General features: G+C 39.4%; 1 protein-coding gene across 7 annotated transcripts; it reads right to left on the bottom strand.

The window, feature by feature from the left end:
* Window positions 1-32750: 32750 nt before the first annotated feature.
* On the bottom strand, window positions 32751-106723 carry Mindy3 (MINDY lysine 48 deubiquitinase 3). 7 transcript variants are annotated; one of them, XR_001579445.3, is made up of 16 exons: window positions 106393-106687; window positions 96725-96804; window positions 92956-93016; window positions 91109-91279; window positions 87870-87921; window positions 86919-87033; window positions 84359-84432; window positions 83115-83194; window positions 73482-73552; window positions 68229-68309; window positions 50602-50674; window positions 41883-41955; window positions 40212-40299; window positions 36393-36464; window positions 35160-35295; window positions 32751-33693 (listed from the first exon to the last, which is right to left on the bottom strand). XR_001579445.3 is itself a non-coding variant. In XM_006985925.4 (15 exons), the coding sequence occupies exons 1-15, from the start codon at window positions 106484-106486 to the stop codon at window positions 33544-33546; spliced, it is 1335 nt and encodes a 444-aa protein (XP_006985987.1). In that variant the 5' UTR covers window positions 106487-106723; the 3' UTR covers window positions 32751-33543. The 7 variants fall into 7 exon arrangements, 6 of the variants coding, with proteins under 6 accessions (XP_006985987.1, XP_015860001.1, XP_015860002.1 ...); XM_006985925.4 differs by lacking the exon at window positions 35160-35295 and having other exon boundaries at window positions 106393-106723; XM_016004515.3 differs by lacking the exons at window positions 35160-35295; window positions 36393-36464.
* Between the last annotated feature and the right edge of the window lie 37456 nt (window positions 106724-144179).

Raw genomic sequence — 144179 nt, 5'->3', positions numbered from 1 at the left:
CCACCTCACAGCAGTATCTCAACTGTGACCTTAGGAAATCTCTCATCTGAAAGTACCAAAATCCTTCTGTTATTCTCTTGGGATGCTAACAAGCAAAAATCTAAATGTATCTCTGGGTTCCTAACTTCATGCCTTAGCATTTATTAAGGAAGTAAATAGTTTTAAATATATGCTGCTTATAGGTATTATTTAAAAATACATGGAAATGTAATCAGAGTTGGTGATAAAATCTGATTATTAAGCTTGTTATGATTCTTGAACAGGCTATCATTAGTTAAAGGGCATAGGCTATACATTCATTTGGATAGGAAGTTCTATCGTTTACATTCTTAGAGTCTCTCTTCTGGCCCAATGTCTTGTTTTCCATCTCTTTGCATAGGTCATAATCTGTACCCGTTCAGGTAAGATAAGTGCACACACTGTTAGTCCAGCTGTCTTTTGTGCCTCCCCCACCTTTCTGAGACAAGTTCTTATACTATGAAATGCATGCTAGCCGGAAACTCTAGGTCTTCCTGCTGTAGGTTTCCTGATTACAGGTGTGCGCCCTAAATTTAGCTTCGTGTACAGTGTTTGTACTTCCTCCAACTACTTGATATTCTAGAAGTTCTCTTCAGACATTGTTGCTCTTGCCAATATCCCCAGCCATCCTTTGAATTCCCCCATTAATTCTCTCTGATACATCATCAGAATCCTTGCCTGCTGGCTTTCTAGTTACCAAAAGCCCCTTCAAGTCTCCCCTGTCCCAGTATCTTTACTCGGCAAGAAAGAATGGTGTTGGAGTTACTTTGTGTTGGTGTGATGAAATACCCTACAAAAGCAACTTAAGGGCAGTCGGGCTCATAGTTCTGCAGGGACACAGTCCATCACTGCGGGAAGACATGGCAGCAGGCAGGGAAGACATGGTCTCAGGGGCAGGAGGCAGGCGGGTCACATTGCATCACAGTCCAGAAGAAGAGAATGAAAAGGAAACTGAGGCTGGGCTATAAAACTGCAAGCCCCACATCTGATGAGCCACTTCCTTCAGTGAGGCTCTACCTCCTATGGGCTCCATAACCTTTCAAAACAGTGTGACCACCTGGAGACCCAATGCCCAAACATGTGAGCCTATCGAGGATACCCACAGTCAAGGCCCAACAAATGGAGAACACGGGCACTTGGAAGCATCCTCTGAGCATGTGCTGTTGGTGTCAAGGAATGTCCTTTATGCTAGAGATGTGGTACACAATGTTTATCCTCAAACAGGTAAAATCCAGAAAGATCAAACAGCCCTGTGGCGTCCTCCCCTCCCAGACCTTGTCTCACCTGGCTAAGAAGCAAAGGGTCTGTTAGAATGAGTATACTGTCACATTTACCTGCACTGTGTGGGTGCTAAGCATTTATACTATTCTCCAGTCCCATTTGATAGATGGACAATTAGACTTACAACGACGGTGACCATTTTATAAATAAACTCACTCCAAAAATTAATCCAATATTCTTTGCTTTTACAGCTAGTAACTCTTTTCTTCTTCTCCATAACCCAGTCCCTTTGATGTCTTTTTTTTTTACACCTTTGCAATTAACCACAGTTGTACTTAGTGGAACACACAAAAATTAATACAATATTCTAATTTTCCTATAACCCAAAAGTCCCATTTTTTTTCCAGTCACTATGAGGATGTATCAGTATTTGGGGGAAAGATTGCATTGGCTTTTGTTTAATTAGTCATTGTTTACTGAATGAAGGTGGATAAGTGATGAGTACTGAGCACATAACAGAGGAGAAAACAAAGCCTTTGTCCTCAGGAACTTGTTATGTGATGAACAGGAGCATGTGTGGGGTCTATTATCTTCCCCTTAACCAGATTCATCCCACATCTGATCTAAGTGCCTCAAGTCTCACAAGTTCTGTAAGAAGCTGGGTTGGACTGCTCAGTGGAAGAAATTTGGAATTCCTGACTTCGGAGCCTCCAGGGCACGGCAGATCTCCTTAAAGGGGTCCACTCAGTAGTAGCAACAATGATGCTTGCTTGCAACTAATACAGGCATTATTAGCTGTGTGGAATCAGTTTTCTACAGAGGAAGAACTGTAACCTGAGCTACACCAGATTGAGTCACAATGATGTCATTTGCCAAATTCTCCCACAAGACAGGCTGTCTTCCCTCCATGTCTACCTCTGTGAAAGTCATAGAGGTGGATGGGATCCACATTATTACTAAGGGTTTTTCCAGAGGCCATTTCATCTGATTTTGGAAAAAAATAAATAGGAATCTTTCCACTGCGAAAGCCTGTACCGGAAGCTTCAAAATACTTCTAAGTAAATATGGCACCAGACTTTTAAAAAGAGGTGTGTGTGTGTGTGTGTGTGTGTGTGTGTGTGTGTGTGTGTGTGTGTAGTGTAGTGTATGTACAGGTGTGCATGCTTGTGTACATGTGTGCAGAGGCCAGAGGAGAATGTTGGGTGTCCTGCTCTATCAATCTCTGCCTAGTCCCTTGAGGCAGTGTCTCCCCCTGAACCTGAAACTCATAGTTTCAGCTAGGTTGGTTGGCTAGCAAGTTCTTTGGTATCTCCTTATCTCTGCCCCTGACACACCAGGGTTACAGGCACATACTACTGTGCCCATTTTCTACTTGGTTTCTTGGGATTTGAACTCGGGTCTTCATGCTTACATTGAAAGTGTTCTAACCCACTGAGCCACCTACCCAGCCCCAGAGTGAGGTCTTACCTATCAGATTCCATTCTTCTTCTGACTTTCTGCTTCAATGTACCAACATATGTCTCTCTACTTTCATAATGCAAACATAACCCTGAAAACTTTCTGCAAACTGGTCTTTCTACTTTTCCTACACTATAATTTTTTGAAAGGAATGAACCTCTTAGCCAGATCAGTGTGTGCCTTAGAACATATTGTGTGACTATGAAAGAGCAGCTGAACTGATAATCCGTAGGAACAGAGGTTTCATGTAGTTCTGGAGACTAAGGTCAAGGGCAAGGGCCCGATGAAGGCCTTCTTGCTGCATTCTCCAATGGTGGAAGATAGAAAGTGAGGGGACATGCATGTGAGAGTGTATGAATAGGGACTGAACTCAACCTTTCATCAGGAACCCACTCCTGAGATAAATGACTCCTATGATAACTGCAGCAGTCCATTCCAGTTGTCTCTAAAGTTCCCACACTGATGCCCTGGGGATTAAGTTTCCAGCATATGAATTCCTGAGGGACACTGAATCATAGCAATATTCTAGTATGATTTGGGCTAGGTATGTCTAGTTCTTTCAGACACTCTACTACAAAGTGAGGTAAGGAACAATCCCTCTGATGCCACCTGTGCCTGTCAACTGCTCTTTGATGCTTGAGGTGGTCTGCTAGACTGTCTAGGGTGATCATCAAGCACTGTGACTGATAACTTCATCTGGGCTGCTAAGCAATCTTCATAGGCAGATTTAACTCCCAAATAGTGCAGTGGTGCTCTGGCTTACAGAGGGATAGCTTATATAGAATGACCCAACTTGAAATGAGGCAGCAGTTGTGATAGGGAGTGCAGAGGACACGGGAAGACAGTGGCTATGTACTCTCCAAGGTGTCAGACATCATAGTACAAAGTATATACATAGTATAACAAGCCCATGTATTATGTCTATATCAAGTCACTGCCCCCACTGACTACTGGGTCCCTCCAAAACATTAAATGTGGTCCAAAGAAACTTTGTTTTGTTTTGTTTTGTTTTGTTTTTCGAGACAGGGTTTCTCTGTGTAGCTTTGCGCCTTTCCTGGAACTCGCTTTGGAGACCAGGCTGGCCTCGAACTCACAGAGATCCACCTGGCTCTGCCTCCCAAGTGCTGGGATTAAAGGCGTGCGCCACCACTGCCCGGCTCAAAGAAACTTTTAATGGACTTGTATCTGCCATAACATTCATTATGCCCCCAAGTAATGAACATGTCTACAGAATGTTTAACTGACTTAGAGGAATTTAGAATATTGGAACCCATTGTCTTAATGAAATTAACATTCTGTATCAAGAACTTTATAATGAAATGTGTCCTACTTACTGGAAAATGTCATAGAAAAAGGTGTTGGAGAATGGCCGACCTACCATATATTCTTTTATCAAAGTTTATAGGGAGGGTATTTACATAAGTGGAGTGTGTGAATATGTCATGGGTGATGTTAACAATCCTCTTCACCTTGCCTTGCTTCTTGGTAAGATGACATCCCTCCCTAGTGATTTCTTTATGGGAAAATGATGAAGAGATCTAATCTCTTTATCTACATATATCCTTCAGTGGTCCCACTTCTTAAAGGGCTATGCTTTTTCATAGTGCCCACTGTCTCTTCCCGCTGCTGTCAAAATAGAGCCATGTCCCCATTGGTTCATCTTGTAACAAGAAAAAGTGAATATTGTTTTATTTACTACATCCTATCAGAAGAGCAATGAGTCAAACCCAGTTAATGCAGTCCTTTTAACTTGCTCAGATGACAGTGTTCCACAGCTAACAATGAGTTTTGGTCCCAGTAAACCTAACTAAGTTATCTACATCATAAATTAAAAATACATTTCGCCGGGCGTTGGTGGCGCACGCCTTTAATCCCAGCACTCGGGAGGCAGAGCCAGGCGGATCTCTGTGAGTTCGAGGCCAGCCTGGGCTACCAAGTGAGCTCCAGGAAAGGCGCAAAGCTACGCAGAGAAACCCTGTCTCGAAAAACCAAAAAAAAATAAAATAAAATAAAAATACATTTAATTCACCTAGCCTATGAAAATCATTGTTTGCCTGATCTTACCTTAAATGTGCATAAAAGATTTATATTAATGTACAGTTGGGCAAGATTGTCTAACACAAAGAAGGTTCTAGATGAGGTAATGTGGTGATATTTTATTTGTGCTTTAATAAATAAAGCTTGCCTGGAGATAAGAGGAAAAAGCAAGCCATTATAAGTAAACAAAGAAGTTAAGCAATGGTAGCGTACACCTTTAATCCTATCACTTGGCACGCAGGGATCTGTCTGGATCTCTGTGAGTTCAAGGCCACACTGGAAACAGAGCCAGGTGTAGTGGCACATGCCTTAAATTCCAACACTAGTTAACCATGGAGTTCTGGAGGTCTGGAGCTCTGTACAGACAGATAGGAAGTAACAGAGCTGGGCAGGAAGAGGAAGCAATGTAGCTGGATGTAGAGAACAAATCAGATGGCAGAACAGCAAGGCATATAGACATGGGTAGACAAGAAGTATCTCATACTTGGAAGCTGCGGAGTTGGTGAGGTAAGGTTAGCTGTGGCTTTCCTTATTTCCTGATTTCTCAGATTTTCACCCCTATATCTGGCTCCATTTTTTTTTAATTTAATAAGACCATTTAGAAATTCATCTACAAGGTAATAACTACCTCACATGCATACATAAAAATTTGGCAGACATGATGGGACATGAAGCAGGAATCAGTATCCAAAACCTACTGGCATTACTGTCCACTGAGTGCATGGATGATATCCTCTAATGACCATCGAACCAAGTGGGAGCTGTATCTCTCTGCCACTGCCCAGCACTACAAAGGAGAACATTTCCCAGGAAAAGACAAAAATTAAAAACCTCCAAGTACAGTTTCTACTCAACAGGGATGCTACTTTCACATCATCATGAGGTTAAAAAAATTGTAAGCCAAATCCTTATTAATGGGGGGGGGTGTCTGTTATTAGGATAAGAGATACATTACTGACTTTTCTCATCCTCATGACATAGTGCCTAACAGAAACAACTTGGGGGAAGAAAGCTGAATTTTGGCTCATGTTCCAAGATGGTGGTGAAGTCAGGACAGAGCAGTCTGGTGGAGGTGGTGGGAGATGAGGCAGCTGCTTGTTTGAATGGTAGCCAACAGGACAAAGACAAAAATCAGTTGGAAGCATAATCTTCCAAAGGCCCCTCCTAATAACCTGCTCTCCCAGTCAGGACCCATTCCTAAAGCCCTTAGAACCTTCAAAAGGGCATTACTGAGCATCAAAATATGGGCTTGGAGGGGACATTTCAGATTAAATCCACAATAAGACTGTCTCTGGTCAGTCTCACCAAAACAGGCTATCACTGATCAATTATGTATTTTATATTTTATTTATTAGTACTATTGTATGTGTATTGATGATACATGTGAATATGTGAGTGTGCACATGGCAAGCCTTGCTTGTGGAGGTTTGAGCACAACTTTCAGGCTCTGGAGCTTGAATTCAGATAGTCAGGCTTGTATGGCAAGTGCTTTTACCTGCTGAGCCATCTTGTTTAAAATATCAATATGCAACATTAAAACCTTCAACATTTCGCTTCATCTGTGAATTCTTGTGCAAAAGAGATAGTCAATTGCTGTGGGACGGTCTGTATGTCAAATTGCTCTGATTGGTCAATAAATAAAACACTGGTTGGCCAGTGGCCAGGCAGGAAGTAGGTGGGACAAGGAGAGAGGAGAATTCTGGGAAGCGGAAGGCTGAGGCAGGGAGACACCACCAGCCGCCGCCATGACCAGCAGCATGTGAAGATGCCGGTAAGCCACCAGCCATGTGGCAAGGTATAGATTTATAGAAATGGATTAATTTAAGCTATAAGAACAGTTAGCAAGAAGCCTGCCACAGCCATACAGTTTGTAAGCAATATAAGTCTCTGTGTTTACTTGGTTGGGTCTGAGCGGCTGTGGGACTGGCGGGTGACAGAGATTTGTCCTGACTGTGGGCAAGGCAGAAAAACTCTAGCTACAAATGGCGCCCAACGTGTTGGCAAGAGTTTCCACCTAAAACCTGAGAAAAGATTCTAAAACGGAACTAAAAACAGCTTCCTAATTGTCTCTCTCAAACGAGCGGCAGCCTGCCGGTTTGAGCTACTGGCGGGTTCCTAGCGTGCGAGCTTGGTCTGCAGTATGGTGGGAATGAGGCCTCTGCAAGTGGCACATTAAGCTGCATGGTGGATTTAGCCTTTGCTAGTACAAAAAAAGAGGTTTCTGGGCTACACGCTGCTTGGATAAAAGCATAGACCCACGATGGCTCCCAGAGCTGGCGGAAAACGTACCACTGCCATGTTGGGAAGCTGAAGTGGGCGGAGCCAGCAGCCGCAGCGCCGTTTCAGGCTTAAAAGGCTGCAGTTTAAAGCAATAGGCTCAAGGTAATATAAAACATAAGCTACATAAAGATGGCTACCACACAGAGAATCTGGATTATGTTCTCTTTGATATTCATAACTGAAGAGAAACATTTGATTGCAAAAGCTGTTGAGTTATGCCAAAATGTGTGTTTTAAAGGTACCTTAACTTCAAAATTTGGATGTAAGGATATGTTGCTTTGGAAAGGAGGCTCTGCTTTTGTTTCCACAGAAAGCCAGAGGCTATGGATTTGTTCCAGATTAAGATACATCAGGTTTGACCAGCCAAGACCACCTGAAAGGTCTCCGATGACACCATGGCCCAGATGATCCAACATCCAGAATTGTTTCAAGGCAACTGGCTCAGACGATACGGTCTCACGGACTACTCCATGATCCTAAAATTTTCTTTGTGTCCCCATAAGATACAGCGCCCCCCTCCAGCAGGAAGTAGTAAGAGAAGCTACGCCCAAATTCCCAAATATACCAAGCTGACTTTGGAGATGTGTAAAAGTTAAAACCTTCCTTTTAAAAAAAAGAAAGGGGAAGTGCTGTGGGACGGTCTGTATGTCAAATTGCTCTGATTGGTCAATAAATAAAACACTGGTTGGCCAGTGGCCAGGCAGGAAGTAGGTGGGACAAGGAGAGAGGAGAATTCTGGGAAGCGGAAGGCTGAGGCAGGGAGACACCACCAGCCGCCGCCATGACCAGCAGCATGTGAAGATGCCGGTAAGCCACCAGCCATGTGGCAAGGTATAGATTTATAGAAATGGATTAATTTAAGCTATAAGAACAGTTAGCAAGAAGCCTGCCACAGCCATACAGTTTGTAAGCAATATAAGTCTCTGTGTTTACTTGGTTGGGTCTGAGCGGCTGTGGGACTGGCGGGTGACAGAGATTTGTCCTGACTGTGGGCAAGGCAGAAAAACTCTAGCTACAGTCAATTCTTTGGAAAATATTTGGTCACAGACTAAATTTGCCTTTATTTTCCCTTGTGACTATTGATTCACATGTGTATGTGTGTGGTGGGGTGGTAGGTGTGTGGCATATGTGTGTACAGTGTGTAAGTGTGAGTGTGTGGATGTATATACTCATTTATAAGCATTCAGAAGCCACAGCAGGATGTCTGGCATCTTCTGCTGTTGCTCTTTGCTTTATCACCTTGAGGCAGGGTCTCTCATGGAATGAGAAGCTTGGTGTTTTGGATAATCTGGCTGTCCAGTATACTCTTAGAACACAACTGTCTCTATTCTCCAACACTAGCGTTATAGGCCTGCAGAGACGTGTCTGGCTGTTTACATGGCTGCTGGAGATTCAAACTCAAGTCCTCATGTCTGCAGAACAAGGGCTCTTACCCACCAAGCTGTCTTCTCAGCCCTCTCTTGTACTTCCTGAAGTACAGAACTTCAAACACAATTTGAGTTTGCATATTTTGCATATTTGCATCATGGGGAAGGTACATTCAATTCCCACCAATTCCTGTGTCAGTGACTGCCTCCCTGTCTACCAAGGAGGGCTTCTGCTCCCACAAATATCCTAAATATTAAACATTCCCTACCTCCAGATGCCCTAGCTCTAGAATATCCTCACTCATTGCCCAACTCTTCAACTCTGGAACTAACTATGTGATATTAGAACTCAACCTTCATTTTGAATCTCAGTTTTGGAAAAAACAGTATACTAAAGCAGAGGTTCACATCTTTGGCTGTGCTTCTGAATCACTTTTAACATTTTAAAAATGTTTTTGAAGCAACATTTGACCCCTGAGTGTTCCAGTTCAGTAGAGCCAGAGGCAGCAGTGGTCTGTATTTCTGACTCCACAGATGACTACTGTCAGAACAAAGAGGCTGCTCTTGACTTTCCCAGTCTCTTTCCATATGTTCCTTGCATGCTGAATACAGACTATTAGCCATGTGGGTTGCATCCATTCATGCTCAGATGATAACTCCAGAGTGACACCTCTTTCTGAAAAGCAGGGCAAATGCTCTATGTATTCAACAGAATTCAGTTGTGGTGACTCACCATCATTTCCTGGCCAGAACACTCCCTTTGGTATTAATCAGTGTTCCATTTCTGCTGGTTTCCTGCCATCCCTGGCACCACTGTTACCATAACAGCTGGCGGGGATTAAGGAAATTGTCACCATATACATATAAGGAGTTCAGTGACTAGTGCTGGGCCCTAGTAGGGTGAGGACTTGGTCTGGGATGGGATGCAATTGTAAGTCTGGGCTTGCCTCCAGACACAATGTGCTGCTGTTCACTCATGCCAGCTGCCAGAAGGCTACAACTTCAGACTTTGTAAGGTTACAAGAGGTGCTCCCTTCCAAGTCTTCACAGCCCAATATCTTACTAATGCTCCTCCTAAGACTCAAGACTCCTCCACCTTCTCTGTCCCTGAATATGTTTTGGGAAAGTTTCTGAGAACCCCATAGCATCAACATTAGCCAGTAGGAAGTATGTAGGTTAGAAAATGTTCTAGGGAATATTAGAGTCTGGCCTGAATAGGCCTAGGAATTGCCAACCTTCCATCCCTGGTGGGAAACAGTCTGACCTGGTAGGAGATGGTGTCTGAGATAAGGGAGCCCCTTTCGTAACTCATCCAACTGAATCCAAGAGTGAAATTCTCTCCAATAAAAGCTGCTGCAGTTACTTTGGCTGGAAGAATGTTCCAGGGTTTCGTCTGACCCCTGTTAAGGCTTTCATTTATTCAGGTTCCTTGCTTTTGACAGGTGACCTCTGTAGCATGAATCTTAAAGATACTTATTAATAAAAACAAACAAACCCAGGGCCTGGTATTGGGGTAAATACTGGAAGATCAGAGAAGCAAAACAAGCCACAGCTTCCTCACCTCGCCAGTTCCTCAGGTGATCCTGTTTCCTCAGACTGGATGCCTCTCAGCTGAACTGTGCTGCTCAAAAGCCTAAAAGCTTAACCAGTTCTAGTTCTTCATCCTCGCGCCTTAAATACCTTTCTGCCTCCTGCCATTACTTCCTGGGATTAAAGGCATGAGTCACCCTGCTTGGCTGTTTCCAGCGTGGCCTTGAACTCACAGAGATCCAGGCACATTTCTGCCTCTGGAATGCTAGGATTAAAGGCGTGTTCTACCACTGCCTAACCTCTATGTTTAATATTGTGGCTCTTCTGTTCTCTGACCCCAGATAAGTTTATTAGAGTGCACAATATTTTGGCAAACACAATACCACCACAGACCTCTTTTCAAAATCTCTATCTTCTGTCCATTTCTTTTTTCCCTCTCTCCAGTTCTAGCCATGAGTATTGAACGGATTCCTGACTAGTCATTCTACAGGAATCTGATTTAAATTTCTGTTAGAGGTGATGGTTGTGGGTCTCTAGTGATAAAGTAATGTCCCCCAACATCTTCTCCACTTCCTTGTAGAGCATCATAACTCAGGCCCAATACCCAACTCCCCATCAGTCATGCAGGTGAAAGGGTTAGGTCCCAATTAGTTCAAAACTTTCTCCTCCTCCTCCTCCTCCTCCTCCTTCTTCTTCTTCTTCTCTTCCCTTCTCCTTCTTCTTCTGCATGTATGAAAAAAAACTACAGAAGAATATTTAGTGTCACTTGAATTTCTTCTTTTGGCACCTGCAAAAGTGCCAAAAGTGCTTGCTCTGGGCTATTTCTTAATTGCCATATCATTTATTTATGACATTTTTACCTTACTAGAGTATTAGCTATTGGAGGTTAATATTGTGGTATATATACTTTGCTTTCCCAGAATATCTGATATGGTGTTTTACTTGAGATAAGGAAAGAAATAAACATCAAACAAATATACATAGTAAGAAATATGAAACTGTATTTTTAGTGCTTTCTCTGTGCACAAAGATAGACATAGATGTGATGGGCTCAGAGATTTCATCACGGTTTTCAATAAACCCTACTGGTTGAGTACTCGCAGGTCTCTAGAGGTCTCCCAGCCCTCCTGGTGACTTAACATAGGATTGATTAAGAATGACTGTACTCCTGTTCTGAAGTATGTTTACGATAAAGTTTCCTGGATTTCTCTCTCAGAGCTGTGCGGAGCCACCATGGTTGAGACAGTCACCTTGGGTCATTACTGTAGAGTTTGGGGGATTTGCAGAGTAAACTGTGGGCTGAGATAGCAGTCTTCAGTTTTCCTCATCCACGAACTCTGATATTTTTAACCACAGGGGACCAGACATTTGTCTAGAGTCCTCCTTTTCCAGGCTCTGGGCTTTGTTCTGCCTCCACTATTCTGTGCCATCCCTTTGAATGGCTTTTCTTCCTTTAAAAGTATGACTAACTCAGCCCAGAAATCCACTAGAGTCTTCTCATGTAATTGCCCCCAGCCCTTCTTTGAGAATCTTTATCAGGAGATGTCTAGGAAAGATTTTCTTTCTCTCAATATGTTTTGTGCAATGCAGTTAGCTGCTGTAAGGTGTTGTTCATCCCAACTATGGTTCAGTGTTCTTTGCAGGTTTTACTTCCTGTGGCCAGTGAGGATCTCTGAGGCCAGCTGGCTAATACTGAGCAGTTGTTTTTTTAAAAAACAGCCTTGATGGAAACAATCGCTTTCGGCTTGTAGTCTGAGTTGAAAGTGGCTCTCCTCTCGTGCCGCTATGACCCTCCATGTGGCACAGAATGAAAACAGGCAATATCATCATCTTCAAGGTGAGTGGCAGACCTGAGGGAGGCATGGCTACTGGGGGGTGGGACAAGCAGGAGGAGGAGGACACTGCCTTTGTAGCTAGAAACGAAGGTTGTTTGACGCTAGAAAAAGAATGCAAAGTACAGATCCTTGTCACGGGGGCTGGGGATGCAGCGCAGTTGGTAGAGCACAGAGAGAAGCTGAATATGAGGACAGAGCCGAAGCTATGTATGTTGGGTTTTAGCGGCGCTCTTACCCTGCGAGGAAAAGTCACAAAACACGACAGAATCCACTAACAATAGTTCTATTAAGATGAGGAGAGAGGGATAGATGTGATCAGGCCTGCTGAAAAGACACGTGTGTGAAGGGGGCTGGGGGAACATGGTCTTATAAAGGTCAAGCTTTGCCGCACACACAGGCCCACGTGGCTATTCCACACATGTGCACAGATCACGTTTGTGCAGCGTGCTTTGCACAACCACGCTGCCACGAGGTCATGGGTCATGCAGTAGTTTGACCTGGAAATGATGAGGCGGAAATGACTAGGTGTCCAGCAGGGGATACACGACCCACGGGGTCATGGGTCACGCTGGACGTTTGACCCGGAAATGGCTAAGTGTCCTGCCAGGCATGCATGACCCTGCCCAACCGTGGGGGCGTGTTGGGAATTTCTATCAGTAGAGACAGAATTTTGTCATAGAGGAATAAAGTTAATGAACAAAAGAGCGTCGTGTACAGAGATTCCTTTCCCTCAGATACCCCACACTGTAGTCGAGTCTTTCCCAGGACTCTGGGAAGAATTTTCTCAGGGCAGGAGCTTGGGAAAATTTCATTATCCTTAACATAATACTTTCTAAACTACCTTAGGATGTGTGAAACCCTCTCTCCAATAAACAAAACCCCCAGATTTGATGGAAACAATAAAGTACAACATTTTACTGTCCAGCCCGTGATGGCTTTTGGGGGCCAGGTGTGGGGTGTGAATTACATCTGAGTCAATTGACCAGGAGGCGGCAGAAGCGAGAGGGTAAGAAAAGGGTAAGAAAGAGCTCGTGACTGGAGGCAGTGAGGTCTGACAGCCGTAAAACGTGTCAGGAACTGCAATGGGTGGGGCTGTAGTGCAGAGATGACCGGCCACACTAGCGGAAGCCCATGAACTGTGGACTGGTGGCTGCGGAGCCCCCATGGGACTGGACTAGGCCCTCTGGACATGGAAGATGGTTGTTTGGCTTGAACTGTTTGGGGGGCACCCAGGCAGGGGGATCGGGATCCGTCCCTGGTGCATGGGCAGGCTTCTGGAATCCGATGCCTGTGGTGTGACACCTTGCACAGCCTTGGTGCAGTGGGAAGGGGCTTGGACCTGCCTAGGCTCAGTGTGCTGGTCTCTGCTGACTCCCCATGGGAGACCTCGATTTTGGGGATGTGGGGATGAGGAGTGGCTTGGGAAAGAGGGTTGGGGGATGGGAGGAGGGAGGAGGGGGGTTGTGGATAGTATGTGGAGTGAGTAGAAAATTTCTTAATAAAGAAAAATGAAAAAAAAAATGTGGGAAATAAAGCCTAGGCTTGCATAATGGACTGTCAGGAAGGAGGGAAGAGAGATGGGGTAACTGGAAGCCCCAAAGAATATCCATGCCACTTTCGACACTCAGGGAGAGCTAAGCATTTAGAAGCTGGCTCTGAGTTAATGAGCTATGTTGATAATAGTCTTTTTAACAGCAGGTGGACTGCCCACATTCATTGGCCTATGAGTGACCTCGTCTTGGGTTTCTGAGTTAGCATAAGCCCCAGCACTTCACTGTGGTGCAGGTCTAACAGACTTACTGGTTCCCTGTGTCTGGTGATTTCCTTTCAGACTGCCCCCACCCACCACCAGCCACCACCACCACTTGGTAGAACTTTGCTTTGCCTCTGAGTAGCTTCAAGGATGTACATGATGTCCTTCCTGGCACTGTACTGATGCTACAAGGCTGTATCTTCTGTGTGGTGATATTCCATAAACACTTCATCTATCTTCCAGTAGATGAAAAGTAAGCATATGTATCTCGAATTCTTTAAAACATGTTCCTACCTGTGGCATTCTCTTTCAGTATGCAGATGTGGGGGAAGGGACAGGGACATTGAATGAGGGAATCAGTAGGGAAGGCAACCTGAGAGATGTACTAGTATATTCCCTGGAGTGTGGCTGGCCTTTGTTTTGTTTTTGAAAGCAACTAAGCCCAAAGCTCAATTTGCTTTTGATTAGCTGCAATAACTGAAGAGACCCTTTGTCTCTGGCAAAGGCAGGGAGGGGTTTACATAGTAGTAAAGCAATCCCTGATGTGTGATTTGGGCTCCCGAATGAAACCCTAAGAGCGATAAATGCAGGCGATTCTCTAGGGTTGAGGTGATAATGTGTAAGGGGCAGAACAGGATCCCACATTCAGATGCCTTGAAAACTGGCTGCATGGCTCTTTGTTCTTCTAATGTAGGTGAGCTCTTCAAATCAGAGGGTCTGGATTTCTGAGCAGCACTAAACATCTGAGTTCTCATGAGGCTCTGGCCAGCTGCTCTGGTGTGTGTGTGTGTGTGTGTGTGTGTGTGTGTGTGTGTGTGTAGGAGAGAGGGGGACAGGCAGGCAGACAGGCGGCAGACAGGCAGAGACAGAGAGAGAGGAGAGAGGGGTGGAGTGGGGAGGGAATCTAAGAAGCAGGATTTGAGACACTGCCATAGTCTTTGGTATTTGAAAAAAGTATTGTTTTCTCCATACAACTCAATCTCATGTGGAAGCATTCAAAAATACAATAACTGGAAAGACCTTAGTGAAGCCACTAAGAGCTTGCCAGCACAGAATACCGAGGCAGGAGGATCCAGCTGGTACTGATGGACCTTTGTGTGGATGGATGGGAAGGCGAGACTGCCTGAAGCCATTTGTCCTCTTCTGTCACATCTGTGATCCATGCAGCTGGCAACTCCCATGAGACTTGGGTATTGAGAGAGCCATAATTCATTTTGTTCTCACCAAAGCTTTTAGACACACACATGCACACCCATACACCTCCCCCCTCACACTCCTTCTATATATATATGTTTAAATTAGGACCACTTCAAATAGTAAGTAAATTAAAATTAAAATTTGATGGAGAGTGAACATGACCATAATTCATTATATACAAGTATGAAACTGTCAAAAATTAAAACTTAAAAAAGATTCATTAGAACAAAACGTGATCTGGGAATGATTGAATAGAGGTTAAGGAAATTGAATGTTTCCTTAACAACTGTAAAAAGAGAGTCTTACTTTAATAAACTCACAAGAGTTAATGTTTTGTTGCCAACTTCAACATACAGTCTGGACTATCAAGGTCTGAATACCTAAGTCACAGCTTGATACCATGACATTGTGAATCTGAGTGTTAAGTGAACCAGACACACTGGGAGGCTTCAGTTTCTCTTAAAAGCACTGAAAAATTTTCATGTCAATATAACTATATGCTGTACCTTTTATTAAAACACTTGTGTTTCTCGGACAGATTATCAAATCATAGAAAATAGGCCCAGGCAGCATTTTTAAAATTTTGGCAACTTCTATCACCATGTCACATATATTATGTGAATTTCTAATATTTGATTCAACCTATATTTTGGAAAAATCTTATACATAGAATAATATCATAGGCCTATATGCATTTAAGAAATTCAAAGTGGAATAATTAAATGTGTTCTTTTTTTTTTTTTTTTTTGGTTTTTCGAGACAGGGTTTCTCTGTGTAGCTTTGCGCCTTTCCTGGAGCTCACTTGGTAGCCCAGGCTGGCCTCGAACTCACAGAGATCCGCCTGGCTCTGCCTCCCGAGTGCTGGGATTAAAGGCGTGCGCCACCAACGCCCGGCCTAAATGTGTTCTTGTAAAAGAAACACGTCTATTGATGGAATACTTAGAATATACAACTAAGAGTAAAGAAAGACAATAAGGGAATCTAGAACCTTCTTTACCAGAATTCATTACTGCTAAGGAGTTGATATACAGCCCTCAAATCTGTTACATAGGTGTGTGCATATTAAATTGACCAAATGTCCCCATTTGTCCAGGTCAGGGCATTTCCTGGGATATTGAACTTTAGTTCCACACTGGAGAGTCCTGAGCAGGTTGAGAGTTTCTTGTCGTTAGTTGGTTAATCTGTGTATTCACATACACCTGTGTTGGTTATGCCGCGGTACTGCCCCTCGTGGCTGGTCACCGCCCGCGGCGGTCATGCCCGGCAGAGGAGCGTGCTAATTAAAACAATCATAGCCATGGTTACCTTTTTAGAGCTTTATGTGGGGGGGGGGGAGACAGAAAGAAAGAGAGAGAGAAACAGAGAGACAGAGAGACACAAAAGTGGGAGAGGGAGAGAGGGGAGCCGACGGGAGGAAGGAGCAGAGAGGAGAAGGGAAGAGAAGGAGAGAGAGCCCACAGAGGGCCCACCCGCTTTTTAGGCTTTTTAGGATGATGTGATTAAGGATCAAATCCTTATAACCTGCATAGCAATACATTCAATCATTCTTTACTCCCTTGTTTTTGTTTGTGTGTGTGTGGCATGTGTGCATGTGGCCCATACATATGTGTACGCCCATGCACACACACAAGGAGTCTAGAGCACAACAGCTGTCCTTCTCTGTCACTCTGTACCTTATTGCCTTGAGGCAGGGTCTCTCAGTGAACCGACAACCTTTTGGCTGGACTGGCAAGTTCTCGGGATCTGCCTGTCTGTCTCTCAATGCTGCAGTTACAGGTTCACACAGCTATACCTGGGTGAGGACCTGAACTCAGGTCTTTATGCTTCCTTACCACCGAGTCATCAGTTCCCCAGCCCTAGTCAATAGGTCAATACAATCACTCTTACTAAGGGCTTCAAGTGAGGGGCTGATACCTCTTTACATGCACTACCATGTCCCCATTTCTTCAAGAGGAAAGTCAAGACTTAGAGTGGGTCTTTCAATAATGAACACCATGTTATGCATAAGTCCATTTTCCTGCCTAAGTATTGATGGGAAATCTTTTTTTTTTTTTTTTTTTTTTTTTTTTTTGGTTTTTTGAGACAGGGTTTCTCTGTGTAGTTTTGGAGCCTGTCCTGGAACTCACCCTGTAGACCAACCTGGCCTTGCACTCACAAAGATCCGCCTGCCTCTGCCTCCCAAGTGCTGGGATTAAAGGTGTGTGCCACCACCGCTCGGCCGATGGGAAATCTTTGTTAGCCACTGTTACTTATTTTTTCCTAGTTTGTCATTTCCTTTTAAATGTTATGATTTTTGCTGTATAGCAAATATGAAAGATTTTATGCAATGGTCCCATCACTTACCTAATTATGCAATACTTAGAAATTCATTTTTCCCCTCCTGAAGCCATATACAAAGTAACTTAGAACTTTTAGCAGTACCCTTACAGTGTCCCGTCCACTTAGCATGTATTTTGGTACAGGGTATTAGGCAGGGATCTAATGGTATATTTTTCTCCTACGGATACAATGGAAAAACAAACTATTCTTCCACCTTTGACATGAAATCCGTATGAATGAAATACAACTGGATACACATACATAAACTATGTGTGGTCCCATTTCTAGAACCCATTCTGCCCTATTGATCCCTCTGTTTCTGGAACTGTACCATACTACACTAATTGTTGAGCTTTAGGATGTGGACAGGATGGGCAGATCGAGTGCTAATTAGTTTTAGTAGTGATTAGGTAATAGGAGAGCGAAGATGGTCCTGTCGATGCTAATGTCGGCAGGAGTAACTTCCTCCACATGGCTGGTTAGTTCCAGTGTGTGTGGGGGAGATGTCTGTGTTAGTGTTTTCCAGCTCCCATAGAAACAAGCCATGAAACTACAATGAGATTCAACCTTGTGAAGTTTTAATAGCAGTAACAGACAGTTTCAGCCTTCGCCCTCTGTCTGTTGCCATGGACACAACACAGAAGCCAAACTTCCATTGTTCTTTTATGTTGAAAGCTCTGAGCACTGTGTGGTGTGTGTGTGTGTGTGTGTGTGTGTGTGTGTGTGTGTGTGTGTGTGTGTGTGTGTGTGTGTCTGGGGCTGAGGGGAGGAGAAGTTCTTTCTGTTGTCTGGATAAACGCTGAAGTTTGAAGGAAGACCGTGACAGTAATAATGAAATTGCAGAAAAGAGATGGCTGCCATTTGAAATGTATCATAAAAGTCTGGAATTCTGATGACACCACCTAGTGGAATATTCCATGATTTTTTTTGAAACTATGTCTAGTGGTTAAAGATAAAAATGAAAACATATCAGAGGTGCTTTGCTGCAATAGTGCATGCATTTTTTTTTTCTTGTTTAGAGACACTGCAAAAGCTTTTAGGTAGTTAATCTGTTTGCTCAGTAAATGAAGCTTAAGCCATTTCATATTTGCATTAAAGCACTGAGAGAAAAAGACAAATGGACTCTCATTTTACTATTTGTGTCTTAGCGGTAGCAAACTGATGTCTTACCAAAAGCATGCTTGGCCCGTTTGCAATTTGCCTTGGCTGTAAACCGGTGATAGTAGTTAGCAGAGTTTATTGAGCTCTGATAGACATGGCTATAGTTCTGCCATCAAGTCCTTGAGAGCACAGAGTTTGTGTTTCTCCTTTCAGATGCCATGTCTTAAAGAACAAGCAAAGGTGCCCAAAATAGCCCACTGGAAGACAAAGCACTCGTGTGATTCAGGCGTTGTTGGGCTTTGTAATCAGCTCCATGCATGCTAACAACTTAATTTGATTCATAAAGATTGCATTAAGCAAGTGAGCTTTAAAAGTCAAATGGAAATCAAAGATGCAGAGCACACATCATGTTGGTCACGCAGTGCACGGTAATCAGAGGAGGCAGGAACTTCCGCAGTCTGTAAGATGGTGGAATGTGCCATTCCTTCTCAAGGTTAATGGCAAAAAATGGACTAGGAAAAATGCTCGCAGTCTCCATGTCTCACACTCCAGTTTCTTTTCCAAGCTCACTCTCACAAATTTGGAATTTTTTTTTCTAGGAGTGCATTTGTAATTTGTTGTAATGTCTTAACTATGGCAGATAACAGGTATTGAGAACCCACAGCACCTGCAAGCAACATTCGTTGCCTCAGGAGGTTTACTTTCTGGAACATTGAGATGGTCAATAAAGCAAATACATCAGCATGGACACCGAATAGCAAATGCTCTAAAGTACTAAGGAGAAAATGGCATACAGTAAAGGAAATTGCAAATGTTAGCCTGACAGTTGGTGGTGATAGGTCTTTTCTTATTTGTTTGTTTATTTATTTATTTATTTATTTATTTATTTTACTTTTTATGTTAGTTAAGCCTTTATTGATATGACAAATTCCTGAGAGATGCAGCTTCAGAAGGGGAAGAGTTTACTCTGACTCAAATTACAGAAGTTTCAGGCCCTGTATGGCTGGGCCCATTGCTTCAGGCCTGAGTGAGGCATAGTGTCATGGCAGCAGGAATGTGGGGCTGAGGCTGCTCACATCATGGCAGCCAGGAAGCCAAGACGGAACATGATTGTGCTTTCAGGCCGCCTCTACCTTCTCTTGCTATTACACTAGGCCCACAGCCTATTGGATGGTGCCACTCACATTCTATGCAGTTCCTTTCCCCCATCCTAACTGTCTCTTGGGAACCCCTTTGCAGATATCCACAGAAGTGTGTAATGATAATCTCTCTGGTGTTTCTCATTTCAAGTTGTCAATCAAGATGAACCATCACCCTTATTTTTTTTGGACAAGACTGAGAAGTATTTACCAATAAGGCATCATTGTAGAGATCTGGAGGACCAATGATGGCATGATTCCTCTATATAGGTATCTAGAATGTTCCACCCAGAAAGAGCCAGAAGCTCAAGGCTATGCTCAGTAAACTACTTGGACCATCAGGCAGAGTTAGGATATGGACTGAGACAGACAAGAGGAACCAGACCATGAGTGACACAGAGTGGGGTCATTTTGACCAACCAACAGTGTTCTTTTACCCTGAATGAGATGAAGAGCCTTTGGAGGATTGTGAGCAAGACTTGACTTATGTTTTAAAAGAATTATTAACTGTTATATTAAGAATAAACCGTAGAGACTCAATGGAGACTAAAGTGGTTCCCAAAAGCTAGAGCAGTGACCTGATGAGGGGTCTGAACTGTGAGGATGGGGCCAGCGATTAGTTTCTGATACATTTGCTAGCACACGGATGAGGAATGAGAGGAAAGCCGCCTCCCCAGCATTAGACACTCCTTGACAGTGCAGCACATGTATTATGACTGATCATCCTCACCACCCAGGGTCCATGTCACATTAGGACTCACGCTCATGGTGGTGCATACGTCATGTGCACGTTGTGTACCATGGGACTGTCATATGGAATCATTTCACTGTGCCTAAAATGCCTCCTATGAACTCATTCAGTGCTCCCACCTCCCAACACTGACAACCACTGATCTTTTTCCGGTCTCCATAGTTTGTCTTTTCAAGAATGTCATGTAGTTGGAATGGTAGAATCTGGCTTCTTTCTCTTGGTGATATTCATTGAAGTTCCGGAAGGAAAGTCGGTGATGGTAGAGGAGCCACGGCAGCAGGCTGCTGGAACAGGAAGCCTAGAGATCACATGCAATCACAAACAGGAAAAGGGAGAGTGAACTGGAAGTGGAACTGGATATTAACTCTCCAAGCACATCCCAGTTTTACACATCTCCAAAGCCAGCTTGGTATATTTGGGAATTTGGGTGTAGTTTCTCTTACTACTTCCTGCTGGAGGGGGGGCGCTGTATCTTATAGAAACACAAAGAAAATTTAAGGATCATGGAGTAGTCCATGAGGCTGTATTGTCTGATCCAGTTGCCTTGAAATGATTCTGGATGTTGGATCATCTGGGCCATGGTGTCATTGGAGACCTTTTAGGGGGTCTTGGCTGGTCAAACCTGATGTATCTTAATCTGGAACAAATCCATAGCCTCTGGCTTTCTGTGGAGACAAAAGCAGGGCCTCCTTTCCAAAGCAACATATCCTTACATCCAAATTTTGAAGTCAAGGTACCTTTAAAATATACATTTTGGCATAACTCAACAGCTTTTGCATTCAAATGTTTTTCTTTAGTTATGAATATCAAAGAGAACATAATCCAGATTCTCTGTGTGGTAGGCATCTTTACATGGCTTATTTTTTATATTACCTTGAGCCTATTGCTTTAAACTGCACCATTCTAAGACTGAAACAGCGCTGTGGCTACTGGCTCTACCCACTTCAGCTTTCCAACATGGCGGTGGTACATTTTCTGGCAGCTCTGGGAGCCTTCAACTCTCAGAAATACTGGGTCTATGCTTCTATCAAGGCAGCGTGTAGCCCAGAAACCTCTTTTTGTTTTGTACTAGCAAAGGCTAAATCTATCATGCAGCTTAATGTGCCACTTGCAGAGGCCTCGCCATACTACAAGTCGAACGCACCAGTAGCTCAAACCGGCAAGCTGCCGCTCATTTGAGAGAGATAATTAGGAAGTGGTTTTAGCTCCGTTTTAGAATCTTTTCTTAGGTTTTAGGTAGAAACTCTTGCCCCACATTGGGCACCATTTGTAGCTAGAGTTTTCCTGCCTTGCCCACAGTCAGGACAAATCTCTGTCACCTGCCAGTCCCACAGCCGCTCAGATCCAACCAAGTAAACACAGAGACTTATATTGCTTACAAACTGTATGGCCGTGGCAGGCTTCTTGCTAACTGTTCTTATATCTTAAATTAATCCATTTCCATAAATCTATACCTTGCCATGTGGCTTGTGGCTTACCGGTGTCTTCGCATGGTGTTTGTCATGGTGGCGGCTGGCAGTGACTCCTTCTGCCTTCCTGTTCTTTCTTTTCTCCTCTGTTAGTCCCACCTATACTTCCTGCCTAGCCACTGGCCAATCAGTATTTTATTTATTGACCAATCAGAGCAACAGATTTGACATACAGACCATCCCACAGCATCCTAGTGAGGTTTTTTTCTCCAACAAGACCATACCACTTTTACAAACAGGGCCACCAGCTGGCACCAAGTGTTCAAATGCCCGAGCCTATGGAGGACATTTCTCATTCAAACTAACCAACGCAATCACGTCTTCACCTTCTTGGCTGTAGGTTTCTGGGGTCTAAGAATCACTCTCATCTTGAAAGGCTAGCTGTTGTTTCTTAGGGTCTTTCAAATTCTCTATGTATGTCTATACCTCCCTTGGTGTCTCTTAGCTTTCTGTCTGCAGTTGCTGGGTTCCAGTCTTCCTCACATTATTACTTGAATCCATACATTGGTGTTGTGGTCTCTTCTGTTGAAGTATGCTCATGAAATGGACAGTTCTCACTGCCATTGCTTCTGACACCCAATCCACACCCACATCTCCTTGCCTGGAGACCCAAGAGAGCCCCCTGATTTTCTCTCACTGCCACACTGCTTGTTTATGGTACAGATCCCATGGAGAAGTAATTGTGGTTTTTTCACCAGACCCTAACACCCTCCTGTATAACATTTCCCAATGGAATGCTATCACTACGAGAATAAAGCACAATCTTGTCACCGTGGCTTAAAGCACCCAGAATATTCTGATCTCCTATAATCCCCAAATGGACCCCTGCCTCTGTGTATCTCATTGCCAGCTTTCAAACACACTAAATTGGTTCTTTAATAGCTTTCTTTGTAAATTTTAATGTATTTATTTTCACATATGTTCACATGTGGGGGACATTTATATGCTACAGTGCATGTGTGGAGGTCATAGGACAACTTGCAGGAGTCAGTTCTCTCTATCTTGCGGGATCTGGAGCTTGAACTCAGGTATTCATGCTTGGCAGCAAGAGCCTTTACTCACTGAGCCATCTCTCCAGCCTTAAGCCAGCCTATTCTTATTGTTCAGGTCACAGGGGCTTCTCTGATACCCACCCCCATCAAGGTAATGTGTTGATCAGCTTCCCTGTTGGGTCTAGTCATTCTGTATCCAATATCTTTATTTTTCTCCTCAAATAGTATTTACATGTTGTTGTTTCCAAGGCTGTAGTTTTCTCTTTTGAACTGAGTTAAACATCCTTGAGGTATTATCTGCATGTTACTCCTCAAGCTCAGCACAGTGCCTTTCACATAGTAAAAGCTTAACTACTCCCATTGGACAAACATTTTGAAACTGAGCATGTCCTTCCAATCACCTATTCCTTCCATTTCATTTTAGATGATTTTTTTCAGCACTCTGAAGAATAGCTTTGGAACCATCTGTATTTCTTCTGTGTATATCCAATATTGCCCTCAGCCAAGTCCTTGTAACCTTCCCTTCCTGTGTGTTAGCCATTCTTTCCCCTTCCCTAGTCATGGCTTCCTACTGAGTTTGCATCTTCCTACATTTGCTTAATATTATGGCATTGGTTTGCATTTCTCCCCACTTAAGGTACACTCCTTTTAAGAATTAGAGACATGTGAAAGAGCATCACTCTTATTCCAGGAGGCATCAAGAGGGGCATGTGATTAGTTATTTAGGTAATTAACATGTATTATGTAAATATTTTGCTGCTAAAATCGGTATCCTTGAATTTCATCCAGAAACCACAAGTTTAAACTAGTGGAAAATATGTCCTTGGTAACTTGGTGGTATTTAATTCTGAAAGAATAATTGCGCAGGCCTTTGTGAAGCGATCTATCCCCCTCCCCCAGTGGGGTGGCTTTGAATTCCCAGCAGTCTACCTGGCTCAGTCTCTTAAGAGCTGGGATTGCAGGATTGCAAGTTTGCAACACCCAACCCAGTTCACATGCAGGATCTTTAGGAAGAGATATAGAGAGCTGGGACATGACAGTAAAGTTCAGGGCCTCAGCACTTCACAAAGTATGGCAGTGTGCATCTGTAGTCTCAGGGCTGGGAGGCAGAGAAAGGCAGGTCACTGCAGCTCACTGGCCAGCCAGTGTAGACGAATTGGTGAGCTTCATGTTTTGTGAGAGTCTACCTCAAAAATAAAATGATAAAATAAAGGTTGACAGCAATTAAGGAACATCCTTGATGTGTACATACCCACATGGACATTACACACATGAAGAGACCAGATGCCATCTAGTCTTAGCTGTCTGGTATTTTGCTCGGTTCATTAAATTGTCTGTAATGGGTTATCCCAGTGACAGAGAGGGAGGTGTTCTCTGATATGGAGAATGATGACACCAGGTCTTATTAGCTTGCTGTAAATGTTCTGAGGAGTCTCCCTGTTTTCCATTTGCTGATGGAGCAGCCTGCATTTGGTTTCCTGTGTCCCTTTCCAGCTTTGATGATGTTCTGTGCACATACATGGTACTGAGTTCTGATATAGTATATTTTCTACAAAAAATTAAGAAATTGTCATTTCCATTTATGAGTCATTTTGTGCAGCTTGCTGAAGTGGATTAATTCTTATGGAGAGTGTCGAGGGTCTAGCCCCTTGGTAGTCCCCTGTAGTGGGTAGCCATTCCAGCTTTGATCTGGAAGTTCCAACCCCCATTGAGGCTTCGGTAACTGTCACGCCTACAAGTCGGGGCCAAGAGAGGACCCTAAAGACCAGAGATCAGGATACACCATCTCTCTTGGTTCCTGGACCCTGGACGCTGGAGGTAGACCGAGCAGAGTTCTCCAGAGAACACCACCAGACTGCACCACACCTTTCCCAGACCCTGTTACCTATCCCTTCACTTGTAAGTTACCCCACAAAATAAACCTCCCTTTTAACTATGTGAAGTGGCCTTAATAATTTCACCAATAGTCACCTCCCAGAATCCAGAAAGAATCTACAACCAGCTGATAATCCAATCTTTAATGATAGGAAATGAATCTATGTACATGAAACTCCTTAGTCCATACACTTTATTATTCTGTGTTAGTTCTCTCTCTACAAGCTTCTATTCTGCTCTCATGCCTAGTTCTTTTCCTGCCTGATTTCTCTCTACATTTATCTGCTGTTCCTTCTAAGTTCTATCTTAATTTTCTCATATTAGTTCTGCCTCATCTAGGTTCTCATCCATCTAGTTCCTTCCCATCTCAGCTCCTCTCCCATCTTTTCTCTCATCTTGTTCTTCTTCATCTTGTTCTTCCCCATCTGGCTCTTCCTTATCTTCCATCTTGTTCCTCCAGTACTCTTTTCCAGCCCTTCAATCTAGTTCTTCCCCATCTAGTTTGTTCCTCTCCAGTTCTCACCCATCCAGTTCTTCCATTCTCTTTTCTCTTCTCGTCTTGTCCTCAAGTTCTCTTTCAAATCCTCCTCTAAGTCTCCTTATACCTCTCAGCTCCCTTATCTCTCAGGTATTCATTTATAAAACCAAGCAATAGCAATCCTCTGGCTGAGCAAGGTCATCAGTTTTCCTCAGGGAGTCACTATCAGGCTTTCTTTTACAACCCAAAAAGGGAGTGGTAAAGGAGGGGGTCAACTGAGAGCTAATGATCGGTTAGTATATCAAGCCTTCACCTGTATACTATGTTGGTATGAGCTTATTTGGATGATTTTGGCCAAGCTCTGAGTCCACACCAGAACTTGAGCACCAAAGGAGAATAGACCATTCTGTCAGTCAAGGTCATAGCCACCTCAGAAAGTGCCTGCACCAAGTATAGACTTGGCATCCCAAGTCTCAAATACATCAATTTGTCTAAGAATAATGCTGCAAGCCGCAGGAAGCTGTAATGGAATCTAGCTACTATCACAAAAGCTACTACTTGGAAAGGTCAAGGACTTTTCTGAAGGTCAAGCCATGGCTTAAGAAGTCTTAGTGATATTTTAGCTCTTGTATATATATTAGATGGTTCCTACAATGATTTTCTTGTATGCTATGTGTGCTTTCAAGAACCCCTAACAGTGTATTTATCTAAAATACCTATCAAGCATCAAGGCCAAACGATCTCCTGAACTAAGGTAACACCCTTATGTAAATGATGTCTGTTTCCTAGGTCAGATAGATAGCTTTATTTCTTGTTCAAGTTGAGACCCTCCTTTCTTATACAGCCTTACTAACATTACAGACTCCTAACTTCTTACCTAACCACTTCTAGGAATGTAGACTGAGCACATAAATCCTCTTTCTCTTTGGGGATGTCTGGTTTTGCACCCCAATCAACAGTGCTCTTACTGTCTTGATTTTGACACCTCTTTCTGTTAACAGTATCCAGAAGTTGTTGGCACTCGGTATCTCCCCTCCCTGCCAGCATTCACCTGCTTTCTGTAGTTTCCTGGAGGCAGGCAGGCCATAGACAAGCTTATGCTATTCAAATTCCTCATTGCTATATATAGTTCATCCTCCTGCCCCAGGCATGCTGCTACAATACCAAACTCCACCCATACCTAAAGCCGGGGTCCTTCATAGCTGAAGTGAGTCTTAAGAGGAAGCAGGAGCCCTGTACTCAGAGCCTTCTTTCCTATCTTGTTTCCAGGGGCTTTCCTTAACCTTGCAACCAGCCTTGCCTCAAATTTCACAAGTGTTTCTTTGCTTCTCTCAATATCATCATTCAGGGAGCATGAGATGTTAATCAGCTTAGTCTCATTACGGTACCTCCTTCCACATTCAGCTCTTATCCAGGGGTTACACTAGCTACTAAATTCCTTGAGGACAATGAAGAAAAACTCTTAGAATCCTAGAATTTAAAAGAAAGAAAAACCAACTTACATACTTTGCCTTGCTCAGAGGGTAAAGATTGTAATGACTGACACACAGGTTGTATGTTGAATAACAGTTCTACATACCACTGTTGAGCCCCAATTTTGTCCCATAAACTGCTACCAGAACAATAGATGTGAGTAAGATATGGCTTCTGCCTCTTACAAACTCCAAGAGATTAACATTGTCAGTGAGGCCACAGCCCACTTCTAGAGATGTGTTGGGGGTTTACTATTTTGAATATTATGTTTTTGTCTACTGCGCAATACATTTGTATATGATCTCCTTTATAGAGACACCCTCCACACACACATCAGTTTTGATGATAATTGTTTTTTGATTGGCTAGAATATTTTTACTGGTTTCCATAAAATGTGATACTTTAACTTAATATTTACTTTGAGCCATAATAACTCATTTTGCGGGTGGAGACAACAGGAAAGAAAACGTGTATATGGTACAAGGATATATGCAGCTGAGGAACCGTGGCCCCTTGAGAGTCCTACCCACTAAGAGCTCCATGAGCCTGACGCCCAGCTGTGATTACACAAGAAATGCTGTGCACTAGTGAGGATCTGGGGACTCAGCTATGTGGGAAGATACAGTGTGGGCAGTGAATGAGACCATACAAGAAGTGGAATAAATACACATTATTTTCTTTCCTCGGAGCACAGTGGTTTTGACACAGTATATTTCCCTCATTAAAACTGTATGTGTTATTTATAGGCAAAATGTTTTAATTTCACGAGGCAGCTGGAAATTGCTCACATTTGCTTTGCCACTCAAAATATGTTTAGAATTAGTCAACAGTTTTAATTTGTAACATCAGTTTAGTGCAAACAAGACAGAAAGGGCATTGGCAGGGAAGAAAATACTACTGCATAATGTAAAAATTGCATTGACAGAGTGAGTATTCTTCAGGTGGGATTTCAAGTATTAGCTCTGATTTGGACATAGCAAACAACTCATTTATCTAACCCTGAGATGAATTTCTGGTGGAAACTTTTTCCTGCTTAGATAATTGCTGTAAGTTACATTTGCTGATTGGCTGAAGCATTACATTGCAATGGGCCATATATGTAGATTTCTTCAATTACACTCAATGTACATTATATTTTATGGGGATATAGGCCAGGGCATACCTAAATGCCAGCAAATCACATTCAAATCAAATTTTACATTATGGACTTCGATGTGGATAAATAGTTAAGAAAAAAGAAGCAATTGAGTTCTTACTGGACTCTGAGCTGGTGTGACTGGTGTGTGGTTGGATACAGAGCCCTGTTTCCCCATGAATAGGAGTCAAGCAGAGGGCACAGACATCTTCTAATGAGTGCTAGGATGCTTCTTTTGGTACCTACCTAGTATGCACAGCAAGTTCAATCAATTCTTGAGACTGAGTGGGATGTTATTTTCAACCACTTTACATATAAAGGAGGCTTATAGTAAGTGAATTGCTTGTGTGCATACTGAGAGCAAGCAGTCAGAAGTGAGAAGAGTCCTTGTATTTACTGAGCTGAACTGTGCAGTCCTTGTGCCTTGGACAGGGTCCTATGGTTACTATTGCTGTGATGAAACACCATGACCAGAAGCAAGTTGGGAAGGGAAGGGTTTATTTTGCTCACAGTTCCCTGTAAATGTTCATCATCAGAAGCAATGAGGGCAGGAAGTTGGAGGCAGGAGCTGATCAGAGACTGTAGAAGTGTGCTGTTCACTGGCTTGCTCTCCAAGGCTTGTTCAGCCTGCTTTCTTATAGAACCCTAGGACCATTAGCCCCGGTGGCCCCACCTACAATGAACTTGGTCCTCCCCCATGAATCACTAATTAAGAAAATGCCTTACAGGCTTGCCTACAACCTGATCTTATGGAGGCATTTTCTCAATTGAGGTTCCCTCCTGTCTGATGACTATAACTTGCATCAAGTTGACATAAATCTAGCCTATATAGACAACATGGGTGATGTTAACTGTTCTCAAGGCTGCCAATACCATGGTTCAATGGAGTTCACTTCAGAGCTGATTAAAAAAATTCTGCACAATTTTAAATTTGGCTGCCCCTTTCTTCATTATTGACAGGATTCTTTATGTGTTGTGAATAAACTGTTTTTATACATATTGCTGTGAAGAGACACCATGATCACGGCAACTCTTTTAAAGAAAACATTTAATTGAGGGTGGCTCGCTCAGTTTCAAAGGTTCAGTCCATTATGATCATGAAGGGGAGCATGGCAGCATGCAGACAGACATGGTGGAGGTGCTCAGAGTGTTACATCTTGCAGGCAACAGGAAGTTAACTGTCACACTGAGGGGAGATTAAGAAAAAGAGACCTCAAAGCCTACCCCCACAGTGACACACTTCCTCCAACAAGGCCACACCTCCTAATAGTGCCACTCCCTTTGGGGACACACACACACACACACACACACACACACACACACACACACACAACCTATGCATGCACACATATGCATATAGTCACATGTGTATGTAGATAAATACAAATATATGTGTAGGACATATAACAAACATTTTGCATAGTCTGTTTATATATGTATATGTATATATAGGCATGGGTGTGTATATGTATACAGATATATGTAGGACAAGCATTTGGATAAACTATACATACACATACACACACACACATAGGACATATAACAAGCAAGTGTTCAGAAGCATTTGCCAGTGATACTACCCAGGTTAGGTGTTTCCTTGTTGGAATGTACTTGATACTGATTAACTTTCTTTAGCCAACATAGGATTTTTTTTTATGTCAGTTCTGTTATATTGCATTTTTCAAATAGTTAGGCATTTAATCTAAATTAAAAATTGTTACTTGCAGAAGATAACTTGTAATCTCCCTTTAATAATTTTAATGTGCATAGTACTTCTATTCTCTCATTTTTTTCTCATTTTAAAAAATCAGTCTTAGCTTTTATAATTCTATTTTTTTTTTAAAAGAGAAGCATCAGATTTGCCCTCTCTTGCATATCTATCTGATTTCATTGCCTTTTCTGTTTATCCTCACAGTTCAGTGGTTTTATGACTGACTACAATCTAATTTTAGGACATCTTATCACCCTCCAAACAAACTCTAAACCCATTAGTAGTCAGTCACTCCCCAATCTGGCTACCCTGTTCATCCCCATGCCAGTTCCTAGTAGCCCATTTGTTCTAGACATTTCAAATACGTGGAGTTATAAATGTCCCTTCTGACTGGTTTCACTCAGCACAATGTCTTCAAGATTCACCTATACCTTAGCATGTACCACCATTCACTTATATTTACAGATAAAATTCTACGGTATGCTTGTACTACATTTGCTTACCCTTCATCAGTTGGGCATTTAGACTGACTCCTTTTTCTGTTATAGTAATAACGCTGGTATGTAGATTCTTATAAAACCTTTGTATGCAAATTTTCATCATTTCTTTTGGGAACATGCCTAGGGGATTTCTGGGGCATATGCTGTCTCTGTATTTGGAATTTTGAGGAATGACAAAAAGCTGTTCTCTAAGGTGGCTTTATCATTATGTCCCCAGGGGCACATGCGGGTTCCTGCCTCTGCACTTCCGTCAAGTGTTGCTGTTGTCTGGGTTTGTGATTTAGCTTAATGAGTGGTGGGCGTATCCTGGTTTGAGACCCACTTCTCTGATACCTACCCTGGCTGAGAATCTTACATGTTTACTTGTCATTTGAACATTAACCTTTGAAGGAATAGCTCTTCAATTCATTTGAAAACACCTGAGTTGTGAGTTCTTTATGCATGCTATGAAAATTTTTTGAGTTGTGATTTACAAATACTTTCTCTCATTCTATTGATCTTTCACTATCTTGACGGTAGTTCTGGACATGTTTTAAATTTTGATGAATATTATACCTTTTCATTTTTGTCAAATCCAGGGTCACTAAAACTTACGCCTATGTTTTATTATTTTCTTTTATAGATTTAGCTTTGAGAGACGGATATATTGTAGGGTAAAAGGGCCAGTCAAAGAAACCCACTTTGACCCTGAAACCAGAGCCAGTAAAAGAAACCCACCCTGACCCTGAAACCAGAGCAAAAGAAACACACTTTGGCCCTGGAACCAGAACCAATGGAAACAAACAAACAAACAAACAACAACAACAATAAAACACGCACACACACACCCCAGCCCTGAAATAAAACTAAAAGGTTAACAAGGGCCAGTGAAAGAAACACACTTTGGCCCTAAAACCAGAGTCAAAGAAACACAATCTGCCCTTGATGAACTGAACATGAAACCAATCAATTCCTGAGCACAAAATCTAGCCAATCTCTGAGTTTGTCGAAGTTCAGGGGATTGAAGCTTGACCAATTCCCACCCTGGAAATCTTCTCCCTGGAAAAACTCCACCTGAAAGCAGCCTTATATTATTAGCCCTGTGCCTGTTCAATTGACAGCCGCCCTTCTCCACCCTGTTAGAGGCAGGCACTCTCCTGGATCCTTCCCCCCCCCCCCCCCCCCCCCCCCCCCCCCCCCGTACTCCATAAATCTCTTGAAAGAGTTTTGGGTGAAGACCTTCTTTCCCTGGAGGGGAGCAGAATCTCTGCTGAGAAACTCCCTAGTAGAGAACATCCCACACCTCCGTGGGAGGGAGCAGAGCAGAAGTAACAACTTTTCACTGGTGTGGAGCAGACTGCTACATTTCTGCCTGGCTTTCCCCCTAAGAGTGAAGCAGAGAAGTAACAACTTGGGCCGGAGCTGGGGAAAAAAAAAAAAAACAAACAAAAACCAGACATCGCTGCTGGGAAGCTTCATACTGGAGCCGAGTAGAGAAGCAATGAGCATCTCTGCTGGGAAATTCTCTTTGCAGAGTGGAGCAGGGCTCTCTCTCAGAGCTTAGCTCTAACAGCTCTCTAGGAGAGGAGAAGGATGGCCACATCCCGCAGGGAGACCATCCCCCACCAGAATCCAGCTTCTGGTTTAGCCTGACTTCCTCTTAAGTCCGTATACCTTTCCCCTTACAGCTGTAGGTATCCAGGATACCTTCCCTTTACAGCTGTAGGTATCCAGGATACCTTCTCTTTACAGCTGTAGGTACCCAGGATACCTTCCCTTTACAGCTGTAGGTATAGTCTGACTTTTGACAGGGTACCTTTCCCTTTAGAGCTGTAACATTTGCACTATGATCACAACAGGTAATTTTCAAAGGTATAAGGTAAGGTCCGAATTCAGTTTTTTGCCTATTTTAACTTTTCACCTCCTGATATTTCCTTTAGGTTTCCAATTACAAACTTTCTTTTCTGTATTTATTGAAAACTGATATTTCCTTCTAAGCATGACATTAGTTTATGAAGTGACATATTTCCAGTATCATTTAGGAAATCCTATAATATTCATTGTAATTCTTTTTGGCTTTTGGATTACTTAAAAGCACGTGGCTTAATTTCTAATTTTTGGGGGATTTTTCTAGATTAGCTTTATCTCCCACCATACATTCACTTTGGTGATCTGCATATAGACACTACACAAAAAAAAAATTACTGTAGATACTTTCAGTGATGCGACTGAGCTAAGGAAGGGATGGCCCAGTCACATCTGTCACTGCCTCAACACAGCTGGAGGTGATTCCAACCATGGCTTCTGGGCACCTCAGCTGAGCTTCCAGATGGAGCAGCAGGCAAGCTATCGCTGTACTGTGCATTGTTTCTTTCTAAAGACAGGGTTTCATGTATCCTAGGCTGGGCTCCATCTCACTGCGAGCTTTTGATTGTTACTTCCAACTCTGAAGTGCTGAGATTATGGGTGTGCAACACCATGTCCAATTTTATGCTATACTAGAGACTGAACACAGGGCTTCCAGTATGATAGGTACCCTACCAACTAAGCTACATCCTTAGCCCTCATTTAAAGTTCTGAGTGATAATTTGTAAAATTCATACACAGTATTATGCTGTGCCATTTCACGCAGCAGCGGTAAGAAGACTGTTGAGGGGTAGATGATTTCTGTGCCATGTCCTGAAATCCTAATAGTATTTTATTCCTGGAAGAGAATGCCACTAAAGTTATATATAAAATCTTGTGCCAGGTTTTTCCTATGCTAAAATATTGTAATTGTTTATACCAAAATCCAACTTGGCTTAGATGCTCTCATGGAAAATACAGCATTTAAGGCAAAGCTCACTCCTGAAATGCATGCGGACACCAAGTCATGGGCGCACTTACGAGGGAAGGAAGGGAGTAGCTTTAGAGTAGACAGGATGAGGCTGATGTAGTTTCGCTACTAGCCCAGATGGCTGCCACCTAGCCCTTGTGTTGATGGCCGAGTTCACAGGGCTCTCAGGTAAGCCAACCTTATGCTTCTATTCACATTGCTCTCTGACTCTGTGAGGAATGTTTGGTTTGAAGGCTTGAAGGCAGAAGGGTTTACAAGCTTGTTGACTGTGAGCCACTAATGTAAAAGTGCAAGGATGTAGTTAAAGAAAAAAGTCTTTATTTATGGTATGAAGTGGGATCATAATAAATAATGCCATATGCTAATGTAACAACGGCTGTTCTCATGCATTTACCATGCTTATAAATATACAAGAAAGCTGGCTTGAAGGAACAAAGGTGGAGAAGTGTATTAGCAATACAGTGAAAGTTACAGTGTTAAGGGCTCCTAGCAAACATTCTCTCCCCTACCATTGTAAAAAATACATCCCTATGCACCTGTGAACAAATGGGAAGTTCCCACATATTTTCCATTTTTTGTAAACATGCTAGAGGTAAATTAGTTACCAAAGGACCAGGGCTGATAATTTGTTATTTATTAGTATTTCTCATGGAAAACAGATTTTAGCAATGAAAACAAAAATTAACTTCTGCACATTTGGTGTGGAGGCTACTAAAAATAATACAATAAAATGAACCTGAATGAAATGAGATTCCAGGCGGGTTTTTGTGACTGAGTCTCAATATAAAAATGCTATAATATTGTGTTTATAATCTGGTAAGTAACAACCAATTACCCAACTGAAGAAGTGATGAACTTTAATTAAAGCTTAATTTTGCTAGTAAATTTCATAGAAAGGATTAAAATAGGATAACCTTTAACATAAAGCTTTAGAACAAATAATTTAAACATATCTTAAACACCGAAAGTGTGTTTTTAATTGTTATTTACAGTTAATCAACAATACCAGTGTTTAGCTTAATGTTGCCAGTCGTGAATCCCCCTTTTAACACCTGTTTTTACAATCTTCCTTCTAAATACTCATGCAACTCAGTTGAGTGAAGGAGAGCGCTCTGTGGTCCACAGTAACTCAATGTATGGCCATTTGGTTTGGAGACAGCGTTTGATAGGAGTGTCATCTGTTTGGAGCATGGGGTCTTCAAAACCCATCACCACGGCAGTCCCTTCCACATACATTACCTGCCAAGAGGAAAAGCCAGCAAGGTCAGTTAACATTTGCAGCAAATTCTCATGTGGATACAGACAGCTTCACAGGCAAGTATGTTTCTGAGACCTCATTATATGGGGTTTTACTTCTAACAGTTTTGATAGGAATTATACTCAACTATAGCATCTGTAAAATAAATTTGTAAGATGGTGACACAAATTTTAATTGTTAGTTAACAGGTAAAATTTAGAATTCAAGATCAAGACTAAAAAAAAAAAATCACAAGCCATATACTTTAGGTAAAGAAAACCTCACTTTTCAAATGACGGACAGCAGGGTTTCTTCCCCTAGAGTCCATATGGCATACTGCGTTGCCTCTGGCTGGCCTACTGAGGCAGTCAGCTGTTCCTGCTTCTCAACAGAGCTGTGCACTCTGAGAGGATCCCACCTTCCACTTTCAATGTAAGGACTGCATGTTCAGATCTGAAGATGATCGGCATGCTTGTTAATGGAATCTGCTGGCTTTGGATTTGAATGTCTTGAGTATATTTTATGAAAATCATGGAGAAAAAAAATCACAAAAGATATGAGAACAGACACACAAGTCATGGAAGGATGACAGAGCAAAGTAACTGTGGCAGTGATCACAGTAACTATAATTTAGTGGGAAGACACCAGAAAACATTTATTCTGCTTTTTTTTTTTAAAGAATATACTTAAAATTATTTGACATACCAGTAGAACCCTAATTCACTATCAAGGATTCAGTGTGTACATTAAATGCTATGTTATTAAAAGGAGTGGCTATGGACTGCTCTCTTCCAGAGTACGTATAATTATTTTTACCCATTCAGTGGATGATACACATGATTGTAATTATGTTCTTCTAACATAAAAGCCATAAGCCATGTGACCAAGGAGCCAAAAGAAACAAGTTTTTTTTATCAGCCTTCAACAATAGTTCCTTAAAAACACAACTGATATAGAAATAAGATGTTCTATTATAGGTCACATAATTTGGTTTATAAACTTTACTCTTTAGGGAAGTCCAAAGGCATTAAGGTGAAACACACTTTTCATATTAAAATTACAACTCATATTTCTCAATCTCAAAGCACAAGTGCCACTTTCTAGAAAGCTGTCCAAAAGGACTATACCTCAGTAGAGGACCTGTTTCTCCAGTTGCTCACAACATCAGAACAGGAACACTGTGATCTCCTCTGTGCTCTCCACTAGTGTCTGATGCCTTGCTGGGGGCTGCGGCCCAGGCTAGTAGTGTTCCATTTCCCCTGCTATCTTTTGAGTGGTACCTGACTGAGTACTCGGCCCTGCTTCCAGCCCCTGCATAACTTCAGGACTCTCCACTTCTGTAAAATGACATGCATGCGCTGCTTTACGGTTGTTACTTAGTATGTCATGTTAATACTCTGTATGTTTTCATTTCTGATCTCGTGTTAGTATGTCAGACGCTTGTCACAAGCATGATTTGAAAACTTACTATATACAGGTAGCGTGGCCAAGCAGACCAAGGACAGGATTGGGAATCAGGAACTCAGTTCCAATCCCTGCTCTGTCAATGACTTGCTGTGTGACTCTGGGTGAGTCACTTAATCTCCCTGTCTCAGAGGCCTCATCTGTAAAATATGGATAATATTTGACTACCTGGCAGGGATTGTGGCAGTGAATTAATATTTAGTGATGATGAAGCTAGGCAAAACTTCCACAACTAGATGAAGTACTCATTAACACACAATAAATCATCCGGGGTTTCTTACTGATTATACTCTGTTACAGATAGCAATAAACTGGTGAAAAGATTTTTGGATATATGAAAGGTTTTGACTTATATTTTGTTATGAAAATAAAAGTAATTTTAGCTTTTTTAGTTTGGTCTTACTAAAGTAATGTATCCTCTACTTTCTGTAGCCACCCTCCAGTTTAGATCTCACAAGGTAGCATGAGGTCAAATTGGAAAGGCATCATTTCCCCATTACTGGCAATACCCACTGTGGTGTTCCTTCAGTAAATGCAGACTTGCCACAAAGACACACAAAACTGGCATTTCATTCCAAGAGTGAAGTGCTCAGACAAAACTTTTGCTTGAATGAGGCTAGTATACGCAGACTCAGGCATCTGTGTGCCTTTCTTTGTCCATGCTTAGAGAGGAGAGGCGCAAAGCACAGGCTCTGGGCTTGGGCTACACTCGGCAAGTTTCAATCCCGGCTCTGCCATTTCCTGGCTCTGGACAAGCTGCTTCTCTGTGCTTAGGCCCCTCTGCAAAGCAGACACATACAGACAATACTGACTTCAGAAGGTCGTGCGAAACTAATCACTAAATACACCAGTAAACGTTCAATAAAGCCATTTTGGTAAATTAAAAAAATTCGCAATTAAAAGATCTCAGTGTTATCTACTTCTGCATTTAAATGGATGAGTAACCATCTTCTGTGGATTAAGCAGAACTGCTCATTCGAAAATACCTCCACAGTCTAGAATAACACCGTGTACACAGTAGACACAGTTATTTTGTCCCAGTGAAATTCTTGCCCCATAGTTCAGTGTACAGCTTGAAGGCAGATTATGTACTAGTCAAACTGAATACAGCCAATTTTTACACATGTGTGGCATTAGAGAGACTTCTGGAACACTCTCCTTAAGTAGCAAATGCAGGGGACTCAGACATAGTCATGCACACTCAGCTGAAGACAAATTACTATGTGAATTCTCATACCTTTTCATTATAATTTGACTGCTTCAATCCATTGTAGTGGTAGACAGTAAAAGATTCTGGACCACTGGAGCCCTATTATAAATAAAGGACTATTAAGTTATCTCTTTTCATGAAGCAATTTCTAATGAGCAATGAATGTAAAAATGCAAATCTTTTAAGTCTTGATTGTTATTGGGGAATCACTTGATAAAGACAGCTTGTATAGTTAAGTGCCAGGAAAGCTGAGAAAGGAAACAGCTGCTTCTGGAAGCAGGAAGCCCCGACCTGCACAAGCTCCTCTGCACTTGCTTATGTCTCTACGTAGATGTATTCATTGCATTAAAAAAGGACAAGCTCCTAACAAGTATCTCCTAAACTACATCACTGTGAGACATTTGCTTCTCAGTGTGGAACAAAGCAACAAATACTACCTCTCCTTAAACCACAAATAAACATGCACCAGATCTTCAGTTTGGTCCACAGTATTGAATCAGAAGTTTCCAGTAAAAAAATCATTTCACAGAAATCAAAACATGTTATGTCTAATAAGACTTTATTACCACTCAAAGTGCCTGGGCTCCTTGCTGATTCTCAGCAGGCAATTTTCTATTCCTACATCTTGTCTTCCTGGCCATTCTTGACATAAGGATGGACAGGAACCAAGCGGGCCAGAGTCACTCCCCAGGATCTTTTCTACTTGGTGGGAAGGGAGCTGCTGGCAAAAGACAGGCTGAGAGGATGCAGCTTTACTGTGGGGGGAAGTGGGGCGGGGTGGGCTCTGCTCTAGGCTTGAGGCTAAGAGCAGCCCCCCTCCCCCAAGCTCACTCTTTCAGTGCCTGGGAGCTGTGCCTTCTCCTTTGAGTGGTTTTCCACTTATGCCAAGAGCAAGAAAAGATCTCCAAAACAACATAGGCCTCAAGCTGCCCTTCAGTCTGACCCCTAAGTTCTGAGTTCTGCTTCAGACAAGTATGACACATTTCTTTCTAAAATGCCCCTTCCTAAGATCTCACCCAAATCTGTGAAGTTTCCTCTGAGCACACCAGCTGGGTTTCTTACTACTCTGGGAGCTTTAAGAAAAAGCTGACTGAATTAATTTGAGACTAAACCTCATGTGACTTTATATCATTGCTTGTTATTCTGGAAGACTACATTTTTTTTTATATTTTACATTTGCTTTTAGCATTTCCCAACTAAAATTTAAGCTCTCACAAACTGAACTTAGGTGATCATTTCATTGATGGTGCACATGAGTCATTCTGGTTACTTAGGTGAGTAGTTTGTTCTGGATTTTCACAATTTAACTTAACAACATACACTCTCCTTACTTGAATCCTATGTGTATTCTCAAGGTGGAATAACTAACTGGCACACAGAAACACCACAAAGGCAGTGCAAAGCAGGAAGGACTTTGGTCGGGTTGCGCTCTTGGGTCCGTCATGTAACAGTTGAATGACACCAAGCATGTTTCTCAAATTTTCTAATCTTCACTACCAAAAACGGGGGGCTAAGTGCACTCAGTTACAAGGCATACAGGCTATTCTCACTGCAGATGGCTGCTCCTGCTGCTCTCACGGTGAACCGGCTGCCCTGCTTAGCTTCTACCTCCTCACAATGCCATGCCCGTCCACTGCGGCGTGCTAAGTCAGCACAAAGAGGGCTGCCTTCAACATTTTCTTCCTAACTTGTTTCTGTAACTATTTCATATACTCTTACGTTAACTGAACACATTTTACTGAACTACCCTTGTGTTCATTTGTTAGGTCCAGAGCAGACTAAGGATGGTGGCAAAGTGGGCAGCCGTGCTGGTGTGCACTGAGTACAGAGGGCACCAGTGACACAGGTCACACAGGGAGGTGAAGGTGGCAGAGGGGTCTGAGTTCTCACATGATGTGGGAAAGGTCTCCTGTGGGGCAGCTGTTCTAAGTTAGACCATCACTAGAGTCACCTAGAGGTGCTTCAACATTGCTGCGTTCTGTCTCCAGAGCTCCCGATTCCCTAGATCTGAAGGGAGACTTGATGGTTTGCATATCTAACTACTCATATACTACATCTTCAGAACCTTCTGCTCAAGAGGAAATGACTGCAGGGTCACATATGTTGGGTAAGGAAAGAATATGAATTCCATAGGGGCAATGAGAAAACCAGGAGTGGATGGACTTTGCTCAGAGTAACAGGGAAGTGAGCAAATAGTAAGATGGACTCAGAGCACAGTACTATAATTAGAGAGAAAGGTCTGTTTATTGTAGAATAGAAGGGAACTAGAACATTCTTCTACCATCTGAAGGAACACTATCACAAAGACAGTACCTCTTACTGGAGTCAATGGGTCATTAAACCAAATCACAAAAAGAGGACGGACACACAATTGGGTGAGCTGGGAGGAGTTAAGGAGAGGAACTGGGGTGAATATGATCAAAACACACTGTATGAAATCCTCAAAGAATTAAAACAATATGAAAACAACATTAAGTCCTCGAGCTAATAAGTTATACTAATATTAAGCATCATCTTGTAATTAACACACATGCAGCCAAAAGAACTGGGAACTGTCTTACACTGCCCAGTTTTCAATCCCCATCCTCATATGAGTGTTTCATATTGAAAACTAACGAGCAGTATTTCTAGGAATGTCCTGGCAGCATCTTCTTGAAATAGACCACAGCCTCAAATACTGCTTCAAAACTTTATGATGCTCTAATAATCACCCACCCACTGACATATCTAAAGGAACTTTCAGAAAAGCCCAGTAGTTGGAATGCTAACACACTGGACACTACAGTCCAACAGCGCCTTCCCAATGTCAGAAGGCTGGTTTTTTTTTTTCCCTTTTGTTGTTTTTTTTTCATAAATTATTTGCCAAAGTTTAAAAAAGTTCAATTTACTATACTGTGATAGATAGCATTGGCTGCTTCCTGAATTTTACCGCTCACCTCATTTACTCAGAATAACCAAAAGGAACCTGTTTTCTAAACCTGCATTAACTACTAAGATTGAGTGTCAGGAATACTGATTACTCTGTTCAAGTCAGATATCAAATTAACAAGCATATCAAAATTAAATAACTACATTTTTTTCTATAATAGTTTAACAAAATTGGCATTTCTATTGGAACAATTGATACTGCTGATATTTGATAACATGACCACGATTATTAAGCTGAATAATTCAGTTCAGTGGTTAAATGCTTCACTTCGATTAAAGAAAAGACAGTGCAGGATACAGAAATGGCTTGCCACCAATGCAGGCACAACTTAAGTGTGAGAACTAGCAGAACCCTGTTAACTGAGGCAAAGCCCAATAGGAGACACGTGCCACTCCACTGAGAACAACTGTCCTGTTCACCCTTTGCTTCTGGAACTTAGGCTCATCACTAGGAGCTCCTCCCCTTCCCCCTTGTGGCAGTATCCTAAGACACACTAATCAACAGGTTCCTGAGAGAATGAGCGTAGAGATAGAGTGTTGTCTCTCTATTTCATGTAGTTCTAATTTTATCCTTTTTAAAGGATGACACTCTCTTTTGCCACCCATCAGGACTCAGAGTGTTGCATTAGTATTGGTACACTAACACAGCACACACCCAATGAGAGGGCACGTGGCTACATCAGTTCACATTCACACACTCCTCTGGGTACTGTATCATTGTACTGACACATGCATGTTTTCTAAGCACTACACTGCCATATGAGCTCATACATGTCCCTTCTGACCTCCACGTGAGAAGCCTTTAGTAAATAATGTTTTCATAGTCTCACATCTGCATTTTAGGAAAAAGGAAAAATAAGCCCTGTTCACAGACAGTCATCTCAACATAACAAATTAATATTCTCTTGGATATGTTACCTGCTCAGGAAAAAATTCTTGAAGAAATGGACCCAATAATATGATTCCTAATCCTTCTGGATCTAATTTGTTCTTCACCTGATTTACACTATAAGGAGAAAAAAAGAAAGAAAGAAAGAAAACCAGTGAATACCAAAGGAGACAAAATTCCACAAAACGATTTCATTCTTTTGTGATTAAATTGCTGGTACAATAACACATTTAGATGTCAAAATCCTAAGAGCTGTTCTTTTTAGAACTTTAATGACAAATACACAGGAATGACTTTCAATTTGCCAAAACTTGGCTATTTTTAAATCAGAGTAATCTGTTACTATTTAAAATTTAAATTATGATGATGACTTTAGGACATTGTTCCTTATTAGGTAAAGTAATTTAAAAACCAAGGCTTATAAACTCAGCCTGTAACCTCCCAAAGGCAGATTCTCTCTGCTCCCTAGGTATGCATGAATTCAACAAGCAAATGGAGCATTTACTTTTCTAAAACTATTTTAGGCCCTAGGAGTTAGAAAGAAACAAGCCAAGAGGTACTGGGATATCAGATAATAAAAACCATTTTTCAAAATGTTACTTTGAAGAACTAAATGAGATAGATGTTTAACATCCTCGGACAACCTGACTTGCAGGCTACAGACATAAGAGCTTTAGTCTGGTAATTAAAGCGAGTGGAAAAGCTCTTGCTGGTCCAGCAGCAATCGGAAGTGAACAAGCTCTGTACCACACTTGCCCTTTGGGTGTAATTGAGGCTGGTGGAGAGTGTCATGTATGAGCAGATCAAGAAGGCAGGGAAAAGGGGAGTGCAATTTAAAGGAGTGCAATTTCAAAACTGTCAGTGTTTTTTTTTAGGTTTTTTTTTTTTTTTTCCTCCAATGCCAAGTTAAACTTAGCCTATTATGTAACAAGCAAAGCACCATGTTTGGGAGTTGTGGGGCATTCTGGCTGATCCACCTCCCCAGTATACTTCCCCAGTACTCAGGGTGGAGTCTCTGTGGCTCAAGCTCTTTAGGGATGGACAGCTGGAGCAGGGTCAGGCCAGGGGTACAAGGACTCCCTTCCTGGGAAGGCCTCTGTTAGATCATTCTCAGAGTTTGGTGGGTGTCTGTGTCTCTCCCTTTCTTCTACCTGTGTTTAGACTAGATCAGTTCCAGAGTTTTTGTTTGTCTACTAGAAATGAAATCTGAGCAATGTGTTCAGGGGTAAAACTGTTTTTTTTTCTTCTTTTCTTTAAAGGTTTCATGAAAGTTACAGCTGTGTGAAGTCTCTGGCCAGGTTCAGTGACACACAGCCTCAACTCTAGAAGATGCTGGAGCATGTTCATATAGCCTCTCCAGCCCTGGTGTCATCTGAGTGCCCTATGAAAAGATCTAAGTTTCAGGGGGTCTGAGGAAGGCCATTAGACTGTGATCTAAAACAAAGGCCATTAGACTATGATCTGAAAGACTTATTTTAACAAGTGAGACATCAATGGTAAGTGAAAAAGCAAGACCATGATAGACAGGTTTATCTGTTTTCAGATTGGACTGGGCTTTTCCCCCTCAATTGTTATTGTTTTGTTATATAGGTTTAACACTTTTTTTTTTTTTTTAAAAAAAGGGGTAAAAATGTATGTAATGTTTCAACTTAATGGAATCTTTTTTGAATGATCAAAATAACACTTCCAATTCTACTCACTACTGGAGATCTGAAAAAAGGTTCAAGGCTTTCATCAAATCTGGTAGAAGGGAGTCAGCTATGAATCCATTATCTGGAAAAATATTAAAGAGAAGTTAGAATAAGAACATTTCTGATCAGGATCTAGTGAGGAGAGGATCACATTACAGGAGTCTAAGGAGTTGAGGAACTATATATATTTTTGCTGTAGAGGTTATTATGTCTAGGTACTTCCTCAGATGAAATTTCTTAGGCACACAAAGACTTATCTCCAAGGGAAATAAAAAAAAATCTACTTAAGAACTACAATTAAACCTTAAAGTTAAATTATTTTCTTTTAAAGCAGTTTCACAAACCTGAAAATGGGTAAAAATTCTTTCCACTTAAAATAACAATTCAGCAATTACATAAATCTTTAAATTGTCAGGAAGAAATCTAGTGAAAAGAATTCTTTACAACAAATTGTTTGTTCCAGTCTCATTTTATTAAAATGTAGTGATCTGGTCATATTTGGATAACTGATGGTGTGAAAACAAGAAAAAGGAAAATCTTAAACAGGACTGGTACTAATAGCTACAAAGTTCAATTTTAAAAAAGGTTCAAACTAAACACCCACACGAAAAAGCTAGAATGCACAGTGGAGGCAAATGTTGACAACGACAATTTCACAGAAAACATTTTATGGCTTAATTAAAAAAATAGTATAGAATTTTTTTTTCTTTTTTTTCTTTTTTTCTTTTCTTTTTCTTTTTTTTTTTTTGCGCTGCCAGAGTACTCCACATCAAGTGTCAGGGTCTAGCAAGGTTAGTCTGCCTCAACCTCCCCACCTCATAGGTCTAGGCCGGAACCCATATCTAATGCCCAGGCCTCATCTGGACACCCTTGGTTGTGCTGCTCCCAAATCCCAGTTTCTACATAGGAGTATGCCACCTGTCCACAAACTGTAGGTTCCTTCTATTCCATATTCCACCTAGGCAGGTCCTATTCATCTTGAACCAGGGTCTAATCAGGTGAGTTTACCTCATGGTCTGTTCCATGCACCTCTCCCAACCCCAGATCTGCCTCCCAACCCCAGATCTGCCTCCCAACTCAAGACTAAGACTAGAACTCACATCCTGTGTGCTAGCCCAGCTCCCAGGAATTCACCTGACCTCAGTCTACCTAAGCCAAATCCAACCTTCAGGCCCAATCTGGTTCACACATCCTGTGCTCTATCCTAATCTACTGTGTCCATATCAGATACAAAATTAACAAAAGAAGTCCACATACCAAGATCTCATTTGCAAAAATACAATTATGAAAGATCAATGTAGTATTTAATCTCCTAAATCCAGAAGTCCTATAGAGATGTTCTCCAAAGAGAAATAACTACATGAACTTCAGGACACAGGATTTCAAAGAAGAATCATAAACTTCATTAAAGAATTCAAGAAGTTTTAAGAAGATAAAAACCAAAACAAACAAACAACCTCCAGCAAACAACCCAAAACAACAGCAACAAAAAACCAAATCCATCTCAATGAACTTGAAGACAATGAAATTCAAAGAATAAACACCTGACTAATGCCCCATCCCTCAAAACCAAATATATAAAGCTTATGGAAATAATGAAGACAATATTGGATTTGAAAACTGAATTCAATAGAGAGATAAAAACATCAAAAAGAAAACCTGAACCTGAAGTGAGGATGGAATTGAAAAGCTTAATAATCTAACTAGAAAACTCAAGGGAGAACATTAAGTAGAATGAATCCAGCAGAAGATAGAATATCAGGACTCGAAGATAGAGTAGACAAACCAGACCAAAACAAAGATTATAAAACAAAACAAAAAAACCAGATACACACACACACACACACACACACACACACACACACACACACACACAAGTAACAGGCAGGAAATGTGGGATACCAAAAAAAAGACTAAACCTTTCAATCATAAGAATAGAGCAGGGTGACGAATCCCAGGTCAATTGCATAGACAGGATCTTCAATGAGATTATAGAAGAAAACATCTCCAAACTAAGGAACAACAAACCCATACAGATACAAGAAGCACACAGAACAACAAATGGACAAGATGAGAAAAGAAAATCCCTAGGGCATATCATACTTAAAGAGTATTGAAAAACCGCCAATCACATAAAAAGGAAAACCTATTAGAACAACAGCTGATTTCTCAGAGGAAATTTGGAAAGCCAGAAGAGCCTGGAGCAATGCAATCCAAGTTCTAATGGACCAGGATTACAATTAACCTAATGGACCAGGAACAATTAACCAAGAAGACATTACTATGCTAAACATAAATGCACCAACTCTGGGGCAGCCAATTTCATAAAGTACACCTCTAGAGTTAAAGACAGAGATCATCATCAATCCATTAATAGTATGTGGTTTCAATACCCCACTTTCTCCAAGAGACAGGCCATCTGATGAAAAAATAAACAGAAACATCAGAATCAAACAACATCATAGATCAAATAGTCTTAACAGATACCTACAGATATTCCACCAAAAAGCAAAGAATATACACTTCTACTCAGCAGTTCAGAGACAACTTCTCTAAAATAGACCTAAACCTGGGACACAAATCTTAGCAAATACAGAAATATTGAAATAATTGATGAAATTCAACAAAATTTAAAGAAGTTAAGCGTCAACAACTAAAATGGTGGTGTGTGTATATACACAGAATAGTATAGAAAGTGACTCAAACTCTACTGATGCCAAAATTAATGACACATGACACAAACGAAACCCCTGTAGGATAGTTAAAAATGACAGCATTTCTGAACAAGTCAGTTGCTTGTTCCCTTTAATGCACAGTGTGCAACTACTCATTCCCAAAGACTGCCTCTACTTTAAATTAGCAGCCAACATAGTCTTTTTCAGCGATTAGAGAATTAAAAAAAAAAACAACAACTTTGTCTAAAAGTCCTACTCCTGTAACAAATTTCAGATAAAGTAAGCAGTTGCTCACTCTGGATGCCTAATTTTAGTCTAGTAGTCAGGAAAGAGGCTAGGACTATACAAAGGCCTTTTATATTTGTAATCATCTTGAGCAGTAGTTTACCCTTTTCAAGATAGATTGACCTTGACTAAAATGCTCCAGATCATTTGTGAAAATTAAAAATGCATAGATTTTAATGTGAAGGGCTAGTGTAACTACAACTTGTCCAGCTACAACTAATTGGAGGTCTAAAGAATAAAGTGGCGGTACAAGTTTGCACTCCCATCAATAGTGGAGGAGTGTTCCCCTTGTTCCACATCCTCTGTAACATAAGCTATCATCAGTGTTTCTGATTTTAGCCATTCTGACAGGTGTAAGATGGTATCTCAGAGTTGTTTTGATTTGCATTTCCCTGGTGACTAAGGATGCTGAGCAATCCCTTAAATATCTTTCAGTCATTTGGGATCCTTCTGTTGAGAAATCTCTGTTTAGACTGTAGCCCATTTTTAATTGGTTTGTTTGGTATTTTGCTATCTAGTTTCTTGAGTTCTTTATATATTTTGGAGATCAGCCCTCTGTCAGATGTGAGGTTGATGAAGATCTTTTTCCATTCTGTAGGCTGTTGTTTTGTCTTATTTCCTGTGTCCTTTGCCTTACAGAAGCGTCTCAATTTCAGGAGGTTTCATTTATTAATTGTTGCTCTCAGTGTCTGTGCTACTGGTGTTATATTAAGCAAGTGATCTCCTGTGTCAATGCATTCTAGGCTACTTTCTACTTTCTCCTCTATCAAGTTCAGAGTAGCTGGATTTATGTTGAGGTCTTTGATTCACTTGGATCTGAGTTTTGTGCATAGTGGTAGATATTAATCTATTTTGCAACCTTCTACATGTTAACATCCAGTTATGCCAGCACCATTTGTTGAAGATGCTTTCTTTTTTCCACTGTACAGATACAGTCACTCTGGAAATCAGTATGGCGACTTCTCAGAAAATTGGGAATCAATCTACCTTAAGGCCCAATGATACCACTCTTAGGCATATACCCATGGGATACTCAATCATACCACAAGGACACTTGCTCAACTATGTTCATAGCAGCATTATTTGTAATAGCCAGAACCTGGGAGCCACCTATATGCCCCTCAACTGAAGAATGGAAAAAGAAAATGTGGTGCATATACACAATGGAGTATTACTCAGCTGTAAAAAACAATGGTGGCATGAAATCTGCAGGCAAATGGATGGAACTAGAAAAGATCAATCTAAGGTAACCCAGACTCAGAAAGACAAACATGGTATGTACTCACTCATAAGTGGATACTAGAGGTAAAGCAAAGGATAATCAGACCATAACCCACAGCTCCAGAGAAGCTAGGAAACAAGGAGGATCCTAAGAGGGACTGATGGATCACCTTGAGAAGGGGAAACAGAGATCTCCATGAGTAAACTGGGGACTGGGGGGGGCAATAGAGGGGAGAAGATGGGGGATGAGAACATGAGGGAACAGGATGGTCTAGCTGGGGGAGGGACGGAGTGGGAAAGCAATGAAAGAGATATCTTGATAGAGACATTATGGGGTAAGGGAGAAACCTGGTGCTAGGGAAATTCCAAGGAATCTACAACAATGACCCCAGATTAGACTACTAGCAATAGTGGAGAGGGTGCCTGAACTGGCCTACCCTGGTAATCAGATTGGTGAATACACTAACTGTCATGATAGAGTCTTCATCCAGTAACTGATGGAAGCGGATGCAGAGATCCATAACCAGGCACGAGACTGAGCTCCAAGAGTCCAGTGGAAGAGAGGGGAAAGGAAGTATATGAGCAAGGGAGGGGGGGGATGGGTTAAAATCATGATAGGGAAATCTACAGAGACAACTGAACCAAGCTTATAGGAATTCATGGACTTTAGATTGACAGCTATGGAACCGGACAAGACCTTCTGCATATGGGAGACAGTTGTGTAGCTGGGTCTGTTTGAGGGGCCCCTGGCAGTGTGATCAGGATCTACCCCTGATGCATGAGCTAGCTTTCTGGATCCTATAACCTAAGGTGGGATACCTGGCTCACCCTTGAGGCAGGTGGAGGGGCTGGGTCCTGTCTCAATTGAATGTATTAGGCCTTACTGTCCCCCACATGGGAGAACTCACCCTTTTGGAAGAGGGAATGAGGGGTGGGTTGGGGCGAGGGGGTTAGGCGGGGGTGGGAGGAGTGAGAGATCTGTAGTTGGTATGTAAAATGAATAAAAGTTTTTTTTTTAAATAATAAAAAAAGAATAAAGTAACTTGTTTGAAAGCACTTTTAAAGACATTTAAGCCTGTAACCTTGCTTTGATTAATTAGAAAGATAGAGAAAAAAATTATTTTGTTTAGTTAAGTCACAGCTATATGGAATATTCCTTTACACTGTATGAATATATGTCACTGTGATTGGTTTAATAAAGAAGTTGACTGGCCAATAGCTGAATAGGATAAAGTTAGGAGAAAGAGCCAAATTGAGACTGCTGGGAGGAAGAGGGGCAGAGCTGGATAGTCACCAGCAGCTGCAGAGATAAGCAAGATGAGTATGCTGTACTGAGAAAAGGTACCAAGTCACATGGCAAAGCAAAGATAAGAAATATGGGTTAACATAAATAAATGTAAGAGTTAGCTAGTAATAAGCTTGAGCTATTGGCCGAGCATTTACAATTAATATTATGTTTCTGAGTATTTATTTGGGAGCAGCTGCTGGCACAGGAAAATTCTTGTGCCTACACAGCTACAAGCCTAGAATCTCTAAATGTGAAACAGATTTTTTTTTTTTTTTTTTTTTTTTTTTTTTTTTTTTTTTTGGTTTTTCGAGACAGGGTTTCTCTGTGTAGCTTTGCGCCTTTCCTGGGACTCACTTGGTAGTCCAGGCTGGCCTCGAACTCACAGAGATCCACCTGGCTCTGCCTCCCGAGTGCTGGGATTAAAGGCGTGCGCCACCACCGCCCGGCTGTGAAACAGATTTTATTTGGCCACCAGCAGACAGGAACAGAAATCTGGAAAAGTCTCTGTGCTTATTGGCTACCACAGATCTCTACTTAATATTCAGTATCTTAGGAAGTACAATATGAAATTCTCTGTTGTCCCTGTCTGGACACTTTCACAAGTCTAGCTCCATTCTTTTAATTTTATTGTTATTTTACAATCCCAAGATAGCACATACCTGAGAGCAAAGCCTAGATCTAAATATTTTTCTCCACAAAATGATCAACAGATAAAACTGTGGACTTCCTTAAAAGTTCGTGCTTAATGGTTTGCTGCCTAATAAATTGTTCTCATTATGTTCTGAGCAGTTTTTATTATTGTCATTTCTTAATTTGTGATTTAATCATGAAACCCTGCCAAGTAATTAAAGTGGTATAATAAAGCATTGCTAAGATTAAAATTTGACAGCATTCCAAATGAGAAATTAGCAATTCAAAAATATACTTTTGATCTTATAATTTTGTTTGACATCAAAGTAAGTAGGTTTCTAAAATCCTGAAGAATCTAAAATACAGATTACTATAATTGTTCAAGCAAAAGGAAAATCAATACCAAATTATTAGCAGCAGTCTAATGTCAACAACTTTAGAATGGCGTGAGTATTTCCATGACTTTAGCTGTAAAAAAGACATTGGTAATGTATAGAAGGGTCCAGACTGGTTGGTCTAGATCATCTAGAATCTACTCTTGGTTCTTAGAAATACATACATACATACATCTTGGTTCTTTGAAAGTGATGCACACAGAGTTAGTTTAGAAACTTTGCAAAAAATGAGAATTATCTTCTAGGTTCATAGCAAAGTTTTTTGTGTGTGTTGGTGTGGGCGTGTACATGTATTCATGAAGGTGTGTGTAGGTCTGAGGTGGATGTTGGGTGTTTTCCTCACTCCCTCTCCACCTTAGTTTTGAGGCAGGGTCTCTCACTGACAGAGCACGATGATTCAGCTTGGCTGGCTGGCAGTCTTTTAGGTTCATGGATCTTCCTGTCTCTGCATCCCCAGTAGTGGGATCACAAGCACACACCACCATGGTTAGCTTTTTATGTGGGTGCTGGGAAGCTGAGTTGAGTTCCTTATGCCAGCAAACAAATACTTCCCTAACTGAGCACCAGTCACATGCATGGCACAGTTTGTTTTAACATCTTCATGGAGGTAAAATGTTTTCTAAGTTGTAATGCTACCCACAAATACCAGTGTCTATTATGTTTCGAAGATGGAATATGTAGGGGCTGGAGAGATAGCTCAGTAGTTAAGAATACTTCCTACTTTTGCAGAAAAGGTCAGGACTCCTATTGGGAGACTCATGAGTACTTGTAATTTCAGCTATAGGGCATCTGAAACACTCTTTTGGTCTCGGAGAATACCTGTATGCATGTGGTATTCTCACATACATGTGGCATACACACAGACACACATATACAAAATAAAAATAAATCTTAAAAAAAGAAAGCAGGTGCAGGATGTGGTCTCACAAAAGATGTGCTACCAGAGGTGGCTGGCCTGCCAGTAAAAAGATCACCCATTTACTGGGTTATGATTGTGAGGAATGTAATACAATCCATATCAAGTAATATAGTTCCAAGTTCTACTAAAGGGAGAAACTTACTAAGTCAAAAGGTTTTCATCTCCACATTTGTATGTGTGTTCGCTTGGCAAGGCTATCTAAACTGAAGTATTAAACAAGAACTAAGCAAGCAAAATGGGTTCTTCTTCCTCTAATAGATACTGCTGTCTATGTAGAGACTACACGATTGACTTTAATGAAGATGACTTTTCTTTTCTCGTCACTGCTCTTGCTAACTAAGCTGAAGGATTAAGCACAGACAGGAATTGTCGTTTTTCGGTCTTTTCAGTCATTCACGAACCAATCTGCTCCCTGGTGAGGCAGTACCAGCAGAGGCATGAGAAAGAAGCACTGTAAGAGCAAAGGGCAGATTCTCAAGAGTAAAGAGCTTAAAGGAGAAGACAGAGAACCCAAAGACAACTGAAGCTCTTCAGAGCTCTGAAGGAAACCCTGATCTAACAACTTAGGTTTCTATGTGGTAATTTACAACAGAACTTAGGGTGTTCACGGAGAAGTTGTCTTTAAGGGAGGGAGATGCAGGGTTAAGGCACTGGTTTCCTCAGCACAGAAACAAAAGGCCATTGAGACTCCTCAGGTGACAGTAACTGTAGACAGTGAAATGATACACGTGTGAAGTTTTCAGTAGAATAAACACAGGCTCAGAAGGTGAAGGATCAGGATGCTATTCTTCCACATGAAGATTTTTTTCAATTATTTTTTATTGCGTGCGTGCGTGCGTGCGTGCGTGTGTGTGTGTGTGTGTGTGTGTGTGTGTGTGTAGGCCAGAGGTGTCAGATCCTCTGGAGCTGGAGTTACAGGGGTACTGGGAACCACACTTGTATCTTCTGCAAGAGCAGACAGTGCTGTAAGTGCTGAGCCATCTCTCTAGCCCCTCATCTGCTTATTCAGTGATCATTTGGCTCAGTTAAATAAGGAAGAATAGTACTTCAGTGAGTCCTGGCTTTTGACATCATGTATCAAAGAGAAAATCACCTTTAATTCAGGATACCAAGAAACACAATTGATCAGTGGCAGAATTTGATGGGAGCCACCACAGTCTGCTATCTTTACTGTTCTGTTTTCCATTTTTATCACTTTCCCTAAGGTTTTTTTTTTTTTTTTTTTTTTTTTTAATTAAGAACTGACAGTCATCTTCCATTTAGTAATCCAATCATCTTTTGAACAAAACCTGAGTATCAATATAGGATGTTTTACCTTCTGGATCGTAGGTTTGAAAAACTCTTCTGGCTTTCTCAGAAGCTGCCTCGGGGGCAACTAAAGCCATATCCTAAAAAATAAAACAAATACTGTCAATCAGCTGCAACGTCATAATATTATCAATAAACATTAGGGGTGAGGTGGAGAAATGATGGCATTTGGAGTCAGAAGTCTTTGAGTTCCAAATGTAGCACTGGTGAGTGGCCAGAGAAACCACCAACTCTCTCGGGTGCTTAATTTTACTTCTGAAGGATGGAAATGACATTAACCACAGAAAATTGAGAGGATGCCATGCCAACATCATAAAAGCAATGAATATAAAATACAGTATGCAAAGAACCTGTGATTTGTAAGTGTATTGTATATTACTGTATATGTACAGAAAAACATAACTTCAAATATCTTCTAATTGTCAACAAGTCAAAACTAAGACAGAAAATGTAACAGAACATACTCTAGTTTTCAAGGAATCAAAACTATGAGATTGTAACTATGAGACTGTTCTAATAGCAAAGACTAAAAGAGACACTCACACAGAGTAATGTAATGGCAGATACCACTTTATAAGTGGGTTGTAACACATGCATCAGGTTCTGCATGTCTAATTAACTTCCAAGGAGACATCCTATGACAGAGTTCCTCCTCTTCCCTCATAAATCAAGTTTCTCCATCATAGGGGGCATCACTGCTCATGAGAACTGCAGCACAGAGGCCCCGCGCTCTCCTGCTGTAGTCTCTCTATCACAGTGGACATCACTGCACACGTCTAAGCCATTGTGAAATCCGATTTCTGACGGACAAGAATGCAGAATTGAGGCCCTGTAGTTGATGTCTGGTCATAGCTCTTGTCTAAGCTTTTACCAAAATTTGTGTTCAGTGAGTCACCTCATCAGAGAAAAGGCATTCCTTCACACATTTCAAATCCTTGGTCAGAGCTACAAAGCAAGACCATATCAAACCAGAAAACAAAACCCAACAGTCATGAGGTATAAATATTAATATTGACAATGTTTTATGGACAAATCTTTAAAGAAAGACACTCTTAAGTTCTATCCGCACCCATGCTTATCTCATTTATAGTAGAAGAACTAAAGAAGCAGTAAGCAAAATTCTTTCCTGACCCTGAGGTCGAACCTCCTCAGGATTGGACAGCATGTTCTGGTTTTATGAAAAGTCAGGAATGGGAGTCAAAACAAAGCAACCACACAAGACCTGATGTATTTTTATGCATTAAACAAAAAAAAGATGAAAAAGAGGACTTGGTATTTTGAATGATTCGGTAATATAGATATTTCCTGCTTTCTGTCCCAGACAGAGGCCTTTTATGCATTTTCTGCTATTTTGAACATATGCACTCGCCATGCCTTCTTTGGTTTCACTTTTTTTTTTTCTTCTTTTTCCTTTTCTTGGTTTTTCGAGTCAGGGTTTCTCTGCATAGTTTTGCATCTTTCCTGGAACTCATTCTGTAGCCCAGGCTGGCCTCGAACTCACAAAGATCCACCTGCCTCTGCCTCCCCAGTGCTGGGATTAAAGGCGTGCGCCACCACCACAACTTTCAATGCTGTTCTGAATTCACGATTTAGTTCCTTACTTGCTGGATAAATGGGCTATGTCTAATCTTTTGCTATCAAAAGCAATGCATCAAGCAAATGTGAAGGTATAATTTTATGTGGGCTTAATTATATTTGTAAGAGAGATCTTACAAATACAGTAGGTTACTGGGTCACAGGAAGAATGCATGTGTAATTTTGGTAGAGTAGAGACTTGTGGATTCTGTTTGCTTACTTAACTTATTTGAAACAGTGTTTTATTTTTGGACAGAGTTACAAATTCATTATGAAGCTGAGGATGATCTTGAACTTCTGGTCCTCTGGCACCCTCCTCCTGAGTGTTGGAATAACAGGTATTGCACCTCTCTCCTGGTTATAACATGCTAGGATTGAATCCAGAGCTTCCTGCATGCTAGGTAAGCATCTATTCACTGAGTCATGTCACCAGCCTCTCAAACAAGATTTCTTAAAACTCACATCACCAATACAGTCTTTGCTCTGGGCTAAAGCTAGGATTGTATTCCAGCTCTCAAGATTCAGGGAGTGCCAGGCGGTGGCGGCGCACGCCTTTAATCTCAGCACTTGGGAGGCAGAGGCAGGCGGATCTCTGTGAGTTCGAGGCCAGCCTGGTCTACAGAGCACCAGAACGACAAAAAGAAACCCTGTCTTGAAACTCCCACCCCCACCCACCCCCCAAAATAAAGAAAAGGTTCAGGGAGCAACCGTTAACACTGGAAATATTATTCCTTAGCTGTCTATATTCTACATGTATAATCCTTACAATCCTTGAACTATTCCTAGCCTTCCTTCTTTCTTCAGTTCTCTTCTATGGGAGTCTGTGTGAACCCGTGGATGAATACAAGTGCAGTCCTGGCCAGGAACAGCTCAACAGTAGTGGAACCAATTGTGTTCCTATTCACCTGCTCCACTTAATCTTTTGTAGTATCAACTAGTGATGAGAAGATGAGTTTGATGTACTTCAAAATATTCCATAGAATTTCTAAGTATTACAAAAAACTATAATCTAAATAGAGGAAGAAAAAAACAATCAGGCTTTTGTCTAAAAAACAAAACTCTTGATTTTCCAAATTCATGACTGAAGGGCATCTTCCCATGTATTTGTTCCTTTAATTTCTATCATTGATGTTTCAGTTTCCAGTGTACAGATCTTTCAACTCCTTGTTTTAATTATTCCTGGGTACTTTCTGGTAGCTATTATAAATTGAGGCTGTTCCCTTGTGTTTTCAGGCAGTCCCCTTGCTATACTTCTGAACTTCACTATATTTGTTTGCTAGTTTCAACAGTGTCTTCCTGAAGTCTGTAGTGTTTCCTATGGAAGACATACCAACAGCACAGTGACTCTGCTTTCTCTTCTCCTCTTTGGGTGTCTTTTCTCAAGCCTCATTGCTCTGGCAAGGACATTCCACACTATGGTAAACATAGCAGAAGTCTTTGTTCTCTTCTACAGCTAAGGGGACAAGTTTTCAGCATTTCACTGTTGAGAATCCATGGGCTCCTTGTATATGGCCTTTGCTGTTCTGAGGTGAGTTCCTTCTATAAAAATCTTGGTGAGAGTTTTTAATCATCTAAACATACTGAATTCTGTCATATGCTTTTGCCCCTCCCCCACATCTAATAAGAATCATATAGTTTGTATCCTTCATTCTTTTGATGTGATATGTCACATTTATTGATTAGTATATTTTGAAACACTCTTGCATGCCAGTAACACAATGCACTTGGTCATTGTGGATGCTCTGTTTTATGTGCTGCTGAATTGCATGTGCTCATGTTTGTTGAGGAATTCTATGTACGTCAAGAACACTGGCTTCCTGCCTTCCCTCCATCCCTTCTGTTGTCTTCCTGGTCTGGAGCCTGGGCTCCTCTTCCCCCAGCCTCCCGTGTACTGGGGTCACAGGTATGGACCAACCTGGCCTGACTTTTCTCGAGCTGTCATCGTCTACTTTTGAAGTCAGGGCAGTGCTGGATTCATAGAATCTGGAAGTATTCCCTCCTCTGATCTTTGAGTTTTTACTTTTTCATGAAACTAGATAGTTGTACTTGTCAAGGAAATTAATTTTTTCTAGGTTAATTTTTGTATGTAATTATTCATTGTAATCCCTTATAACCATAAAGCAGAAGAACTAACAGTATTAAAATGTTCATACTGCCTGGGGTGCTTTGTAGATTCAATACAATATCTATTAAAACTCTAACATCATTGTTCATAGAAAGAGAAAAAGCAATTTTAAAATTCCCACAAAAGACCCACAAAGGGTCCTAAATAGCCAAGCAATCATGAGCACAAAGAACAAATGGGGACAACAGTATGGTACTGGTAAAACAGTGTGGCATAAGACAGTCATACAGAACAGAGAGCTGAGAATTAATTCTGGCATGCCAAATGATTTGAAAAAACACCATCTAGATAGATCAGGGAGTGAGGCGCTTACTACCAAGGCTGAGAACCTGAATTCAATCTCATGAATTACATGGTGGGAGGAGAAAACCAACTCCTGAAAGTTTTTCTCTGACTTGTGTGTGTGTGTGTGTGTGTGTGTGTGTGTGTGTGTGTGTACACGCGCGCGCGCACACGCGCACACATGCATACAAAGTAATACTTTTAAAAAATAGGCAGAGATGGCCGGGCGGTGGTGGCACGCCTTTAATCCCAGCACTCGGGAGGCAGAGCCAGGCGGATCTCTGTGAGTTCAAGGCCAGCCTGGGCTACCAAGTGAGTTCCAGGAAAGGCGCAAAGCTACACAGAGAAACCCTCTCTCGAAAAACAAAACAAACAAACAAACAAAAAAAAAATAGGCAGAGAAAGGTTTCTTTAACAGTGTAGAGAAGACTGGATTTCCACCAGTAAAAAGAAGGAAATTGAACCATTAGCTCACATCACATATGAACATTACTTAAAAGTGGATAAAACATAAATGTAAAAAATGAGAACTTGAAAACTACTAGAAGAAGACAATATAGAAAAACTAAATGACACTGGCCATGGCAGTGATTCTATAATCTCACTCAAACCCCCCAGAAACCAAAACCAACAATAGTCAAATTGGATCACATCAAATTTAAAACCCAAATATAGGATACATTTGCAAGCCCTGCATCTCAAAAAAAAAAAAAAAAAAAAAAAAAGGATTACTATCCCAAATATATAAGGATTCCAACTTAGTAGTAAGAAAACAAAAACTCAACTTAAAAAGTAGGAAGGTACACAAATAAACATCTCTCAAGACACACAAAAGGCCATGAAATTTACAAGAAAAGAAAAAAAAGCTCAATATTATAACTCAGGGAAATGCAATTCACAGCCAGACTGGGAAATCATCTCACCACTGTCGGAAAAAGGCAAGTGTCAGCAAGGAAGTAAAAATAAGTTCTTGCTATGGTAGTTAGGAGTTAATGCAAAACAGCCAAGCCATTATGGAAAACTGTGCAGAAGTTCCTTGAAAGAACTACTTAAAATGCAGCAATCTCACTCTGGGATAACCCTAAAGATTCAAGGTAAAAGAGTTATCTATACTGTCATGTGCAGTATAGATACATGTTACAGAAAAAAAGCCAAATGTCTCGCAAAAGATAAATGAATAAAAATTGTAGCACATAATGGACTACTACTCAGCCTTACAAAAAGAATATAGTCATTTCCATCACTACACACTGGAAATGTGAAACTATTATACTGGAAATAGAACTGGAAACTATTATACTACATACTATTCAGGCATAGAAGGGCAAATATTTCTTCTCATTAAGATGTAAATTCTAAAACAACTGAATTCAGAAGTATATAGTAGAAAGTTGATTACAGAATCTAGGGGTTAGGAGGACTGGAGAGACCTGAGATCCAAGGAGGAAGAATCAGACTGAAGGAAGGTTTCCCTTTCAGTTCTAGTACATACTATGATGAGTACAGACAGTAGACAACTGTACACTGCAAACCTGTTAAGACGGTAAATCTTAAATAGTCTCCCCAAAATATGATAAGGACTGGAGGTCATGGACACTAACTTGGTCTAAATTATTCCACATTGTGTTGACAAATGATAACATTACTTTACATTCTACAAATTTATATACCTATAAATTAACAATTTATAATGACACAGTAAAATAGTATTTTAAGTAAAAACACAAGCAGAATACTCCATTTAGGGGAATGAGCTGGTGGATAATATAAGTAAAGCATTATGTTAACACTCCTCTTAAGTGAAATCTGAGAAATGTATTCTTATTGTTTGTAAAGTTGAGGGAAGGAACACAGAAGTTTTACTGGTACAAGAAGGGTTACATTAACTCTCCAGCATTATAAGAAAAAACTTAAAGAAAATTACCTGATGTCTTGTGTCTAAATTCTAAGCATCAATAAATGCAAGCATATTCCATGCTAAGCCAGCAAGGTATTAGACTTGAACAGAAGAGCACACTGTGTTCTCTTGGTCCCGCTGGCAACCTTCTTCCCTAAGGATGCCACAGAGAAGCAAAGATCCTAGCACAGACCCATGGCTGAGGGATCCACACAGAAAACTGGGCTACATGTTAATATTCAATGTATTTGTGCCCCAAATTTGAACAGAAATATAGAATCTTACTTCATTTAGAGTGTTTTGTAATCCTAAAGGAAAATACTTCAGGGAGGGTATCATAATTCTCAAGTTTCAAGTTTTACATCGAGGCACTAAACTAGAACTTTCACGAATAATTCTCTAAGTCTGAAGAGGACTCCATCCTTCAGATTTTCTACTTCTAACATTTTATTATAGTAAGAGCCCTTGGGCTTCACATATAGCAGATTCCCAATCTCTCCATCTACACACCCATAGTTTCTCATTTTTCTTCCCTATTTCTTACTTTGGCTCATCTATTAGTTAGTAAAGAAAGACTTAGTCTTTGCACTTTAGGTCACAGTCTAATAGATGTAAGAGAAAAATATGTTACTTAAAACATTTTCACAAATACTTAATTATCTTAACAAAATTACCTTCTAAAATGAGGACCAAATATACAGCACTAACCCTCAAATCTCCCATTTCAACAGTGAGTTCTAATTAAAGGAATTGTAATGATGGAATTCTATGTCACTCAAGTTATCAATTACTTGTATTTTCTTCACCTCTGATTTAACCATTTAGGAAAAAGCTTCAATATCAGAAGCATCTGCAACTCTAAATTCTCTCAGGAGGAAAACATCATAAACACAAGAGTCGAATAAATTCAGGTACAGTTACTATCAAAGTTATTTTGTTCTAAAATGAAATCTCTATATTAGTAGGACATAATCAGATGCTTTGGCCATAGCAATGTTAGGGTGAGTCATTTGTTTATAGCCCATTTACTAGTCAACAAGGATTACTGGAGTACCCAGCCTTTAAGACCATCTAGCCTCATCCCCATTTACTTAACTGGTGATGTCCTGTAGCAGAGGAACAGGGACTAAGATGTAAAGGGAATACTCAGTATCCCATAGTTAGGAATCCGATCATGTGTCTCTGTTCCATGCAGCATTTTATGTACTATCAGCGTAATTTGGATTGCACAAAGTCTTTTTAAAATGTAACTTTACCTCTTCTAAATGTGTGTAGAGCTAGAAGGCCTGTGTTGGCCAGGTACCAGTAGAGGAACTGAAGAGCTCTGTAACAATCTACTCATCACACCTTTCTTCACTATCAAGAAGAATCTGCTGCTGTAATCCAAGAACTTCCAGAAGGTCACCCAGTGCAATGACTGGACCCATAAAAAATGCTATTTTAGCTTGCAGACATTTTATATTGCCATTTAGGTCCCTCTAAACAATAAAAGAAATACAAATATATATCTGACCTTTCAGTTTGAAGTAAAATTTACAGCCACTTTATAATCTATTTTATACTGACTCTGTCTTGTTACCTGTACTTAAAATGATTTGAAAACTATCAAGAAACAGATTTTAATTAATCATTAAATGTTCTCAAAACACACAGTATCATTTGAAGCTAGAGGTCTTTTTGTTTTAGTTTTCATTTTCTTAATAACATACAAAAGCCCCAGGGGCTGTCTCTCTAACAGCCCATTGCTGTGTGGTACTTCATCCTGTTGTATCAGCAGTCAAAGTTATCAGGCTAGAAATAGCCTTTAGGGGTTCCTCTTCCATACAGCTCTAGGCTGTACATGTACAAGTGGAAGTATACACAGCAAAGGGAGGAACCATCTGAGGGATAGGAACTCCAGTACTATGAAGTCATGAACAGTGACGAGTAGCCTTTTCTCATTATTGTGCACCGGCAACCCACTTGAACCTCTTTTCAGTCTAGTCAGAAGTTTCACTTCTAATGCCCAAGGTGCCTACTTTGTAATGATTCTTCTGTGTGCCAAGATGCTACTATATTTGGACTGCCTTTAGGGAAATTTAGAAAATAATCTTTCAAGTTATCCCACTTAACATGAATACTACAGTTAAGAATTAAAAAACAAAACAAGACAAGAATATCCAGTCACATTGCCAAAGATGTCACGGCTAGACCAAAAATGTTGGCCAAGATTCAATAAGCACACTAAGGAATGGTCATACATTAGCTATGTAAGATTTTTCCTTATGTATCTTATAGGTACATAAAGTCTGTTTCCTATAGTAAGCTCTATTGACTACACTCTTTTCCCTCAAATAGCCAGAGCTGTGGACTCAACTGCTGACAAGAGAAACAGACTGATCAGGATGGACAGCTTTAAGGCCCGTCTATCCAGGATGCCTTATGATTCTTTAGGCAACCAGTTGGCCTCTCTTATGACAACTGATAAGGGAGGCAGGCACTGGTCCTAGGAAGCAGGTAGACTGAGACTGAGAAGTGTTGTAGTTATCCACAACAAACAACCCCCTGCCCCCGCAGTCAGAGTAGAGCAGTACAAATGAAGCTGCCCTCCAGGCAAGAACACTGCTACTGGACCCCAGATTCCTAGTCAAAGTCATCAAAACAAAGTCTTCCTTGTTTTGTGGTGATACACACCACCAGCAGAATCTTAAATTGCTAATGGGAATTGGCCTAAAATATGCCAAGCAGTTAGGGAGGCTTATGGTTAATACTTCATGTTTTTAATGCCAAAATAATCAAAAATGGTTAATTTGTATAGACTTCTCATCAAACTTTCAAGGAATTTCAATATTTTCAAAATTATTTGTTAAGTTTATTTCGGAAGACAGATGTTAAGACACACAAATTATGATTTAATCTAAAAAATAAATGCATGTTTTAAATCTATTCCTTTCCTGTAGTGGGTAAGTTATGAAATGTAAATAGCAGAAATAGTAAAATCTAAGACAAATGGATGGGATGACTAAACTTGGTTAAAATACAGAAGTAAATTATTACAAAATGCCCATGAATTAATCTTTATGGTTTTATCTAATAATTAAAGATATATAAAAGTGAATTTTCCTCACAACACTAAACATTAACACTATAAAGCATTTTACTTATTTTTAAATTTAAATTCAAACATAATTGGACAAATTTAAAACACCCCAAAAAGGGATCTCTCTCACACTTATGTGCAGTGGTCTTCCTAATGCTACACAGAGCACCACCCAGAAGCCAGGCCCTGTGCATCCCACCCCAGACATAAGGAAGAGGGCCGGGGAAGGAACGGCTGCATGCTGCGTTTCTCCTTCGCATTACACTTATGTGTATTTTATGTTGAAATGGTAATGTGTATTCTTTTTTGTTTTTTGGGTTTTTTTTTGGTTTTTTGAGACAGGGTCTCTCTGTGTAGCTTTGTACCTTTCCTGGAACTCACTTGGTAGCCCAGGCTGGCCTCGAACTCACAGAGATCCGCCTGGCTCTGCCTCCTGAGTGCTGGGATTAAAGGCGTGCGCCACCACCGCCCGGCTAAGGTAATGTGTATTCTTATGCTCTTACCTGAGAGAAAAAGTACTTTCTTATAGGAAAAGTCAAAGATGAGACTACAGAGAGAGAGAGAGAGAGAGAGAGAGAGAGAGAGAGAGAGAGAGAGAGAGAGAGAGAGATATTTTATAACCCCAAACCAGAACAAAATCAAAGCTATAAAAATCACCCCAACCTTGAAAGGAAATTTAAAATGACTTTAAAAAGAATTTAGTCCCTGTTTCTTTGAAGACAAAACTGAGGACATAGGCTCCTACCATTTTTAAAAAATATTGAATTAGCAATGATTAGCTCACATTTAGGTTAAAATGCACAATAAAAAGATCATCTAATAATATCTAAAGTAATTTATTTTAAAATGTAAAGTTCTGTTAACAATGCAAATTAACTCCATAATTAATTCTCAAATAAGAAATTAAGAAAATGCTCCAAGTAATTCATTCTTAAACCCAATTATGAAAGAGATAAAGAGTCACAAGTGAAAATGACGGTTAGAAAAGAGCAAGCTAAGGGCAAATGCCCACATGCTCAGCCTGGTACTCCGTCCGCACACGTGAATGAGAAGACCGGCTCTTGACTACAGACACTGTGATTCTGAGAGAACTGCACTGCTTAAGAAAGCATGGTGCAATAAGGTCCACAAAGAAAAAACTGAACATCCGTTATTATTCATTACGCAGCCTTGTTGAACAGAACTAGCTTCATGTTCAGATATGAGAGGGAAACAATTCAAAAGGACAAAGTAAAGTCTAAACATGGTTTCGTAGGACTCGCTCTTGTGCAGTGAGTTTGCAAGTTCTCAACACCATCAGAGGTACCACAGAGGGATGTCTGGAGACCCATGCCCACAGGGCATATTCCCTTTGGCAGATCTAAAGGTTTTGTTCTGTCAAAGCTCAGATAGCTAGCATGAAAAATTCTCCATTCAACTTAACAGGAGTTAAGTTTCTTTCTTGAAAGGCTCCATTTACTTACTGCATCTCTCCTGCCTACATCAGTCTTAGAAGGCCTGTGGGAACTCTGCTGCCTGCCTACTCTGCAGTTCCCATAAGGCTTCTGCAGGGAGATTCGATGACATTTCCCTAAGACAAGAATCAATCTCCAATCCACATAAGGCGGCTTTAGTGAGTTTCTGTAGCAGACTCCCTGAGATACTGTGTCAGTGAAAGCAGTATCACCTTCGCTCTTAACACAGGCTCATGTTTAGTTAGACTTTTAAAAAGATCACTAGTATATCAGAAAAAATGAGTTTTAAAACACAGTGGAAAGTTCAAATTTAAAAATCAGAGAAAATTCCATAAAATGTGTAATAAATTTTTAATATGGTTATGTAATGTGTTCATTTAAAATGATTAAATTCATTTTACTATTGATTCAATAAAACCAACGTGTGATAAAAATTTCTTCCAATCTTATAAACATTTCTCTCTTGTGGGTCAGAAACAGATACCAACAGCACTGCAAAGGTAAGTCCTAGGTCACTGGGCAGCTCATAGACGACATGTGACTACTGAGTTCAGTAGCCAAATTGAAATCACCAACTTCCACTGGTGTGGTTAGAACTTCCAGTCAACCCAACAGTCAGCTGTTCTTATCAAAGGATAACCCCAGACAGTCAGATGATGGGTTACTTCTGAGAGAGCAGCTTTTCTGTCTACTCTCAAATCAACAGCAATCTGAAGGATGATATGTATTGTGATGCTCCTTATTTCTAACTACTCTTCAAAGAGCATTCAGGAATATTGGAATCTGAGCTCAATAAACTGTTATTTACAAGTATTAGAATTGATATGTAAAAGACACCACAACAAATTTAGGGAAACCATAACATTTCACAAACAGCACTTGCTTTAAAACGGCCCAAGGCTTAAAACTAGGCTGTGTAGCTCACAACACTGCCACAGTGTCCAGTCTACACCTCTCATGTCTTCCATGCTTCCGTTAAAACGGAATGATGATCTGACCTAAGTAAAAACAGTGTTGTAAGGTGACCATTTTTAAAGAAAGAATTTCTATTTATTTTAATTTTGTGTATATTAGTGTCTGTATGTATGTTAGCATATCTCATGTGCGCTTGATGCCTGCTGAGGTCACAAGAGGATGCTGATCCCCAGGAGCTGGAGTTTGACAGCTGTGAGCTGACATGTGAATGCTTCTCAGACCAGCCAGTCCTCTAGCTGCTGAGCCATCTTTCCAGGCCTCTTGAAACTGCTAACAATTTATTCGAGTCAATTATCGTATTCTACTCTCATCGCATTTACTTCAAATTTATAGTTTTTCTACTATGCACAACAAAGTATTACACGAAGCCAAGAACATTTTGATAATTCTTGGGTAAATACTAGTTCAAAGTAAGTAATAACTACCATTAGTGCAACATGTCTTCTATAATATAAAATACAGTAAATTAAATTTAAAAGACCAGAATCAAGAAACCAAAGTTCTAATTTAAAATAGGTAAATAGATATCAACTACAATGTACAAAGCTTAACTGGATTCTTGTTTGGAATTAAAAGCTAAAAAAAAAAAAAAAAACCCCCAAAAAAACACTTTCTGGGGTTGCTCATCAAGTTTATTATTTACATGGTGAGATTAGGCTGGATTCTTCAGTTTGCACCACATTTCTCTGTACTGTAAAATTTACCAATATAACTATACCTGTTTTGAAATCAGAAAATAAAGATGTACTATTATAAAAATAAAATACTAAGCTATTAATTTCAAGCTAAGCCCATTATTTTGATAAGACATATAAAAAGGTGTCTAAATTAGGTTAGAAATAAGGATAGAGAACATAATAAAATGCATAAACACAAACTATAATTTGCAATAAAACTGAAGTCTCAATGTCAAGGAGTTTTTTCTTTTTTCCTAGAAAAGGGATGGAAAAGTGGGTCAGTCTATGACTCATTAAATGTATGGGTCAAGACCTTTGCGTATCTTATATGTAAATATGTGAATGCTTATTTAAAAAATATGTAACAAACAAACAGCCAAAGCCATCAATTATTTGACACTGGTATATTTTCAGTGCCATCCCAAAAAACTGTTTTTGTGAAAATTTTGGGATTTTTTAAAACATAAATTACTATAAAGATTCAATATATACACATTAGGATATCATTGACTAAAATACTTTAAATCACAAGACACCTAGAAAACTAGTGTTATTCCTGAATGAAATGTTAGTTTGCCCTTTAGCTTACTTGTAGCATGTAGTTACAATTTCTGTCTTAATTTTCAGAGTGAAACACATAGCTGCCATTTCTGTTTACAAAGAGTTTAATACATAAAGCTTACATTTTTCCAATAATTTAATGACATGTATACAGAACATATAAGACAATCTAGAAATTAAAATAAGCCTCTAATTAGATGTTTAAACCAGGCTTTCAAACTACATCTGTAATGGCAATTATTTTTACTAAAGCAAAATTTAGTTCTACAGATGTCAGTCTTGCGTAATTTTTATAAAATTCTTTGAGTCATTGTGTTTTCAATGTTATTACCAATATCTTTTACATTATTAACTAGCTGGATACATACCCTTTCACACCATAGAGAAGGCTAAGTTTAATAGGCTATTATTTGGTATTCAGGTGTAAACTTGATTATTTTTTGCTTTCTCAGGCATGCAAAATTAGAATTGATCTTTCTCTCTTAAATATTTCTTTTAGAATAAAAATGGGGCTTGGGTCAAATGTTCTGACAGTTATTTTTTGTGCTAAATATAAATTACAAATGAACAATATTTGCAGCATGTATTATCTTTAATAGACTGTTTCCTATCAGTACTCTTGGAAGGAAATTCAATATGGAAGCAATATCCGAGCAGCTATGAGCTTAGTTCTCTACGTATTTCTCTCTCATTGCCCCAATCTCAAGGTCACCTGCCTTGCAAATGCTAAGTAAACTCTCTGAATCATAGTGAGTACATTAAGAATAACAAAGTTATAACACCTACACAACTCATTGAACATGGATTTGAGAAGCTGGTGCCTATATAGAGCCTTTGCCCCTATGTCCTAGCATCTTTAGTAAAGGATGGTACACTGCACACTTCCAAAAGGGAAATGCAAACACCAACCCAGCCACAAACCCTCTGATCTACAATGGTGTCCTGCCTGCAGCCTATGGTGGGGCAATGGTGGCACAAAGCTTATGTGAGTAACCAACCAATAACTGATTTGACTTAAGGCCCAGTCCATGAGAGAACCTATACCCAGCACTACTTGGGTTGCCAAGAACCAGAGACTAGATAATGCAGGGACCTAGGGTAAAACCAAGTAACACTGGTCTTACAAAAGAAAAAACAAAAACAATCAGTGATAAAATGACTCTTAATGACATTCTGCTATACTCATAGATCAGTGCCTTGTTCAGCCATCATCAGAGACGCTTCCTCCTGCAGCAGATGGGAACAAATACAGAGGCCCACAGACATTGTGTATAGAATGAGAGGCCTTTGGACACTCAGTCCTAAATAGGATGTCTCCATCAAATCTCTCCCCTCAGAACTCGGACTCCGTGGAAGTGGAAGAGGCAGAAAAGAGTATAAAAGCCGGAGGGGTTAGAGAACACCAAGGAAACAAGGCCCCTTAAATCAATACAGGCAAAGCTCATATGAACTCAGGGAATGATGCAGCCCACGGCCTGCACCAGGTCCTCTGTGTACACATTATGGCTTCCAGCTTAGTGTTTTTTATGGGATTCCTGTGTATGCGAATGGGTGGGTCTCTGATTCTTGTGCCTTCTGTTGGGCTCCTTCCCTTCTGTTGGGTTGTCCAGTGCAACTCTAATGTGACAGTTTTTGTTTTGTTATATTAAAAAAACAACAACAAATGATGAAAGACAATCTAAACACTAGGGTAAAGGTTAACAACTAATCTGTCATTTATACCTGTTGGGAGAGAGAGTCAGTTTTTCTAACAGTGACACTGGGTTTATCAAGCACTCCAGGGAGGGCCTCATTTTGATCAATATATAATGGACTCCATAGGGTTTTTTTTTTGGGGGGGGGGGTTGTATGCTATTATTCGGTTAGAGTTTGATGTTTTGTTTTCTTGGTTTTGTTGTACTAGGTTTTTGTTTGGTTTTTGAAAAAGAACTTAGAGTTGAGTGGGTGCAGGGAGGGGGAAAGGATCGAGAATGACTTGGGGGAGGGGAAGAATATGATCAAAATATATTCAAATTTAAAATTATAAATAATAAAACATTTTAAAAAAGAAGAGCACAGCTGTCAAGTACACATCTTTGAGGATGAATCATCAGACACACGTGTCTCCTTAGACCTTTCTATAGCTTGTCTACCAAACCAAAAAGCATCATCAGTCCTGTCACTTAACCTCAGGACGCAAATCTCTCATTCGGGTACTTGACTCCACTCTATACTATTACCTGAAATGAGTCAGAAAGGGCCCACTTTGGGGAAGACATATTTTAAAAGCAGGGGTACAGAAAACAGGGCAGCTATGGGGAAAGAGTTTGAGTAGGGAATGGAATGGAGAGTAGGGCAGAAGAGGGTATGGGGGGATAATTAGAACTCTTATGAAAACCCATTTTATAAGCTTCTTAAACACACACGCACAAACATGCATAAATACCAAAGGGGTTAAATTCACATTATCCTACACAGGGGATAATGTTCCAAGCTCTAGATGGCCAAATAACAAGCCTAATGCCAAATGAGGGGTGCCTCCCCTCAAGTTGTTGGTCAGAGGGTTCCCAGAGGAACAATATAGACTACTGGCAATGTTCTAGGTTGCTCACCAGAACTTGATGATGAGAGCCCATTGCTGAACATACTACATACTTTGGTCACAGAGCATGGAAAAATCAAGCTGGTACCGAGAAAGAAGTTTCTTCCCAGAAGGATAGCTTTCATAGTACTTACTGGGAGAATCTAAGTAGGCTTCTGGAGAGAAAAGTCATTAATGATCTTATGCAGCTGTAAATACGGTGAGCTACCATGATGATCAGCTTGGAAAGATACGCTCATAAGTGCAATTGTGGCACAAATGTTAGAGGTAACCAGTTGCATTCTGATTACATTTAAGGCCTGCTCCATGAGCAGAAATGGATGCCTGCTATTGTAAATCTGACCAAGAATCCATGGCTGGGAAGATTAGAGGCCTCAGGTGTCCTGTAGCAAATTTCCATCTTAGAAGTTCCTTAAGACTCAGGATATTCTAAAGACAGAATTTTTAAACATCTCAGCTTTTCAAAACTCAGATAAATTCCCATGGTATTATGGACCTGAGCTTTGTCAAGACTCACCCTCTTGAAAATTTCTGAGTGTGGAAACTTTAGCCATAGCCTCCTGCATTAGGATACATACCTCACAAAAGCAAGAACAATATCTGTTTAACACTGCTCTCACAGCAGCTGGCAGAACTCCAGGCACAAACTATTCCTGGAAGACATCGGATAACTGAGCCCAGGAAGAAATGAACACACCTGCAGCCTACATATAGTGCATGAGGAATCCAACCATTTGCAGACAAGAAACAATGCTTCCTTATAGGCTGCTGACATCTATGAGCAAAGAGCAAACAGGTCTAACTCCAACCAGTAAAAACCCAGAACACGAGACACAGAGCCAGTTTTATAGAAATAATTTCATAGAACAATTTTATATAAATTTACAGTTTATTTCTAATAAACTCTTGGGGGGAAAAAAAACTTATGTTCTTTTGTTTCCTTGGCGTCAATTATACAGAGTGAATAAATTAACCACAAAATAGACAAAAATCCAAAACAAAACAAAATAATAGCCAAAATATGGCCAAAAATGATAGTTCAAAATATAGAAGCATTTTTAAAAAGATCAAACCAAAAAGTGAATGTTTTCTTTTATAATCCCAACAGCAAAACTTCCAGCATTTTTATGTAGCAAAGAATATACAAATACTTCATATTTTAAAATGTCTAAAATTGGGCCCAATAAATGTTAATGATTTAATTTACTATTTATGTAAGTTTCCACTGGGGCAGGAAGCCTCAGTCTGATAGCATTAGCCCTGGCTATATAATGAGACCCCAAGTGCCCCCATCTCCACAAATTCACTTGTATAGTTCTATGTCAGTTTTCCTAAAGAAGAGGGTCAGAGATCAATAACTGTTTAAAAAACACATTTAGTGTAAATTTAGCCTGCTTTTCTTTTCCAGAAGTACATACTGAGGAAATGTGTGTCCAGAATCATAGTTTTCTGTTTTTGAGTTTGATTTCATCCTCCCTATTTTGAGAGGGAAATGAACAGCAAGTTTCAGACTCAAAACAATGTATCAGGATGGCCTGTATTTTCACACAGGTACACTTATGGCCCGTCTGTGTTAAAGTAACATGTACTTTAATTTAGATCTGTAAGCTGGACTTTGGCCAACACAATAAAAGCAGGAAGAAAATAAATAAAACTTGAGATTATCAGTTCAGTGAAATTTAAACAATTCTTAAAGAAGCAATCTTACACTAGAAAAAGCATGCTACAAAGTCTCCTGGAATAATTAGAAAAGTGCACTTGGAGCAAGAGACCTTGAATATATATATCCCCAATAGTCCAACATTTGACAGTTTGTTCTTAATAGCATCAGAGATGTCTAATAACTGTTTGCTGAATAATCAATGTGCCCACTGTGGTAACAAATGCTCAGATTTACTGAGCGCTCGTCTTGTGCTAGGCACTGCTCAGTATTTTAGATTCAAGGCTGACAACACTTCTAAGAACTAGGTACTACTATCAAGTCCTACTTTGAACACAGAGGAAAAGTGGCCAGGGGATGTTGGGAAGAAGTATGGCTAGGGTTTAAATGAAGGTATCTGATGGCAAAATTTCCCGACTGTGGAAAATATTATGGCTTCTTAAGAAGTAAGATTTAGAAATAGTTCTATATAAGAATCTAAAAACCAAAGTTGTTTCTTCCATATCTCAGTGATTTCTGGACAAAATAAAAAACCCAGAGCTCTGAAGTTAGCAGAGATAAAGGCATGAAGGAGTTTACTGAGATTACTCTAAATTTAGAGCAAAGTAACAGTGTTGTCTGTAATGGGAAGTGATAAGATATTTTGGAAACATTGCATTTATCACTGGTTGGACTATCATCTGAACAAAGATCAAACTTAATATGGACTTACAGTATTACCTGTTGCCTCATATCATTCTGAAGAAAACAAAGTCCCTACAAGCCTACCTTGGCAAAAAACACGGTGAGGTGAGTTTCGCTGCCAACAATCCAAATAGGGAATTTTGGAGATTTCAAGTAAGAACCAACCTAGAATAAATTCAGCAAAGTAAAACAAATAAATGAAAAAATTTATGATGCCCCTTAAATATTTGTTCAGAATTATGTGAAACATAACAAAGGTATCTAATTAACATTTCTTATCCACAGGGGTTAAATGTTGAGTACAGAAGGGAACTATTCCTAAACTGACATTGCATCTTTAAACCAGAACAAAGCAATGTAGATCTTAGTGGATACACATGCATCGTGAGGACTTTAGCTCAAGAACTCAGTCTCAGATTTTGCTACATTTCCCAGATAGAAGGGTTACCTTAGTAATTTCAACTCGGCACAAAGTTAGTCATAAATTTAGAATTACTTCATATGGTAATAATTGTAAATCAATGACCAAGATAAGGGCACCCTTTTTCTTAAAGAGTTTAGGCTAATACAATAACTTCCCCTAAGAAAAAGTTTAGTCTATAAAGGACTCCTGCATGAAAAGTTCAAGGTTCTACAACATACACAGTATTTTGTTTCTGTTTTTTGAGACAGGGTTTCTCTGTACCTTTGGAGCCTGTCCTGAAACTTGATCTGTAGACCAGGTTGGTCTTGAACTCACAGAGATCTGCCCATCTCTGCCACCCAGGTGCTAGGATTAAAGGTGTGTACCACCACTGCCCAGGCCATACATAGTATCTTTAAAATAAAAAGCTATACTTACAGTTTGCCTGCAAGGTCATATATATACAAGTATGTGCCCCCCCCAAAAGGTTTTAATTCTCTATATAAGACTGTGCCAAAAACTTGCATTTTATTTGTAACTGAGATAAAAAGTGCATTTTGAACAAGTAAGACAAATTCACACAATCCATCATTCCATACTTCCACGAAAACACTTCCCTTAAAATCAACTAATCTTAAAAATAACCAATCGAGTTTGCTTTCCTGTCTCATTCAGACTGACTATAACCAGGCAACTCTAAGAAGTGACTTGTGGCACTCGGGCCATTATTCTTCCCTATTCAGCCAGCAGCCATGCTCCAGCACCACCACGGCCCTGGGGAGTTTACAAGAGAGGTGGAAGGCAGGAACTCTTGTATCCATGGGCAGAAGACTCAGTTCCTTTGTCCTGTGAAAGCAGGGACAAGTTGATGTGCTAACATGAGACAGAAAACTGGTCAAGTAGGAAGGCTTCTTTGAGGACAGCAGAGACGGAAATGAGCGAAGAAAGGATAGCTAGTGCTCAGTTCGTGTCCATTGGGGCTGGAGAGATGAGCAACAGAGATTGCACTCTAACTGGAGCAGAGAGGTGCACAGTGGCAGGCCCTGGCCTGAACCTAAGCACCAACTACAGAGCTAGAATCACAGACAGGGAGGGGTCCTGACTCTAGACTAAGACTCTACCACACAGTGGACAGTCAAGACACTGCTTCATTTCCCTTAGAAAAAGCATGTGCATTTCACTTAAGGCAGAGGTTTTAAAAAAAAAAAAAAAGGTGAAAATTTATAGTAGAAACAAAGGATAAATGAATGCTGAACTAACAGTTGTTTTTATTTTTTAAGGTGTATTTATTTATTATGTATACAGCATTTTGCCTGCATGTATTCAGAGGCCAGAAGAGGGCACCAGATCTCATTATAGATGGTTGTAAGCCACCATGTGGTTGCTAGGAATTGAACTCAAGACCTCTGCAAGAACAGCCAGTGCTCTTAACCTCTGAGTCATCTCTCCAGCAATTATTTTGGTGTATTTTATATTAAAAAAAATCACTAGAGAAAATAATATTATCCTTATTTTGGAACTCAAACTGGTAACTCTCCAATAGTTGAACAGAGAATTACGATGTGGCCATGTAATTTCACTCCTAAGTACACAGTAATATAAAAACATATGCCTATAAAGAATGTGCAGACAAATGTTCACAGTAGCTAAATTGGTAATTATCACTCTAAAGTATTAAATCTGAACCATTAAGAATGTTAATCAATTCTTCATGACAGAAGCTAAATTTAAAGTTTTACAATATTAAGGGGTTCTTTAAAATGTATAATTTCAAACATTCATCAATTGATGGCTGGAGAAAAATCGACACATTATAAAACAGCGTGATTTCAACACAAAAAGGAAGGAAGAGTTCATGTTTTCCACCTTGGTTGTGGTAATAGTGAATGGGTGGAGGAGCCCATGAAGCCAGAAAGCAGAGCTGTAATGTTTAGAGCGAGGGAAGAAGGAAGTGACTGCTAGGTCAGTTTCTTTTGGGGGTGAGGAAAACCTTCCAGAATTCGATAAGGATGATGGTTGTCCATCCTTACAAACACAGCAAAATCACGGAACTGTATACATCAACATAGTGATATTTATGATAATGTTATTTCTTATTTATTGGTGTTTCAAGACGAGGATTTCTCTATATAACAGCTCTGCCTGTCCTGGAACTCACTCTGTAGAACAGGCTGGCTCGAACTCAGAGATACATCTGCCTCTGCCTTCTGAGTGCTGGGATTAAAGGCGTGTGCCACCACCCACCTGGCTCTTTTTTTTTTCTTTTCTTCTCCTGAGACAGGGTTTCTCTGTATAGCAGCTCTGGCTGTCCTGGAACTCTGTAGACCAAGCTGGCCTTGAACTCACAGAGATCCACCTGCCTCTACCTCCTCAGTGCTAAAGGCATGTGCAACCACTGCTGGCTCTTATCTTTAAATACAGTTAAAAACACAGTTCTTTCTGTGTGTGTGTGTGTGTGTGTGTGTGTGTGTGTGTATAGGAGGGTTATAAATAGGTACCACTTCATTTATGTTCCTATATGTGTTCAAAATAAGTAAAACGGTAATTTCATTATTAGAAAGCAATCTGCTACACTATCAAATGGAGAAATGTTTAGATTCATAACACTTCTGCCATTTCCCTATCTGGAGACATGATATATATATATATATGTGTGTGTGTGTGTGTGTGTGTGTGTACATACACACACACACACACATACACACACACATATATATATATAGTTGACTGAGAACATACATACTGATGAACTTACACACAGCATTTTAGAAACTCACAGCTCAGTTTTGATGCCCTAGTTATTATAAACCAGTCAGTCTGCTTTAAGGACAGCTGATTAAATGCATACCGCACCATTCTTTTCACAGCCCTCACACTGCAGGATCAGCCTATTTGTCTGTATGTCAGGACCCAGACAAATAGTTACAGCCTTACAGCGTAGAGCCCAGTGGAGTTATTCAAATCAGCACATCATAAAAGCATAGGGAACCCAGCTAACTCCATCCCACTTGCCATGTATAATCTGTGCCTGAAGCTCCAGCTTGCTGCTACCCTGTCCCTAGGGTAGAAGCCACTGGTGGCTCAGGTGTCAGCTCTCTTTACCTCTTATTTATAAGCAACAGTGCACTGGGGCATTAGAAGAACCCTGTAGGAGTCTAACACCATCAGGGAAAAGAAGGGAAAACAAATTCAACATTGGAAAAAAAAAAAAGTACACAGCCACCAGAGTAGTCAGTCATTTCCTAGGAAATAATGTGAGAGCAACTGAGGGTGGGCTGGAAAGACAGCTCAGCTGCTAAAGGCTAGACTCACAACCAACACTGTAAGAGTAACTGAAGAAATGTCCGGAAATACATTTCCTGATACAACTTCAAACCAACCCAAGGGAAGAGTCAGCCATTCTTTTAGGAGCTGGGGCATTCTACACAGAAACAGAGAGTACTAAGGTCTACCAGGCAGGAAAGAGCTGAATGTGTCTGGCAAATGACAGGCCACCGGTGTGGCTGGACACAGCAATGGAGTGGGCAACACCGACCATAATGACAGGATCCAGATGAAGACTTCACAGGTGACACAGTTATGGGGTTTAACTGAGAAATGTCCTCCTTAAGTGTGTGTATCTGAACACTTTGCCCCCAAATGGTAGTGCTGTTGGGAGTTTGCCAAAGCTTCAGGAGGTAGACCCTTGCTGAAGGATGTATATCACTGGAAGCCAGTTTTAGAGTTTATAGCCTTGGCCCACTTGCTGCTCTCTCTTCCTGTGGGTAATGATCTCTCTGCTTCTAGCTCCTCTAACAATGACATGTCTTCCTAACATGATGGACACTCTCTGGAACTGTAAGTCAAAATAAATCCTTTTTCCTTAGACACTTTGGGGGTCATGGTATTTTATCACAGCAACAAAAAAACTAAACAAAAAATTTAAATATTTCAGAATATAAAATCACCATAATTTGGTCACATGAAAAATAAGTGTGTGTGTGAAGGGGGTAGTGATCATAGGTGCACACTTTCCTCCAGGAAAATGAGTATGTGTATGGATTGGGTATAGGGAAACACAGTTTGAATCTCTGGTTGCCAGGCTGTCTTTGAATGATGTTAATTTATATAAATAAAATGACTGAAATAAAGGTGTCACTATTGTTTATAGTTACTACTTACAAGTAAGGCTAGAATAGATCCTGCATAGTTCTTACACCTACATCATCTCTGTTTATGTGTTGTCATGAAGGAAAAGATGATATCTTGACAAACAGGAGCAGGAACAGTAATGAGTGCACTCTCTTTTCTCTCTCTCTCTCTCTCTCTCTCTCTCTCTCTCTCTCTCTCTCTCTCTCACACACACACACACACACACACACACACACACACATACACGAGAAAGAGAGAGAGAGAGAGAGAGAGAGAGAGGGAAGCAAGAGAGAGGACAAGATTTATGTTACTAATAATCATCACCATCAGAAACACTGTATGAAATAAACATTTAAAATAAACACACAAATCTACATCATTCTTTGTCTAAGAATATGGCCTCTTTTAAGTGAGAATACGAGAGTAAACTTCATTTAAAACCACTTGCAATATTTAATGGTTATTGAGGACTGCACATTAAGGTGCCTCAAATCAAAAATGAAGGTTCAAGACAGATCCTAATCCCAGCACACATGTTAAAACAGCTTAAAAATTTATAGTCAAACATATATATTTCCATTTTTTATATTACTTTGTTCTGTGCTCTATCACCCATCCCCTTCACAGGAAAATGAGAATGATTAGCTGGCTTACTTTCTTAACACTTTGTCAGTTTAGGTTGGGAGTTCAGCAAGGAAGTACGACAGTGATGAGTGGTTAACAGATGGAAGTTGAAGTTCGTTACCCAAGAATGAAAACACTGTCCACAGGATGAACACACTCAAGTCCTTGAAGACATTTACCTTACAATATCGTAACGCTTCCATCAATGTTAAGAATCCTACAGCTGCTTGTTCACGGATACCGAGAAGTTCTGCAAAAAAATAAACAAAACCAAATTTAGCACTGCATTAGTATATATGAGTCTGAGTAGTGTATATGTGTGCATAAATATATTTATATTCAAACCATGCCAAAATGCTTTCTTTCACCTACAACTATCTTTAAAGCTTTGCACATATTCATTAATATACTGGTATAAAACACTACTCACATATAGATGGCCCTGACGTGGTAGTAATGGCTTTTCATAGCTAATGTACACTAAGTAGAACTCTAATACATTAGGACCATAAACATAGATTAAAAAACTTTTTCTCAAGTACAATTTCTAACATGAAAAGTATTACTATCTACAAGTAAAATCTCTTTGGAATCTTCAATAAATGTTAGGGATATTAAGAGTATAAAATAAAACTATTTTAGTTTTTGGATTGCAGCAACTCTGGGGTAGGGGTAGCAGCAAATGCAGAGATGGGTAGAAATGATACTCTATAGTTAGCAAATATCCATCTCCTTTTCCTCCGAAATGTAAGAGTAACAAAATCTTCCTATTCAAAGACAAACACATGTTGAGAACCAGGTTCTACAATTTTATTTCTAAAAGCAATTACCACCACCTAGTGTCACAACTAGATACTACATGATCTATTTCCTTGGGTTTAGCTAAATGTCTACAATGGTACATTTAAAATATCACGCTACTAAATACAGAAAATTAGGCCTTTATAAATCTTGGTGATAAAGTCTTCAGATCTGGTCAAGAATCACATGCTCAGGTATCTGGTTTAAATGATCCCTTTTTCCCCCCCTCCTGATTTTTTTTTTTTTTTTTTGAGTCTCAAGGTGCCTCAATGTACTTTGTAGCTGAGGATAGCCTTGAACTCCTGATTGTCCTGTCTCTACCTTCTAAGTTCTGGGATATAGGAATACACTACTATGACTAGCATTAGACAATAATATTTCAAATGTACTATTCTCACTCCTCCAAACAGGATATATATTTAATATGACCTTCTTAGATTAAGTTATCAATCAAAATATACCTAATTTATATTTATACCACACAGTAAGACAGTGAGGATATATTTTCACATCATTTATAGAACTTATTTGTATTAGTTTTTCTATAAAAGTCTCATAGTCTTTACCCTTTGCTTGCAAGAAACTGGTAATTTTATGACTATTTTGTCTTTGCCAATAATATCTAAATTGCTGACTGAATTTTCAAAACTGCTATTTAGCTTGACAGCAAGGAAATAAAACTATGCTTTGGCCAAACGGAAATATTCAATTTTATGATTCACAAATAAAAGTTGTATATATAACATGTCCTGAATATGTATTCATTGTAGATTAGCTAAATCAAGCTAATTAATGCCCATATAAGACTTTCTCAAAAAAAAAAAAAAATCAGGAGAAAAAAATATCATCTAAACCAGACACTTGAGCATGAGATTCTTTTTGTTACCTCTTTACATATTTATTACAATCCTGTTCAGCCAAGTTGTAAAATCAGCCTGAATACCCATCAACAGATAAATGGATGAAGAAGGTGTGACCTATACACACAATGGAATTTTGTTCATCTACAAAGAAAAACAAAATTATGTTGTTTGCAAGAAAATGGATGGAATGGAAGATCATGGTGTTAACTGAAAGAGGACAAATACCAAACAAGAAATATCCTGTTTTCTTTCCTATGTGGAATTTAGGGTGTTAAGGGCATGAAAGCAAAAGAGGATTATTAGGGTTGTGTAAAGGAGTGGGGGTGGGAGGCAAAAGAAGAGATGAATACAGTCCAGCTACATCAGAGAGCACGTGATTCCTGACCAGATCTGAATACTTCATCACCAGGAATACATGAAGGCCTCATTCTCTGTCTTTAGTAGCATGATATTTTAAATGTACCTTTGTAGATATTTGAAAACTAATACATACGTATATACATACACACATACACACACACACACACACACACACACACACACATATACATGTGCCTCACATATGTATTTTGAGGGATGACAATATTTAAAGTCTACTCTTGGCAATTTTCAAGCAGAGAACACGTCATTACCTATAGCCAGCATGTTTTACAATAGATTTCTTAAACTTATTCCTTTTAACTGAAATTTGATATCCTCTCACATTCTGCCCAACCCCTCTATCCCACCTCATCATTATTTCACATTACCTTTTGGGGATTACTGACTGGGTATCCTAGTACTTAGGTTAATATTTTCTGTACTACCAACTGTCATCTACAACTGCTGGGGAATTTATAGGAGTCCTCATAGATTTGTCAAATTTGATGCTATTTTGAAAATCAGATAATCATCCTACATGTAGCAAACATACCCTGGGTGTCAAGCCCTATAAAAGAACGTCACAGGTGAAGATGTCTGATCACCTTAAGAGCAGTTTGGTTTGGGCAGCAAAGGACAAGTAGGAAGTAGAAAGTGCCAGGGAAGTAAAATGCTCAGATGAGGTCATGGTCACTTTCAGCAGTGGGAATTCGAAGGTCTCCTTGAACAGGCGGCTTATGAAGTGAGCACATGACTAGACAGGCAGAGGTAGGAAGGACACGTAAGTGTTCAGATACAGGAACAAGACACAGCAGTAGTATTTTGTTCGAGCCCAGGTTTATGATGGGTGGAAAAATGAACTGGGAGGAGATTATGCAGTGTCCTAAGAAAGGTTAAAAAATCCATATTTAAATATAAAAGAGGACTTTTTAAAAAAACAAAAACAACAGTTAAAATAAAAAACAATAATGTACTTGAAAAGCTTGTTTATTTCACTTATAGGAAACATACTTGCAATTTCAGTTTAAAATCTGTTTGTTTAAAGATCTTAATGGAGGCTCTTTCCCAAAAATACACTTAAATATTAAATTTTGTGCTTATACTAGAGAGTTAAGAATGAGTAACCAGCCGGGGGCAGTGGTGGCAAATGTTTGCCTTTAATCCCAGCATTTGGGAGGCAGAAGCAGGAGGATCTCTGTGATTTCAAGGACAGCCTGGTCTGCAGAGCCAGTTCCAGGACAGCCAAGGCTACACAAAGTAACCTTGTCTTGAAAAAACAATGAATAACTATGCCTTAATTTAAATTATATGAGGAAAAGAAAAGTGAAGATCCTTTTAAATCCACTGATGGCTACCTGCTGGATTCCCAAGAAGCTGGACTGCTACTATTGGATAATAGATTTGACAACAACAAATCCCAGGATGCCCACTTTGCATTTCTGTTGGTGTGCTAAAGCATTCTGCCAAAAAGCAATTTAGGGGAGGAAAAATGGTTAGTTGGTTTATACTTCTAGGTCACAACCCATTGTTGTGGGAAGTTAGGGCTGGAACTCAAGCAGAAACCAGGGAGGAAAGTTGCATACTGCCTCACTCTCTTGAACTCCCAGGCTCATACCCAGCTAGCTTTCTTATACATACTGCCCAAGCCCTCCTGTCTAGAGATGGTTCAGTCAGTTCACAGTAGCCTGGGCCTCCTACACCAACCATCAATCAGGAGAGTCACTCACAGACACAGTCACAGGCTGTCTTAGTCACGGTTCTATTGCTGTGAGAAGACACCACAACCAAGGCAACTCCTATAAAAGAAGGCATTTAATTGGAGGCTTGCCTATAGTTCTAGAGGGTAAACAAAACTTCATGGCAGGAAGCAGACAGGCATGGTGCTTGGCAGTAGCTGAGAGCTTTACATCCTGATCAACAGGCAGGAGGCAGTGGGGGGTTAGGGGGAAACAGATGGACACTAGTGTGGACTTTTGAGATCTAAAAGTCCACCACCAATAACTTGCTTCCTCCAAGGCCACACCTACTTCAACAAGGCCATACCCCCTAACCTTCTAATCCTCTAGACCTTTCCAAACAGTTCACCAACTGGTGGCTAAGCATGCAGATCTATGCTTATATGCCATAGGGGTCATTCTCATTCAAACCATCACAGGAGCCAACTTGATTTGTACCATTCCTTAATTACCTGAAGTTCTTTCTTCCTAAGTGACTCTAGGTTGCGTCTAGCTAACAACAAAAACTAACCAGCTCATCATTTACATTTACCTTCCCAACATTGTTTGAAATATACAATCCTATTCACATTAAAAATACATATATATTTACACTACAAAATGACTGATGATCTCAAATGTAGATTAACTAGGAGATCTAACTTCATCTAGCAATCTGGCTCTAGCCAATAAAACATGTTGTTGAAAGTAACACAATTTCAGGATAGCAGCACTCTGATCTATTAATTCTGATAAATCATATTCTTAATTGTAGAGTTCTGAAATGATCATATTCCTTAGAGTTTACATTTCTATATCTCCATGTATCATTAAGTTCATGAGCATCAATTATTCCTTACAATTAACCATTAAATAAATGTATAAAAAAGATGAATGGATAAGACATAATAAAGTAAAACATTTTAAGAAAATACTAATGAATATTAGTTTAATCTGGGGATGATAGAAATACAGAATTGGTACAGGGGAAAGAGCCACCCAAGCCTAACTGAAACAGAAAATATCAAATGACTCTATATTATGGAAGTGAAAACCTTGGGACAAAAGACATCACTAAAAAAAATATATAAGAAAAGGTTGGAGAGATTGCCTGCAGTATAAAAAACTAAAAAATAACTTACAGTGCCCCATAAATTATAATAAAGCAACCCCTCCCTGTAAAATGGCAGATGATGAGAAGAGACAATTCCCAGAGGGCAAAATAGTTAAAATGCTTTTATGTGAATAAACAACTGAGCTCCGATTCATTAGGAAGTAGAACAAATGTCAATTAAAATACATAATCATTTGTCAAAAACTGACCAAATATTAAAGATGGACAAAGTTCAGTTATCATCCAGGATACAGAAAAAAACAGAACTCTACACTCAGAAAGATATGTTGATACATTATTAGTTGTAAGGCATATTTTAGAGATAAAGTTGCTATTAATTAACAGTTTAATAGATATTCCCCCAAAGAGTAAATCTTCTGAGTTAATGTATTAACCAGGATTTGAATTTCTAGGTATATAACAAAGAAAGATAGAAGCACATGCTCTCTCTCACAAAGACTTGCACACAGATGTCCCTAACAGCATTATTCATAACAGACAGGTGGCCATTTCAAATGTCCAGCAATTGATGATAGATGACGATGCATGGCTCACCCACATACTGCAAAATTGCTTGTTCACTGATAAAACTCAAGCACCAGGACAGGGAAACACTGCTCAAAGTAAAAGAAATTTGTCACAAACACCAGACATCGTCCAGTTCTATTTATGTTAAATACCCAGGACATGAAAATTTATAGAAAGAGAAAGCAGATTAGCAGTTGTCAACCTGGAGTAAAGGGAGCTATGGGGAGCTAGTGCTGATGGGACTAGAATTTCTTTATAAGGCAAGGAGGCTATTTCAGATTTGATTGATTTTACATTTTGTTTGACTAGGTGGCATGCATAGTACATAGATTAGATTTCAATAAAGTTATTACTAAGAACAAGTCAATAGTTGACTAAATCTTTAATACACATCTAAATTAAGAAATCAATCCTGCAGGAACATTGAATAGGATTGACTCACACACAGTGTTTCTTACCGATTTGTTTTGCAGTAGTCAAACTGGAAACCATCTACATGCTCACCCAAGGTAAACTGCTCAAGGCAAAAGACACACATGACAATTCAAACACTAATAACCTTAGTAAATAAAGGTGAAAAATGCCTTGTTTACCCTTCACTGAATATTCCCAGGTCACACCTAATATCTACTTTCTCTTCTACTAACAGAGGAGTGATTACTGCTAGGTAAACAAAACAAAACAAAATCACAAGAAAGAACCCAAAAACCTAGTAGCCTTATCAGTGAGAGCCACTGTAAGTCAATCCCACTTGCCTTCTTCATTAGATTACTAAACTCAATAACAGCTCTTTACTCCTTGGGGCAGTTAATTCACACCTTTTTTTGTCTTTGTACATTTTTCTATGTTCACTTAGACCCTCAGTAAACTTCCATATCTTGAATTTTCTAAGTTGAATGAAGACTGTTTCTTTTCCTTGTTGCATGTAATTTCTTTAAAAGAACGTGCATCTCCCAAGACTACATCACACTCATATTCCTGTTTCCGGCTGCTCTTTTAAAACTGGCTCTTTTCCCTATGTACAGCAGAGGCAACCTCTAATAATTAAAACAAAAACCACGCAGCCCATCAGAGGCCTCACTTCTATCAGCTCACCTGCAAAATCCTTGCCCAAACTGCTGAAGAGCAAGTCCCTTATCAGGTGATTTGTATCTCAACTACCTTACTAAAGACAGGCCTTACTCTTAGCCCCATTCTCCGGGAATGAGACTTCACAGTTTATTTTCCAACTCTATACTGTGGACAAGGACCTCTGGATTAACTTCTAGGTGGGCAAACATATCTTTGAGGGTGACTAGCACTGAAATGTAGTACTAATGGCAGTATATGACAAGGATCAAGCATAGTGTAAAAATACACATGTCTTTAAGGGCTTTCCCATGCTTTATGTGTTGATTAAAGCAGTATGTTTGATCAAAATTTTGATAATTACCTGCACTTTACCCTTACTTCTAACATGAGGAGTCCTACAAGTTCTATCTCCTGTAGACTCTACCACAGAGGTAGACTGATCTATCATTCCAAATTTTAGTATAAGTGCTGCTGAAGTGAGCACAAGGTGGGCTGATTTAGGAGGAGGATATTCTACAGAGAACAAGCAGAGGCCGTGGCATGGTTAGAAGTCCTGTTGGTTTAATCTCTGCTGTTTCACTTTGGACAAATTAATAATCACCCAAGCTTCAGTTTCTTTAGCCATATTGAGGTTAAAAAGATATATCCAAAACATACTGCTTGTAGGGAGGAAATAAACACTCTGTTCTTTTCTCCATCCTGTGCCACTGTCTATCACTGTCTGGTACCTTTCCCACTGTTGAAGCTGTATGCCATAGCTTTCAACTCGTGATTCTACTCCAAGAATTCTACAACTGACAGCATCGTTTTCTTCTAGATTTTACTGTGTTATTTCTCTGCTCAATGCTTACAATGATTCCTTTTCTAATACTTACCAACTAGGAGTCAATATGGCATTTAGTAGCCTCTGTGTTTTCACTCAAGCCTATGCTGATACAGTCTTTCCTTTGACCAGGGTTCATCACAATGTTTTGGTTCTCAAACCCGGCTGCACAGCAGAATCACCGAGGAGAAGTCTTAAGTTTTATGTCCATGTCCCAACACCTCTCCAAATGATGTACACTGCTTTATGCTTTATTCAGTCTTTCTGTCTGTCTCCCTGTCTAAACAATAAAATGTGTGTGCTTCCCCAAACACCCTCTCGCTCATGCTCTCCGTCCCCATTAAAATTCCAGTGTCTCTACGCCAACATAAACACGAGAAAAGCTTCCTTCTCCTTCAGCATTTGTCTAGTTCTTATTTCAGCACGTCTCCTTTCACCACACAGCAAATACCTATGTACATGTCCTCATCCACCTAAACCATGTGGATAAGCATTTGACAGAAAATCGAGTTTTCCTACGAGCCCAGGAAGACATTACAGAACTCTTAGTATTTACAATAGCCATCTGAAGAATGTATTACTTCCACATAAAAGGAAATTAAGTAAGGGAAGTGATTTGTCTGAGTGTTTGAAAACTACTACATAATTTCTCATTTATGTTCCATACTTCCTACGATGTTGTCTAAGCCAGAAATACACACAGTAAATGCTGAATAAATGTATGGATTTTTTTTTATGTTTAAACATATGAAAGCAGAACTGAGTTCAAGTCAACATTCCTAAAGACTGAGGGGAAAATTTAAGTACACTTGGGCAATTTTTTTTTTCCTGAAATAACCCTATCTTCTAACTATGGCTTAGTTTTGATCCTTAAACTGTACTTTAAAGTATCCACAGTAAAACAACAGTCCCAAACAGCAGTACTTCAAGAATCAGAAAAGAATGCATTTGCATATACCAGGAACCAAGGTACTGATGAACAAATTCTGTAAATGAGGTAAAACTCAAAATATTAAGAGCCTATGAACCTAGGGGAGGATCTGGGTTTTGTAGTATGATAACCTGAGAGTGAGAGAGGGCAGAATGCACAGGAAATTGAACCAGGATAACTTAGTAACGAACTAAAGACTAATAGTTATGGCCACAGCAGTCAGCAGTAAGTAGCAATGATAAGGGCCGGAGGGGGGATAGGTGAGAAGAGACACGTAAGCCACAGTTCCTTCTCTAGTTATTTGACATTGCAGCAGATACCTCAGAGACCAGAAACCTTTGCAGGGAGGGAGGAATCAAGGAAATTGCGCATTCCACAAGAGAGACCGGCACTTTAGCCAGCAGGATCACATGCTTCTCCATCAAAACCAGAATGGCAAGTCCTTAGGATGTGCTTGAACAGAGAGCAGAACAAGACAGAGCACTTGTGGGTCGTGCATCCAAGCAGTCAGCAAGGCTGGGCTCTTCTTCCGACTTCCCCACGAAGTGAGTTACACTGCACACATCACCTAGTGTAGGAAGTCAGGCTCTTCATTTCCAAACAGCACAGTGGGAGGTTGTATTGTGTTCTGTGAATTCTGGAGTTCTGTAATTTTTACTCAAATTTTTCTTAACATTGTATTTTCTTTTTTTTATGAATTAGCTATATAAATTTCTAAAATTTGAGGAAAATTTAAATTAAAAGTTAAGAATCATTCATATAAATGAAAAGTAGTAACATTTTCTCAAAATGTAATATATTCTCTGTCATTTGGTAACCATTCTGTCAAAGACCAAATTAGGGCGAAAACATAAATTTGCCTAGGAACAGGAACTATGAAGCTTCATGTCCTATGATAGACATTTCAGTAAAAGGTTTATTGCAATTATTCCATAAAAGTGAAATGACTACACAAAAGAATTCCATCTGTCCAGTAAGAAACTGAAGGGGATTTAATTCATAAATGTACATCAGTTCTGCTTAAGTGAATGGACTGGCTAGTGTGCTTTATTTGATGTTTGTGACAACATAAGAAGCTACTGAAATAAAATAACTGAAACCAGAAATGGAAATGTTGTTGAAAGGGTAAGTAGATGTAAAGCCATAGAAAACAAAATCTGTTCAGCATATTACAGTGTATATTAAAAGTAATATAGAAAAACTCAGGATACTGTCAAAGCAAGTAATTCAATTACTTTATAATTTCCCATAACTTCCAGCACTGAATGCAGTGAATACTGTCCCTGGACAAATACCCCTATGTTACATCTACTAAGAGACAGATTACCATTTCTAAAGTTAGCACCACAGTCCCAATAACAAACCAGAGAAAACCAAAGCCTTGAGGATCGAAGCCTGACCAAGCTCATTAGGTACCCAAGATAGCTTGCTTCCAAAAATCTACACTTTAATGTTATGGTGTCTTGGAAACCATGAAGGGTTCTTCTAACAGAAAGCACTTACCTTAACATCCACATAATGTAGAGCCGTTAAATAGATGAATATCAATCTCCCATATTTTACTAAAATATTAATCATTTGAGGCCATAGCAAAGAACATACTTACGCATTCCTGAGCACTCTCTATCACCATCCCATACATTAGAAACTGCATGTCCCGTCAGTAGGAGGTTAATTAAGCTTTGGCTATCAATAAAAATTAAATATCAGTTAAAACAGGCATAAAACTAGTTCTTCAAATCAAGTAATTCCTACAATAGTTTCTTAATGACTTTTCCCATTCAATCCGTTAAAACACAAAATGAGAGGAAACCTTCATTTCCCTTTTCTGGCTGGCCTTGGTGAGGGCCTTAGTGCTGAACCACAATGGCATCTATCCCATAATTACAGAAACCTAGCAACTTTAAGATGGCACAACTTTAAGTGGGTAAAAATTAGTCTGTTTTTCAGTGTTTACATTTATTTTTATATATAATAATTTTGGAATTATAATCATTAAAAAAAATAATCATTTTCCCCTTCCCTTTCCTTCTTTCAACCTCTCCCATATACCTCTTTGCTCTCAAATTAATTGCCTCTTTTTAATAAATTGTTGTCACATATATTTACACACGCGCACACACACGCACGCACACTTTCATAAGCATGTGCATGATTTTAGGGCTGACTACTTGGTATGGAGAACCAATTGAGACTGGAAACCTTACTACCTGGCTAGTGAAGTCATGGGTCTTGGAGAAGAACTTACAAAAGCTCACTTTACTAAATCAGCATAATCCTTAACTACATTTAAAATATTTATTCTTATACATACAATTCTCACCCCCCCCAAAGAAACTTCACTTTGTAATAGATGGAGAACATCACAATTACATTTAATATGTACTCTGATAGAGGATAGGTGAATGTTAACAACTAAAGCAGACATATCTAAAAAGGACTTGTATGAGAATAGATTAATTTTCACCATTCTATTCCTATAGTATTTAAAATAAGCTAAAAAATAGAAAAGGATTGTTTAACTCAAAAAGAAACTAGCACAGATAGGTAAGAAAATATTTATTTCTAAGTTAATGTAAGTTTAGCCTTTTTAAAGAATATATAAGTGGATATAATGGAGGCTTTGCTAAAATATCTTGACAAGATATTTGTCATAATAACAGTCATTTGTAAACAACTGGAAACCAGATGTCAACACTGGCCACACACGGCAAACACTGGCTAGAGCCGTGCAATGTCTGCAGCTCAGGGCTAGTCAAGCCCAGACTTGTATTGCCAGTACACTTTTCAGAAACTCTCCCACTCCTAAAGTCTAAAGTTCAGTAAGAGACAGCAGACTGAAACCTTTACCTGCCATGCCCGTACACAGGGTCTATCAAAGGCTCATTTGCATCTTCAATGGAATTCTTTATATTTTCAATGCCCTAAAGAAACCAAGATTTCATTAACCTCATTTTAAAACTAAAGTACAAAGTATGATCAGTTTGGAGTATATGTTAATAAAATACTATTCAAATTACCCAGACTTGAAGTGGGGATACATTTGACATGGTAAGAAGTAGCTCCCCAAAGATTACTTTACATCTTTCATGGGCTCTATAAAGGGCAGTAAGGGACTCATAGGTAGTAAGTCTAATGTTGGTTAATGGGACAGAGAACAATTTACAAGAGAGAAGAGGAAATTATTTAATATGAAAGTTAATATTTATTTAACTTCAGGCTAAACTAAATTAAAACCTAACATACCTACTAAGAAAACTAATTCTACTTTAGATCATTTCAAAAAACTTAGTAAATTCATAGACTTCTGAGTTTAGATAGTGATATAAAGTTAAATACATAAAAGATATAATAGGTCAAGAAAACGGAAAGCTTACATATATGACCATACTTTCTCCCCCAAATTGGTAATTCAAATATACAGTAACAAAATATCAGTTGAGGACAGAAAGTTTCTCCTTCTTAAAACCAATTTCCTGACACATTTTCAATCTTACAGACAGGAGGCTGGAGAACCACAGGACGAGTGAGGGACCTTAACCTCATCAACTCCAAAACAGCACGAAGTGACATCCACAGCACTGCAAAGCTAACCAGAACCACTGATTCTGGTATACTATAGGCCACACCTAAGGATACAATAGACAACCAACAATCAAAGTACTAAAAGGCTGTCTAGATACCCTAGGAAAACAAAGGGTTATGCGATCTTGACTTGTCATCCCAGGGAACAACAAAACAAAGCAGCTACAACCAAGTCAAAATGCCTGGTGGGAGCAGGCGGCAGAGTCAGGGGCTGAAGGAATTACTTCAGAGAGCAATAGCTCAGAGGGGTCCAAAGGGGACAGCTAACACAATGGACAGCTAGAACAGCTGAGGCTACAGACGATAGCAGGACCTGAGGCAAGAACACTGGGTGAGAGTGAATGGTCAAGAAAGTTCCTGAGGGTGCAGCACCTTCGTCACTGCCACTGCCCCCCCTCACCTGACCTCCAAGCACTTTGGTACCTTACTTTACTTAATACAGTAACTTGCTTAATATTTGGTCCACTTCTCCTATTGTTTTTTCTTTATTCTAACTATTTTATTTGTTCTCTTTCTCTTCCATTCTATGGCCACCATCCTGCTTTAGGCTTCTACTACAATACTATTTTCCTAGTTTCCTTCACTCTAGTATTCCATTTTCCAAATCTCTTCATCACAAATTCTTATTCCAATTTCGGCATCTTTCATTCACACACACACACAAGAAAATCTTGTCATTTCTATACTTAAAAAATTGTATTGTGTTCCAATTCCGATATGAAACCTAAAGTATTATTTTTGTATTCACAAGAAACCTCTTATATAAAAGTGTGAATATCATCTTTCACAGTTGTGCCTAGGTATTTCACACTGCAGTAGGACTGAAGTATTTATGATCCCTCAAGCTGTGTTATACCCCACTATCCCTTCCTCTTTAGACTTGTTGCTTCTACTCTTTGGTAAATTACAACTTTTCTACATGTAAAACTCCTCTCATCCATACATCCACCAAATGGTCCTTACTATAGAGTCTGTCTGTCCTTGAGTCCTTTCAACAAACTTAAGTCATATCTTCTTTCTATGCAAAATATTTTGCATGTAAAAAATATTAAAACACCCCAAAACATGACCCTAATAGAATTAATATATCATTTTTATAATAAAAAAAACAGAAAAACTTTTAAAAAAAAAGGATGTCACATACCTATCAGAGTGTTAATGATAAAAAAAAATTAAAAAAAAAAAAACTTATTTCAGATAAGGTATAATCAGGAGATATTCAAGGGAACCTGAAAGGCTACAAGCAATTTGAGATTGGCATTTGCAAAAAGAAGACAGGACCAGAAGCATGCATGCTGGAGTTAGTTGCAGAGAGGTGTGCTAAGAGAAAAAGCTACCCATAAAAGAAAAACAAGAAAAATTACACAGAACCCAGGAAATGATTCTTATGGAATTCTAAAATTCAGAAGGGGAGCAGCGTGAGAAAACACAGAAAGAAGGAAGAAGCTATTAAAGAAAAAAAAAATGAGACATTATATGAAAAAAAAAAAACTAGCACAAGGATTAACAACTAAATCCAGAAAAGAGGGGTCAGAAAGAGTTTCTACAGGGGCTAAAGGTCAAGTGCTAGATATTGCTAAGATCAAAGAAAACTCAAATTAAGAAGAACTGATATCTCATGATTAGAACAGTGTCAATCACCTCTGTGGTCCACAAGGGCAGAGGGGAGGAAAGTGTGAACGTGGTTAAAGAATGAATAGAGGCAGGATCAACCTCTGTACTGGCAGCAAGATTCCTAAGCATGGGTGTACAAACAGCGGCCACACAGCATCTAACAGCAGGAAAAACAGCACTAAGCTGAGACAGTAAATCGTCTTAAACAAACCTTCGTCAGTAATACAGAATAGAGAAAAAGCAAGACTCCAAATTTGTTTCCCCACATTGAATACTGGTCCAAGACAGCATCTTTTAATTCTGATACAGTTCTGAATGATCTTTTTCTGGGGGGAAGAAGAATTAAGTATTAGTATCCTGATTACTCCATTCATAAATGGAAAAATTTTAAATTCTTATTCATTACAACATACACACAGGAGATATTTAGGAAGTATCTTCGAGTTCTAAAAACAAATTTAGCCCAGGAAAGCAAAAACTACACGGACAACTGCTACCATTTATGAGCAGTCCACTCAGACAGCCTGAGTCTGGCACCACTGCCTCAGACTATGCAATTATTCAGACAACGGACTGGCCCTTTTCAAAGAGGGGTCAGCAACAAGAACACTATCATTTAAAGCCTGGAAGTTTCTTCAACAAACATCCGAGGGCCACATTTGTGGCTTCTTTTAAAAGAAATTAATGTTAAATTTCAAAATGCCACCTGTAATTCTGTCAACACAGCAGCCTTCCTTTGATTTTATGACAAAATCTTTAAATGTTCAGATAAAATATGGGCAGTTTTAGTGAAAATTACAGGAAGCATATTTTGGTAAATAAGTAATCCTAGTATTTGTCTCACTGCAAATGATTTTACATTCATCCAGAACAAAAAAACATGATAAAATGATTTATTTTCACTGATAATGATGAAGAGGTATTTAATTTAGTTTTTTAAAAAGTATACTTGGATAGTTAGTTACTTTAGGACTTAGAATTACATACATGTATAAATTGTTTTTAAATTTGAAAGCAAATTAATGCTCAAACCAGGTATTTTAAGCTCATGTTTCAGTAGAGAAGAACTATGTAAGTCTAAGGCCCTTTCCACAGTATGAACAGACTTAAAATGGCAATGGGTCCACAAGGTAAGTATTTTAAATGTTTCAATGTTACTTACTGAATTAATGCATGAAATCGCTCAAAGCCAAGCTCTTCGACAGCCAAGGCAGCTATACATAAAAGACACTTTTCAGCACTACACATGGCAAATAAACGACACAAGATACACACAGCAGGCTGAAAACACTTCACGCAATCAAAATATTCCCTATTTCTACTCCCTTGCAATTCTTAGTTTACTCTCAACTTTACAGTAACAGGAATTTACAGTTCATCATCTTAGTTACTAAGGTTATAACTGAACTGGATACAGTACTGAGAATATAGAAGGGTTACTAAGTAACCAACATCTCTGTACAATTCAATTACTGCCAGGAGAACATGCAATGCAAAACAGGAACTACTGCCTGTTTGTCCCACATTGTCATGTGTCCCGAACTTTAAAATAATCCCGCAATTTACAAGAGAAGTGACTATCAGCACTGACCTTTTTCAGTATAAAATCCTTAGGCTTACTGCTCACTTATTAAACAAATGTGTATAAAAGGCATAGCACTGAAACCACAGGTTCAAGGACAGATTTGAGTTTGTTTCCTCATTTATTCATGCAATCATTTACAAGTTTTCAATAACTGTTAAGATTATATTAGTAAAGTACAAGTTTTAAAAATTTTTTAAAGAAAGCCTTTAAACCGAAGATGACATTTACTAAGGCTGAATTCACGAAGTGGTGGACACTCTTGTGAGCACAGGCCTGATCTTCCTTAGTGGCCACGGCCTCTTCACCTCTGGTTGTAGAAGGAAGCTGAGGTCCACACGAGAACCCTAAGAGCACCAAGCTCTAACCAGCATTGGAAGGTAGACTCAGTTCTATCCAAGACTCTTGGCTTCCAGAAGATAAAGTCTTTAAAAGCCAATCAAAATGCCCACTTTCTTGCAATGAGCAATTTCATGAAGCAAATGGTAGTACATCTCACACAAATTTTTACTACTGTTTAAGGAAACTGATTATGAAATCAGAATTAAAAATTTTTACTTACAATTTAAAATTGCACATTATACTAGTTTTATATAGCCTAATTTTAACTTTCCAATGTTTCAAATGACTTTCTAAAATCTTTAGAAGTCAAAATGGATTAATTTACCTTTTGGTTTATGTGGGAAACAAACTGAAATTGAACCCAAGAATATACTACTACAAACAAATGTGCATTACTAAAAAGCAAAAAATATTCACACCACAGAAGCCAATGGAATTAATGCTTGTACACAATGTAAAATCAATGAGAGGGGGAAATACTTCACTTTTAAATTATGAAGGTAAATAATTCTATTTAGCCTCTTTCAAATTATACTGTTTTATAATGCCTGCTTATGCTGCACTGGAAAGGTGACATAAAGAGAGTTCTTTAAAAAGGCAAGCCAAAATAAATAAAGCTTAGTTGCAGAAACAATGGAAAATAAGACATAAGAGGATGAACATAACTGGGAATAAAGAAAAACAGGGAAAACATTGTTATATGGAATAAATATTTCAATGTAAGTTCAGTTCAACTGTCAGTATCTAAGATAAATTCTCAAATTTTCAGCTAGTAAAATGTTTTAAATCTATATGAAATTAAAGTATATTTCAAATATGTTTTAATGTCATGTTTATTTTTACAGTGAAGTATTAAGTAAACTACAAAAGTCTACAGCATGTCTTTTTTTTGGGGGGGGAGTCAATATAACACACTCATCTAAATTATTTAGGTAACTGACTGCAATGAGGCCCTCACTCTAGAGCTTTCTAACCCATTAGTACAGCCATGTACCACTTCCTTCACAGTAAGCACATGGATGCACTAAAATCCAAATGAAAATGCTATCAATGAGCTTAAACTCTTTGAATAGTTTAAGTATCTCTCTCTCAAAAATCAGTATCTTACATGGAATTGTTAACATGCTTACATGCCATACAGTAAAATTTACAAAACATTTAAAAATTAGTCTTAAATGATGTTTTATTGTCATCCTTTTGAGTAGTTTCCATTTGTTTTTAAATTTCATAATGAGCTCCAAAATAAATTTTTTGAAAGGCAATGTTCTAAAGTCCTGAAAAGAAGCATTACATAACTGTTTTAAGTTTTTAAAATTATTCTTCACAAATATGTTATTAAAATTTGCCAACCACAAGCCATTCTAATTGCAGAGGTAGGGAAAAATGATAGTGAAAATACTGGGCTAGTTCAGCTCTGGGAAGGCAACATTGCCTCACAATGATTCTCTATGGAGAGTGGTACACGTCACACACATTCAAGTGTTTACCTTCTAGCATGAGGTAGATAAGCTTTGCAAAACCACGCTATACGGAAGGCGGTGAGTACACTGCAGTATGGACGGACTCATCACTTATTCAGTCTATGGATTTGAGACTACTAATTATCAAAAACTACCTTCTAGCAACATTATTCCTCCAAAGCAAATCAAACAACTCGTATCTATTTTCCCTACCATGAGAAGTCTCTAATTTACTAGCTCATTTTGGCAATATTTAAGACACTTTAAGAATGTCCAAGTGTGTAATTTTTTGTGGTTATTGTTTTGTTTTTCCAAGACAGGGTTTCTTTGTGTATCCCTGGCTGTCTTGGAACTAGCTCTGTAGATCAGGCTGGCCTCAAACTCACAGAGATCTGCCTGCCTCTGCCTCCCAAGTGCTGGGACTAAAGGGGTGCACAATTTTTATGAACAAGAATAGACATTATTTGGATTATTTAAAAGAAAGAAACTACAGTCAAGATATAGAAAACTTAAGACATAAATAAAACAAAACTAAAATTACCTTGGTCTAGATATATATAACAATATTGGAAAAGTTCAGGAGCAAAGAAACAGTGTATAAATAAGAAAATGTCTCCATCTTTGTTCTAGAAAGCAACTAAGTATATCTAAACATTCAATGGCACAAAAAGCCCTTCTCATCTAAAGAAGAATAATGCAGACCTAAATCTATAGCATATAGATGTAAATTCTTTAGATGTTTAATATCAAAGTTTTAATGCTCAAAGGAGATTTCATCAAGTAAAAGTTAACTAGATTTTTAAAATGCTTAAAAGATAAATGTAACTCCTTTTGTGAAAATGCATTGTCCTATAGTATTTAAAATAATGGAAAAGGAAACAAATATTAAAGATTACTAATTAAACTTAGGATAGAAAAAGTTATAAAAACTTAAACTATTTTCTCTTCAAACTTTTCAATAGTTTTACTAAAACAGAAGGACAAGAAATGACTTCACAAAATAAAAACGTATCTTACAAGAATGCTCCACTTGGCAACTAGACTGTGCAGGACTCCCAGCAACACTAGCCGTTTCCTCGGTTGTCCTTCCTCTTAACCATGAAACCAAGCAGTAGGATCCAGAGCTGTCACAAGCACTTTCTAAAATATCACATAAGGTATGACAGAGGAGCTCCTTCTGCTCTTCCTCTAAAAATAATCAAAGTATAAGTTATAATGGTTTGTCTGAAAAAGAAAATCCAGTCATGAAAAATAGTAAGAATGCCTTGGCTTAATAATAAAAATCAAGTGTTTTATAAGAATGAGGAAAATCCATATATAACCAGGAGACTAAAAAATGCAGAATTTAACATTATGAGAAATAATATGCTAATTATCTCTGTCTTGAGCACCTGAGTGCTCAGGTTCCCTTTACTGCAGAATCAAGTATAATGAACAACAGGGTCCCTGAAGACCTTTGTTCTCTTCATCTTCTGAATCTAATGTCTGATCACTTTACAGGAATAAGAGCAAGGTTATAAGACACCATTAGCACACAAAAACCACAATCCATTATGATAGCAGAAGCAACCACTGTTATGCTGAATAAACCAGAAGCCACTACACCATTCCATAGCAAGCCTTGGAAGGCACATGCAAGGCCATCTCCTCCAGAACCCGAGTAGCCCTCCTCCTCTCTAGTGGTGCCCCTCTCCAGATGCACTATCACACTCCAACTTCCAAATGAAGGCTGTATAACAAAATCCCGTATCACATTTTATGATAAAAGAGGCTTCCGTCTTTTCTAATGCAAAGTTCTTTATAGTCAGTAACAGTTCCATGCACTTTGCAGCAGAGCCTTCATGACATTATGGCAATGCTTTCCAAATTTGTCAAAGTGACTGTATTTTTGAGGAAGAAATGTTTTCTGCAATTAAAAGTCAGGTTAATAACTGACTCTCAGAAAGTTTCCTTACTGAACTTGTGCATTTCATATTAACACTAAATATATAAGACCGGGACACCTTTAACTCTTCAGTTCAAAATTATGAGGCGATTCTATGGTCATACGTTAGAATGGAAGCTATTGTGTTCTTATACACAATATTGGCACTGTAATATCCTGCCTTCTTCTAGAAGTGACTATGAGGCTCACAAGAAATTCTGCAACTAAGGAAAATCTTTGTAAATTGTCAAGTGGAATGAAAATGCTTGTTATCAGGCACTATCCTGTACCTATGTAATACAAGCTGCAACACCATGGCAGCTTTATTGCAATATAATTACTTTCAGTGTTCCCACTATAATAAAAGATATAGGAGTAAAAGGAGAATGTTGAGTTCCTAGTCAGAGCCCAATAAGGCAAAAAAGAAAAGAAAAAAAAAAAAAGAAAGAAATAGAGACAGGGAGGGAGACCAATAACAACAAACAGACATGGTGGAGGAAGAATGTAATCCTGGCAATAAGCAGTTAAAGTAGAAGGCTCTTGAGTCTGAAGATAGCCCGGCCTACAGAGCAAGTTCCAGGCTAGCCTTGTTATTTATCAAGATCCCATCAAACAAACACACACCAGAGCATATGGCTATTCTTTATGGGTATATCATCATCTAAAAGTTAAGAGAAACAGCCATTTTAGCAAGAGGCCAAGTGTTTTCCCTTACTTATAATACCTTGTCTTCCTTCTCCTATTAAAAATCTGAAATGCACACTGAAACAAAGTCACTGTTTATGAAACTTCCTGAAACATTCAAGAAATGCTACCCCACCAATTGTTTCCTACTGAAGACAATCTTTTTGTTTTTTAATTGAATTACTAACAATAAATGCTGCGTAGCCCAGGTTTAGAAGAGAAGATGAAGGAAAAACTTGAAAGCCAGCTATCATACCTGAGCAATCCCGCCAGGACGACTTCTCAGATGAAAACAGAAGCTTCTTCAAAAGAAATGCCTTTACACAATTAAAGCAGTGGTTAGAATTCATTGTAGTCACATCTCATGCTGCTCTCTTACTTTTCAAAATGGAAAAAATTAACACCACCTTTCTGTTCTTTTGAGCGGTTTTATTGAAACTTCAAATAGTCTTCCCCCATATTCAAAAGTCAGTGTATATAGTTATTCACTTAATATAAACTTTACCCCAGAGTTAAGATTATCCACCTCAGATACATACTTTCTAATAAGCAGAGAATTAATTTACATAATAAATAGGTAACTAGAAATTACAGCAAATTAGTGTTCTGTTCACACAGTGAAGGGTTACAGGAACATGTCTACAGTTCTCTTGGATTTCTGGGGTAGGAGACATCTAAATACAACAATGGTTGTTTCCTCTTAGCTCTGATCTGTTATAGAAAGAATACCACTACTGGCCAACTTGGAAAATTAGCAAGACCCTATCTCAAGTTAAAATCCAAAAGCACTGTGGATGAGGCTCAGTAGTAGAGCACTTGTATACCATGGTGAGATTATGAGTTAGATGCTCAAGACTATGGAAAGAAAAGAAGAAAGAAAGGGTGAGAGGAGGGAAGGGATAACCCAACTATCAATCACTTCTCACAAGAATTCATCGTTTCATGATTTGAGTCATCAAGTTATATGATTCGAAAGAAAAACAAATTGGTCCCTAATCTTTTCTGTCATAGAAATCTGTGGGATATAGGACAGTGCCTCCTTAAGGTACAGTGCAGTTGACTTGTTTAAATGCAGACTCTTGGGGTCCACGTGTTGAATATGAATCTGTGTAGGGCAAGTCTAAGAAACACGGGTATTATAGGCCTCTTCATATGCTTCAAGAAAGCAGGATGGATACTGCTTTTAGTCAGAAGGACCTAAGCTTGAGTCTTGATTAACTACCCTATTAATCAAAAGTGTTAGGACAATCTTTGAAAGATTTCAGTAAGAAAATGTATGCAATGGAATCAGCATACTACCTGGCACTTAACAAGCCATCAATTCAAAGAATTTTACCACCCACAACAGTAAAGTTCTACTGTACCTAAATAGAAATAAAGCAAACACTATCATCAAATATATACTATCATCCAAAATCAACATAAATTGACTACCTTGTGTCACTATCTATAGTACAAACTTGGGAGGTAAAGCAGGAATAATACTACTAATACTAATACCACCACTAATACTACTGCTGTTGGCATATAATATTTCCTTCATTCTTTCCTCATAATTGGTTTCGTAAGAAGGAATTATAATGCTTATATTAAGATGTGCACTTTCTGTTTTTCATAGAAATTAATAGCCATAATCACTACTTTTATAAAGCTCCTAAGATTTACCTGTTATTTCCTCATTTAAATTTTATTACAATATATTAGGTTGGTTGCAACTTTTGCTACTATAAATGAGTTTCTTCATAGAAAAAATGTTTTCCATATAAAGGGTTATTTTTAAAGAGAAACTCACAGAAGTATACTATTGCATCAAGACTCTATATTGTCATGGCTCTAGCCATTGTCTAAACACCTTCCCAGAATCTTAGTGAAATCAGTACTAGACAGCAATATGAGAGAGTGCCAGTACATCCCACCCACATATGGCTTGACAATATTATATCTAGAGAGTTTCAAAAAAAGAAAAAGAATAGAATCAAGCTCCAGTTTGCTCTTCACTGGCCCACACTCAGCAAATGCCTTTATGCTCTTATTGTCTAGCATCACTCTACCTGTTAACTACTCCGGGATGCCATCTTACCACTGGGGATGGAGTGTTTTTCTTACCCTGCTTGTACTAATTTCCCATGTAAGACAAGACAATATCCTTGCTAATAATGTTTACTGAAACTATTTTTTTCTGAGCTTAAAGAAATCCTTTTCTTGGAGCATTAGTACATTAATATTTGGATTTCTTATGGTTCAAGGATATATTTGGCATGTGGTAGGAGATGATCTAAAATCATGTCCCTCAACTTGTTATATTGGTGGTATTTATACAATTTCATTTTATTTCACCACCTATGACAGTTCCTTTATGACAGTATGTGATAAATTCTTGGTAAATTCTTATTTAATAAATGAATTATCTGTTTAATGCTATTCCTATGTACATTTTTTAGAAGCATCATGTTCTAAACTTAATAGTTCAAAGGGGTTACTGTTAATATTTTGACTTACTCTTAACAATTTAATTTTGATATTTAAGCTGAAACACTAATATAAATAAAATAATTGTATTGATTGAAAATATTGTTATGTTTCTCACACTGAACCAATGCCTCAAAGGTCTGTAACAAGGCAGTCAGGATTTTAATGTTCAAGTTATCCCTTGTTTATTTTTTACATACACTGACTTTTAAATGCTGTAGCCTATCTTCTACCTAACTATATTTGTGGACCTTCAATCTTACAGTACTATTACTGACCAGAGATTATTTCCAAATCTAACACACATGAAGAGCCTGGGATCTTCAAATTTAAACAAGATTCCTACTGCTACCTGAAATTTGCCTCAGCTACTCAGAAAAATAGATATAATAACTAGTAGTAGTATATCATATAGTATTATATAAATAGTATATCTAATCACACAGAATATATAAATGTACTATAGCTATTGTTATACTTAAATTTCCACTGTATATACTTAACAATTCTGAAGTAAGATTCAGACACTAAAATTTTTCTTAATAATTTCACCAATGTGAAAAAAAAGCTTTATTCTTTGAAGAAATAAAAACAAGATGGTCTATAAAGATGTTAGAATAACTCAGTGGAGACTGCTTTTCTTTTTTTTTTTTTTTAACTTTTTTGAGCTTTATTTTATGTGTATGAACGTTTTGTCTGCATTTTGGTATGTGCACCATGTATGTACCTGGGTCCTCTGCAAGAGCAACCAGTGTTTTAAACTGTTGAGCCATCTCTCTATTCCTGAGATGGCTTTTCTTTTAGAGAAACACATTTTAATTGAGTGATGTTAGCATATGGAGGATAAAGTTGGCAACTGATGTCTTATGTAACCAAGAGTTTAGAAATGTCTCCTTCATGTCCAGTGGGCAATTTGTATCATTTCTTTTCTTTTTTTTTTTTTTTAAAGATTTATTTGTTATGTATACAATGTTCTGCTTCTGCTTGCACATATCCTTTCAGAGCAGAAGAGGGCACCAAATCTCATTCTAGATGGCTGTGAGCCACCATGTGGTTGCTGGGAATTGAACTCAGGACCTCTGGAAGAACAGCCAGTGCTCTTAACCTCTGAGCCATCTCTCCAGCCCGTATCCTTTCTTAACAAATATTTTCAAGTATGAACAGCAATACAAACAAACAGCTCTGAGGTTACACTGATTGTTGATTCTAGCAATTTAACAGTTTAGAGCACTAGTCGGTTCTGAAATTCAAAAACATTAAGATTTAACACTAATTTAATACTACAAAATGGGCCTCCATCTGTAATTCCTAATCTTCTGAAAATTGGGGTATACCTCTTATTTTTCCTTGAAAACAGTCAAAATGCTACTCCTGTAAAGATTCACTCATTCTCAGAACTCACTGTTATTTTGGAGAGTTACAGCTCCATGTGTTAAGAGTTGTTAGATGGCCATATTGGGTTGTCCTATGGGGTACAGACATCAGAAAACAAACGCAAGTGCGAAACTTTTGAACATGACCCTTATCTAAGGAGTTGGTAAAGTAGTCTATGTTACCTGAACAGGTGCAATAACAGCACAGGGGCCACCTTCAAACTGTTCTAATGCAGATCCCTCTGATTCACTAAACACAAACCCTAAAAATGAAAGCAAGTAGCAAGGATTAAAAATAATTCCAGTAGCATCTATAAAAGAATTGTTCGGGTACTTAGCTTTGAGATCATGTTTTACAACAGCAAAATATCTACAGTTATTGGAGAGAATGACTCTTCTTTTAAGAGACCAAGAGGACTCTTTGGAAAATGTTATGCAACTACTACCTCTCCTCCAAAATATTTATAAAATCCCCTCCACCCCCGGCTTGCTTCTCTCTCTCTCTCTCTCTCTCTCTCTCTCTCTCTCTCTCTCTCTCTCTCTCTCTCTCTCTCTCACACACACACACACACACACACACACACACACACACACAATTTCACACCCAGGGACCACTCTACAAAGGCAAAGTGGACTTGAATAGAAGGACATTAAATTTACTTTTATTTCTCTCTTGGTCTGAAGATGAAAATGAGCTCATGCATGCCAAGCACACACTCAGCACTAAGCTATACCCCCAACCTCTACATCTTACTTTTAGATCATTTAATTTGCTTGAAGGAAGACTAGAAATCCAAACACTTTTCCAGACAGTATTTTTGTTGTTGTTCATTTCAATCTTTTGTTTGTTTGTTTGTTTAAAATAATTTAGTTAATAATAGCAGTAGGCTAGGCAGCATTTGCCTACTTCATTTCCATCTTTGGGTCACATTCTGTAATTTAAAAACTAAGTGGCATGATAGATAGCAAGTGTTCACACACTGGCTCTACCTTATATTTATTTATTTATTTATTTTTAATTTTTTTGTTTGTTTTTGGAATCAGGGTTTCTCTGTGTAGCTTTGTGCCTTTCCTGGAACTCACTCTGTAGCCCAGGCTGGCCTGGAACTCACAGATATCCGCCTGGCTCTGCCTCTGAGTACTGAGATTAAAGGTGTTCCACTCCCACACCCCACCTTGGCTCTACCTTATTTTAAATATTACTAATCAGCATTAACTGATAGTAGCTAAAGTTATGCAGAGGGCCCTGAGACAGAAGTCAGGAGAATCCACTAGAAACTCTGGAAAAAATCATTTCATCTCCTTGAGCCTCAGTGGTCTTATTTTTAAAACGTTCACATTCAACTTCAGTGTGCTACAGATCTAGGGAATTTTACTAATGGCTAGATTCAGCAGCCCAGCAAACACACTGGGTTTGTTTATATTTCATACACACTAGATCTTATACGTGCAATTCCGAATATATGCAAGACTGCTCCAATCTGATAATCCAGCTGAAGAGACATATAAATAGGTAATACTAAAGACCATGCTAATTTACCAGAAGAATGAAGGACACTGTGGGTGTCCTGGGTGCAGAAAGGAACAACTTACTCAGCCTGAGTCAAATCTTAACAGATGAATTGGGGGTGTGCCTGGGAGCAAGGATAGGTAAATGACATTCAGGCAAAGGAAACATCAGTATTAAAAGGCAAAGAGCTGTGAGGGCAGGGAAAGGTGACAGAGCAAAGGGAAACTGAATGCAGCCAAGGGCAGGCGGGGCAGGCAGAAGTGGCAAACAGGCAGAAGGGGCAGAAGAGGAGCACACCACAGAGACCTGCATGAGCTCGAGGGAGCTCTGTCCTCGCGGAACTACACCGTCTTCTTCGTTTTTGAAGGATGGAAATAGAAAAGCTCTTTCAAGAGCCCAGTAGAGATGGAACTGACCTAATAAAAGCTTCTTTCCTATGGAGAAGAGAGCTATTTTCAGATGGTACTTCTCAAGTGAAATGAAAGTTTGATTACTATATATAAATGGAGTGTGCTTGATATAGAGAATAGATAGAGATACAGAGAAATGAGAGTTGCCTCGGAAGTTTCTACAGAAAACAACCAAACAAAACAAGCTGAGGACCTGGAGCTGCCTCAGCAGCCTCTCCTTTAGCCTCTCTTCCAAACAGATCTAATGTGGATTTCAGAGTTTTGAAAAACATAAGTGATCCCAGCAAGAATCCACCCCACACCCTCTCGTTCTTGACCTCTCAGCCCCACACCAGCCATCTCTATGCAACAGCTATCTTTCTCACCTCAGCCACCTCAGCTCACATTATGTGCTCACTTTCAATTCCTGGCTGCACCCAGCTCACTCTCTCCCACATTCACTGTTGATTCCTCCAGGATACTCTTAAAGACTCATCTAATTTTCCAGAGTCACCTAAAACCACGAGCATCAACTCTTAAGAAACTTGGTCTCTTGCATTTTGGTCCCTCTTATTTATTCCCAGTCTTACTGCAGCACCTCTTAAATGCCGATGATCCCCAAGGCCTGGCCTCACAGCTATGCATTTTCCTTTCTGTATGTTCTCTCTGATAATATGCAGAATTTTATCTGCACCTAACAATTTCATCTACTTTCTCAACTTCCATTACTGATTATAATCCACAAATATAAACCAGAATCTAAAGTCTTTATGTGGGCCTACACAGTGGACTTGTGTCTCTCTGTTGAGATTCTTCCAGGTCTTCAAACATCCCTGCCTCCACCTCTTCCACCATGCCTTTGTGCATAATGCACATTCTGTCTGAAACATGTGCTAGCCCTTTCTAAAGGAAGTGACATTTTTTTTTTATGCTTCCTCCTACCTTTGGGCTCAAGGCTCCAAAACATACCTTGGATGTGTCCATTTCTACCCTGTATCTAGTCTGTCTTATGGTTTAAACTGCTATCCCCTTCACCCCCACATCTGGCATATTGATAAAAGTTCCCAACCACACCTTCTAGCTCTTCATCTGCTTAACCCTCCTATTCATCAGGATTGCCCGGAGAGTATTTCAGAAATGGAAACAAGCTTTGCTCACAAAAAAAATTTCTATGGCTTCCCACTGCAAGTAGAATAAAACCTTAACTCTCTTTTCTGGTCTAAAAACATGGGAGGATCGATCAATTCAATGGACCTCTATTTACATTTACTTTGCTTAGCTACAGAATCCTTATTAATACTTGCTCTTCTCTCCAGAGGAAATGCTTCCTTCTACTCTGCTCTTCATATTTTTCAGGATTCAATTTAGATGTTAACTCCATAGAGACTTCCTGGCAAACCTGTCTAAGCAGTCTACCATCCCTGAGCAGAATGTTCCTTCTCAGGTCTTTGATGGGATTGAAGACTAGCAGTTATAGTTACAACTTAGTATATATAATATCTTAGATAGAACATATTAAGTATTAGATTCAGGTTCTTTAGGATAGGACACCTTTGAATGATCTTTATAACATGCCGTTTACCTATGCTCTATACTTCTCTGGATTTTAGAATGTGTTTCTTGCTTGATATTGTTTGCATTGGTTGTAGTTACATCTTATCTAGTTCATTATCCCTCATTATTTCTGGACAATATTTGATAACCATTCCTTTGTATATAGTCTTGTATTAGTTTAGAACCTTCTTATTTAGACAAAAAGGGGGAGATGTAGTGGGTAGCCATTCCAGCTTGGATCTGGAAGCTCCAACCCCCATTGAGACTCTGGCAACTGTCACGCCTACGAGGCGGGGTGAGGGGAGGTGCTGGAAACCTGAGAGCTGGATGGGCAAGCGCTCGCTCTGGGCGCGCTCTCTGTGCCTGAACCCTGGATGGTGGAGACTGATTGTGCAGAGCTCCAGAGAACACCGCTGGATTGCGATATGCTTTCCCCAGACCCCCCGCGACCTATCCATTCCTTCATTTGTAAGTCATCTACTAAATAAATCTTCCTTTTAACTACGTGGAGTGGCCTTTATAATTTTCCCCAATATCTTGCTGAATTTCTGAAAGGGAAGACAATAAGGGGTGTTTGGAAAGATGTAAAACAGCCATTACTACCATCTAGAAGTGGGAGATACTGGACCTCAGGGCCTGTTTTGGGACTATAGATAGCATCTGCAATCAGCTGAAACAGGTCAGTTTAAGCGAATGCCAACATGTACTGCAAAGATGATAAAGCTGAGAACACTGAAACTTGGGTAGCGGCTGTGTCAGCAATGTAGGATAACAGCTTAGAAAAACAGGCAAGACAAATACAGCAGCTGAAGCTCTAGAAAAGAACAATTAGATACAAGAGTAGTCAGCTGTGCCAAATGCTAAGCCATAAAATGCTGGATCAAGCATGCCACTGAAAGTACTACAAAAGAAAACTCAGAGCTAGTGAGAGAGGAAGACTTTAAGTGATAGAGGGAGAAACAGCAAAAGAAAACTATTTGTTGCACAAGTTTCACAGAAGGAAAAAGGATGGCAACATGAAGAATTATTTTGACACTTGATGTTAGCCAAAAGAATGAAGGCCATGAACTAGAAAATGGCACATGCTTTTAATCCCAGCACTTGGGAAGCAGAGGCAGGTGAACTCTGAGTTTGAGCCCAACCTGGGTCTACTCAGTGAGTTCTGGGCAGCCAGGGCTACATGGTGAGACCCTGTCTCAAAACAAACCAACAAACTAAATAAATAAATAAATAAATAAATAAATAAATAAATAAATAAATAAATAAATAATAGGGGTTGAATCAATGACTGATACAGGGGGAAAACGAAATTCAAGACCTACAAGTCGTACAAGAGAGCTGAGAAAGTATAGCATGGCAATAGTGACTACCAACCAGACAGGTTCTCACATATGCACCCCGCCCCACAGACTTTTTATAGTACTAGAAACTGGTGCAAAGGACCCACCTGAAGTTAAAATAGTTTTCACAATCTGCCAAGACACAATCTGCCACAGTCCTGATAATGCTGTATGCTTTCATGTTGAGCTCCTTAATTTTTAAGAGTATAACAGGATCCGGAGCTCAGAAAACATGAAAGCTGGTGACCTAAGAGATACAAATCTTAGAAGATTTCTAAACAACAAAAGAAAAGTGAAGCCACTGACTGGAGTCAAGGGAACGAAGAAAGGTGAGAACTGAGGATCTCTCTGGATGCTAGTTCTGAAAAGCACAAGGTTAGCCGACAAGGATGGAGAGAGAAGCGAGGACTCAGCTAAGGTGTGATGACTGTGCTGATGGCAGTCACAGGTTTATCCAGCACACAACACACTGGAGTCCATGATAACAACACATGGAGATCTGGAAGTAGTTAAGATGGATGGGAAAACTTAATGAGGAAAGTGACACCTAAGAGTGCAGGTGATTGCATGAAGACAACTAAATTTCAGGTTTAAACTGGGAATGAGAAGTGAAGCCGAGAGTCTGGGCCAACTCAGTAGCCATACCATCCAGAATCCACCAGTCCTCCACCCTCTCTTCTGCTAAGTAGGGTCCCTTGTCAGTACTTTGATAAGAGAGGTGATGCTAAGACACCTCCACTGTTTGCCCAAGGAGAATAAGGAAGGAACTCTGGTACTGCATGCAAGTGCAGAGAAGCAACAAAGTTCTACCAGTCTTTCAGTTCTTATAATAAATAATGAATTAGGAATGGATTTTAGCCTTCCTTAAAAATTTCACCAATATTCAAAGAAGAAGTAAAAACACCATTAAAAATCCTATCGATATAATACAACTATTAAGATCCACGGGTGGTGCTTACAGTTACGATCACATCAGTGAGCTGTTTTTACTTCTCTCCTTGAATACGAGTTTGTTAATGTACAGCTACTTTTATTGTCAAGTGCTTTCATTCAAATTATTTCCTAGATTTAAACGAAATTTGTTATCACAAAAGGACATTTTTTCTGATTAAACCTAAAATTACTCACCTAATAACTAATTTGATAGATACAGTTTTGTAACATATTTCACAGTGAAGACATACTCAGTTTCATGTTTTATAGGGCCTAATTTAAATGTGAGCCATGACCCTTTTTGCAAAATTCCAGGTTTCTATTCTCAAGTCTTGTCTGTACACATTTGCATCCCTCCAACCAACTAGATAAGTAAGGCCTCTAAAATCTTAACCAGTGTAAAACCAAGGGCACAGACATGGTTAGATTACTATAGATGGTCTGGGTTAAGTCAAATATCTGACTTGAGCCTATTTTCCTTAGCTAATGATGTTAGAATAGAGATGTTTATCCCCTGCTATCTTGGAGGGTTATAGCAACAGTTAAATAAGGTTTCAAAAACCTGTACAAGATGACACCATAGTGCAGAAATTTCAAATTTCAAATATTTCAAAGTACCAAGTAATTAACCTTCTTATGTGTTTGCAAATTATGATTTTTTAAAATTACCTAAGAGTTAAGTTATAATTTAGTTATGCTACAGAAAGGAAAACCTAAGTTCAAACTTTGACCCAAATGATCAGATAATGAATTACTTGTATGCATAGTGTGTGTGTGTGTGTGTGTGTGTGTGTGTGTGTGTAGCTGTGAGAGGACAACTTGCAGAAGTTGACTCTCTCCTTCAAGCATGTAGGTTCTGAGGATCAAACTCAGGTGGTCAGGCTTAGGTAGCAAGTACCTTTCCTTACTGAGCTATCTTGTTCATCCATTCTACATTTTTAAATGATCCTTTACTTTTCTTAAGTTAAAAAAAAATCTCACTTTCTATATTATTTAATAGAGACTGTCCCTTATTCCTGAAAACCCCCCGAATCTAATTTTAATCAAATACAGCTCTGCCATATTACAAAGAGACAAAACCCACATTAAGCTGCTGTAGCGAGTATCTCTTGTTCCAGAACACCTTCAGGTGAAACGATTAAACAACGTGATGTTTGGAGGAAGGGACAGAGCAGTTCCTGAGCTTCTGAGATCTAAACTGAGTGCAGGAAAACACAGGCCCCAAATGCTTCACAAGAGATGTTTTGGAAAGCTACACTACCCATGAGGAACACTGAGAATGAGAAAAGGCACTGGCCCTTTGCAGGGAGTCTGCCAAACACTGCGTTACGAAATCAACGCTGAAAATTGGACTCCTAGCTCGTCAAATGTTCCCATGATCAATACTACTTCTGTCAGACAGAGAAGACACCAATTTGGGTTCTGCTGGGACATAGTCAATCCGCTGGCTTCCTCTGTCTCCAATGCTACTATCCTGATCTACACCACTTCTCTTCCCGGACTAGAAAGACCATCTGATCTTAATCAGTCTCACCTGTCTCCCCTCAACCACAGCAATCAAATCAACCTTCTAAAAACAGAACCTGTATCTTCTTGCTCCAAAACTTCCAGGGACTCCTGTTTCATTCAGCATGAGGGCCAATGTCCTTATAAAGGCTAGAAAGCCTTATAAGACTATATTCCTTTGAAAGCGTTTATTTCCCTCCCCTTCGTACTGGCCCTCTGCAGCCACACTGATCTCCTTCCTGTTCCCCGATTAACAGGCAGAGAACATTTGGCACTAAGACTTTTACAGGGGTGGTGCCCTCTGTCTGGAACACTTTCTTCAGAGGCCTGCAGGACTGGCTCCAGGCACTGCAAGTGTTTCCGGAACTCTCTGTCCCTTCACCTAATAACCACTGCAGGCACCTGATATTTGCTCTACTAGCCCAGGCTTCAGCTGCAAGGGCTAGGGACAGCAGTGTGGTTTACAGGAAGAAAAAGAGTAAGTGGTACTAAGGAACTAAAAAGGGGGGGGGCGTTTTTTAAAAGGTAGGCAAATGAACAGGAGAAAACCAAAACAGAAAACAAATTTTCAAACTAAAAACAGTCAGCCTGGACCGACAAGATATGGCATGTCTTTTATCCCAGCACCCAGGAGGTCAAGGCAGGTGGATCTCATTGAGTTCAGGGACAGACAAACTACATGGTGAGACCTTGTTTCAAAAACAAAATGAAATCCAAACCTTTTAGTAAAAGGCTTATTGCCTTTAAACAAAATTGGAGAGATGGCACAGTGGCTAAAAGCACTAATTGCTTGTGAAGCACACCTGGGTTCAATTCCCAGCATCCATATGCAGGCTCACAGCCATCCATAACTTTGGTTCCAGGAAATCCAATGCCCTCTGCGGGCCTCTTGGGGCACAAAGCATGCATGTGTGTGCATGAACATATATGGAAGCAAAGCATTCATACACATATTTTTAAGTAAAAAAAAAAATCAAATAAATCTTTATATAAGGATTGCTAAAAAAAAAAAAAAAAAAAACAAACAAACCTCAAAACATATTCTCCTTGAAGTGAAAGGGATTTCCAAAGAATTAAGTAAAACAGACATAACAAAAAATGAACAACTATGTGCTACTCTATTGGCTTATTTTAACAAGCAAAGCAAGTTGGCTAAAGTAATTTCGTAAATGGAATCTCTCTAGATATAACTTTGTTTTACACTAACCATTTTACACCTGTATCTTATTTTCAGAAGGCTGAGGCTGCAGTTGTGAATTCAATGCAGTTATCGACCACAAAAATCAAGCCGCCTTACTAATGTGCCCTGGGCCTGCTTCCATAATCCCAAATGACCACCACAGCAACATTTAGCAATGGCCTCTAAGAGTAATTAATTCTGAGCACCATTAGACTGGCAGAGGAAGTGCTGTGATCCACATTCCTTTTAAAATGCAACAAACAATCTCAGACACCATCTCAAAACCAGGGGTACTTGAGGCCAAGTAACAATTTGTAGCGAGCAACACTATGTTTCCATTCAGAGCACCACACCTAACTACAAAATTACAACATAGAACTGCTTTCTGGCATTAGTCACTTGGATCTCTGCCTCACCTCACCCCGCTCCACCCCCGAAAAAAAACCAAACACTGATCACATAAAACTGACTTGGAGACAGGAGGTGTAAAGATCCGGACAGGTGGCACCCTTTAGGTGTCACACACTGCAGTCCACCATGGCCCCTCACCCCTCCACCCCTGCAGCAAGTCAGCCCAGAGCTGCAGAGGCACTTGGGCTCTTTGGTAAATACTCTCCTATCCCAATTTTCCCCATTAACAGACATTTAGAGCAGCTGTTCTCAACCTGTGGGTCTCGACCCCCGGGCCCGGTGGGGGATGGGATGGGGTGTGGGGGCGTGGGGGTTTGCATATCAGATATCCTGCATAGCGCATATTTACATTACGATTCATAACAGTAACAAAACTACAGTTATGAAGTAGCAACGAACTACTTTTATGGTTGGGGGATCATCACATCATGAAGAACTATATTAAAGGATCGCGCATTAGGAAGGGCATGGGTACTAGGACCGAGCTCGGGGTAACCGGGCCTAACGGGGGGGGGGATACTTGAGGTGCAGGAGCCAGGTTACTGTAACCAAGTCCGGGTACCAGAACTGAGTGCGGAGTCCCGAGGGGGCCAGAGCAAGGGGTACAGGGATCAAGCTCCAATACAGGGAAAGAGTGCGAGTACCCCAGGGACTGGAGCTGTGGGTGGTGCTAGGACCAAACGCCGGTACAGGGACAGAGTGCGGGGAGCGGAGGGGTGGAGGCTGGGGTCCTGGGACCAAGGGCCGGCATAAGGAAAGAGCGCGGATACTAGAGCGACTGAAGCTGGGGTACCAAGCCCGAATACAGGGAAAGAGTGAGGGTACCAGAAGAGCTGGAGCTGAGGTCGAGACCAAGCCGGGGTACCGGGACAGAACGTGGGTGCCCAAGTGCCTAGAGCGGGGGTACTGGGGCCAAGCGCCAGGTACCCGAGGTGGTGGAGCGGGGGTACTGGAAGCGAGCGGGGCGTCTCGGGCCGACTCCCTGAGCCCTGGCAGAGCGGCTGGGACGGTGAGCCCTGTCCCGGTACCTTGCGTCCAGCGGCAGAAGATGGTGTCCGACAGCCCGGGGCTGCTCTTGGTGCCCCACACCAGCTCCAGCAGCTCTTTGGTCACTTCGGACATGATGGGGACTGGGCAAGAGGGTCTTTGCTTCCCGGACTCCGGCCCCGGAACATAGGGAAGGGGAGAGTCGAGAAAGGGGCGGCGGAACGGCGACCCGGAGGCAGGGCGAGACGAGGGACTCACGCCGCCGCCGGCACAGACCGCGCCTGTCAAGCCCGGCGAAGCCGCAACCTAGAGTTTCCCGTACCGGAAGTGGCCGGACTTCCGACTTCCTTTAGCTCCGCCCCACCGCGGAGCACCGGGGAATCTCTTCCGCGGAAGCAGGACTGGTTAGAACTTCGAGATCGAGAGAGCTGGGAGTCTTCCTCCAACTTTGGGAACTGTACGGATTCGGGGTGGTTGGACTGTTGTTGGCTTTTGCCCTGCCCTGACAGGGGACTGAGAGAGCCCCTCCTCTCCTGGGCTCTGCTCTACTTTTTGTAGCAGGCTTTGAGGCCGTCGCTCTACTACCTGGCCCTTATAATCTAGAATAATTTACATAACTAGAATTATAAGATGAGAGCTGTGTCCTTGAGTTGGAAGCTGCTTTCCACTATCCCTTGATAAACCATGTAAAGTCCAACCAACTCATTACCTGGTTACACCTGTAAATGCATTCGTGTATTAAAAATAACTGCGGGTGTAACGCACATCACAGCCAGCTGAAAATAAGCTGACCTAAAGTAAGCTGACTGTAAACGGCACAGATTTCATCTCCCACGTTTTGAGACACATATGTTGGCAGCTCTTGAGATTAAAGACCAGGGTTTCATTAAAGGATTAGCATTCCGTGAAATTTAGTATAAATTATTTGTGACATTTAAAAAAAGATTATTTTCATTGATTGGCTTTGCCGTATAAATGGAAAGGGCAAATAGTGCATTTTAAAAGTTTGTGCGGTTTGGGTTCTTTTTTTTTTTTTTTTTGTTTTGGGAATGAAGTATTTCATAGTTATTTGAAGGTCGGATTCTGAGTCATGAAAACCCGGGACTCTTCTGTGATGATTATCAAGTTAGCTTCACTCCACTTTGCCTTGTTTTCCTTAAACGAGGCGTTACCATACAGTTCACATGCTGTAAGGGATTAAAGAAAGATGTGTGTGAAAGATTCAGATACTTTCTGGCACATGGAAAGGGACAGAAAACAAGGGATATTTTATTAAGACATTTTGTGGGAATTTGATGCAACGCTGATGTTTATGTACTTTTTGACTCAAATTTTAGGCAATTTGCTCTTGAATGATAAATTCAAGTTGCATAGCTCACTGATTTCAAAATATGTTTTTTTTTTAAAAAAAACATTGCTCTTGTACTAGCTAGTTAAGATAAATAAACTCTTATTTAAAGTCACCCAGTTTGAAAAAAAAGGCTTTCTAATTTATAATTTTTTCCTTACTTAAACATTCTTCCCTGTAGTTCCAGGGGATGGCTAAAAATGCCTGTTGTTGCCTTGGCCTTCATAACTTTTAAAAAATAGTCTTTCAGATTCCTTTCATCCTCTTTTTTAAAAAAATTACATTCATTTACTTGTATGTGTATGAATGCACACACACACATGAACTCATGGGTTCATACGCACTGATACACATGTAGAGGTAAGAGGAAAACTTGTAGTAATAGGTTCTCTCATTCAGCCATGTGTTGAAAGTTTCAGGCTTGACAGCAAACTCAGTAATCCACTGTGCTGTCTTGTTGGCCCTAGAGTTTCCTTTATCCTATTCTTATATATTGAATCTTAGCTATTTTGTAAAGTGGAATACTCTTGTTATTTTGTATAAAACTTTCTTCAGTTATTACAGTCTAGACTAACAATAACATGAAATTTCACAGTACATTCATCTATAACTCCCTTTGATCATGGTTGTTAATCTTACAATTACAGAGAATTTTTTTTCTTAAAGTACAGATGCATAAAGTCTTATAATAAGATAAGCATCAATCAAAAGAATGAAATTTATTTATACTGGAAGTTAGAACTTAAATTTACTTCCTGTAATAAGCCAACATTTTAACTTAACCAACTCTTAAGACATAACATATCTCAAAGGGAAGGTGTAGCTTAAATCCAAATTTCACTTACAAATTATACATTTTTAATATATAATATATATAATTCAATACCATATTTTTCCAATAACACAGAAATGGTTGTTATAGATTTGATTGCCTCTGTACCAATACAGAGAGAAAAGTCTATATTTTAAAAGCATGTTTTTGGTAAATTTAAATATATATATATATATATTGTTATAGATTATTATTTTAAGATGTGTTACATTTGTTTATGCTGTGTAACATTTGTTTAATGATGCAAAGATGTATTGCATTCTTTTATGTTGCATTTGTTTAACTCCGTAAAGCTGTGTTATTGTGCCTCTCTAAAACACCTGTTAGTTTAATAAAGAGCTGAATGACCAATAGCAAGGCAGGAGAAAGGATAGGTGGGGCTGGCAGGCAGAGAGAATAAATAGAAGGAGAAATCAGGGAGGTAAAGAAGAAAGAGCAAGAAAACAAGGAGAGGAAGATGCTAGGGGCCAGCCACCCAGCCATATAGCCAGTCGTGGAGTAAGAGAGAAAATAAGAGATACAGAAGTAAGAAAAGGAAAAAGCCCAGAGGCAAAAGGTAGATGGGATAAGTTAAGAAAGCTGGAAAGAAACAAGCCAAGCTAAGACCAGACATTTATAATTAAGAATAAGCCTCCATGAGTGATTTATTTGGGAGCTGGGTGGTGGGGCCCCAAAAGAGCAAAAATAAATAACAATATATATTTAATTTCATACATGAATACTGTATGTCTTAGTTGCTTATCTATTGCTGTGATAAAGCATGATGACCAAAGCAACTTGAAAAAGAATGTGTTTAATTGGGCTTACACTTGCAGAGGGTTAGTGTCTGTGATGGTGGAATGAAGGAATGGCAGCAGAAATAGCTGAGCCAGTACATCTCAAACTGCAATCAGGAAACAGAGAGCACACTGGGAATGACGTTCGTCCTTTGAAACTTCAAAGACCACCCCCCCACCCCCACCCCCCCACCCCCCCACCCCCCGCCCGTAACACACTTCTTCTAAAAGGCCAGACTTCCTAATCCTTCCCATACATTTTAACCAATTGAGCACTAAGTATTCAAACACAGGGCCCTATGGGAACCATTCTCATACAAAGTTTACAGCATATTTAAATGATTTTCACCACTCCCTCTCCCTTTCAAGCTCCTCCCATGGCCTCTTGACTTCCTTTCAAATTCATGACTCCTTTATTATTGTAATATACACACCCTAATGAATCTATTTAGTGTTGTATTTAAATACATGTGTGTAGTTGGACTTTTTCGTTAGGACCATCAGCTCCCCAATAATGACATGGAGACTTATTATTAATTATGAAAGCTCAGCCAATAGCTTAGGCTTGTTTCTAACTAGCTCTTACAAGTTAAATTAACGTTTTTTTGTTTTGGTTTGGTTTGGTTTTTCGAGACAGGGTTTCTCTGTGTAGCTTTACACCTTTCCTGGAACTCGCTTTGGAGACCAGGCTGGCCTCGAACTCACAGAGATCCGCCTGCCTCTGCCTCCCGAGTGCTGGGATTAAAGGCGTGTGCCACCACCGCCTGGCAAATTAACGTATTTTTATTAATTTACTTTTTGCTTAGGAGCTTTATTATCTCATCTCTGTACTGCTCATCTTGCTTGCTCTCTACCCTTCTTCCCAGCATCCTCTGTGCCTAGAAATCCTGCCTACCTATTGGCCGTTCAGCTTACTAAACCAATCAGAGTGACATATCTTCACAGTGTACAAAACGATTATTCCACAACACATGTATTTAGAATTGACTACTTGAAATTGGATAACTTGTCCCTGAAGAAAACCGATTCTCCCTCTCTCAAGAGTCATTGATTTGCCTAAAGCTCTTCATGTAGGAGTGGGACCATGTGAAACTTCCCAGGTCCCTATCATCATGTCAGCTGGCCATTATGCAGATCTTTTGTAGCCAAGTTTATCACTGTGATTGCATGGGTAGAACTTCCCCACTGTGTCTATAAAATGCCGTCTAACACCAGGCAGCCTGATCTGTTTCTTATAGTCCTTCTGTCCCCACCCCCACCCCACTCCACCATCCCCCTCTCTGTGATTTTCCCTAAGCATGAGGAATACATGTCTGGTTGCAGATGTATCTATTGTACTTGGGCACTCTACGGTCACTTATTCTCCTTGTTGTGACCTGTTACAGATCTGTGTATTAATTTTCATCTATTGGAAAAAAAGCTTCTTTGATGAGAAGAGCTACACTTATCTATGGGTATAAGGATAAGTATTTAAAATATAGTTAGAAATTATTTTACAAAAATGGCAGTAATAGATTCTCTTCTAGAGTCTATGACCTCATCAATGATGGATAGTTGGCTATGTTTACAGTCCCAGGTGTGAATTCCCTCCTATTGAGGGAGCCTTAAGTCTAATTCTTCAGCTGTTGTTTACCCTGAAGATAAAATGCCACTATTGCACCATTAGGGATATCTTGTCAAGGCGAATCATTGTTATCATGTGTAGGATTTAAAGGACTATTTATAGGGCTATTGGTTGAGTTTCTTCCTTGGAAACTTGCATAGCACCTTCTGATACTCTGAGAGCTAGTCTTCAGGGAGGAGGTTTGCAGGTCAGTTCCAGTTCAGTTCTTCTCAGGCTAGCATCTGAAGTGTGTGGTATTTTCAGCAGTATGGTCTTACTTTCAGGAGGTAATCCCAGAGCAATAACAATAGCCAATACTGTTTGAGGAGTCTCTTGGACTCCTGTGAGTAACAAAAGAGGGTTTCCCATGCCTGGCATTTGGGTTTTTGTTAAGTTGTCCATGGCTCTTGTGGGAGCATTGTCACCCTGTGTGATAGCTTCTTTTAACACACACACATGCACACACCCCTATATCTTGTAAAGTGCTGCCTAATTTTTCTCTAGCAGTTTTTGTGTAAAAGTGTGTTTTGAGAAAAGGAAAATACCTTGAACTGTGATTTTTCGTCTGTACTAAAGGAGGCAGATCTCACCAGACACTGATTAATGTCCTTGTCACTTCTTTTATTCTGTATCTAGTATTTTCAGTGTTCTACATTTTTTAATTAGCAGTGCATATTTTAGCAAGTAATGTTGAATTAATGTTAAATTATGTATTGGCTTAATTATTCTTTAACTACAACATTTAAATTGTGTACTTTTTTTTTACAATAGAAATACAAATTTTTATTTATTCAAAATTTTCACATTCAATAATTTTATACTAATAAATATGGACCATCTCATGGCAAGGATATTGCTCATTGTAACTCCCTAACCCTGTTTAATTGCTCTCCTCTTCTTTCTCCCAAGTTTCTTTCAAATGAAAGGAGCAGTTTCACTTTGTGTTTGTTCCTAGTGACCATGAGAAGAACAATTTTCCAATGGGAGTACATGTTACACTAAAATAAAAGGGAAAATTTCAAAAAACCTACACTGCAATACAATAATAAATCCTATACAGGTCTCATCCTCACATCATTGATGAAGCTTACTCATACACTCTCTGCCTTTCAGTAAAACCAGAAATCTTAACAAAATAATGAATTTTCCTTTGCATCACCCCAAACTCTGCTCAGCTCTATTTTTACACTGAGTACATGAGACCCCTTTCACATCCTCCATGGTCACATTCGAGTATGGCATCATTTTGCTAGCATTTCCTACCAACGTGATTATATGGTAGAAAAGAAATGTTACCATTAGCTGCTAACCAGTGAATTTAAGCAAGTTGTTTAATTGCAATGCTCCAGGAATAGCAAGTGTGCTCAGCATTAAAGGAACACATATGAGTCACTATCTTTCTAGAACAGTTTATGTTCTGGAAAAGACTGTTAGGGCATCAGCGGAATAACAGAATAAACTTTAGAGTGGAAGTAGAAACTCTAAACCCACCAGCTGTGGTATTGGTTATGTCAGTTCACTGTCTGTCCCCTGCTTTCTTCACCTGTAAGTTAAAGACTACGTTTAGATAATATCTCAAATTCTCATCCAATCAAGATCTTACAACTTATATCATTCTAAAAATTGCCTGCCTTCAACTTAAAGCATATGGAAAAAGAATGTTGAGAAATAATGTGGGATAAATTGTTGTGATATGTAATAGTGAACATTGGATGTAAAAATGGAAATCAAAAATACCCTTCTTATACAACCTATTGATTTAGAAAAACAACATAAAGGACCAAAGGTGAAATAAGAATTATTTCTTCATTTCAATCAGAGGAAACCAGAAAAATTCAAGCTGGAGAGAATTTTGACTAAAGAATGGGAAAGGGCTGCCAAGATGTTTTAGCAGTAAAAGTGCTTTGTAGCTGGAGAATTTTTCTCCAGCTCCCTCCAAGTCCTGCCAGTCCTGGAACCCACTTATAAAATAAACACATAGACTCTTACATTATTTAAACTGCTTGGCCATTAGCTCAGGCCTATCATTGTCTAGCTCTTACTCTTTTTTTTTTTTAATTTATTTTATTTTACAATACCATTCAGTTCTACATATCAGCCACGGGTTCCCCTATTTTCCCCCCTCCCACCCCCTCCCCTTAACTCCAGCCCACCCCCCATTCCCACCTCCTCCAGGGCAAATCCTCCCCCGAGGACTGCAATCAACCTGGTAGACTCAGTCCAGCCAGGTCCAGTCCCTTCCTCCCAGACTGAGCCAAGCGTCCCTGCATAAGCTCCAGGTTTCAAACAGCCAACTCATGCAACGAGCACAGGACTTGGTCCCACTGCCTAGTTGCCTCCCGAACTGATCAAGCCAATCAACTGTATTCAGAGGGCCTGATCCAGCTGGGGGCCCCTCAGCCTTTGGTTCATAGTTCATGTGTTTCCATTCATTTAGCTATTTTTTTTTTCAATAATTGAGTAAAACCGAAATTTATTATAAGCCACAGTCGTCCTAGGGACCTCCATGTTATATATATAGCCTCCATGGTTCTATGGGTTGTGGTCTGATTGTTCTTTATTTTATATCTAGAATCCACTTATGAGTGAGGACATACCATGACTGTCTTTCTGGGTTTGGGTTACCTCACTCAGGATGATTTTTTCTAGTTCCATCCATTTGCCTGCAAATTTCATGCTTTCATTGTTTTTCTCTGCTGAGTAGTACTCCATTGTGTATATGTACCACATTTTTTCCATCCATTCTTCCGTTGACGGGCATCTAGGTTGTTTCCAGGTTCTGGCTATTACAAATAGTGCTGCTATGAACATAGCTGAGCATGTATCTTTATGGTATGAATCAGCATTCCTTGGGTATATGCCCAAGAGTGGGATGGCTGGGTCTTGAGGTAGTTCCATTCCTAATTTTCTGAGAAACCGACATACTGATTTCCACAGTGGTTGTACAAGTTTACATTCCCATCAACAGTGGAGGAGTGTTCCCTTTGCTCCACATCCTCGCCAACATTGACTGTCATTGGTGTTTTTGATCATAGTCATTCTGACAGGTGTAAGGTGTTATCTCAGAGTCGTTTTGATTTGCATTTCTCTCATGATTAAGGATGTTGAGCATTTCTTTAAATGTCTTTCAGCCATTTGTAGTTCTTGTTTTGTGAATTCTCTGTTTAGCTCTTTAGCCCATTTTTTAATTGGACTGTTCAGTATTTTGATGTCTAGTTTCTTGAGTTCTTTATATACTGTGGAGATCAATCCTCTGTCAGATGTTGGTGAAGATCTTTTCCCATTCTGTTGGTTGTCTTTTTGTCTTATTGACTGTGTCTTTTGCCCTGCAAAAGCTTCTCAGTTTCGAGAGGTCCCATTTATTAATTGTTGTGCTCAGGGTCTGTGCTGTTGGTGTTTTATTTAGGAAATGGTCTCCGGTGCCAATGCATTCAAGAGTGCTTCCTACTTTCTTTTCTATTAAGTTTAGTGTAACTGGATTTATGTTCAGGTCTTTGATCCACTTGGACTTGAGTTTTGTGCATTGTGACAGATATGGATCTATTTGTAATCTTTTACATATTGAGATCCAGTTATGCCAGCACCATTTGTTGAAGATACTTTCTTTTTTCCATTGTATAGTTTTGGCTCCTTTGTCAACAACCAGGTGTTCATATGTGCATGGATTAATGTCAGGGTCTTCAATTCGATTCCATTGGTCTGTATGTCGGTTTTTATACCAGTACCATAGCTCTTACTCTTATATTAAGCCCATTTCTATTAATCTTTACTTTGCCACGTGGCTTGCGGCTTACCGGTACTTTACATCTTCCTTGTCCTGGCTGTGGTTCCAGGTGGTCCCTCCTTTCCTTCCTCTTTCCTCAATTCTCCTCTCTGTTAGTCCCACCTATACTTCCAGTCTGGCTATTGGTCAATCAGTGTTTATTTATATATAGAGAAATCCACAGCAATGCTTGCCTGCAACCATGATGAATCGTGGGTCTCATGTGAATGACAGAACTGACTTCACATATATGTTGTAGCATGCATACCTCTACACACATCATGTATGTATACAATAATATTTTAAAAGGAAAAGTTTTATATATATATGTATATGCATATATGTGCATATATTTATAATGAGATAGTATATGTGCCTTTTAGGTATGAAATATTGTGGAAAATTTCTAATTTTTCTGTAACTAGGAAGATACAAGTTAGGAACCGAACTGTCTCTCTCTCTGAATTCTATGTATCTAAAGCCTAACCATGAAGGCACTGGGAGAAGAGACATTTCAATAGATAATTCAGGTTCAATGAGGTCATAGGATTGGGCCTTTATTCAATAGGATGAGCATCCTATTTGCTGTAAATAAACACCAGAATACATATATTTATTTACTTATTCTCTCTTTATCCTTTCTCCTCTTTCTTCTCCCTCACCTTTCACCATTCACGGAGAGAAAGCCATGTAACTACATTATGCAGTCAGCCACCAATGATCCAAAAGGGAAGTCTCACTGTGAGCCAGTAGTTCTTAAGCTGTGGGTCATGACCAATTTGTGGGTCAAATGACCCTTTTATGGGAGTCACCTAAGATCATCAGAAAACACAGATGTTTACATTATGATTCATAAAAGTAGCAAATTACAGTTATGAAGTAGCAACAAAAATAATTGTATGGTTGGGGGTCATCAAAACACGAGGAACTGTATTAAAGGGTTGTAGCATTAGGAAGCTTGAGAACCACTGCATAAGACAATACCTAGAGCTGTTTAATGTTAGAAATCTGGCTTCCAGAACTGGAAAAAGAAAATAACGTCTGAATAAGCCATCTAGCCTGAAATATTTCATTAGGGCATCACTAGCTGATCACTACAGGGGTTAGGATCTTAAAAAAAATATAGGGCACTGTCTTAAATAAAAATAGCAGCAGCTAATATTTATTGCTTTAGGACTATGCAGGTCAGTACTGAGCTCTTATATATATTACAATACATAACTCTCACACCCTGTGATGTAGGTTACTAGATCTCTTGCAAGGATAAGTACTTTGCCCTGGGTCATGCAATAAATGAAAAAAAAATCAGGATATAAACTCAGGACAGAGCATGAAATGATGAAATGTTTTAAGACAGAGGCTTGATTTCAGAGCCTATCCCCTTCTTCCTTAATATTGCTTGGTTCTTAATATAAACTTTATTTAAAAAGTACCAGGAGCTTGGGAAGAGTCTTGAGTAACAGCTGAGAAGATCATATTTGTATTTTATAATGCTGCTTGGCAGGGAGGAGTGCAGACAGTGAATTAGGAGAAGAGTCTGGACATTGCTACACCACTCGGGAGGCAACCGCAGTGGTCTGGGAGAAAAGCTTTGAGTTAGAGCCATATCAGTGCTGAGTTTAGGTAGTAGCAAATCCCACAGGCAGCATTCTGGAAGCAGAATGGGTGAACCTGGTAGATTAACTAACAAGTTGAGACATAACTCTACCTGAACATACTACTAGCATCTCTGTTGACAGAAGTGGAGCTGAACTGCAAATGGGGATGGAAGTGATGAGTTTGCCTGATTTTCTGTGGGGAAACAGGACTGAGCAACTAAGTCTTTGACATCTAAAAATCCAGTATTACTGAAACCATAATGTAAAAGCTGGGGTTTACAATGGGCCTCTTTGCCCTGTAAGTCAGCTAGGGGAGCGATGAGCACAGCGTGAAGCTATTACTCTAGTAATACTGGAGAAAGGAAAATAGAGGGCTGAAGAGGTATGGAGCCGGTGTAGCCGCAGAGCTGGGCATGCTGATTTCTGCGGGCTTTATGACATACTGATTGGAAAGGCTCAAGCCTGCCAGTGGACTACTCATTGGTCTGAATCTTTGGGGGAGTATTGCCAGGTCAAGTGTGAGAATTTCATCTAAACTATATATGTCTGTGTATGCACAGACTTCTATGTATTATATGTAATCTTAGGTAGCTAGTGATCCCTTATGACGTTCTCATCCTTAGTGTTGTTTTACACTCTTCCCTCCTGATTCATCTCCTTCTCCACTTCATAGTTAAGGCTTCAAGTCGTTCCCCCCCACCCCCCTCCCCCCATCATTGTACCATGTTATTCCTTCCCTATTGTTCCTCACACATCCCCCACGATCCCCTGCATAAACCAGCCTGGAACAAGGACGACAGCCAATAGACATGCTAGCAATGCTTATTTGTCAATATAAACTTTATTTAAAAAAATCACAAGAGCTTGAGAAGAGCTCTGATCCATGACAGGAGAAGGCCATATTTATATTTTATAATGCTACCAGACAGGACAAAATGAAGACAGTGAAAGCTCACAAGGCCACGACCCTAGACAAAGAACTAAGAAATGCTGAGGGCAGGAGGAATAGTCTTCCCCAGGGAAAAGCCCTGCAATTCAATACCAATGGTCAGCCCTGAGAAATAACATCATATGGACTGAGAGGGTTGTATTAATGTCTTGAGGAATATGTATATATGTGTACATGAATATGTACATACATGGAAGGGTGTGCTAATAGGCCATGAATCTGAGAGAGAGAGAGAGAGAGAGAGAGAGAGAGAGAGAGAGAGAGAGAGAGAGAGAGAGAGAGAGAGAGAGAGATGAGAGGTGTTAGAGGGAGAAAAATTTAAAATATTATTATTATACTTTTAAAAAGACAGATTAGTTTCCTTTTCTTTTCCATCCTCCAAAGGCTTCTTGCAGCTCTCGGCTTCTCACCTGCTCCTCTGTTAGTTCAGTGACCTCAGAGTTCATTTGCTCCCTACTCCAAATGTATCTGATGACATTCTACCCCACACAATGTTGATGGTAGAACATGGGGTTTGGGGAAATTGATTTAGTAATGAGGGTAGCACTCTCCTGCTTCGGATTGGCGTCCTCATGAAAGAGGACCCAAGAACTTGCTCTTCCTTTTCATGCAATCATACACTACTGCCACATATGAATCAGAAACAGGCCTTAATAATTAGACCACATTGGTCAGTGCCTTGATCTTGTTCTTTCCAGTCTCCACAGCCAGATGCAATAGGTTTCTGTTGTTTATAAGCCATTCAGTTTAGGTATTTTGTTATAACACAAAGATAGCTAGAAAAGGGGGCTGAGGCCCTTTAAGCTCACATTCTTGTAGCCTTTCCTGCTGTTGTCCACTGCATTCCTAAGGACTCTTGACGTGATTACAATATAATTAAAATTACACCATAGCTTGACTATGTTAGCCCCTCTTCTGTACTCCTTCTAAGATTTATGTTTAATTATGGGTAGTTGTGCACGTGTATATGTGGGTTCATGAATGTAAGTGAGTGCAGGTACCTGCAAACAAGAGACAACCCCTGAATCTAGAGTTATAAGTGGTTGTTAACTACCTGATGTGGGTGCTTAGAATCAAACTGGCCTTCTGCCATACATGCTCTTCACCACCTAGCCGCTCCTCGAGGCTCTGTCTTCTGAGTTTCTATAGTTCTTTAGCCTTCAGTGTTCAGGGTCTTCCTCTCCCACTATTTTTCATGCTTTTTTCTTGGAATTGTGTTTCTATAAGTCCCTCACATCTCATTCTCTCTGGGCAGGTTAGGGATGCATTAAACATATGTGGAACTGAGTTGCATAGTAACACAGCCTTCCATGGTCTGGTGGAGGAATACTGATTTCAGATAGGCACAGTCTCTGAACCTGGATGGACTTGGACAGCCAGAAGGTAAAGTTCTTCAAGCTTTGAGCTAAGTCAGCAACAGTTCACATGGGAACAAATACTAGCTTTCTAATTGAGAGTCTTTCCCCAGCTCTGCTCATGTGTCTTACTTCTATTGAGTAGGAACTTACTACAGTTTGGACTTTCAATGTCCCAATGGCCAACATGGTGCTTTGGGGATGTAGTGGAACCTTAAGGAAATAGGCTTAGTTGGACATTCTTAGGTCACCATGACAATGTGTGTTCTTGAAGAGGATTGTAGGACCCCAGGCCCTTCCTCGCTCCCTCCCTTCCTGTATAAAGTGAGTGGCTTTTCTCTGGATTCCACCATGGTATGTTATTCTGTCACGGACAATAGACCAGTCAACATGCATGGAAATCTCTTAAACATCCAGCTAGAACACTTTCTCTTTTTAAGTTGATTTCATATTTATTTGTTTGTTGCAGTGAAAAGCTAACACAGGACTGTCCACATTTTCTTGGCTCAAAGTTGGCGCTGGACTACTGCATGAAAAACTAGAAGTATGTGATCATTAACTCCCTGGTTCAGTGAATTGACCATGACCTTTGTTCAAAGAATGCCATGTTTGCCAAAGGATGAATGAACGCCCTCTGCACTGGGACCTTCTCTGCCACACATTCTGCAGCATTATGAAGAAGCTCTAATTGGGATCGGAGCCTGGACAGACATAGGCCTGGCTCACTTTAGTGTCACCTTAGGCCAGCAATAGTAAGGCACAAGGTTACTGCTGTCCTTTCGTGTGTTTAGGTTGGAAATACATTATTTTTGCTAGCTTTCTACCACCCCAATGAAGTCTGTGAAGTAAAAAACTTATAAATGGGGGAAGATTTATGTTTCCCAGTTCGGAAGTTTCTGTCCAGGATCACTTAGCTGCATTATTTGAGGCCTGTAGTGAGGCAGAATGCCATCGTGGGAACACACAGTAGGGCAAAGGTGCTAACCTCATGGCATCAGAAGCAGAGAGAGAGAGACGCACACACAGACAGAGACAGAGACAGAGAGAGGCAGTAAGTGAAGGAGGAAGAGGGAGGGAGGGAGGTAAAGAAGAGGACATTTTCATAATTTCAATGACAAAGTTCATGATTTTCATCAATTTATGGGAAAATCAGCCATTTCAGTTTTAATATTTCCCTCAATCATACTATTTAATGTCCATTTTTAGAAATAAGAGGATGATTTATTGTGTTTATTCATTTCATCTTCCATGTATCAATCTCATTCATAGTTTCTATTTCTTTGTCTATGTTGTTTCTAGAGTCTTTCTTTAAGTCTCTGCTTGGTTCTTTTTATTCCCACTTTTAACCAATTCACAGAATTTCAAATCTCAATAAATTTTTAGGTGATACAAGTTTTATCTAATTGTTTTTTGACTGTGCCTGAGAATTTATGATGTTTCCTGACTTACTCGTGATGAAAGCTTACTTGTTAGCTTTGCAAACATTTTTAGATAGAAACTCCTCTTCAGTGGAACTTTCTTCAGGATTCTGTCATCAGAGTTTCAAAAGGCCACATCCTGTAAGTTCCCAGGACAGCCGAGGAAAATTCAACATATTGATTTATTGCTTTGCCTTTTGTTTTTAGTGTGTCTCTGTGGTGTGTGTATGTGTGCATACGTGTGCGTGTGTGTTTCTATATGTATAGGCACACATGGAGTCCTACAGTCAACCTCAAGTGTCCTTTCTCTGTGAGACCCATCCCTCTTGTTTTCTGAGACTGGAACATGGGGTCACCAATTTGACCAGGCTGGCTGGCCAGCAAGACACAGGAATCATCCTGTCTGTGTCTCCTCAATACTGGGATCTCAAGACTATGTCACAATACCCAGCTTGGGTTAAACTTGAATCCTCATGCTTGAGTGGCAAACACTTTTAGGACTGATCTACCTCTCTAGTCTTATTGCTCTGCTTCTGAAGTCCTTCAATGACTTTGCCTATGAAGATATTCTTTAGTTTTTAAAAATATAACTATAAAAGAGTATATTCATTATTTTATAAAAGTTAATTAAAAATGTATTTACTGGTTATTTACTCAGTCCATCATGTTTCCAATAAATAAACAAATCAATGCTTCAAAAATACAATCAACCTTACCTTATTATATGTTGTATTTTTTAATCATGTTGGTGTTGAGGAGATAGATTAGTCATTAAAGTACTTGTCACAAAAAATGAGAACCTGAGTTGGATTCCCAGAACCCAGATGCATGGGGGCGAAGAGACAGGGATTCCAGAGCTTGCTGGATCTGACCTCAAAAGATAAGGTGGAGAGTGATAGATAATGACTCCTGATATTGTCCCTTGGCTTCTACACACACACACACACACACACACACACACACACACACACACACACACACACACACACACTACAAATACACATCAATGTCACCAATGATTTTCTTCCATGGCTTACATTTAAAAGCATGAAGGGAGACTAATCTTAATTATATATTGTCTTGTGCTCATACATTGATGGGTCCTCAAAATATCCTGTGCAGTTCTACAGAAGGTCAGGGTCAAAGTGGCATCTGAGTGAATCAATGACTGGGTAACTGTCTCATTATGTCATCTGCCCAGCTGTCAAAGACCTATGCTCTATCTTTAGACGTTTAATTTCAGTAGCATGTGGTCTTGTCATTTAGGTCAATTCTGCGATCCCAACAACAGGTGGTGCCATTGGATTATAATTTGAATTCTGTGAAGGGGGAAAATGGAGCAGTCGTCTTTATAACACATCACCTTTTAAAGATGTTATTTAACCTTTTACAGTTATTACCATTGTAACAAGATTGGATTTTAGAGTTTTGAAAATATATGTGGTTAAATTATATTGTGAAATAATTGTGTTTTTCCAATACATAATTCTAGAAACTGTAAGACATATAAATGTTATTTTGTCTAAAGAAAGATTAATAGCCCCAAAATAGATTTTAGTAGCTTTTAAGTAATCTGATATTTGCTTTAATATTTTAGGTCATGATAATTCTCATTTTTTTTCTTATGATTTTTAAAATATCGCTGTGTATTAGAAGAAAATTCTAGGTTTTTTTTTCATTCTGAGGAAACAAAGATCTATTCAATACATATTTACATTTCTTCTTTTACAAATGCTATTAAGTATAATATTGATCTTAGATCTGCCTGACAAATTTTTGTAGCTACACTGTGGAGAAGGATTTCATGTTGCTGCAAGTCATACAGGGACAGCTTGGGAATGTTGACCCCATCTACCCTGTCATAAAGAGAACACAGAAAAAAAGTACACCAGCTCTATCCTGCTCAGAGCTCTGCGCTCCATCCCTATATAAACTGGAGATGATGTTTGTTCAAGGATGGTTTTCAAAGCCACAGTGTGAAAACAGAAGGTAGTAAGGAGTTGCACAAGCCACCAATAGGGAGATTATGTTGAGGTTCTTGTGATTTTATTTTTGGGAATTTCAGAAACCACTAGCTCTTCCACACTAATTAGTACTGTGCTGTTGATTTGGATGATCTGAAAAACCGTCACTAAAAACAATACAGTTCTTTAGCAAGCCCAGAACTATCAACAGTACAAACACCAAGGCATGACCCAAATGATTTTAGAAGTATTTGGATCAACTAGATGAACAAATCAGCATATGAAAAATTTAGTCCCCAAACAGCTGGGCAAAATGCATTTAGGATCAGAAACCCAAGTTATGGTCCATACATTCAATAATGCATTTATCAACACATTGGACACATTCTATTAATAAAATGTGTGATATTCTTAAAATTGCTGTCTTCAACTTTGCTGAATTTATTTTCAATTTTATTACTGAACTGTTTGAAAATCCTTGTTTCACAGTTGGATTTTCATAAGTTACACTCACAGGAAACATTAGAGCACTTACTAAAGGTCTTTCTAAGTCACGTACTCTTCTTGTTAGACAGTGTGCACGAGCAGATTAAATTTTAACTGTGACTCACTATGCTTACTTTCTGACATTAAGTAAGATTTTTGTTGTTGTTTTGTTTTTTTGAGACAGGGCTCCTCTGTGTAACAGTTCTGGAACTTACTTTATAGACAAGACTGGCCTCGAACTCAGAGGTCTGCCTGCCTCTGCCTCCCAAGTGCTACGATTAAAGGTGTGCACTACCATGCTTGCCTGGCTTCAAATGTCATTTGGATTATGACAGTGACAATGGAGATTATGTTTTTCTCTCTATGAACCATGCCACAGTACTGTTCTGTCTTCACTGGAATGAAATACAGGAGCAGAATCTCTTTGGCTTTCAGATCTGAATTTTTTTTTTCTAATAGACTTGATATGTAAAGGGTGTGGAATACACTTTTGTTCAACATAAAGAGAATGAAAGAAAATTCCAGAAAACTTGTTAACATTCAATTCTTATGCATCATTGTACTCGTAATTTGCAGTCCCTAGTCCATCCTGCATGGGGTGATAGAATCATCTACCCGGGACTGGAGACATGGCTCACTGGGTAAGACTACTCACTGTGAAAGCATAGGGATCTGAGTTAGAAACCATATAAAATGCCAAACACGGCTGCATGCACCTGTAACCCCTCCCTGCATGTGGGGCTGAGGCAGGTTCAGCCATCCTATGGGAAACCGTGAGCTTCTGCTTCAGCAAGAGACTCTGCCTCAAGGCAACAAGGCAGAGTGATAGAGGAAGACAGTCAATATCCCACTCCTGCCTCTGTATGTGCACACTCAGGCACATGCAGCCACACACTTATTTGCATCTCTCTCTCTCTCTCTCTCTCTCTCTCTCTCTCTCTCTCTCTCTCCATATATATCCTGTAATTATTCTAAATTGGGTCAAACTTTTAAGTTTTTTTTTTATTTCTTGGTAGTAGAAAGCATCTTTTTTTGTGAAAAAATTTGTCTCATTTTTTTCTTTTACACATAACAATTGAGCAAAGTGCTCATAGATATCATGTACACATTACATTTAATAACTGGAGTTTATGTAACATAAGCAGTAGATGGAAAGAGGGAGCTTCACTTGTTGCGTTGAAGGTCATAGAAGGATTATGGATCTACAAGGATGACAATTTGATTGCACCAGAAAATAATCTAGGAAATAAATCTCAGGGCATTGTCAGGATTGCTTTGTTTAGGAAAAAAGTTATAAAAATAGGAAATATCTTTTAAAGAATAGGGTGAATTTTCAACAGGTAGGAGAAAATAAGGCAGGGCATGACACACAAGAGGTGCATGCAGGGCAAGGGTTACAGATAAGTGAAAAATATTACAAGAAGAAACATAGGCACTAGAAGTGAGAAAGAGGAGTAAAGAGTGAACCTAGCATTGGAGTGGGCCAATTCAAACCGTCCTTCTAGAATGCAGATGAAAGATTCAAGCGATGAATAAAACAGTGTTAGATGCGTAGACAAAGAATAAAGAATGAAAGTAAAGGTAATTGACTAGAGTAAGCTTTCTAAAGAGAGAAAAAGAAGGCGTGGAGTTGGATGAGTGGGAGGTGTGGAGGATCTGGGAAGAGACTGGGGAGGGAAACCATTATCAGAATATATGTATGAAAAATTATTTTCAGTAAGATTTCTTAAAAGATCTAGAAATGTACAGAAATGAATTCTTGTTGGCTCATTATAGGCAGTATAGTCATACTAAGTACTTATCATCATGTATTATCGAAAAATTTATTTAAACAATTGGCTGCATCAATGATTTTGTCTACAAGTCATGGGAAAACATCAATGAGAAGTGGCTTAAACTATTAAGAACATGGTTTGATTGTAAAGCAAGAAGAACAGAAATAATTGATTAGATCAGGATGAGTTAATCCAGTGACTCAAAAATGTAATTAAAAAATAAATGTCCCCTTTCCTCTTTTGGGGGATGCATGTTTTAAAGATTTTTTTTGTGGGTGTGTGTATGAATGTTCACCTGAATGGATGTATTTATACCACATGGGGCCTTTTGCCTTTAGAAGCCAAGAGAGATCACTAGATTCAACTAGAACTGTAGTTATTAATGATTATGAGATGCCATGTTGGTGTTGGTAGCCAACCCTGGACCATGCACAAAAGAAGCAAGTGCTCCTAACCACTGGGCTGTCCCTCCAGTCCCAGAGGTAAATGTTTTAAGACAGGGTTTCACACTGAATCTGAGAATGACTTGCAACTCACAATGTAGCCAAGGCCTCACTATCCTGGCAATGATCCTCCTTCTTCAGGTCTTCTGAGTGCTGAGATTACAGACATGAGCTACCATGCCTTGAGCTCTGTTCTACCAATCTGTGATCTGGTGTATATAACATATGTTCAGTAGCTATTTCTTATCACAGAATGATGGACACTTCCTCCTTCAGATCCAGTGTGGTGAAGAGAACACCACCCCCTCAGCTTGTGAACAAATATTCTTCCTTTTAATTTGGGTAATTTAGTTTAGATAACCAGTCTTAACTCTTGCCAAAGGTTCTCTATTCTGTGATTGGCTTAGGCTTGAGACTAAGAACCAGTATGTCAGAGATCTGTGATTGTGACAACTGAGGTGTATAAACGAGAAACTACCTGGAGCCCAGGCCAGTTGATTCAAACATGGTGCTGCCTCAGAATGGCTGTGGGGTCCTGCCCCACCAGGAACTTAGGCTACTCTGAAGAGGTGGCCTAGAACTGAGGAAAGGTAAGTGCGCTGCTGGCTGGTTTCCCAGCTTTCCTCTTACCAGGAGACAATCAGATGCAGTGGTAAGTCAAGTCAAGCAAGAGCTTGTTTATTGTTAGGCAGTAAGCCTCTTTTATAGCAAACAAACAAACAAACAAACAAACAAACAAAAAACCCCTCAGAACCCTAGGAGGAGGCGAAGGAACCAACCAATCATTTTAAAGGTCACGCTAAACTCATTTTTTGTTGTTGTTTATGAGTTATTTATGCACTAACATCATCTCCTGATCTTAGTATCTTATCACAGCATAAACAACTTGAGCTAACCTCATTTGCACCATTTGCATCTAATCTCCATACACACAACCTAAGCTAACTTCCTCTCCACACCATCCTTGTATCCATTCTCAGTGCAAACAACTTAAGCTAACTTCCTCTCAGCACCATCTTTTGTATCCACTCTCTGTGTAAACAACTTAAGCTAACTTCCTTTTGGCCCCCCAAAGGGTGGCAGAGTGGGTTTTGGGAAGACAATCGCTGTCCCAATACAGTTCATCAAGTACAGTTTTGAGACAACTAATACTGCAAGGACATGATATTTTTAAATGTTGGCATAAGTTTATAATGGATAGTCATGTGGAGGTGTCTTCTTTCTCTTGTTTTGTTTATTTTTTCCAGAGTTTTTATAATGAGGGGTAGTTTTAACTTTGCAAGGGCATAATTTTAGATATTCTTCTGAAGAAAGGTTTGAACACACACAAGAGAGAGGTAATACCAGTTATATAGTTTTAACCTCCATAACTGCCCGTCTGCTTGGCTGTGAGGCTGTATGGCACACAGCAGCTCTCTCAGAGCCTAGCTTCAATTTTAAAGTTAACTAATTGATTAATTAATTATTTTCATGTGCATGTGCGTGTGTGTGTGTGTGTGTGTGTGTGTGTGTGTGTGTGTGCCTGCATGAGTTTATGTGTACTATTTGCTTGTTTCTGCAGTAGAGGAAAAGCTATGGATATCAACAAAATTAACAAAAATTCGATTAAAACAAGAGAAACCTCTTGACGAGGAGGAGTGATAGCTCATCTACCAATGTGACAACTGCAAGTTGTAAGGTAAAATCAACCAACAAGGATCAGAGCAGGGTTGTGATTTTTATCTTCACAGGATAATAGAAATACCCGTCTTCAAGAAATCAAAAGGTCTTGGACACCCAGATGTCTACAGCAGAAGGGAAAAACCTATTGGTACCAATATACTCTATGGGGTAATGTCTCACTGCCTAACATTAATATCTTTTTAATTCTAGAAAAGTTGTGGCTTTAGAGTTGGAATATGGCTCTCTCCTTCTCTAAACTCAAGCATGTTGCTAAAAGAAAAATTAAGAGATTCTGTCTCATATCAGAAGAGCTTCCTGGTGTGGGACAGAAGAAAGCCAACAATCTAGGGACCATTGTTGTCAATATTCTATTTCTTTCCATGCTTATTCTTGATTCTTTGGAATCCTTCCTCACATGTCATGTTATTCTAACATCCAAAATTTCCATTTTGATATTAATAATGTTTAAGTTTTCCACAGTGAACAACAAATTCTCCTAACCGTGATCTCTGAAGCCTCCAGAAGAAAGATAGGGCCCCACAACAATGATTCTACCTTGTCCATAATGGTGCCATTGAACCAAAAACACCACTCAGTGATCAGCTTTGGGCTGCAAACTCTTCAGGACAGGTCTAAGATGAGATGGTCCATCATATTACACCTCTAGCCTGAATCTCAGATAATCTTTACTCTGAGACTGGCTATAGACTCTACAGCTAGTCCTATTGAGACTTAACCATTTAGCTTTCTTATAGGATGCCACAGATATACCATCACCTCCTAAACAACAGGAGCAATTTTAAGAAAAAGAAACACCCCTCTCCCAAAGGTTTTATTTTTCTCAGGCTTATGGATAAATTGTTATAGGGCTAGGAGTGGAACAGTAAAATTTAGACTCAGGATTCTCTTAAGAAAGAAAAAAGGGGAATAGATAGGTATAGGATATTAAGGTAGATTATTGTATCTACTAGTAAACTAATTTAGCAAACTATCAGCCTTAGATAATTTGCATTAATGGATTTTTGTATATTGATACAAATGTGAATTATTTTTCTATTCCTATTTAAGATAATTTATATTTTGATGCAAATTCAAATCTATAATTGTCATATTGTATGCATGTTCCTACTCCTATCTGAAATATTTTGTATATTGATACAAATGTAAAATTATGTTTGTCGTACTATCTCTATGTTCTACCTCTGTTTAGGATATTTTGTATATTGTCACAATTTTGAGGTCATTGTCCTTATACTGTACATCTGTTTACAGATTGTTTACCTTGTTAATATAAAGCCTCACTCTTTAGCTTATTTAGGTAGATAAGACTTACAGATTAATAGTCAACCATGCTAGTCATATCTATAGTCATGTCAGTTAGGTTTTCCAGATTTACAGAAACATATTTCAGATGGATAGGTAATATTCAAATACTTCATAGACCTAGAGAATATGGCATTTAAAATGTTTTGATAACTTAGAATTCTGTTGACATGAGACACGCTTGCTTGTGGCAGCACTATGTTTGGAAGTTTGTCTTCTTGGCATAAAATGGCCTGCTGGACAAAGAACTGCCCTTGTCTCAACTGCTGACAGTATTCATTCTGTCCTTTCCAGACAAGCAGGACACAAGGTAAAGTGACTACTGAACTTTGCCAAGACAGGGTAATATGGTCTTTCAAAATTCCTGCTTCTGATAATGGTCTGTCAGATTTTTCTAGTCCTGTAGCCAAAACCTGGATGCCCCCACAGTGGTGAGAAACTTTAGGTGACTGTCCAGACTGCCAGCTGTCTCTGTCTATTCTCTCAATTTTTTGAAAATTGCTTGCTTGCACTTCCTGTTTTCTCAGTATTATTATGTTCCTTCTCAGGTCTTTGATGAGGTTGAAGACTAGATAGTTACAGCTATAATCTTCCTATATCTTAGCTAGGAACATTTTTAGATACTAAAGTTATGTTCTTTAGGATAGGACAGCTATTGGAATAATCTCTGTAACACGCCATTTACCTATGATCTGGACATTTCTGGAATTTAGTATATGTTTCTTGTTTGATGTTGTTCTTGCTGGTTGTATTTCTATTTTTGTCTGTGTTATTACCTTTCCCCTCTCCTGGACAATATTTGGCAATCATTCCTATTGTATATAGTTTTATATTATGTTAGAACTTTCTTTTTTAGATAAAAGGGGGAGGTGTAGGGGATACCTGTTCTATCTACCCATGACCTTGCAGTACATGCCCCTAGTGCGTGGCCTAGGGCTACTATTAAAATCTGAGATGCATGCATGCCACTCTCTTCTCTCCCTTGTGGGCTTGGATGATGCAGATTGACTCAGGGAGCTGGAGCAGTGGAGGACAGTACCTTAGCCTTCCAGGACCCTGCAACAAGTCTATCCTGTTCAGTGAGTTTTCTTTCCTAATGAATTCCTTTACTCTTTAAGTAGACCCCAGTGGATTTCTTGTTATAGCTGGCATGTGGATATGTCATCTCAGTTTACCATTTGTGAAATTTTCCTGTATCATCTGTGTTCTTCTTGCCATTAGTCAGGAGGTTCTCAGTGCTGGTCACTGGCAAGTGCCAGCTCCTCAATCCCTTACCCACTTCTTTCAGAGACTAGCTCTGATACCACTGCTGTTTTGAGTTGTTTTCTGGGAAGCAGGCTTTGATACTGATTTAGAGTGTAGGGTTTTCTTTGCTTGTCTTTCAGGAATTTTTTTTTTTGCATATACCTCTTTTTGGTGTAGCCAGTTTGCTCTGGGAATTCCCTGTCTCCACAGATCCTGTTTGCACTTCCCCAGCCCTTAGAATACAGGCTCATGTCACATGACTGACTTTTATTTAAAAAGATGGGTGCAAGAATATGAACTCATGCTCTCATGTTTCCACACCAAGCACTCAACTGGCCAAGCCATTTTTTTTAGACTATACAAAATATATTTTTAACTACGGCATAAAATAGAGATTAATAACAACATGTTAATAAAAACTAACTGCTTAGAATACTTTTTTCTATAACTTCTAAGATAAATTACAAACACTAGCATCAGAGAACATTGACTTCGGTATTTATTATTAAATGAAAAGGTACAAGTAGAAGCCAACTAAAAATAGCATTCAAGAAGTGCTAATAAACTCATGTAATTAGATATACCCAAGAGCTATGGGGAAAGTTATAGAGCTAAAAGTGGAAAGAAGAGAACTAAAAGCTCTGAGGAGAAACGTTGATTTGTTTTGAAGGAACATATCAAGCATGTGGTAGGAACTCTAACAGATGGGTGGCCAAAAGAGAAAGAGGGGAAGTGTGTTGGAGCAGTGTTCTCAGATGCGTTTGACTAAAAGATGTACAAGCAAGTTCTGCCAAGAGTTCTAGCACAGATTGGTCCATCTACATCAGTACAGCCCAATCGTGTGCATTCAGGGCAGTGGTGTGGCCATAGACTCTATATCAGGTAATGTGCTATTCTTGAAGGAACTCTCTAAGCATAAATATCACACCTGTATCTTATTGGATTATTTAGAGATGTTTCCTAAAATGTCATAGTTAAATGATATACCTTGTATTTAATATTCTCTAAAAAAAATCAGCAAAAAGAGAGGTGATACATTGAAAATTAGATTGTAGAAAAACCTTTCATCTACAGTGCTGTCCTGCCTGCAAACTATGCTAGGATGGTGGAGGCACAAAGCCTGTGGGAGTAACCTACCAATACCTGACTTAAGGCACACTCCATGAGATGGAACCCATATCTGACACCACTTTAGTTACCAAGAATAGGAGACTAAGTTGTTGTAGAATATTATTTTAAGGTGCGTTACTTTTGTTTATGTTGCATTTGTTTAACTCTGTGAAACTGTCTAAAACACTTGATGCTCTAATAAAGAGCTGGACAGCCAAGAGCAAGGCAGGAGAAAGGACAGGTGGGGTTGGTAGGCAGAGAACATAAATAGGAGAACTCTGGGAGGAAAGGAAATCTAGCAGCCAGAGAAGGGGGACATCAGGGGATAGCCACCCAGCTATGCAGTAAGCCCCAGAGTAAGAGTAAGATTTACAGAAGTAAGAGAACAGGAAAAGATGGGATAATTTAAAGTTAAGGAAAGCTGGCAAGAAACAAGCCAAGCTACTGTTGGACACTGATAATTAATAGTAAGCCTCTGTTAGTGATTTATTTGGAAGCTAGGTGATGGGTCCCCCCAAAGAGTAAAAAACAAACAACACTAGATAGCTCAGAAACCTAGGGTAAAATCAAACATTACTGGTCTTAAAAAAAAGTGGTGACAGATGACCCCTAATGATATTGTGCTGTACTCATTGATCAGTGACTTATTCAGCTATCATCAGAGAAACTTCCTCCTACAGAAGATGGGAACAAATGCAGAGACCCACAGCCAGACACCCCCCTCACACGTGTGTGTGTGTGTGTGTGTGTGTGTGTGTGTGTGTGTGTGTGTGTGAGAGAGAGAGAGAGAGAGAGAGAGAGAGAGAGAGAGAGAGAGAGAGAGAAATCCCTCCTTCCCCAGAGCTCAGGGAACCCCATGGAAGAGGAGGTGGAAAGAGTGCAGGAGCCAGAGGGAAAGGAGGACCCCAGGGCCCTCAAATCAACCGAGCACGGCACATATGAGCTCACTGAGACTAGGGCAGCTGCACAGGACATGTAGGCGTCAGCACCAGGTCCTCGGCGTATATAGTATGGCTTGTAGTTTAGTGTTTTTAGGGGACTCTGGAATGTGAGAATGAGTGGGTCTCTAATTCTTGTGCCTGTTGTTGGGGTTCTTTTCCTTTTGTTGGTTTGCTTTGCCCAACTTTGATGTGATGTTTTTTGTTTTCCTATATTTTGTTTTGTTACATTTTGTTAGAAGCCCTTTCTTTTCTAATGAGAGACAGAAAGGGGGAGGATCTGGATGGGAGGGGAGGTGGGGAGGATCTGGGTGGGGTCGAAGGAGTGGACAGTGTAATCAGGATACATTGAATGAGAAAAGAATCTATTTTCAATAAAACGGGATGGACAATCATTTTCAAAGTCTCAACTAAATTAGGCGTTCCCTGTGTTTAGAATTCACTCAACTTTTCTATATGTTTGAAGACTTCCAGTATGAAAAAGTAAAACCCTACCCACAATAAAAACAACAAGGTTATGGACACAAGAGAGGCAGTTTCTATCACTAGAGAGTGGATGACTAGTAGAACAGACTTCCACTTGTGTTATCAGAGTAGGAAATTATATGTGAGAGAATTCTTCCTATGTAGCTAGCATATCCATAAGCCTAAAAACCACCATAGCAAACCATAAATTGTAGCACAATATCATTTATAATATAGATCTTAGTGTTTTGAAAATGATAATAAATATTAGATTTATCACTATATTTTGACAATGATGCAATATCAGGAAATCAATTAATAAAATTTACCTCATCAGTAGATCAAAGAAGAAGAAGAAGAAGAAGAAGAAGAAGAAGAAGAAGAAGAAGAAGAAGAAGAAGAAGAAGAAGAAGAAGAAGAAGAAGAAGAAGAAGGGAACTCTAGATCTGTTGAAAGGCACTTGAACAAGATTGTGCTAGTCAGCTTGAAAAAGGCAAAGGTTGGGTTGGACTCACAGTTCTTAAGTCTGTAGTAGAATTGCCCTGTTGCTTTGGGTGGAAAGGCCTTGTTGAGGCAGCCCATCAGAGGCCTTGAGGTAGATCAAACCCACTCACATCAGGGATCAGAAGAAAATAGGGAGATGGTGATGGGTTCCTTCTCTACTTGGAGGGCAAACCCCATAAAACAATGTTTTCTGCTAGGGCTCTCATCTTGAAGCTTCTACCACCTCTGGGTAGAGCCACACTGTGGGCCAAGCTATTGGAGATACTAAAGAAAAGTTCAACCTTCCATTTCACATTAAATGACCCCAGGCAGAATAGTCAAATTTGTTGACATAAACAGTATGGTCCAACTGTCAAACAATATCTTCCCGAGAAGACTAGGAGGAGAATTCACTGAATGGTCGTACACTCTTGGAACTCAAGGGGAATTTTTGTGTGTGTGTGTAGATGCATGTGCGTGAATGTGTGTTGAGGTCAGAGGTCAAACATAGGTGTTGCTTAACAGGAAGCATTTTACTTTGTTTTTTGAGACAGGATCTCTCACTAGGACCAGGTACCCGCTGACTGGGCCACTCTGGTTGGCCAGCAAGTCACAGGGTGCCTTCCATCTCTGCATCCCCAGCAGTGGGGTTATAGAGTGGTCTACGGTATTGGTATCTGGCTTTTTAAGTGGGTTCTGTGAACCTTGTATCCTCAAGTTTATATGGCAAATACTTTATGGACTGAGCTATTTCCCCAGCCAAGAAGAATTTCTAATTCTACAACCAGAGACAAAAGTGTAAACATAAAGATTGCTCCATTATAACAACACAAAATTTAAAACAAACATCATTAAAGCAACCTATTAAAATCTGAACATCAAATAACACACCAGGAAGTATATGTGTGACACCTAAGCTAAGCAAGCAAGTGACATTTTTATATTTATGATAACATTTACAATAATGATGTAAGCTATGTATCCTCATAAAAAATAAGTTCAGAATATAAATGTGCAATTACAACTATAAAAGAAATGAAGTAACTCATGTGTGGATAAATATTGTCCTGTTCTAGTGACTAAAATGCTGAAACTTAAAGCAAGATACTTATCTGTACTTCCAGTGGGCTATTAAATATATGTGGCTATTTTTCATAATTTGTTGTATATTTTGGGAGCAAATTGGCAATGTTTCTCAAAGGCCTTAAAAATGTACATACTCTTTCACCCAGCATAAGGGATGGTATAAATTTATCCTGAGGAAAAATTATGAAGAAGTGTTCAGATATATGTGCAAAGATTGTTTATGAGAGCAAGAAGTGCATAAGAATGGGGATTCTTTAAGTAAATTATGGAGCATTTATCAATATAGAACTAATTATTGGAATAATTAATGTAGATGACATAGATACATTTCTTAATATAAAATATTTCTGATTTATTATAGAATTAGAAAATGCAGTTTACTAAACATGTGAATGCTTGTCCCCTCTGCATGAGTGTGTGTGTGTGGTGGTATTGTGTTCCCCAAAATATTGTGTAACTTAGTAAACTTATCTGGGGTCAGAGAACAGAAAAGCCACTAGTTAGGCAGTGATAGCACATGCCTTTAATCCTAGCATTCCAGAGGCAGAAATCCATCTGAGATCTCTGTGAGTTCAAGGCCACATTGGAAACAGCCAGGAATGGTGACTCACGCCTTTAATCCCAGGAAGCAAGCCTTTAATCCTAGGGAGTGATGGTAGAAAGCAGAAAGGTATATAAGGTGTGAGGACCAGAAACTAGAAGCATTTGGCTGGTTAAGCATGTAGCTGGTTAAGCATTTGGCCTGGTTAAGCTTTCAGGCTTTGGAGCAGCAGTTCAGCTGAGACCCATTCTGGATGAGGACTCAGAGGCCTCCAGTCTGAGCAGACAAGACCAGCTGAGGATCCAGTGAGGTGAGGTAGCTGTGGCTTGTTCTGTATCTCCAGATTCACCCCAATACTTGGCTCACAGGTTTGATTTTATTAATAAGAACTTTTAAGATTCCTGCTACGTGTGTGTGTGTGTGTGTGTGTGTGTGTGTGTGTGTGTGTGTGTGAGAGAGAGAGAGAGAGAGAGAGAGAGAGAGAGAGAGAGAGAGAGAGAGAACAGACAGAGACTTGTGTGTGCTTATAAATGATGAGGCAAACCAAGAAAAACAAAAAAGCCAACCAACTAACCAAACAAACAAACAAACAAACAGGTATTTATTATAAAAATCAAGAGATACCTAAAGGATTCCAATACCACCTAGAAATGTTAAAACAAAGACTAACCCATGATATTAAATAATTGTCAACATTCTTCATCTTTCAGCCCTCTCTCTGTTTAATTCCATGATCCATGTGGTGGATTATGCTGATACAAGAACTGTAGGTTCATACATTACAACGAGCTATGTCCAGGAACCACTTGGCATTCTGTAAACTATAGTTTTAAATTCCTGGAGAGACCTGGGCCAAGGACATACAAATATATGCCTATCAAGTCAGGGCCTAAGGAATAGAGTTCTGTCATTGCAAACATGACTGTTAAACATCCATTAGATTTGGGAAGTTCACTCTGTCACTAGTAAAGAGGAGGATGAGCATGGCAAGACACGGGTCCCACATGTAAACATATTAATATACAGTTGGGCTGGCTGGTAATTTTAATTCACATGAAGAGTGACATTGAAATCTTTATTTTGGTGTATTTGACATAAGTTTCCTTAATCTTTTATTTCTTGGGGTTAGTAGTATTCAGGGTGATCAGGGAACACACTATGTAACTTACCTGGAGTCCTTGTTTGCTTTCATGATAAACACCAAGCCTTAGTCTCCAAGTGCTGGGACTGAAGGCATGTGTCACCATATTGAAAACTTACAGAAAATATTCTTCTGTCTTTGTCTCTGCCTCTGTCTGTCTGTCTGTCTGTCTTTCTTTCTGTCTTTCTCTGTCTGTCACTCTCTCTCTCTGTCTCTCTCTCTCTCTGTATCTGTCTCTCTCTTATTTTATCTCTAATCTGGTTTCATTCTTTTGTTGTGCTAAAACATTGACCAAAAGCAACTTGTGGCTGAAAGGGTTTGTTTAGTTTACACTTCCTGGTCACAGTCCACTATGGAGGGAAGTCAGAGAAGGAAATCAAGGCAGGGACCTGGAGATAGAAAGGGTAGAAAAGAACTGTGTACTGACTCTCTCACACTCATGCTTAGCTTGCTATCTTATACAGCTCAGGCCCAGATGCCTAGAGTTGGTGCCACCCACAGTGGGCTGGCACCATAACAAACCTCATTAAGATAGACTCTCACAGACATGGCCACAGGCCATAATCCCTCAGATGATCAGTGCTTCTCAACCTTCTTAATGCTGCGACCCTTTAATATAGTTTCTTATGTTCTGGTGACTCCCAACCATAAAATTATTTTGTTGCTACCTCATAACTGTAATTCTGCTACTGTTATGAATCATAATGCAAATATCTGCTATACAGGACATCTGATATGTGACCTCCAGTGGGGTCACGACTCATAAGTTGAGAACCACTGCTCTAGATTATCTATACTTTCTTTACAGTTTTCCATTTTTACTCCATATCCCAGATCTACTTTATTCTTTTTCATTGTCCCTTCCTATGTAAACCATTCACGCTATATTTGTCCTTACTCCCATTCCTTAGACTAACATTCAGTGTAGTAAGCACCAAACATTTTGCAGATAGACATGGAGTTACAGATGTTGTGTTTATCCAAACCATGTATGATTCACTTACACCTATGTGGAAAAAAGATGAAAAGATATAAAACAAAACTTTAACATTGCTTAGCAACAGAAGGTGAAATTATGGAGCATTTTAAAACTGACTATATTGTTCTCGTTTGCTTTTCCTAGTTTTTGTCTTCTCATCAGTCTTTTGGAAAACGTCATATTAATTACTTATTTCTTAAGTGGCACATAGAATTGTACACACTTATGGGTACCCTGTGTTTTTTCTTTTCATTATTAACATTATTAGTTTAGATAAAATGAGGTGGATTGTGTTGTGATACTTCATACACACATATCATTCCACTTTGCTCTTTTTCAGCCCATGTGCTATTTCAATACAAGGATAGTATGTCTATCTGCTCACATTAAAAAAAAAATCTTTGTGAAAAAAATACTCAAAATCCTTTCTTCCATCTTTTTTGAAGGACATTGTATATAAGGATTATCTTTTGGGATACTACTGTAAATTCAACACTAGAAATTATTTATCCTAAATTAAAATAAGTATGCATGTATTATTAAATTAAAAATATATGTGATGCAGAGAACAGACAAATACTTTTCTTGTGCAAGTCATTCTCTTTAATATTGATAACATATTATTTCATCCTAAGCATATTAAAACCTCTAAACCACAAATTTGTTTTCTATGATGTCTTAACAAAGCACTTGACATACAGTAGTGGTTTATAAATAACTACATTTAGAAGAGCACAAGAACACATATATAAAATATAAAAACAAAAGTTAACATTGTGGTTTACATGGAATGTAACTTTAGTAACATTACATGGAATGTTACTAAACCAGGAAGACCTGTAATTGTCATACAAAGGCTAATTATTTCTTTCAATTATAGAAAAGCCTAGTGTAATCAATAAAGGAAATTGGTTTCTTTTCTTTTCTTTCTTTCTTTTTTTTTTTTTTTTTTTTTTTTTTTTTGGTTTTTCGAGACAGGGTTTCTCTGTGTAGCTTTGCGCCTTTTCCTGGAACTCACTTGGAAGCCCAGGCTGGCCTCGAACTCATAGAGATCCGCCTGCCTCTGCCTCCCAAGTGCTGGGATTAAAGGCGTGCGCCACCACCGCCCGGCCTGGTTTCTTTTCTTTTAATTAAAAAATATCCATTGTGTGTGTGGTTTTGTGGGGTAGAGGTATGTGCACCTGAGTGGAGGTGCCCATGGAAGCCAGAGGTATCTAATTTTTTTTTCCGAGCTGAAGTTACAGGTGGTAGTAAGCCAACCAATGTCGGAGCTGGTAATCGAACCCAGGTCCTCTGTAAGAGTTCTATGTTCTTCAGAGAGGGAGAACAAGGAATAGGAGACCATGGTAAATGAAGACCACATGAGAAAAGGAAGAAACAAAGTGCTAAAGAGGCCCACAGAAATCCACAAAGATACCCCCACAAAAGACTGCTGGCAATGGTCAAGAGACAGCTGGGACTGACCTACTCTGGTGATGGGATGGCCAAACACCCTAACAGTTGTGCTAGAAACCCCATCCAAGGACTCAGGAATCTGGATGCAGACATCCATGGCTCGGCCCCGAGTGGAGCACCGGGAGTCCAATTAGCGAGAAAGAGGAGGGTTTATATGAGCGAGAATTGTTGAAACCAAGGTTGGATAAAGCACAGGGACAAATAGCCAAACAAATGGAAACACATGAACTATGAACCAAAGGCTGAGGGTCCCCCAACTGGATCAGGCCCTCTGAATAGGTGAGACAGTTGATTGGCTTGATCTGTTTGAGAGGCATCTAGGCAGTGGTACCAGATCCTGGACTCATTGAATGAGTTAGCTGTTTGAAACCTGGGACTTATGCAGGGACGCTTGGCTCAATCTGGGAGGAGGGGACTGGACCTGCCTGGACTGAGTCTACCAGGTTGATCTCAGTCCTCGGGGGAGGCTTTTCCCTGGAGAAGGTGGGAATGGGGGGTGGGCTGGGGGGAAGGGGAGGGGGGCAGGAAGGGGGAGAACAAGGGAATCTGTGGCTGTTATGTAGAACTGAATGGTATTGTAAAATAAAATAAAATTAAAAAAAAAGAGTTCTATGTTCTTTCCATCACTGAACTGTCTCTCCAGTCCATGAAACTTATTACAAGCAGGAAGTAATTCCATCATTGCATAAAATTCTAACAATCAATAGGGGTTGAATGAGAGTGTAACAAAATCTACTATGTTATTACGTAATGAACTATGGTGTATTTTTGAACTACACATACTTATACACACACACATATAAGCTTATCTACACATATACATCTCTTTCTGTGTACACATGTACATATAAATGCATATACTTACACATATAAACAGTACATATGTGCTACATATAGGATTCACGATACTAGAATGACAAAAATATTGAAAGAAAAGCCTTTGTGAACTCTTGCTTGTTGTTATATTCCTTGTAACCATCCCCAAAGGCACATTTGTCAAAAGCTTAGTTCTTAGCTTGGTGCTGTTGGGATGCAGAACTCTCAGAACTTGGGTCTAGTGGGTGGTATTCTTGTTACTGGGGATAGTGGGGTACCAACTTCTCCCTCTCTAACTTGCTAGCCACGAGGTAAGTGGTCTTGCACTAAGAGTTGTTCTAGCTGTGGTGTGCTTTCTAGCCACAGATCAAAAGCAAAGGAGCCAGTTGATCATAAACTAACACTTTCAATAGCTGTGAGCCAAAATAAACCTTTCTTCAAGGTGGATGATTCTGTTACTAGTTATGATATCAGAGGTTCGAACACACACATCATTAAAAGCTTACCTTATTATTTTATTTAGACTTTATATACACTAATTGATGTGGGAAATATTGAAGGACTTGGGCACATTCCAAAGAAACATGTTTGACAGTTGTTTACCCCTCATTTCTTTCCCTTCATTTTATCTAGTAACTGTTCATTCTTCCTTGAGTCAGGTTGTTAAACAATGGCTACTAAGATACAAGAATAGTTTTTCTACTTAATTCCTCCCATATTCACATGTCTAGGGTGTATGTGTACATGTGTGAATGTTTTGTATGTAGGGGTGTGGGTGAACATGCAAGTGGAGGCTGGAGGTTGATAGGGGGGATTATCCTCTCTCACTCTTCCGACTGCATACATGGGGTCAGCGGCTCGGTATAAGGGGAGCTTGCTAACATGGCTAGCCTCATTAGCGACCTTGTTCTGGGGATTCCATGTTTCTGTCTTCAGGAGCTAGCATTATAGGCAAGTTGCCATGTTCATCTTGCCTTTATGCAGGTTCTGGGGATCTGGATGCCTCCTGTCCTCACATTTGCGCAAGTGTGTTAATTATGGAGCCAATCTTCCTCACTCTAATTTTTCTACTCTTGACTCTAGCTGGATGTTATGATACCATCCTGTCAGAGCCTTAGGATATATAGTTCACCTTCTTTTCCATGAGAAAGCATTAGCTGCTAGGCATTAGTGAATAAAGTTTTTGTTTGAGAGTGTTCTGTAACTTTCCTTCTAAAATAAGGGAATGAAGTAAAAACAAAACATGGTTAAGAAGCTTATTGACCTAATGAGAACTCTGATATAGTGTGATTGGCCATGATAATTTATATATGTTATTTTCTTTTTTTATTAAAAATATATGTTTTAGCAATATGTTCTGATAACAGTTTCCCTTCCACCAATTCCTCTGAAATCCTCCCCCTCCCCTCCCATCAGAATCCACATCTTTACTCTCTCTTAGTAGAAAATAAGTATTTATCTAAAGAATAATAAGATAAGATAAAAACAATCAGAAGAAAAATAGGCAATGAAAAAGTACAAGAAACGTATACAGATGCAGAGACACACATAGTTGTATACACAGCAATCCCATAAGAATACACAACTGGAATCCATAATATAAATACAAAGGATACTTTCAGTATGTCCAAATTTCATGGGCAAAATGCAAGATCGGGTCATATAACCAAGAAAAGCATTCACAAGCCAGCTCACAGGTTCCTCCTAGAAAAAGCAGAAGCTGCTTGACCAGTGTAGAGCCTCCACCAAAGTCAACTGTAGAAACTTGGACTTTGTTGATAGACTAAATGAATTGATTTTTAATCTTGAAGACTATTATTTAATTCTTCAAAGCTCCATAAAGTATTTTATTGATTAATTTGCCTAATTTTCCAACAGATCCAAAATCTTTGCTTTATAGGAAAATTTAGACTTCAATATTTTATGCATGTTGATCAAAATGATCTAATTATTGTATTTTTAAGATAAGAAGTCAACTTTTCAACTTGCAAAATTGCACACAGGGTTTTATTGCACAGAAATTGGCTTGGCATTTGTGAATGCCAACTGACTGAGAGGCATTCTTGGAACAAGTAAATTAGCCCTTAAATTGTAGAAAATCCATTCTATAATATTATATCAGAAAATAGCATTTTGTTTTTACACAATCCAATGGGCTTTAAGTTTTTAGGCGATTTCGGAAAAGGGGAAGGAGTAGATTCTCCATGACTCTCCAAGATCACAGGGGTATGTGTGTGAGACTCAGCAAAGTGCCTAGATAGCCTGCCTCTTCCCCCACATCGTGCACTTGGGGTCTTCACTGTACTTAGACTTATAAACAGTCGAATGTGACTGACAGAAACATTTCATATTGACAAGCACCCTTTCACAAGTGTGAAAACATTTGTGCACTAGAAGCTACAGGGACAGTCTTTATCTGGAAGGCTTTTGAGTCTGTATAGTTGGAACCTTAAGGTGTAGTAAACAGTGTTGGGACAACAGTGGTGACAGAAAAGGACAACTGCCCTAAACGATTTGAATATAAAGAAAAAAGGGCAAATGGGTTCAAAAGAGACAAAAAGTAAATTTGATTACTCACCATAAGACATCATAATATCTGGTTGGGAGATTACTAAAGTTCCTACATGGAGACTGCAGTTGTATTTGAAGACTGGAGAAGGTGTGGCTTCCCAACACACTCCAGGCTTGAAGTGGGGTCTACGAGAAGGTGCCTTTCTCGCCACCCTATCACCCAGGTCCACTACAGTTTATGTACGTAGTAAGTAGGCACTCAAAACAAAGTTCTTTCTGAGAAATTCAGATGTTCCATGAATTAATCCATTGGTGTAAAATTTCCCACTATCTTGCAATATCATTTAGAGATATGAAGCTGTGCATCTTAAGTTATTAACCATATTTTCATCATTGCTCCATCCTATATTGAAAAACTGGCCCGTCTTCTCAGCAGTCAGGAACTTTGAAAGTTCAGACTTCTTCTTTTTCTCTCTCTGGATTTTGACAGAAAACTCTATTCTGTGAGGAGATGAGTTGAGGTAAAACTTCAAATAGACTCTCATGAGTCACTCATGTGTCTGGGAGCAGAAGGAACAGGATGGATACACAACATAGAGAAAGGAATGGAAAGAGCCATTTGATCTTCTTCTCACCTTAATCGGGAAATAATTCTTCCTCCACATGTTTACACTTTAAAACAATATATTTTCCCGATAAGAAGTGACTTCATGATGAGTCACTTCTAGGACACATAAGACTTGATTTTCTAAATGCTTAGCACTGGTAGTTAGCACAGATCCAGCACTGACATTTAAAGATTATTCTGAGCTAACTCTTTAAAGCACGAGGACTATGTATGTAGACTGGTATACATCTACATGATAATTCATGTCAACCATACACTTACTACAAAATCTCAAATGCTTCCCCACATAAATCAGTTCCCGAGACCTTAGAAACTCACTCATTAAAATTTACTTGCGATTCCTGTAACCTTTTCTCAGGAAGCAACAGCAGGCATAAAAGGTGCAGGGTTTTTATTTTATTTTTTTTAATGTGTGCAAAGCTTCGACTCTGATCTATAAAGGAAATTCTTTGTGAGTAGTTGAAAAGTCTGGCAGAGGGTGGGTGGGAAGCTCAAACTTTTGGAAGTGTGACACAGTAGATTATGATAAATTAGAAATTTGTCACAGAGGGCTGATGGAAGAGATGCCAGGCTGAGTCAGATTTCCTGGTTCCTTTGGGAAGGTAAAATTGTATTAACACGTTTGGCCACTAGGTTTATCAAATTCTCACCTCCCGACGCAGGACCACTAATAGTCTGCAGACGTTGTAGATGGCATTGCACTGTTTATTGCTACCCATGATGCTAAATCTAGCTTTCTGATGTTTGCAGAAATCTTGTATCTTTTTCTTGCTGAATAATGAACGATCACTGTGTGATCAATTACAGAATAAAATAAAAACACAGCATGGCATGCAAGGCCACTGCCATTTGGATCTCACTGTCTCTTGCTTCTGCTCACCTAGCTCCTGTGTTAAGATTCAAACACGTGTCTCCCTCCTTGTGCCACTATTGTGTTTATGTATAGGTATTACACCAATCACCATCTGAGTGACTATGATTTGCCAGTGTTTCCAAAAATAGCATTTGTACATAGCTGGAGTTGTTAAATTAATAAATGCATGCTCTGCCTTTAAAACAAACCATAACTGCCAACCAAATAATCTGCTTTGACATGTGCAACATGAAATCTAAGAAAGATTTCACCAACTTTGTGATTTCATCATCTTTGTGCCATCTGGTTCTCTTTGAGTATGGGGGAGTCTCTACATGGGATTCAATGTCATCTCCATTTCAAGGATAAAGAAATAACTATAGGTTATTTTGTATTAACAAGGGAAATTGCCTGGGTGGGTGTGACCTTGTAGAGAAGCACTGTGCAAGCAAAGTTTAGCTGGTGAGAAACAGTCAGAGAAGAAAAGTTGAAGAGGTGGGAGCAGATGCTCCTCTGGTGGTTTTCTGCCTAGTAAGGATGCCATCAGTCAAGATTGTCCCTTGACAACCAGAAAAAAAAAAACCCTGTTAACTCCTGTAGTGGGATTTTCCACCCACCTGCATAGGTTTGAGCATGATGCCTTCCAGATCCCCCAAGTACCAAACAGAGCTGCTGACACCTTGATTTCAGTCTTCGGAGACGTGAAGCACCTCAGTCTTATCACTCCAGACTTTTGATCTCACAAACTGTAACAAAACAAATGAGCATTTAAAGTGTTTAAAGCTGCTGTTTGTAGTAACTCGCTTCACAACGAAGGACCGTTTCTACAGTTATTCTGCAATTTCGTTAAATAAGTTCCATGAACAGGGCTTGCTATCCTTTTGATAATTTACTAGTCTCTTTAGTGTATAATTGCTCCTAAGTCAGATTGATGCTTGTTAACTGGATTAGCACATTTAATCATTTCCAAATTGTTACTGTTTATAGTTCATGTCTCAGACTCTGTGCTGGGTCCAGGCTGACATTCAGACCTTGGTGTGTCTTAAAATAGCAGAGATATAGGGACAGAAATGAATATATGTTAAAGATGAACATGACAGCTTTAAAGTTGGAATGCCCTAAAATTGTAGGGGAAGGTATGTGCATTCTAAATTAATATTCTGCTTGATTTTTTATTAAATATGTCCCAACTTTCAAATTTTTAAAACTTTAAAAATTTTTCTCTTCTATACATACAAATTCTATTTGTTACATTCAAAAGAATGTTTGCTAACTTTTATTTATCTTTTCTAATGTCTTTATGCTTCGATTATTAGGTTAACTAGCCAATCATAAGGTAAGAAATATAACTACTATGAATTTTGTAGCATCTGATTTTCTAAGAAAACATTAATAAGGCATGTTTTTTATTGAAGTGATGATTTGATTTGAAAGGGATTAAATACCAGCATCTTGATAACCTAAATGCAATGTGATTAAAAGGCTGAGCCTACATCACTTTTAAAACCTCTGAACTAGTGTTGTTGGTTGTTTTCTTACTCTTTTGTCTCTTTTGGGGGCCTGCCACCCAGGTACCAAATAAATACATGGAGGCTTCTTATTACTTACCAATGCCCAGCCTTAGCTTGGCTTGTTTCTTGCTAGCTTTTCCTAACTTAAATTATCCCATCTATATTTTGCCTCTGGGTTTTTACCTTTCTCAATTTCTGTGTATCTTTTCTTTCTTATTCTGTGTCTGGCTGTGTGGCTGTGTGGCTGTGTGGCTGTGTGGCTGTGTGGCTGTGTGGCTGTGTAGCTGTGTAGCTGTGTGGCTGTGTGGTTGGTCCCATCTTTTTTTTGCTCCTCTATCTCCCTCCCAGGTTTCTCCTCTTTATTCTCTCTGCCTGCCAGCACCGCCTATCCTTTCTCCTGCCTTGCTATTGGCCATTCAGCTTTTCATTAGAACAATCAGATGTTCTAGACAGATAAAGTATCACAGCTTCACAGAGTTAAACAAATGCAATATAAAAAAAATGCAATGCAAATTCGAATCACTAAACAAATGTTCCACAGCAGAAACAAATGTAACACATCTTTAACTAATGTACTACAACAGACTAGATTTACAGGCAAACTATGACAGTGGCTGTTTGTAATGGTGGTGATGGTACTCACTAAGTACTCAAGAGCCTTGTTGCACAGTGACTTGTGAGAGATCAGGGGATGTGCTGAAGGTTAGAATATGTATGGATTCTAGGTGAGAGCTAAGATCTACTAATATGTGGAGATCTGACCATGGAGTA

The sequence above is a fragment of the Peromyscus maniculatus genome, chromosome 5, assembly GCF_049852395.1.
Source record: "Peromyscus maniculatus bairdii isolate BWxNUB_F1_BW_parent chromosome 5, HU_Pman_BW_mat_3.1, whole genome shotgun sequence".
In the NCBI taxonomy this organism is placed as follows: domain Eukaryota; kingdom Metazoa; phylum Chordata; class Mammalia; order Rodentia; family Cricetidae; genus Peromyscus; species Peromyscus maniculatus.
The sequence above is the reverse complement of the archived record's forward strand: the minus strand, read 5'-3'. Positions and strand labels throughout refer to the sequence as shown.

What these genes read in the sequence shown, in the direction of transcription:
- Mindy3 (XM_006985925.4), bottom strand. Translation starts at nt 106,486, where the DNA reads ATGTCCGAAGTGACCAAAGAGCTGCTGGAGCTGGTGTGGGGCACCAAG. An exon ending in CGATTTCATGCATTAATTCA is followed by an intron (nt 87,034 to 87,869) that starts GTAAGTAACATT and finishes TCTTCCCCCCAG; the next exon opens with AAAAAGATCATTCAGAACTG. An exon ending in AAGCGTTACGATATTGTAAG is followed by an intron (nt 68,310 to 73,481) that starts GTAAATGTCTTC and finishes AATTTATTCTAG; the next exon opens with GTTGGTTCTTACTTGAAATC.